The 143951-nt window shown below is 39.2% G+C and overlaps 1 protein-coding gene and 2 long non-coding RNA genes across 8 annotated transcripts in view; 2 read left to right on the top strand and 1 right to left on the bottom strand.

Moving 5' to 3' along the window:
• Positions 1-19217, top strand: part of Slco6b1 (solute carrier organic anion transporter family member 6B1) — an 80705-nt gene extending 61488 nt beyond the window's left edge. Inside the window, exons 10-15 of the long non-coding RNA NR_185094.1 lie at positions 515-702; positions 4429-4493; positions 6531-6668; positions 14393-14536; positions 15656-15705; positions 19059-19217. This is a non-coding gene — a long non-coding RNA (solute carrier organic anion transporter family member 6B1). The remainder of the gene's footprint in view (positions 1-514; positions 703-4428; positions 4494-6530; positions 6669-14392; positions 14537-15655; positions 15706-19058) is intronic.
• A 4367-nt stretch (positions 19218-23584) lies between these two features.
• LOC102553020 (uncharacterized) lies at positions 23585-56779 on the bottom strand. Of its 5 annotated transcripts, none has more exons than XR_010054882.1 (4): positions 56444-56779; positions 49795-50013; positions 29078-44192; positions 23585-25263 (listed from the first exon to the last, which is right to left on the bottom strand). It is a non-coding gene; the product is annotated as an uncharacterized LOC102553020 (long non-coding RNA). The 5 variants fall into 5 exon arrangements; XR_357245.5 differs by having other exon boundaries at positions 29078-47832; positions 56180-56769; XR_010054881.1 differs by having other exon boundaries at positions 29078-47832; positions 56444-56769.
• Positions 56700-108360, top strand: Slco4c1 (solute carrier organic anion transporter family, member 4C1). 2 transcript variants are annotated; one of them, NM_001002024.2, is made up of 13 exons: positions 56700-57068; positions 60529-60792; positions 80258-80437; positions 82401-82497; positions 83911-84032; positions 85897-86015; positions 87155-87299; positions 87674-87869; positions 92490-92643; positions 95581-95771; positions 100840-100904; positions 102293-102430; positions 105535-108360. In NM_001002024.2, exons 1-13 carry the CDS (start codon positions 56726-56728, stop codon positions 105693-105695), a joined length of 2175 nt encoding a protein of 724 aa, NP_001002024.2. In that variant the 5' UTR covers positions 56700-56725; the 3' UTR covers positions 105696-108360. The 2 variants fall into 2 exon arrangements, with proteins under 2 accessions (NP_001002024.2, XP_063123635.1); XM_063267565.1 differs by lacking the exons at positions 87674-87869; positions 95581-95771; positions 100840-100904; positions 102293-102430; positions 105535-108360 and having other exon boundaries at positions 56726-57068; positions 92490-92641.
• The last annotated feature ends 35591 nt before the right edge of the window (positions 108361-143951 follow it).

The raw sequence follows: 143951 nt of genomic DNA, 5'->3' as shown, positions 1-143951 counted from the left end.
TCAAAACAATGTATGACAGGTTTAGTATGAGAATATTATTAAAACAATGCATTGTTATCGGATGTGATGGAACATGCCTTTAATCCCAGTATTCTGGGAGCAGAGGCAACCAGAACTCAGTGAATCCCAGACTAGCCAAAGATACACAGTGAGACTGTGCCTAAGTTATGCTGAGAGGATGAAAAGTCACATTCTTTAGGGAGGAGCATACCAGCTAGTTATTAATGGTCAGGCCTGAATGCGTATATTTAAATAACATTATACAAATTGGGCTAGTGTGTATCAACAATTAAGGAAAAGGAGGCTATGAATTTGAAAGGGGGACAAATAGCTTTGGGAAGGGCAAGAGAATCAGAAACTGAGATGATCACATTTTAATCTAAATCATATTTTAAAAAATGAAAAAAACTAGGCCTTTTCCCTTTGTATAATAACTAAGCTTTAAATTTTATACTGAGGTTATTTTTCTCCTGGCTGCATCTGAAATACTTGTTTTTATTGTCACTGTCCATAGACACTCTACAATTGTTCTTGCATTAAACATGGACTGGCAAATGCAGATTCTGAAAATGACCCCATTGATGCCTTCCTCGGAAAGTGTAACACCAAGTGCTATGCACTGCCTTTGTTCTTTGCCTTTTTCTTTTCGTCAATTGTCTTTTCCAGTTCAGCTAGTATACCTATCACCTTGATTATCCTCCGGTAAGTGTGTAATATTCATAATTATTATATATTTAGTACGTAAAATGATGCATTTAGAAACAGTTCAAGTCTTATAGCAAATGAGTTTCAGTTTAAAGTAGTAAATAGAGAAAATGTTTATATCATTCAAAGTCATGTATATGTTTACTTATCGTTCCATAACCTAGAAGACCTAAGCAGGACGATCATGAGTTCCAGCTCAACCTTGGAGTCACAACTAAACCAGGGTTCAAAACAAACAAACAAACAAACAAACAAACAAATAAATAAATAAGCAAGCAAGGGACCCTCAGTATTCTGTCTGGCTACTAATAGCAAAGCATTAATACACAAAGTCATTACACAAAAGTCAGCCAGTTTGGATATATTTATGAAAGTAAATGACCTATCATCAAGAAAAGCGTCACACTCAGAGTAACTTCAAACTTAGTGAAATATCAAGGAAAAAACCTAACCAAGGAGGTGAACTGTGTTTTCGATGAGAACAATAGAAAAGGAAAGAAATCAAAGAATGCATTAGAAAAAGGCATTTTGTGTATACAGGTCAGTAGAATAGATAGTGGGGAAATGCCCACACTACCAAATATAACCTATGAATTTATGCAAGCCCCGTCAGTGTATTCTAATGCCATTCTTCATAAGACAAGGGGGACTCCTAAAATATACATGTACGTATAAAACTTTCTGAATATTCAAACCTGTAATGAACACAGAAGCAATGAGCACAAAGCAAACGGTGAAACTATGTCCACCTTCAAACTACGCAACCAAGCCATAGTGGAAAAAACAACATTCCACTAGCACATAAGCTCAAATGAACAGTAACCGACTAGAATACAGTACCCAGAAATAAACCCACACAGGAAAAGCCCTCTAATTTAAATAAACATTTCCAAAATATATGTTGACTAAGATGTTTCTGTTGAATGCAGTCTTTTCAACAAACGGCTCCGTAAAATCTGGAAGTACACATAGAAAAACAAATGAAACTGATACAAAAAAAAAAAAGAAAAACAAAAATTAAATGAAACAAAGATCTTTATGTAAGACGCTAAACCAATAATGGCTGTAGCGTGTAATATTTCAAAATAACCCATGCTAACGCTGGCTAGGCACGGAGGGTGGTCTCAGTCTGTTCCCGTAGTTTTTCTTTTGTTAAAGCCTGTCCCACCAAAGTTGGCTCTGCTTCTCCAGAGCCCCCAAACAGCTCTCTCCTCCCCACAGCTGGCTGCCACCAAATCCACTCAGTGCTCCCAAATTATCATGGCTAGCTGGGGTGTACTTTTTGTAAACCCATGCTCTGCCTTGGTTCCCTTTCCCTGGAGCTTCGTTGAGTCTCTGTGAAAACGAAAACACCTCAGAATCTTAGTTTAAAATTGACAGATAACACAATCGCTGGGCACAGAACCCTAGCATCCTAATTTCTCCAACTATTCTAACTTAGAAATCTTCCAGTGGTGGATCCACCATCCACCACCTGAACTAATATCCTCTGGCCTCCTACAATGTGCCTGCCTTGCTCCCTCTGTCCAAAAGTTCTAGTTCCCTTCTCCCGTCTTTCCTCTTCCTCTCCCCGACCCAGTTCTGCCTCGTCGACCAATGATTAGTTTCTTATCTTTATTGTCCAATCAATTAGGGGAAAATTCCACTACAAATGACATTGTAAAATAGAAACTAACTGAAACATTTTCTGAAAGCACCCCCAATATAAACATAGGCAATATCTTTCTCAAAAGGTATCCAACAGCTCAGGAATCAGGAGGAATAAAACCGACAAGTGAGATTTCACGATATTTTTAAAAATCCGTACAGTAAAGAAAATGATTAAGAAAGGCTAGCATTCGATGAGCTGGGAAAGGGATTATGTCCTGTTACACCTCTGGCAGGAAACTGCTACTCGGAATATATGAAGAAATCAGAAAAATGAAGCACAAATAATTCAGTCAACGAATGGGGAAATACAATGTCTACACACTTTACCAAAAGAAATACACATATGCAATAAAGAAATGGAGAGATGTCCAATACAAACACAAAAGTGGCAAGGCTCTTTAATAGTAAAGTAAATGCAAATCTGCAACCATTCAGTTCCTGGTTTCCCCCAGTAGAAAGGCTACATTTAAGAAAAACAAAATCTTGTGAGGGCAAGGGAGGGAAAGAAGTGCCCTTGAGCTGAAGTTAATAGCTTTGCATCTGAACCTAGAAATCAGTGTGGATGCCCCTTAAAAAGATTATAAAAAGAATTACTACACGGCTCATCTGTAGCACTGCAGGTTACCTATGTGAGGAATCACAGCACAGAGTACTGACAGAGCCACACAGCACGGTCACTGAGCAGTGGTAACAACACTGCTAAATGGATAAAAAAAATACATGGTGCATATATTGGAGGATTAGTGGACCATAAAGAAGACTGAAATTACATCATTTGCTGGAATATTAATGAAACTGCATATCAACAGATTAAGGGAATAAAGTAGACTTGGAATTTTAAGCACTGTATATAGCACTTATATATAAGTACCTGTATATAGTACCTCATGTTTTGAATCTATCTTTTTTAAGTCATGAACTTAAATGAAAATCCTTAGGACATGAAAGGAAAAAGAGAGTGGAAGTTGATATAAAAGTGTGTGTGTGTGTGTGTGTGTGTGTATGTATATATATATATATATATATCACAATCAGTTTTCTTCAATGAATAACTGATTTAATCAATAAAAAACAAAGATATTCTTGCTTGTTATTCAACTTTCATATATATATATTATCAACTTTCATATATATTTCATATATATAATATATATGAATTTTAGTTGTTTTAAATGAAACAGTGATATTTTTATTTAAATTTGGAGTTGTGACTATAATAAAGGTACCACCTGAAAGAGGGGACAATCAGAAATTAGGATAAATCAAGTAAAGTTGAATAAAGTTGCAACCAAATATGGGGTGCATGTAAGGAACGACATTGCACAGTGTGGTATGCAGCCATCGTGCACTCCAGCAAATGAGAGAGAGAGAGAGAGAGAGAGAGAGAGAGAGAGAAGAAAAGAGAAGAGAGAGAGAGAGAGAGAGAGAGAGAGAGAGAGAGAGATTCAGTCACCCCAAGTAACCATGGGAAGAAGCCTGAAGGTAAAGAATGGACTTAAACTGTCTCCTTCATTCACAGTGCGGTTTAGTTAGAACCCAATGAAAAGCCAAAATGTCAAGTGTAGACTTAATGGTACAATTCATGAGTGTAAATCCCACCATAAACAGCAAACCAGGGAAATGGGCAGGGTACCTGACAATGTTGAAATGGACTCTAAGCAATATGGTAGAGGCAGGAAAGTAAACGTGAGAGCTAGAAAGAGCTGAGCTGTTTCCGGAAAAGGTGGCTCAGGCAGATTTGATCCATAAAGTTCTTTCTCATGGAAAGCACTACAGGATTTGAGTTTTAGGCAGCAAGTGAAAAAAAGGTGCAGAAATGGAAGGATTTACAGTATGTTCATAGGCCAAATTGAACTTTTGTCAACTGGGCAAAGAATATGAAATTATGCATATGATTATATGTAATTCTACATTACATATAAATATATAATCATAAAAATATAAACTTGCATATAGTCATGAATCTAAAATACATACACATAAGCATGTATTAATATATTTGAATAAATATATATTTAAATCTATACCTACCACATATCACCCATAGGTAATATCATTGATATTTGTTTTCAGAACTTTACCTACAAGTTTACATTCACTGGGCCTAGCTGTGACCTATACAATATTGAGAATATTTGGTATGTATTTTCAGCTATTTTTAATGAGAATTGTTCCTTTTGCTATATTGATTTGCTTAAATATAATTAAAATTATAAGTAAGTAATAATGTGCAATAACACAAAATAAATGAATAGAAGATCATTCTGAAAGATTTAGGAGCCAATTACAGAGAAAACATGTGAAATGAAAGCTATGCAGTTAAACCAAATATGCATCAATTACATTACCTCAGCTGGAACCATGCATTTAAACCAAAGTATTTTCATCATCTTGCACATGTGACTCTGAGAGACTGTACAAAACATTAACATACTCAAAGTCATTTCATACTTAGCATATGTTTGGGAAGTAACCAAATAGAATAAGTCCTTTATAAAAGTTTCATTACCGATGATGATAATCCTTAATTTGATGTCTATGGATATAAATTACCCCAAGAATAGATTGGATATTCTGGGGCGGTTTTGTTAGAACCCAATCAAAATCCAAATCCACGATGAGATTTTTAACTGGCTGGATATTTCAAATGCCTGAGAAAATAGCGACCGTTATTATGAGTCCATATTTGCATCAGCTATGTCATGTCTAGGAGACAGTGTTTTGTGTTTGTCTCTCTGTCCTGTAGCTCTTAACATTCCCTAAACTGGTCCTCTATGATGTTTCCTGAGATGTAGACAAGAGAAGGGTGACACACATGTCACATCTATAGGTGAGCACCCACAGTGAAATATTCTTAGCACAAGTCTGCTTTAAGCACCACATATGGAGTAAGACGCCTCTTGGAGACAGATCAGGAGCAGCACAAATGTATGGAAATACGCAGTGTTTAGGATGAAATTTCACAACATGACCATTTATAAAGACAACATCAATATTTTCTTTACTAGGGTATATGATTTCTCTACTCATGGTTTTGTTTTTGTTTTATTTTGTTGCCATGTTTATAGTACTAGTCATTAATTCCTCCCGCAAAGCAGTCCTCAGATTCAATCAAGGTAGTGGCTGCTTGTCGCCATAAAGGACCTTACCACTGTTGAGCCCTAAGCACCACCTGCCTGGTAGGTTGGTAGTGTAGTTTCCAATCATTTGTACTTTGAACCTGAAGCATATGGTGAGACGAGAAATGGTTCATTGCTTGCTGGGATGCACCTGCGGAGGAGGGACTCCGGAATATAGGTGAGATGAAAATAGAACGGAGGAAAACAGGGAGCAGAAGGGTCCAGGCAGTTTGTGAAGTGATGAGGCTGGAGGAAGAAGGACCAGGGAAAGTCCTAGACAAAATGATGTCTTCATGAAGAAGTCACATGGGCAGTAACAATCTTGCCATCTTAGTAAAAGTATAATAAAGTGGAATAATAGAACTCACAGAACATGAGAAAATGCAGGAGGAATAGAGTGCGAGCATTTTAAGAGGATAGGGATGAGGAGAACAATGGGACGAGTCAACCAAAATTAAAAATTATGATGAAAGTTTGTGAAATCCTACTTATTTACAAACTAGATAAAAATGAAAGACATAGATTGAAAATGTATTTTAATTTAATTGACCGCAGCATGGTGTACACACACTTGGGTGAGTGTGCATATTTGAATGTCATATACAATTCCACACACCCACTGGAGAACCTTGAACTATATCACGCTGGGGTAAAAAAAGAATATTGTAGAGTCGCAAACCACAGAATGCAATCACAAAGCAGTATTAAGTCATTCTCAGTCAGTGAAGCTCTCACAGTTGTGTATCTTTAAAGATACTGGAAGTCACAAAATCATGTGGTTTGCTTCTTTTGTTCTACCTACATCTCAAAAATATTCCCTGCAAACTCAGCAACTTAGAATTCTAAAATCATTTCAAAGTACTAATATTGGTATACATGCAGGAATCAGGATATTGATGAGCCAATCAATAAAAAAATCTATAATAATTTTAAATAATGTGTGTAGGAGTGTGTGTGTGTGTGTGTGTGTGAGTGTGTGTATTTTAAGAAAATATTATTCTAATCCTGCTCAGTAGTGTTTTTATGAAGAACTCATAATCACTGACTGTTTTCTAGGTTCCATCCCTGGACCACTGCTTTTTCGAATAGCATCAAGTAGTTCTTGTTCTTACTGGGACATTAATAAATGTGGACTCAGAGGACATTGTTGGATATATAATAAGTTTAAAATGATGTCCATATTGATGGGATTATGTAAGTGATGTAACACATATAAATTTAAGTAAATAAAATTGATTTACAATTTTCAGTTGTTTTAAAGCGAGGTAATAACTAACCATGAGCATATACGCTTATAATTACAGGCTTATACAATCATGTAGGAACATTTTATAAACTTATACTAAATTTATATAATTATATATTAATTTATACAATTTTATTATAGTATTAATATAATATTAAATGCACTTCAGTTCCCTGTTATTCTTTAAAAAAGCATGATAAGTGGCATAATTTCAGTCTGTTAACTTATTTTGCCTGTGCATTTATATATCCAAATTGATTTCACTTGTGAGCTTTTCATTTTCATGGTACTAAATATTAGATAAATATATGTATAAAATACTATAGATGTAAATAGCATCTTCAAAATACTTTTATCTGTTGGAAGACTAAACCTGATGTTTTGGGGTCATACAAACAAATTTGGATCCACACAAGAAATATTTTGTAATTTTTTTAGTTACTGAAAGTTTAATATGTTTACTTGGTATCAATCTTCAAGATATACATTTCCACATGTTATGGAGTTGGGTACAGACTTGGTGTTTATTAAATCAACAGAAAGCAGAGAGGGTGACATGAAAGTGGGAAAAACCTTTCTCTTCTCTAGTGACACACTTTTTCCACTGAGGTTGCTCCATGTCCACAAGCAGTGCCAACAACCAGGAACCCCGTATTCAAATCCCTAAGCCTATGGGACCCTCTCATTCACACTACTGCATTCCACTCCCTGCCTTTCATAAGGTCAAGGCCATGTCATAATGCAAAATACATCTAGTCAACTTTTAAAAGTCTCTAGAAAATACAACAGTCTCTATGCTGTTTGAATGACCAATGTTCATAGGCTCTTTAGAGATTCAAGGCAATCGATTAGCTATAATCCCCACATAAAAATCAATGACAGTTACCTACTTTCAGTATCTAAAGCACATTAGTCACATTGCTTTTCCAAAGGGGAGGAATTGGGACACAGTGGGGAGACAACAGACCAAAACAAGATCAAACCTTAGGAGTGAGCATGTCTCAGCCTGCAGGGAAGTGCCCAGGGATTTAGATGTCTCTGCCACTTCAGCTTTGCTACTCTCTTGGGTATATATTCCACCGCTCTGGCATCTGTATCATCTTGTTGTCTTTCTACTGCTACCCAGGATGCACTTTCACACTTTCATTATAAGGACTCTCAAGGCTTCTTAAACATTCAGAGCCTTCCTCTTGACGGAACTCTCCTGCTGTGTTTGCTGGCCTCAGTATCATACTGAACTTTTGAAGGAGGAATTTAAACATACTCCCTTTACTTTTCCATCTACCACAATCCCATAGTGCCTTGTTAGAACTTAGCATTGTCTCTCACACCCTGGAATTGTAGTTGCAGTACTTTCTGAAAGCTTCCTCAGAGCAGAAAACATTCAGCCTCTCTTTCACAAATTGGAAAGTTGTCTGGGTGCGCTTATGGTATCTTTTACTTTAGCCCAGTGAAGAAGTCTATCTTTTCTAGGAAAATATCTCCTTTACAATAATACCGCTCTTCCAGCATTTGCCTTAACTATAACTAGTACTCGTTTTTCCATCCAAACTCTACATTTCTATTTCTTTCTGCCTTCTCCTTTTTTCTCTGAAGAATCACATAAGAGAAATAGAAAATAACAAAGCCCCGAGTTTAATGACATGCTGTCTTGAAATGACTTCCACCATTGAAATCATCCCATAATTATCCGTGAAGCTCGTAGAACACAGGGAGAAGATAGGCAAACTCTCTAGCAAAATATCACAAGGATGGCCTGTAAGTGGTCTTACTTTCCCCAGGAAACTTGTTGAACTGTGCCTCTACAGCCCACATTTCTCTCGGTGCTTCTTGAATAACCCATGATGCTCTGCGCACACAGATCGACTGCTCTTCCAGCCCACAGATTCTTCACAGTGATCTCACTCTCTGGTACCAAGTTCTGTATTAGATACTTTCCTGTTGCTGGGATAAAATGCAGAAACGAAAGCAGCTTATAGAAGAGTCTGCCTCGAGTGTGGTTTCTGAGTGATGACAGTCCGCAGGTGGGAGGCACAGGAGAAAATGGCACAGAGGGGGGGGGGAGGGAGTGTAAACTAGAATTGGGGTAACCTCATGAATTCCCCAGTCCTACCCCAATGGCATGTTTCCTTCAGGAGAGCCACCTCCTCCTAACAAGGCCATCAGCTGGGGACCAGTGTCCAAACGCCTGAGGCTCAGGGAAAACTTGTCACTCAAACCACTATGATAAGTTTCTTTTAAAAGCAGGGATTGGGGGAAAAGTGTAGAAGGTCACGGTAAAGTGGTAAAGTAGGGTGTGTCTGGGAAGACCTAGAGGGACGAGTGGAGGATGAGTATACCAAATAGAATGTGTGAAATTCTGAAAGGACTTTTTAATTAAATCTAAAGAACCTTCATGACTTCTTCTTAAAACAAAACGAAGCTTATACCTCTAACATAGGGATAAGGTGATACTAGGAAAACAAAGCACATTTGGATGAACCCAAACCTGCCTGACCCAATGGAAATTGGTCCTTTTAAAGAAGCCGAGGAAACTGCCAGTGGGGAATAGTAGGGCCTTAACCATGGTGGTGGTTCCCCATCACCAACTCTGGCTTGAAGGTGTTAAAAGGAGACTGCAGAAAAAGCACAAGCCATAAATTTAAATTTTCAGTCCATTTTAAAGAGCTGAAGAAGATACGCCATCATCTTTTATCCATCCCAAGATGCAGGTCTTCTCTTTATCCAATAACCTTATCTACCCGCTAACCAGTCAACGGCCATCCTGGCTCAAATGTCACGTGCTGTGCTATCCCAGGGCTTGTGTTCAGGTAGCCTTTGATTTACATAATAACAGCCTCAAAGTTATGAGAGAAGAAATACCCAGATATTGTGGAGAGGAATCACTGAGAGTTCTTTTTAATGAAATGAGAATGAACAAGAGTATTTTATCGGGAAAAAATTATTGGATCAAGTCGCTATGATTAACACTGAGAACATTATCTTCCTGAGAAATTACAAAATAGGAAAACAGAGTTATATTAATATTGATATTTTATATAAAAATTCAAGAATGGACCTAGCACAGATGAGTGCTTAAATTTGAACAAAATATTTGTGGGTTAAAAAATACATGAATACAATCTGAGTTTTAATTTAATGGATAGAAGAACTGGACATTAAGCCAGAAAGTGAGGTTGTCTGTGTTGATTGTTTGAATGTGAGCCACTTGGTGCTAAGCACAACTTCATACCCATTAGAGAATCTTGGAATATATTCCCATATTAGTACTGGATAAAAGAAAACTACTATAGATACAAAAAGAGAATGCAATCAGAAAGCAATATATAAATAGAAGCAAAATTCAGTAGAAAAAAGTATAAGAAACAATAAGAGCTTCAAAGTGAACAGAAAGAGCATTAGTAAGCTTAGAACTATTACAGAACGTGGGAAGCAATCTAAAAAAATGATGATGGATAATGACAAGCTGACATTCCATATCAGCGATACTATTCTGCCTTGAAAAATGAAGAAACATTTCTCTCATAATATGGATAAGCTAGATAGACACCGTGTGTATTATTTTTTTGTTTTGATTGCTTTAAATCAATCTTGATATTTTATAATGATACAAATAATAATGGTGGTTGCGTCCTGGCGTATTATAATGAAAAGAAGCTTATTTAGTCCACAGTTTTGGAGTTGAAAATTTCACATAGGATTCCAATTCTACAAGAGACTTTTTGCTGTATCAGATCACAGTCTTTGACATAATCTGAGACCTGCTTGTTAGAGGGCTATCACATTGTGACACGAGAAGCTAGAAAATCCAGAAATTAGGCTCTGTTAACATAGAAGTAATCCAGGTCAATTTTTTTTTCTTTTCTTTTTTTCGGAGCTGGGGACCGAACCCAGGGCCTTGCGCTTGCTAGGCAAGCGCTCTACCACTGAGCTAAATCCCCAACCCCCAGGTCAATTATTTGTACAATCTATATTTCTAGTATTCTCTGTGAGTCTCCTGCTGGGTCCTACCTATTACAAGACTTATCATCGTGGTATTCATACAATGAAGTCAAACTTTGCAAGCATGAATTTCCAATCTTCCACAACTCATCCTTGGTTTCCATGATCTACGCTCTTCTCCTAATGTAAAATATAAAAATCACATCCTTATAGTGTCAAGGACCTGCAGAATCCCTACAAAGTTCAAGTCCAAAACTTGACTAGTGTTGTCCAGCCTTCCAGCTGACTTTGGGCTGTTCTTCCTGACTCGCTTGGAGAATTTTTTAGAAGTTTTCAGGACCCCACAACACTTGCAATTTGCTTCTCTGGACAATTAGGACCACTTAGTAAGATCTGCTGCCCACGAGAGCAATAAAACTCAGGTCTGAGCCATGACCACTCAAGTCCAAGTGGATCAAGGACCTCAACACGAAACTGGACACACTAAATCTAACAGAAGAGAAAGTTGGTAACTGCCTTGAATACATTGTTGCAGGATACAATCTCCTGACCAGAAAACAAAGGGTTTTAGGCTCTAAGATCGACAACTGGCAAATGATGCCCAATTTAACTGAAAAGCTTCTATAAGGCAAAGGACACTGATCGCAGTGCAAAGCAGTAGCCTACCAACTGGGAAAAGAGCTTCACTAGCCCTACATCTGACAGAGAGCTAATGTCTAAAATACACAAAGAACTCAAGAAGCTAGACTCCACCAAGTCAAATAACCCAATTTAAAAACAGGGTATGGAGATAAACAGAGGATTCTCAACAGAGGAATCTAGAGTGGCTGAGAAGCACCCAAAGAAATGTTCAGCATCCTTAATCAGCAGGGAAATGCAAATCAAAATGGCTCTGAAATTTCACATTACAACAGCCAAAATGGGTAAGATCAAAAGTCAAGTGGCAGCCAATCCGGACAATTATGTGAAGAAAGGGAAAATTTGGAACTAGTTTTACCTGCGGACCCAGCTATACTGCTCCTGGGCATATATACAAAACATGCTACATCATACCACAAAGACACATGGTCCATTATGCTCATAGCAGCTTTATCATAACAGCCAGAAACTGGAAACCAACCAGATGTCCCTCAACAGAAAAATGAATGTAGAAAATGCAGTTCATTTGCACAGTGAAATCCTATTTGGCTATTTAAAAAAAAAAAAAAACAATTTTGAAGGCAAATGGATGGAACTAGAAAATATCATCCTGAGTGAGATAACACAGACCCAAACGGACATGGAACCACTGACAAAGTGGATTTTACCCATGGAGTTTAGAACACCCTTGATATACCCCATAGAAGTAAAACAGGAAAGAAGACCCAAGAAACGATGCTTGAATCACACTTAGAAGTGTAAACAGTATCATCATAGGAGACAGAGGGAAGGAGGGAACTGGATGGGTGGGGGGAACGGGGAGTCAGGATCAGGTGTGGTGAAAGATAGGAGAGAGGTCCAGAACACTAGGAGAAAGACTGCAAATCTTCAGCTGCCAGGATTGGCGGGAAATATCTAGGAAGTCCCAAAGACCTGTCATGGGGGATGCTCCTGGGACTCAGTGAGAGTGACCTTAGCTGAGATGCCTATCAGTGGGGACATTCGACCTGTAGAGGACACTTCCTGTAGCCATCCAGGTCCCCAGCGGAGGTATAGAACCCTCAACCCACCCTCAAAACTTTCAACCCCAAATTTTCCTGTCTAAAAGAAATGTAAAAACAAAGATAAAACAGAGACTGAAGGAAAGGCCAACCAATAACTGGCCCAACTTGAGACCCATCCCATGGGCAAACCCTAATCCCTGACATTACTAATGATTCTCTGTTAATTCTTACAGACAGGAGCCTAGCATGACTGTCCGCTGAGAGACTCTACCCAGCAGCAGATTGAAACGTGCAGATACCCACAGCCAAACATTGGATAGAGATTAGGGACTCATGGAAGAGTTGGCAGGAGGATGGAAAAAAGGGGATGGGAATGTCTCAGGAAGACAAATAGAGTCAAATTATCTACCCACCCCCGCCCTCCAGAACTCTCATGGACTGAGCCACCAACCGAAGAACATACATAGGCTAGACCGAGGGCCCCATAACAGATGTAGCAGATGTGCAGCTGAGTCTCCAAGGCTGCCTTTTCTGGACTCAGTGGGAGAGGATGTATCCAATCGAGCAGAGACTTGAAGCGCCGCCGGGGAATAGGAGTGGAGGGGGCACTTCAGTCTCTCAGAGAAGGGGAGAGGGATAAGGGGAGAGACTCTATGGGGGAGAAACTATGGTGGGGGGTAGCAGCGTTTGGGATGTAGATAGAGAGACATAGATAGTTAAAAGTTAAAAAAAAAAAACTAAAAGGAGGAAAAAAGAAAGGAAGGAATCAGGGAGGAAACAGTTTCCCTGAGCAGCAAGCCCATGCTGAGTGATGGCGCTCAGCCCCTGAGGGCCTTGGCTCATCGTTTAGATGCGCCATTGAACACTCCTGTTTAGTCACAGTAATCTCATCGGCAAGTCCTTACGGGTCACACTTAGGTTTTGTTCTTCCAAAGATGTGGTTGTGCTCTTTCTTGACCAGGCTATAAACTCCCCGTGTCTTTGCCTTCCCATTCCTTTGGTTCTACTGAAATTCTGAATAAAAACAGCCAGTGCTGCCCACAGCATATCATTGCTGATTGGTTGTTTTAAATTCTGCCCCCTCGATGTTAACCACGTCTCTTGGTATTTCTTTGCACTCTTCGTTCTGGGTAATCCTTCCGCCAGGTCAGTCTTTGTAAGACTGCAACAGAATGCTCTGTTCTGTCACAGATCCTTCTGAGTGAAAGCGTGGTTTCCCACCTCTTGGTCTCACCGGCTCTGGAAAATGTATTCAAAGAGGACTCCGTGCCACTGCCCTGTTGCTCTTACCTATCTTTGGATGCCAATTATTTATTTATTTATTTAGACATAGGCGATATTAATGTATGGTCTGAACTTTTTCTATTCTTGTCACATAAGTTTCTTATTACCAATACATTCTTCTTGGAAGCACCACTCGATGTATTTTCCATGATTTCTCATTTGTTTTTCAAGCTCTGTGTTTCCAAAAGAATATTAGTTATTCACTACCTATAATTTTCATTGTAATATTACAGGTAACTTTATCTTTGAGAGAGTATCCCTTGACTTATATGAAATAATGAATAAATGGAAAATAATCATTAACTTACTTGTGTTGTAGCTATATTGACTAACTGGTATTTTTTTTTTTTTGCTACATCATTTTGACTCTTAACAGGATTTATTACTTGTGAAGTTTAATTATTACATAACAATTTTAATTTTCAAAAACCTATGAAAGCAATTTTCTATAAATTAATGTTTATGTATGGGAAATGATCAATATTTCAAACACTAAACCTGCTTAAATCTTTAAGAATGTTTCAGTTTCTTTTGATGATAAATTTGGAAAATGCATTTATGTGTCTTTACATTAATACAGTAAATGAATGCATAAAACACTACTCTTTGGAGGCTATCTGATTAATATGAAAAGTTTAGTAAGCATTGAAAAATTAATTTTAAATCACTATAATATTAACTTTATTTTGTAATTTAGAAATTAATACTTTCAGAAGTAAACTATATACTTTCTTGAGGTGCTTGGCATTCTTTTCAAAACTTTTATTAAAAACATAGTTACATTATGATTTTCTTTAATACAGGTATTTCTTGCAAATTAATCTCAACCTTGCTCTCCCTCTTGGCACTTTTAAAGTATAATGTTTTAAGAGTTGGAAGTGAGGGCGTAAAGAAAACAAAAGAAAGCAAAACAAGAAAAACGTAATTCTTAACTGATTTCTTCTTTGGTAAGAACTTTGTTTTTCCCTTTGTCAATGGAGTAACTTTTAAGATAATAATAATGATGTAGTTTAAAAGTATGTTTCATGTAATGCTTCAATTAATCTGAGCATAAAACCATGACTTGTTTTAAGATTGCTTAAGATATTTGAATATCTAACTTTTTTCTTTAAAAAAATTTTTGGGTTATGGTGCATGTTTTTAACCTCAGCATTTGGGAGGCAGAGAAAATAAATCTGTGAATTCAAGGCCAGCCTGGTCTACAAAGTTTTAGGACAACCAGAGCTACCAACTCTGTTTCCAAAAAACAAAGAAAAAAAACAAAACAAAACAAAACAAACATGCTAAACTTAACTCAAAAATAGGCACGTGCATACACACACACACATACACACATACACACACACACACACATACACACATACACACACACATACACACACACACACACACACAAATCTATAGCAACAAATGGGGGGGGGTAATTAAGAGAACTGGCTGCTCTTGCAGAAGTCCTGAGTTCAATTTCCAGCAACAGCATGGTGCGTCACACAACTATCTGTAATGTAATCTGATGCTGTCTTCTGGCATGCAAGTTTTCATGCAAATAGAGCACTCATATACATAAAATACATAAATAAATCTTTAAAAATATTGCAGGTATTTTTCCTTTCATCAAAAATTAATTCATTTCTCATACATTATATTCTGATTACAGTCTGTATTCTTTCTATTCCTCGACTTCCTCCCCACCTCCCCTCCTCTCCTGGTGTACCCCCTTTCTGTCTCTCATTAGAAAGTAAGCTTCTGGAAGATAACCAAACACAACAAAATAAAATACAATGAGATAAAAAAGAAAAATTGTTACATTGGACCTGGACAAGACAACCCAACAGAGGGAAAAGAGCAGGCACAAGAATCAGAGATCCATTCCTTCAGATACTCAGGAGTTCTGTTAAAACCCAAAACTGAAAGCTGCAATTTATGAGAGAACTGCGTGCAGGCTTTCTGATTGCTGTTATGCTGTCTATGAGTTCATATGAGCCTGCCCCGATTGACTCAGAGAGCCTCGTTCTGGTATCTTCCATTCTCTCTGGCTCTTATACTCTTTCCTCCTTTTCTGCCAGGTTTCCTGAGCTCCGAGGAACAAGATTTGATTGAGACATCCCATCTAAAGGTACATGTTCCAAGAATTCCTCTCTGCATAATGTCTGGCTGTGGGTCCCTGCGTCTATTCCCATCTGTTGCAGGAGGAAGCTTCTCTGGTGATGACTGAACAAGGCACTGATGTTTGAGTAGAGCAGAATATCATTAGAAATCATTTTACTGCCTTTTTTTTTAAAAAAAGAAAAGTAGTGTTTGGTTTTATCCTAGGTCTCTAGGCTATCTAGTATCTGGTTCTTGGTCACCCAAGCAGCGTCAGGTATGAGTTCTGGCTCATGGAGTGAGCCTTAATCAAATCAAATCTGGGTCGGCTGTCTCCACAAGTTTGGTGCCATCATTGCCTTAGCATATCTGAGAGGCAAGACAGATTGTAGACCAGAATATCTTCCGACACCAACAAGACTAAAACGTAGGGGTTAAGGCTCCATGTAGGCACCAGCTGGACTTACCCATGTTCAAAAGGTGGTGCAGGTGTTGTCCTTGGCAATGTGGCTAACTTATTATCTTAACAACAGCCTGACTTGTTTGAGGATTTCCATTTACCTGTTTAGTCAACAACTAAAATGAATGCAACATAGTCCCACTACTGAAAGCTGCCCTTGAGACAAGAGATGGGTTTTTTGGACTCTCTCCCCCATTATTAGGAGACCTCACTTAGATCACCCTTATACGTTCTAGGGCGTTTCTACTGCACTAGATTTCATACCATCCATCAAATATCCATCAAGATCTCCTTTAGCCCCATCTCCACTCCTACCCCCCACATGACTATCTCATTCCCTTCTATGTCCAGCCCCAGTGCACTCTTACAATCTATTGTTTTCCCCTCCCAGGCAGATCCCTGCCCCCCACGCCCTTCCCTTCTGTGTCTGTGTGTATGGACTGTAGGCTGGGCATCATTTATTTAATGACTACTAACCACATATATGTGCCTATATACCATTTTTACCTTCCTGGGTCTGGATTACCTCACTCAAGATTATTTTAATCTCCTTCAGTCCATTTGCCTGCAAATTTAATGGTACAATTTTTCAACCATAAGCAATACTTTACTGTGTAAATGCACCACATTTTCTTTATCCATCCTTGAGTTTGGGGTCATTTAGAGTTATTTACAATTCCTAGCTACCTGTTATGAACAATGCAGCAATCAGTACTGTTGAGGAAATGTTCTTGTAGTAGGATGGATTGTCCTTCAACTATATATCCAAGAATGTTAGAGGTGAATGGATTCCCACCCTTCTGAGTGACCCCATGCAGGTTGCTATAGTGGCTGCATAAGTTAGCACTCCCACCATCAATGAAAGAGTGGTACCCTTCTTCCACACCATGTGCTGTCATTTGTTATTGGACTTAGACGTTCTGATGTGTATAAGACAGAATATCAAAACAACAAAATTGATTTGCATTTTCCTGGGAGCCAATGATGCTGAACATTTCCTTTATACGTTTCTCAGACATTTGAGTTTCCTCTATTGAGAAATCTTTGTTTAGATCTGTACCCCATTTTTGAATTAGATTATTTTGCTTTTTTCGATACCTAGATTCTTTAGTTCTTTATATATGTTTGATATTAGTTCCCCATCTGGCATGGAGTTGGTAAAAACCTTTCCCATTCTGTAGATAGCTGCTTCGTCCAAGTTAAGGTATACGTCGCCTTCCAGAAGCCTTCCAGTTGCATGAGTTCCCATTTATTAATTGTTGATTTTAGTGCCAGTGCTACTGGTGTTCTGTTTAGAAAGTCTTCTTCTGTGACAATGTGCTAAAGGCTTTTCTTTCACTTCCTCTTCTGTCAAGACTCAGTATGTTTGGTTGAATGTTGAGGTTTTTGGTTCACGTAGACCTGAGTTTTGTGCAGGGTGATAAATATGGCTTTATTTGCATTCTTCTACATGCACGCATCCAGTTAGATCAGTACCATTTGTTAAAGATACTGTGGATTTTTTTCCAGTGTTTATTTCTGGTTCCTTTATTTAAAAAAGTCAGGTGCCCATAGGTGTGGCAATTTAAATCTGGGTCTTTAGTTAGATTCCATTGATCAATGTATCTGTTTTCTGCCAGTGTCATGTGATTTTCATTACTATAGTTCTGAGGTACAACTTGAAACTGGGAATCGTGAGATCTCCAGCAAGCAGATCTTTTACTTATTGTTCAGGCTTGTTTTAGCTTTCCTTTTTTCTTTTCTAATTAGCTTGTTTTTTTTTTTTTGGTTGTTGTTGTTCATGTGAAGTTGAAATTTTTCCTTTCGAGGAAGAGCAGAGGAATTTTTTTTCCCCCTGGGGATGGACTGTGGGTTCGAAGGAATTGGGAGATGCAGTAAAGCAGAAAGTAGAGAGGGGATATTAGGAAGGGAAGGCTTGTGTGGTCCACAGAAGATGGAGGAAGGGACACAGAAGGCTGCAACAGGGGTTCTATCTCAGTGCTGGAGGTGAGACTTGGGGATTGGATCTGAAGGGACAGAGAGCACTGGTAATACTTTTAATAGGAAGGGAATAGAGGAGTGTGAAATGGAAATGTGAAAGTGTGCACAGTTTAACTCTACAGGGTTTCCCCATTAGTTACCGGGATATAGGCCATATAGGATTAACTCCCTTTCTTCAAGTATATTTAAAATGTTCTACTTTATAACTGAGAATTTCACACATGCAAAAATGAAATGCTAGCATACACCTCATCCTCCTAATTTCTATTTATGTTAATTTTATCTGGCAACTTGGTAATTGTTTCTCAATAATCTAACACATTAAATTAGATATTTCAACTTAAACTAAAATTACATTAAATTTCCAAGATAAATTATTTTAGCCTTTTAATAGTTAAATTTCTACTGAGATTTGTTTTAGAAAACATGAAATTTGATGTTGTCACACATCTCTACATTTTACATTCACTCAAATTTTATTAAAAGTGCCTGATAATCTGAATAAATTGCCTGGTTTTTTCTTTATCATTTAGTTTAAAATTAAGCCCAACTATTTCTTATGGAGGAAAAGTTGCACTTAAATATGGAAGCATATTAATTAATGTATGGGATTTGTCTCAAATTAAGTTGTGCTTCTAAAGAAATTTTAAGTTTTCATATTTGGTACATATTTTGTTACAGCTTCCACATACTAGATAAAAAATATTTTTTTCTACAACAAGAAAACAAATAGGCCAGGTTCCTCTACTGTTCCTTCTCTGGGAGAAGTGATAACCTTAACACAACTTTGCATAGAAGGATGACTCCATTCATACACATGGCAGGTAGAAGAAAGTATGGGGCAGAAAATACTCATTGGACTCACACTCTTTAAATTGAATATGCAATGTGAAAATCTCATTTTATGTGAAAATTGACTGACTGTTTTTGGTTTAAATCTGTAGGACTGGAGAACCTGTGAGGGTCCAGGTTCGAAGGACAGCAGCCTATCCTTTGGAGATTTCCTAAGATTGTGGCAGCACTGTAATTTCATAAGAGAAAATTATCAGAAAAATATCTATGCAAATTTTCATTTCATTAATAAAGAATACTTTTGTGAAATGTTTCTGACCATGTCTTGTGGGTTAGCACTTTTTCCTTAGTTTTATTTTGGAGACAGCGTGTGTTCCTGACATAGCACATACATGAGCAGCTACTAGGAGTCAGTTTTCTCAAACCACTGTATGCTAAGGGGATTGATATGTATATATTAAATAATTTAAAAATAACATTCGTTTCTGTAGTAAGAATTATTAAAATTATGTCCGAGGGCTCCTTGCCCATCTTAGAATATTTATGTTCCCAGGCTAAGGGCATACACAGCCTTTGTATTTTAATATGCCTTAGGCAGCACAGTAGGTGACCAGTTGCTTACCCCCATGTTGTTAGAATCTACTTTCCTATCTACAATCCCAAGTTATCACTTCTTATCTGGGCTTCTCTTAATGCAATTGGACATCCCTCTGGACCATGCTTTCATGCCCTTAGCCCATGTGGATGTCCTTCTCTTTTCTGCATGTTCTCTTTCTTCTGTGGCAGCTTATCTCTCCCCCTGTGGTCCTCTCTCTCCAAGCCCATGAAACCTCAACCACACCTATGTCTATTCTTCCCACCTACTGGCTCCTGGTATCTTTATTTCCCAATCAAAATAAACTTGGGGGCAGATTCCTAGGGGTTATGTGAAGACTCCAGGTCTTGGGGACACGTTCTTAGCACTACAGTAAAGAATAAAAGAAACTTCAATTGTAAGATGGTAACTAGTCTTCAACCCTGTCAGAGATTTAAGAAGGAATTAAGTATTACCTAAGTATGTAGGAAGCATAAAGATATAGCTTCAAAAACTTACAACAATGGGCAAAGACAGCTGAGTGCCTGGATGGTTCCCAATATTCATAGACCATTTGAGTATGTATCTCTAGACTTCTGGAACAGAACTTCTGACAGACCTTAAGAGAAGCATGAATTATAAGGACTAGCTTACATGGTCTTGGCAGAGCTTAGCAATCAATTGTCCTGCATTCATTTGTCCTTTTAGCTCAGTGGCTAGCTTGCCACAATTGAAGCAACTCTGCCTTGAGATATTGATGCTCAGTTTCTTCTTTAAAGTGGAATGGGGGTAGTGTCAGAAGCAGACATATCTCACAGTCAAAGGATCTTTTAATAGTGAAGGAACATCCAATATATTGTGTGGATCTCTGACATTTTTGAAGACCATCTATATACAGTATAACTGAATTGTCAAACACTGATTATCTTTAGCTATTTACTGTTTGAATATTGTTGAAAACACTTTATTGTAATTAACTAAATTAGAATCTAATATCATCAAGAGTTTTACTATATGACTATTAACTGGCATTACTTAATCATTCTAAATGGTTTGTAATAGCAGTTATTAAAAGGACTGGGTCTAAGCTTTGTATTCTTAAATGAGTTATGTGGGCACAATGCCTATCTAATGAAGCAAAATTAATTTTAAATTTTGTATCAATATACAAAGATTTATACCAATGAAAACCTTAAACCTGTAGCAATATATAAATTCTATACCAATGTAAGAAAATAAAACCAATTCTGTATCAAAATATAAAGATTTCTACCAATGTAGAATTACAGTTATAAAATGATTTGTTTAAGAGTAGATTTAACAATTCATCCCTATTTTCTTAATCTCAATATTAGCATATCCCCCTTTTTTTTAACCACCTTCCATTTTCTTAAAATTCAACGGATAGAAAATAGGAAGGGAAAGATATAAATTTTTGAGTTTAAGTTTTTAATTTAGTTTTCTCCTTGCCTAAAACTATACTTATTTATAAATTATCTTTTAAAATAACAATATATGTATAACTTATAAAGTAATTAAGTCAGATATCTTAATCTAAGGGTTTGGGGTGATAATTATTTATTATTTTTTGTTGAAGTGGGATGAAGACTTTTGGAGGAACAAGTAAATTAGAAAAAAGATGGTTATCCTTGGACTTCACATACACATGTGCCTTACGGTTTTACTGTGTGAACAGACACTGTGACCAAGGTAAGTCTTATAAAGGACAATATTTAATTGGGGCTAGCTTACAGGTTCACAAGTTCAGTCCATTATCATCAAAGAGGGAACATGGCAGCATCCAGACAGGCATTGCGCAGGAGGAGCTGAGAGGTCTACATCTTCATCTGAAGGCTATTAGCAGAATATTGGCTTCCAGGCAGCAAGTACTAGGGTGTTAAAGTCCATGCCACAGTGACACACCTACTCCAACAAGACCAAATGTCCATGTAATGCCACTCTCTGGGCCAAACATATACAAACCATCACAACATGCATGTTTGGTTTCTAACATTTATACATGGGAATGCAAACATGAACACATAAACTCATTGCAACGCTCATACACAAAAACATGAAAATTATAAAAAATCATTACACATTTGAGAGTACAAGTATAGGTGAAAATTAAGAATTTCTGTACTAAAACGGGAATATACAGAGAACTCATATTTCCAACAACCTATGGATTTCGTTAGTGTAATTGGTCATTTTTAATAGCAGATTGCCTAATACAATGTAAAATCATAAAACCTGGTTAAGTGCATCCTTTACCTCAGCTATATCTTCAAAGTGGAAACAAATAGAACTGACTGACTTTGGTGTTGGCTTACAATTGATCAAGTCTTATCTCCACAGACTTATTAAGACATTGGAAATTCATGGCAAGGTTCTGGTTACAGAGTCACAGAACTGCCTTGTTATGTGTTAGCTGTTTACCTCTGAGGCCTTTTCTTCATCTGTCCATTTATTTCTGTATAATTTTAGTAATATTTTAATTAGTATTATTTTAACTTTTCATAATTGTTTCTTCTTCTTCCCTTGGGTTCCCTGATCCCTGAGAGGAGTGATTTTGATGGAACTATCCCATGCACGGCTGAGTGATACAAGATGTCTCTCTCTCTGCCCGGTGTATTGCTATATGCCCCGTATTTGCTTCCGTTTAGTAGGAGAGGCAGCTTCTATAATGATGGCTTAGCAAGACACTGATCTATGAGTATTGCAGAATGATATTAGACATCATTTTATGGCTACACTTTTGTTTGTATGTTTTGTGAGCAGGTGCATGTATATCCACGAATGAATGCATGCATGCATGTGTGTGTGTGTGTGTGTATGTGTATGTGTATGTTTGTGTGTGTTTAGTATTTGGTTTTACCCTAGGTCCCTAAACTATTTAGTTCTCAGGTTTTGTCACCCAAGCAGGGTCAGGCATGGGGTTTGTCTCTTGGAAAATCAAAGTCAAATCAAATATTTGTTGAATACTCCCAAAAGTTTGGTGTCAGCATTTTGCCCTAGCATATCTTGCAGACAGGATACCGTTTTAGATCAAAGCATTGGTTGGGTGGACTGGTATTTACCTTTATTTTTTGCTGGCATGCAAAGTACTTTTCTATACCAAATACATTAATACATATGTATAGAAGGCACTAGGTTGGCACAGCTGGTTGTTTCCACAACAGTCATGTGGGGGTTGTCTTCAGCAACGCTACCCTGCTGCCAGTTTTCAGAGAGCAACCATGGTCTTAGCAATAGCCTGGGTTGTTTGGGGATTACCATTAAACACCTTGGCCAAAAACCCAATTAGGACCAACCCAAACTCGGTATTGGAAGCTTCATTGATCAGGAGCTCTCCAGCTGAAGATCAACCCCCCCCCCCGTTATTTGGTGATTTCATCAGTTATCTCAGAAAGCTGCTGCTGCATTAGGTTTTCATACTCCCTCTCAAAGAGAACATAATCTTTGCTGTCTCTCCGCATCGTCCTGATCTTCCCACTACACCCTTCCACTTGATCTTCCCATTCCAGTCCCTGTTGTTGGGAAAATAAAAAAAATAAAAAAAGGCTGTTTTTTATCCCCAGTGACCCAAGATATCTGCTGGATGTCTTAATTTTCAGTCAGCAAAGCCGCTCACCCGCGCTGCTCCATCCCATATCACACTGCCGAAGGCCTCTCTCATAGCCTGGCAGCAGGCTCTCTACGTATCTAGTTCCCAAAGCAAATTTCCATGCCAGAAACACAAATTCCAACTCTGTGGCGGCCCAGACCAGCCACCCCACACCCCATCACACTTAAATCTACACATGAAAGAACATGCAACACAATAACCTTTGGCCCAATTGATAAGATATAATTGCCCACCTAAACATACAAAGCCCAGTACACATCCATCCCTTAAGAACATTAATAACAACCTGTAAAGGTACAGCGTGGAATCTTTTTTTTTTTTTTTTGAATTTGCTATATATTTTTCATCTTTATTATCTTGAGTATTTCTTATTTACATTTCGATTGTTATTCCCTTTCCCTGTTTCTGGGCCAACATCCCCCTAGCCCCTCCCCCTCCCCTTCTTTATGGGTGTTCCCCTTCCCATCCTCCCCCCATTACCGCCCTCCCCACAACAATCACGCTCACTGGGGGCTCAGTCTTAGCAGGACCCAGGGCTTCCCCTTCCACTGGTGCTCTTACTAGGATATTCATTGCTACCTATGGGGTCAGAGTCCAGGGTCAGTCCATGTATAGTCTTTAGGTAGTGGCTTAGTCCCTGGAAGCTCTGGTTGCTTGGCATTGTTGTACATATGGGGTCTCGAGCCCCTTCAAGATCTTCCAGTTCTTTCTCTGATTCCTTCAACGGGGGTCCTGTTCTCAGTTCAGTGGTTTGCTGCTGGCATTCGCCTCTGTATTTGCTGTATTCTGGCTGTGTCTCTCAGGAGCGATCTACATCCGGCTCCTGTCGGTCTGCACTTCTTTGCTTCATCCATCTTATCTAGTTTGGAGGCTGTATATGTATGGGCCACATGTGGGGCAGGCTCTGAATGGGTGTTCCTTCTGCCTCTGGTCTAAACTTTGCCTCCCTATTCACTCCCAAGGGTATTCTTGTTCCCCTTTTAAAGAAGGAGTGAAGCATTTGCATTTTGGTCATCCTTCTTGACTTTCATTTGTTCTAGGCATCTAGGGTAATTCAAGCATTTGGGCTAATATCCACTTATCAATGAGTGCTTACCATGTGTGTTTTTCTGTGATTGGGTTAGCTCACTCAGGATGATATTTTCCAGTTCCCTCCATTTGCCTATGAATTTCATAAAGTCGTTGTCAGCGTGGAATCTTAACATCACCTGCCACATTGTCCTGCCATGGCTTCTTTCCCTGTCCCTCCTGTCTCTTCTTCCTTTCTGTTCCAGTCTCTTCCTCTTCCTTCAAACTTTTCTCCCGCCCATCCTTCCTTCTCATCCAATAACAGGCCTCCTTCTATCTTGTACCTGCCTCACCTATGACATCATCCTACAAGTCCCTTCTCCCATCTATCCAAACTCTATTTCTCTTCCCTAGCAAGATCTATTTGTCCTTCTAATGGCTTAATCTATCTGTAAATTCTGTGGTCCTATTGATTTAACAGCTAATATCTACATACAAGTGAATACATACCATATCTGTCTCTCTGGATCTGTGCTACTTCAGGATGCTTTCTTCTATGTCCTTCCATTTACCTTAAATTTTTAATGTGATTTTTTTTAATGACTGAGCACAATCACACAGTAGAGAATTGCTTAAATGTGCTCAGGCAAATATATATATATATATATATATATATATATATATATCACATTTATTCACTCTTCTATAGATGGACATCTAAGTTATTTCTAACTTCTGGTTATTATGAACAAATATGGTCGAGCAGATGAGTCTGTGGTAAAATGAAGCATTCTCTGGATAAATTGAAAGAGTGCTATAGCTGGATCTTGAGATACATCAATTCTCATCTTCTTGAGGAACTGCCACACTGATCCAGCAAGAAATGAGGGCTTCAGTTATTCTACATACATGGAAGCATGACCTGTCATTTATTTTATTGGTTTTAGCCATTCTGACAGGTACAGATGATATTGCAAAGTAGAGCAGATTTGCATTTCCTTGTGACAAAACCCACTTAACATTTATTTTAAGTGTTTCTCAGACATCTGCGTTTCCTGTTTAAGAAATATGTTAAAGGGTTGGGGATTTAGCTCAGTGGTAGAGCGCTTGCCTAGGAAGCACAAGGCCCTGGGTTCAGTCCCCAGCTCTGAAAAAAAAAAAAAAGGAAATATGTTAAAATCAATATCCATACTGAATTTGGTTATTGACTTTCTAAATGTCTAGTTTTTTGGAATCTATATACATATTGGATATTAGATCTAGATCAGATTTGTAGGCAGTAAAAATATTTTCCCAATCTGTAGACTGCCAACTTGTACAATCAATGGTGTCCTTTGCCTAACAGAAGTCTTTTTAGTTCAACAAGGTTCCATTCCCTAATTGTTGGTCTTCGTTCCTGGGCTGTGTTCAGTTTAGAAAGGCTTTGCATGTGCCAACAAATTCTTTTTCTATCAGGCTCAATGTACCCTGGCCTTTTGTTTGTTTGTTTGTTTTTTGAGGTATTTGATATATTTGGAGTTCAGGTGTGTGAATGGTAATAAATATGGATCTCTTTGGATTTTTTTTCTAAACACAGTGATTCAGTGATTCAGTTTGCACAGTTGCACAGTATCAGTTGTTGAAGATGCTATCTTTTTTCCCCAGTGTGCATTTCTGTCTCCTTAATAAAAAATAAAAATAAAAAAATCAGTTCTCCATAGGTGGGCATACTCCATGAAATGAAACCCATACCAATGTTGTTGACAAGGACCTGAGATTGTATCATCCAGGGAAATGGGATTTTTAAATACACGTGTGTGTGTGTGTGTGTGTGTGTGTGTGTGTGTGTGTGTGTACTCCCCTGATCTAACCCAGCAACACAGATCTCCGTACCAAAATCCTGCCCAGAGAGAATTGGTTTCCCAGGAGTGCTGTCAATTCTAAGTATATAGGTAAGACCAAACTTTTGCTCCAGTGACTGGCCAAAGGGAGATCCGCCAAGAGACCGCAGGGCACAGAACCACAGAGCATGCTACTTGGCATCATCAGAACAGAGTTCTCCCAGAACAGCAAGTTGTGGGTACCCTGACACACCGGAAAAGCAAGATTTGGATTTGGGATCACATCTCATGATGATAATAGAGGACTTTAAGGTGGACATAAATAACTCTCTTAGAGAAATACAGGAGAGCACAGGTAAACAGGCAGAAGCCCTTAAAGAGGAAACACAAAATTCCCTTAGAGATGTACAACCAAACAGGTGAGGAATTGAACAAAACCATCCAGGATCTAAAAACAGAAATAAAAACAATAAAGAAATCACAAAGGGAGATAGGCAATCGTGGAGATAGAAAACATAGGGAAGATACAAGCATCACCAGCAGACTATAAGAGATAAAAGAATCTCACGTAGAGAACACACCATAGAAAACATCGAAGTTCTTTTTATACAGATCTTTCACTTGCTTGGTTAAAGTCACACCAAGGTATTTTATATTATTTGTGACTATTGTGAAGGGTGTCATTTCCCTAATTTCATCTCAGCCTGTTTATCCTTAGAGTAGAGGCAGGCAAAGAAAATGCAAAAAGTTCCTAACCCACAACATCCAGGAAATCCAGGACACAATGAGAAAACTAAACCTAAGGGTAATAGGTATAGAAGACAGTGAAGACTCCCAACTTAAAGGGCCAGTAAATATTGTCAACAAAATTATAGGAGAAAACTTCCCTAACCTAAAGAAAGAGATCCATATGAACATATAAGAAGCATATAGAACTCTAAAAAGACTGGACCAGAAAAAAAAATCCCCCACCACATAATGAAAAGACCAAATGCACAGAAAAAAGAAAATGTATTGAAACAGGGAACAGAAAAAGGTCAAGTAACATATAAAGGGAGACCCATCAGAATTACACGAGAATTCCCAACAGAGTATAAAAGCCAGAAGATCCTGGGCAGATGTCATACAGACCTTAAAAGAACACAAATGCCAGCCTAGGCTACTACATGGAAACAGATACTAAACAGAGACACAGTAAAACTGACAGAAGTTATGATCCAAATAGATTTTACATATATGTCTAGAATATTTCATCCTAAAATAAAATAATGTAACTTCTTCTCAGCACCTCATGGTACTTTCTTCAAAACTGACGATATAAATGGTAACAGAACAGGCCTCAGCAGACATAAGAAGATAGAAATAATCCCATGCATCCTATCAGATCACCACAGACTAAGGCTGGTCTTCAATAACAACAAAAATGAGAGAAAGCCCATATACACATGGAGCTGAACAAAATTGTACTCAATGACAACTTGGTTTAGGAAGATATAAAAAAAAGAAATCAAAAACTTTTTTTAGAATTTAATGAAAATGAAGGCCACAACATAACCATCCATTAGGAAAAAAAACACAACATTTTCAACAAATGGTGCTGGTTCAACTGGAGGCCAGCATGTAGAAGAATGCAAAAATTGATCCATTCGTTTCTCCTTGTACAACGTTCAAGTTCAAGTGGATCAAGGACCTCCACATAAAACCAGACTCACTCAAATTGAAAGAAGTGTAAGTAGGGAGGAGCCACCAACACATGTGACACTTCAGAAAATTTCCTGAACAGAACACCAATGGCTTATGCTCTAAGATCAAGAATTGAGAATTGGTATCTCGTAAAATTGCAAAGCTTCTGTAAGGCAAAGGATACTGTCAATAGGAAAAAATGGCAACCAACAGATTGGAAAAAGATTTTTATAAACCTTACATCTGATAAAGGGCTAATACCCAATATATACAAAGAACTCAAGAAGTTAGACTCCAGAGAACCAAACTATCCTATTCAAAAAATGGGGTACAGAGCTAAACAAAAATTCTTGATTGAGGAATATCGAATGGTTGAGAAGTACCTAAAGAAATGTCCAACCTCCTTATTCACCAGGGAAATGCAAATCAAAGCAACCCTGACATTCTACCTCACACCAATCAGAATGGCTAAGATCAAAAACTCAGGGGACAACAGATGCTGGTGAGGATGTGGAAAATGGAACATTCCTCCATTTTTAATGAGACTGAAGACTGGTACAACCACTCTGGGAATCTGTCTGGAGGTTCCTCAGAAAATTGGACATAGTTCTACCTGGCCATTCAGCTATACCATTCCTGGGTATATCCCAACATATAACAAATACACATGCTCCACTACGTTCATAGCAGCCTTATTTATAATAGCCAGAAACTGTCAAAAACTCAGATGTCCTTCAAAAGAAGAATGCATACAGAAAATGTGGTACATTTATACAATGGAGTACTACTGTGCTATTAAAAACAATGTCTTCATGATATTCTTAGGCAGGTAGATAGAGAAAGGCCTGAAGGAACTTAAGGGGTTTGCAACCCCAAAGGAAGAACAAGAATATCAAACAGACACCCCACACACACACACACCAGAGTTCCCAGGGACTAAGCCACCAACCAAAGAGTACACATGGAGGGACCCATGGTTCTAGCCACAAATGTAGCAGAGGATGGCCTTGTAGGACATCAATGGGAAGAGAGGTCCTGGGTCCTGTGAAGACTTGATGTCCCAGTTTAGGGAATGCCAGGGTAGGGAAGCAGAAGTGGGTGGATGTGTGGGGAAGCACCCTCATAGTAGCAGGGGGATTAGGGGGTGGAATTGTGGGTTTCCAGATGGGAAACCAGGAAAGGGGTAACATTTGAATTGTAAATAAAATAACAAATAATGTGTGTGTGTGTGTGTGTGTGTGTGTGTGTGTGTGTGTGTGTGTGTGAGTGTGTGTGTGTGTATACTTTCAGTGTTGCAAGGTCTTTAGCATACATGCCTTGTGGTTGTGCTTGGTTTGAGATAATCCAAGATATTATTTGTGGCTATTGTAGGATGTTGATCCTCTGATGTCTTTCTTGGCCCATTTGTCACGTTGCGTATGAGATGGCTTCTGATTTCTAGGTACTGAAAGAACTCACCAGTTGCAGGAGTTTCCTGGTCAAAGTTTTAGGATCACTTATGTATTTGACCATATTGTCTGCAAATAAAGATACTTTAACTTCTTCCTTTCCAAATTGTTTTCCCATGATCTCCTTCAGTTGTAATAAATTCATCAAAAGGTTTAAAGCCCTAGGAAACAAATGAGCAACATGTCTATACTTTGATTAGAATGGTTCTTCAAATTTTATGAAACTTACAAGCAGACAGACTTCAATTCTATAAAGACTTTCACCTTTACCTAATCAGGAATGTACCTTCTCATAAAACACTGCCCTAACTTTAGAACAAAAGATCATTTGTTTCCTGTGTTTGACTTTTATTCTCAATTTCTTGTGGTATTTTTTTTTTCCTTTTCTCATCTTAATGTAGTTGTTTAACGAAGGGGAAAGATTCTCAATGACATTAATCTGATTAGGTATGAATAACGTGGTAAGACAATAAAACCTGCAGAGGTGTTAGGAAGGGATTGGCCCAAGTTCACAAGTTCACATGAGAAATTTCACAGAGTGAAAGTCTTCTGTACAAAGCCTTTCTGGAGGCTCAAAGGAAGCCTGGATGCTGGTAAATTTCCACTAAAAAATCAGCTTCAATATTTTCCAAAGTTGGCCATTCATGGGCATTTGTTTGCAAAATACAAAGCTCTTTTACTTTTTTTTTTTTTTTTGGTTCTTTTTTTTTGGAGCTGGGGACCGAACCCAGGGCCTTGTGCTTCCTAGGCAAGCGCTCTACCACTGAGCTAAATCCCCAACCCCGCTCTTTTACTTTTTGATGAGCACAGTGTTTATAAAGAGGAAAATACACTGCTTATAACACATTTCATTACTATATTAAAGTTGATAAAAATTCAGTATTTTCTGAGAAGTTAATATCTATAGTAAATAAAAACAAGCATATTGTACCTGGCACATTTTTGTCTCAATTTATGCAAAATAATTTTTGAACAATGTTTATAAATAGAAACTTCAGGTAATGAACTGGAATCAGTATTAATATTAATAATAAATTAATAAGTCATTAAATGGGAACTGAGGAACTTGAGGGTGATGCAATTGACAAAAGACAGAGTCCGTAAATTATTTTCCTTTTCAACTGAAGTAGAGTTATATGGTAGGAAGTTATTCAAAACATTTACTGTATTACTTTCTTAATTTGTCTTTGTCTAAATAAGCCATGGTTAGAGGATTTACAATATTTATTTACAGTATTGTTTCTCTTAGCCCAGAGATTTAGGAGATAAAATAATCCCAAAGGCAAATGTCTGTGTCAAAGAGTAGTTCCTCTTGAACTTTGTCCCTTACCTAAAGCTAAGACATTTTGTTTACTGAGAAGCCGTGGGGAGGGCAGAAGAGGACAGGAGTGGGTTATGACTTTAAATGCGTACAGTTGAAATTGTTGGTCATTAGGCACCAGGAAAGAGGGAAGTTGAGCTTGTTTTTCTTCACGAACAGGTGCCTATGTACAACACACGCTTTAGGTTCAGATACATATTTGCTTATTGAATAATATTCCTTTCTTACTATTGTAATTCTAGCTCACTGACATGCTTCTAAGTACACATTGAAAGCCATGCCAGATAAAACAAAGTTTATAAATTATAGATGCATGCACACTTGGAGACATTTTTTGTAAAATTTATATAAAATATTTGTGAGTCTTAGGAAAGATATGTAATGCACGTTTTCACATTGTAACGAAAATCTTAGCTGCTGCATTTCTATTGTGGTGAAGAGAAACCATGACCAAGGCAACTCTTTTTTTTTTTTTTTGGTTATTTTATATATTGACATTTCAAATGCTATCCCCCTTCCCAGTTTCCCCTTCACAAACCCTCTATCCTCTCCCCCTTCCCCTCTGCCTCTATGAGGGTGCTCCCCTGCCCACTCCTGCCTCAGCGACCTAGTATTCCCCTACCCTGGGTCATGGAGCCTCCATAGGACCAAGGGGCTCCCCTCCCAGTAATGCCCAATAAGGAAATCCTCTGCTACACATCCAGTTGGAGCCATGGGTTGCTCCATGTGCACTTTTTGGTTGATGGTTTAGACCCTGGGAGCTTTGGGGGTTCTGATTGGTGGACGTTGTTGTTCTTCCTATGGGATTGCAAACCAAATCAGCTCCTTCAGTCCTTCCCCTAACTCCTCCATTGAGGTCCCAGAACTCAGTCTGATGCTTGGCTGTTTGCATATGCATTTGTATTGGTCAGGCTCTGGCTGAGCCTCTCAGGTGACAGCTATAGCATGCTCCTGTCAGCAAGGGCTTCTTGGCATCAGCAATAGTGTCCGAGTTTGGTGTCTGCAGATGGGATGGATCTCTCAGTAGGGCAGTCTCTAGATGGCCTTCTCTTCAGTCTCTGCTCCACTCTTTGTCCTTGCATTTCCTTTTGACACAAGGAATTCTGGATTAATATTTTTGGTGGTTCCATCCCTCAACTAGGGGCCATGCCGATCCACTGGATATGGTTTCTACAAGTTCTATCTCCCCTTTGCTGGGTATTTCGGCTAATGTCCTCGCTGCTGGGTCCTGGAACAAGGCAACACTTATAAAGGAAAATATTTAATCAGGGCTGGCTCACACATTCAGAGGTTCTGTCTATTACCTTAACAGGGGGAAACACAGCAGCATCCAGACAGGCATGGCACTGGAGGAGCTGAGAATTCTACATCTTGTTCCAAAAGCAACCAGGAAAAGCCTAGCATCCTCAGGAAGCTAGGAGCAAGCTCTCATCCACAATGGGTGGAGCCTGAGTATCAGAGGAGACAAGACCTCCCAAGCCCATCCCCAACAGTGACACACTTCCTCCAACAAGACCACCCACCCTTAACAGAACCACTCCCTTTGGGACCAGCATCTTCAAATTACCACATAGCCTTATAAAGTATTTGCTGGAAGATTGTGATTATAATTTTATATGATAACAGGTTTTAATGCTCTCCCCCACAAGTACTAACATTGTGTACTATTCGATTATCAGTCTTCAAATCTTACTAGCAAGGCCATTTAAAAATTTTCCTTTCCTCTCCCTATTTTGGTAGATTTTTGTTTCTAATAGACTGTACTTATTAAAGAAAATATATTGCTGCTCTCTTAGGAATAAATATGGTATGCTATCACTCTACAGTGATAGCACAGTGAATTTTGATAGCACCACCAGGAGACCACACACTATAGAGCAATACTTCCCTCTCCACCATAGACACATACTGTCTCAAACACACAAAAAGGGCATCTCTCCTAGTTAAAACGAAATTGACACTGAGGTGGAATGGTAGGAAGAGTTTCTCTCTCATCACGACAATGAGTCAACTTGGAGAAGTCTTTCTGAAATATTAATCTAAAGCTATTACTCTTTACTCAGAAGCAATATTTACTTAGTAATTAGATGTGATTGGAATTACATTATACCATATTTGAAGATTGTATGGGTTTGGTTGTAGAGCACCAGGATAAGGAGACTATTATAATATATTGGATTTTTTTTGGGTTTGGGGATCATATAAAATTACATTTATGTAACATGTAGTCTGTAAAGTGTGAAATAATACCATATTGTCAAATAATCACTCTCCTCAGGAGACTTTGTATTTATTTGTCATTTTAAAGTGGACAGATTTTCCTAATCCTCAGATTAACCAGTACTTAACAACCCTTCAATGAAGTGCACTGTTCAATCATTCAGATTAGTGAACAACTTCCATAAATCACACACCTCCATATGTTTGTTTTCTAGTGTGTTATGATTCAAAGTGTGCCAGGTACAATTATTCTTATCTTTGCAAAATAATATCATGCCTTTGGCATATAATTAGAAACTAATGGCCATTGTTTTGGTGATATCAGTATGTCCTATCCACTGACATGTGATATTTGATATTTTCATAATCACATATTAATCTGTTTTCTTATTTAATACAAAGTCCAGCCAAATTCTTTTGGTTTCTGACCTGTATGCCATGACAAGCACACACCTACAAAGTTACATGTGCACACATCTAAAAATAGGGAAATGTCTATTTGAAAAGAAAAATGAAACATCACCTGATATATTATGATTTAAAATGTAAGTGTATTTTTAATTCATTTATAAATAGAAATTTTCTCATTTGGAATTACCTCGTCTGCAAAAATATGTAGAAGTCAAATGATTTCTCAGATATAGTTGGTTTTCTGTAGAAATACAATACAAATAGAAGCCAGATAGGCTAGATATGAAGCAGGAAATAGATTAAGAAAACTTCTCATAAAAATCAAAATCTAAGAAGGACTAGAAAGACTTTAATCTCTATAACATAGCATAAAACAAAAAAAAAAAAAAAACCCAAAAAGCACGCATACACACACACACACACACACACACACACACACACACACACACACACACACACACAAAAACCCACAGGATCTGTGATGGTTTGTTCATGGTTGACCAAGGGAGTGGTACTATTTGGAGGTATAGACTTGTTGGAGTAGGTATGGCCTTGTTGGAGAAAGTGTGTCACTGTAGGTATGGCCTTTAAGACCCTCTTCCTATGTGCCCATAAGCCAGTTTTCTAGTAGCCTTCAGATGACAATGTAGAACTCTCAGCTCCTCCTCCTGCACCACTCCTGACTAGATGCTATCATGTTCTCCCCTTGATAATAATGGACTGCTCATTATTATAATATTGGAGCCTCTGAACCTTTAAGCCAGTCCCAATTAAATGTAGTCCTTATAAGAATTGCCTTATAATTCAAGGTGTGTGTTCATAACAGTAAAACCCTAACTAAGACAGAAGTTGGTACCAGGGACTGGGGTATTGATGTAATAGGCCTGAGCATGCTTTTGTATAGAAGACTAGGGATTTAGGGACTCTGGGTTTGGAAAGCCATGGAATGCTTTAAGGAGCTTAACGGATCATCCTAGTAGAAATATGGAGGAGTTAGTTGCTGAGGGTGATTAGAACTGTGGAAGTCTGGCTCTAGAGGCTTCAGAAAAGAAGAACGTTAATATGTGGCCAAGATACTATTCTTGTGATATTTTGGTGAAGAATGTGGCTGCTCTTTGCCCTTGTCCAAAGAATCTGACTCTATGGTGAAAAGATTTATATTAATCGCATTGACAAAGGAAGTCTCAAAAAAGCCCAGCAGAGACTTTGTTCCCTGGTTAAGCCTCATGAAGAGCGTTTTGAATAAGCATAGCAAGATTAGAAAAGAAAAATATAAAATGTATGGTTCTAGTAAACAAGGGGCACCAGGAAGTGAACTGGAGCTGAATCCTGTATTCAAGGAAGTGAACAGATTAGGGGAGTCGTGACTTTGTCACAACATCCCTCCCAGCTAAGCTTATTGTTTATGCATGAATAATTGAACAACAGTTATATTATATTAGGTGTTATTATTGTGTGGTTATTGATTTTACTTGGACTTTTCATCTGAAACGAACTACAATCTAGAAATGATGCATGCAGGCTTTTGTTCTGGATCTTGAGGCATAGTGCCCATGAAATGATTAGGCCCCATCAATGTGGTACACTCCTTCAATTCCAGGCGACAAAAGCAAGCAGATCTCTGAGATCAAGGCCAGCCTGGTACAGAGAAAATTCTAAGAGAAAAGTTTACGTCCAGGCTTGGTGGACCACATGTTTAATCCCAGTGTTTGGAATTAAAGGTCAATGTAAAGAGCAAATTCCAGGACAGTCACACTTAGGCAGTGAAGAAGGTGGAAAAGAGAAAGCTGGTGATGATGTAATAGAACAAAGGGGCCATGTTTCAGCTCAAGCAAGCAGCAGAATTCAGCAGTTTCAGTCATGTGGCTCTGGCTTTAGAGTTAAAAATAGAATGGACTACTGGGACAGTTGATGTTGGCTAGATGGAGCTAAGAAATGAGCAGTGATTAAGAAGAGACCAACATCACTAAGGTAAAATCTTCTGGAAATTGTTCTTTGAGAGCACAAAGAAACTGTGTTGTAGAATAGCAAGGTTGAACCTTGTGCTGCAGCTGGACTTGGTAATGTTTAACAATCAGCCAGGAGGTCATGGATTTTGAAGTGGTCATGGAGAGCAGTTGAGACCTGGCACTGTGAGAGGCCAGGGAAGGACATTGGTGAAGGTGCAGCCTCACTTGCAGTTGATGTCTTAGGACTGACGGGGTCATGCAAAGAAGTTGAGGCTTGGTACCACGAAGAGAATCTATGAGAGGCTATTAGTGAAACCTAGTTGTAGCCAAAGACCCCAGTATATTTGAGAGAGCATTACCATAGGATGATCACCAAGAACAGTAGCAGTAGGGGAGTAGAGTCAACCAGAGCCTAGAGTTCTACAGAGGGCAGAGCTGAAGATGTGATACAAGCCCTTTGGATGAGTCCAGAAGATCATATGTGGATATGATTTTGTTTGAATTTGAAATGAAAAGAACAGGAGAAATCTTAATAAATCGAATCATTTGAGTGGAAGAAACAAACAGCTTACCTGACCCTTTATTTCCCTTTCATTCTCTTACCCAGATGGTCCTTTGCTCATCAGTGCCTAAGAAGCTTGTTTTGGTTTGTTGTTTCTGTGTTTGTTTTATGGAAGGCACTGTTCTAGGCATCAAGGAAAGAGTAGCAACTAAAACAGACAAATTTTCTAGCCCCAGGCTAGTTTATACATGTCTACATTGTCTTTTGCTTCTGTCTAATTCTGTCACACATGGCATGTGTCTGTAGGGACAAGTGATAAGTAAATGTTAACATGTCAATTAATGATGATTGGCACCTTGAATTAAAATGACAGCCATTTAAATGAATGAGGTGAAACCAGGGTCAGTGCTGTTACTGTAGGTGGAAGGTCCCTCAGTTTCTAAGGAAGTGCCGTGTAGTGCTCTCTAAGAGGGACAAGTTCAAATGACCTGTATCAAGAGAGCCCTGATGGACACAAGGGCTCTTGAACCTCAGCACTCCATCCACTCAGACTTTTGGGCTCCTGAGTTCTGTGGGATGAATCCTAGAGATGGTGAGTACTGGAGAGTTAAGCACTTCTCCAGACTTGAGTCTTTACCTTAATGAAAGGCCACAGATAGGATGGTCACGATTAGCCTTGTGTTGGGCAATTTATTCTGTTGTATTTTGGCTGTTTTAGATTTCAAGACAGGGTCTCACTGTGTAACCTTGGCTCACTTGAAACTTTCTCTGTTGATCAGGCTGTCTTCAAACTCACTTGGATCTGCCTGCCTCTACTTTCCAAGAGCTGAGATTAAAGGCATAGATGCTGACTGATAGGGTTTTTTTTTTTTCCCCTCCTCGGTTTTTAAAATTAATTAAGCCACTTGCTAATTTTGTGGTTGGGCCTGACTATGGAGTTTAGGCTGACCCAGAATTAACTATGTGACCAACGTAGGCCTGGGATTCACTATATAATCTGGGTTGGTTTCAATGCAACTAGTCGAAGAGCCATGAAAACTTGATGGCTGGCGTTCTCAGCCCCAACAGAGACAGCTTTAACAACCCCTCCAAGGCTCAAGGAACATCCTGGAAGAAGTGGTGTAGGAATGTAAGAGGTGAGGATGGATGAGAAGCACAGTAAGAGGTACACTCTGGACGTGACAGGAGGACTCCACTAGTAAACTCACTGTAGCCATGGCTGTCTGCACAAAACCTGCATGAAACTGGGCCTATCAATGTGCAATCACACCTGAAAGAAGAACCCAAGAGGCCCTTGTCTTCCCTCGGGGACTTTGGCAATTCATGCTGTTGAGGGAGGAGTATCACTTTCTTCAATGACATAGCCTCTCAAGTCACTTCCCTACCAAAGTCAGGCAATTTTTCCTAATTTAACTCAGAGGGCCACAATCAGGAATCTGTGAAAGGAAGAGAGATGCTGGAAAGAGGGAGGGGCTCCAGTAGGAGAGATATGGGGATGAGCATGGGGTGCTGAGCATAGGCAATGAAAATGGCTCCATGAATTATATACATGTGTAAAACTTTCAAACTGAAACACGGAAGGAAATCAGACCATCCTGCCCCAGCCTGCTTAGTGTTACTGTGTGTCCCACAGCCGCGTAGTCCTTTAGACCCTGTGCTGTAACAGAACAAAATAAAGCATGGACAGGGAGGTCAGGCGGGAGCTTTTAGAGATTTTAGACTGGTACCCAAAAAGATGACTGAACAACAGCCGTGCAGTGAGGTCAGTGTTCAGATCCCAGCCTCATTAACTCTAGTGGCAGAGGTGACAGAATTATAGACTGGTGGAAAGGAATAAGAGAAATAAACAATAAATTAATGTCAGCAATCTTAGCCTTGAGCTGGGCATGACTTTCATCACAGCACTTGGGGAAACATTGAAAGGGTTCCTCTGGGCTGGAGAGATGGCTCAGTGGTTAAGAGCACAACTGCTCTTCTAGAGGCCCAGAGTTCAAATCCCAGCAACCACAGGGTGGCTCACAACCATCTGTAGGGAGATCTGATGCCCTCTCCTGGTGTGTCTGAAGGCAGCTACAGTGTACTTAAAAGATAATTCTTTAAAAATAAATAGATAAATAAAAATAAAAATAAAGTGATGCTCCTCTGTAGTTTTGAGATATGTCTGTCACCCAAATCCCTGGGGTTGGCAGAGCCCAGACCATTGCTAGGAGTTCGAGGCTATTCTATTTTATAGAGAAAGTACCAGAATATTGTTTGGTCTGCAAAGTGGAACTGTCTCAAAAAAAAAAAAAAGTGTAGTTTGGTTATATTATCTTTGAAGAACTTACTAGACATCAAATGAATGGTTGTAAATTTTTGAGTTTTATTTGTTGGTTGGTTTGATTTTAGTCATGGAAACATTCCAAGAAATTAAGTCAAAAAAAGTAAAAATGAGAACAAAGAATCAGGACAAAGAGAAGGGACAGATTTTGACTCTAAATGATAGAATTTTGAGAATTTCAGACGTTTAGAAAAGGTAAGTCAGCAGAAAAGAAAATAGCTGGAAGGGTCATCTGTGGGTGTTGCTTTCCCCATCGCACAAGCGCACCAGAGTTGCACCTGGCCAATTCCACTGCTCAGGTTTACCTACTGTAGCTCAAGGTTGATGCACATGCTGCCACACTGCCTGTACCAGTGTGAAAGCACATGGTGGCAACAGGGAACCAATGTGTTGTACGGGGCTGGACCTAAGACATATCTCTCTCCCATTATAAGTAACTCCATTATAAATTACACTTGACATATTATAATATGTCCTCCCCTCCTCACTCTAGAACCTCTGGTTTGGCAGTTTCCTCTTAGACTGTCATTGCTGGGGAATGCTTCATTAGTTACTATTAGTCCATCACTGTTTCCGTACAGCTGCTTCTAGAATAATCTTCTTGTGAAATGAATTCGACTTTGTTGTAGTATTGCTTACAAACTTAATAAGCAGTTGAATAATATATGTCTCAATCCCTAATCTGGGATAATTTTATAGTTTACTTGTATAACACTGTTTATCGTATGTAGGTTGGGGAGAGGGGTATTGCATCTGTCTTTATGTGTAGATTCAGAGGCAGGATATCAATGTCAAGTGTCTCCATCCCTTGTTCTCTATCTTATTTACTGAGGTAGATTTTCTCAGTAAACTCGGATCCCAGTGATTTGGCAACGTAAGCTGGGCCCGCAGCTTTGGAGTCTCTCTAATCACCCACTGTTAGTGCTGATTTTGTAGGTGTATGTGGTTGTGTCCGGCTTCTTTTTTTTTTTTTTTTTTTTTTTTGGTTCTTTTTTTCGGAGCTGGGGACCGAACCCAGGGCCTTGCGCTTCCTAGGTAAGCGCTCTACCACTGAGCTAAATCCCCAGCCCCGTGTCCGGCTTCTTATTTGTGAGTTGAAGATTCATATCCACGCCCTCATACCTGTTCAGTATACACTTTACACACTGAGCCATCTCCCTAGCCCCTGATTTACTGGTTACTTGGTGAGATTTGATATAGCAAGGTCATAACCATTTCAGAAAGTTTACTTAATCAATATGAAGAATTCTGTTTGTCATAAACAAATGAATTGACGTCAAACCCACTCAGAGAACAACAGCAACAGACCCACTACTGTTATTTAAATGCGAAAGGCCCATTTTAGGCTCCTGAGTTTGAAAACTTGGGTCCCAGCCAGTCTGTCTTGGCAGGCTGAGAAATCTTGAGAAGATGCAGCATCTTTGCAGGAGAAAATCATCCAGGGATAAGGGTGCTGTGGGTTTTATAGTCTGTCCCTACTTCTTGTTTCTTCTGCCTCCTGGCTGTGGGTACGATGTGACCAACTCCTGCCACTGTGTCACTATGCTTTCCTTGCAACTATGAACATCACGTGAACTGCAAGTCCCAAGAAACTTCTCCTCCCTCAAGTTGCTTCTTGTTAGATATTGGTAGTATCAATGAGATAAGTAGCTAATCAAACATTGGTGTGATGAACGCTAGTTCTGTTCATCTCTTCCTAATTTTTTCAATTGTCATTCTGCCAATTCTTGAACATACTAATATCTTTGTTATATCATGTCTTAAAGATTGTTCTAATTCATTCAGGTGGTTCCTGCTGAAGTTAGGACCAGTTCTGTTTCCCAGCCCTATGTTCTCAGAAACAAGACTCGGACTCAAAATATATCTACAAATACCTTGGTTAGATACCATTGTGTCCTACATTCTGCCACGTGGCTGTTTCCTGTACCCAGATACCATGTGTCCCTCTCCACATCCTCCAGGGCAAGTCTCCTGCCTGGCTCTATCCAAGAATTTGTTCTCCTCCCTGATCTCCCCTCTCCTACTTCCTTCTATGTCACAGGCTGTAGGTTTTTTAATTGCTAGCTGATACACCCATACAACATACAAGATATTCTTTCCACAGGTTCCTTCAAAGCAATAATATAAAAATAAGTTCATCCCAAAGACTTATTATGACTACAGTATATTTTAAAACTTCGTTACTGCAAATTTTCACACACTGTGATGAATATTTTTTGACTTAAAACTAATAGCAACCAATATAATATCCAGATGTTTACACATATGTAAAAATCAGCATTATATCTTATACAAACAATCTTTTATAAAGTAAAATTGGTAACAAATAAGAATTAAAAATGGCTGTTCTTATAGTCTAAAGCAAATTTAGACTATTTTATACACTATAATAACAATTTCCAAATAAATGCATAATTTTCTTTGGTATAAATTGTATTCTATTTCTTTCTCAAAATAAATTATAATAGCCTATAACATAGAGGTCTGTTTCCCATGCATATATTTTAAAAGAGTATATTAATATGAATATACACTGAGAACTATGTCATAGAATTTCTACTAATTATAAGCTACTAACTTAGGATTATGATTTGCATAAAAATTAATTTGGGAGATTTATGAAATGGGGAGCTGAGATATAGCACAAAAGCCAGGTAAACCTGTTCACAAGGGCTGTTTATTCTAAGATGTGACAAAAAGTGAGAAGCTCAATGCATGAAAGAAAATCTGAATCTGACCAAGCATGGTAGAAGTTCATGGAAATCTATCATGGAAAACTATCCAAGGCTTGGGGACATGTTCCTTCCCAGATCACCATGGATCACCCTAGCTAAGAAAACTGAGAATCTCAGGAGAGCTTTGGCAGTATAGGTAAAAACTTATTGGAAAACAAAACAAAATAAAACAAAACAAAACATGGAACTCTCTATGCCCATATGCACTTCTCCCTAGCAGTGAGCATTATAGCCCAATAAACTGTGATAATGGTTGGGGCATCAACAAATGGCTTACTCCTCCAGAAAATGAAGAGAAATCTAGATGATTTTTGAGGGCTAGACTGTTCAAATGAGGTGCTCACTGAGGTCCAGTTATATGGAGAAAAACCTAGTTCATTCTCAAAAACATGCTTGACAGAACCTGAAATACCGTTAAGCCAGAGACTTGGGAATGAACTGATATATAGGAAAGGAACACAGCTCCTCTGAACACAGGAACATGCTTGGCATAAGACAGAACTTGTGTACGGCTTCCTGTTCTCATAAACTTTCCTACCTTCCGTTTTCTATAATCTGATATCTTCTCTGATCTCATGGTCTTCTCTCTCAGGACCCTGCTACTGAAGAGTGGCCTGCTGGTCTATTACAGATAATGATAGAGCCCATAAGACGAGAGAAAATCAAAATAAGCACTAAGGAGGTAAAGTTGGGACCTTCTTAATACTCTGCTTTTCCCTGGTTATCTGGAAGATTGTAGTAATATATAGAGGTCATTAGAGTTCTACTAAACAACCACTCTAGTCTTAACATGAGGCCTCATCAATAAAAAAGTGAAATATAGCATAGACATGAATTTACTGAACTTCAAATATAATGTGAAATCATTTACAAATCTATCCATGAAGTACTCCTTCTAAGGGAGTACTTTCAAAGATCTACTTATGTCAAGGTCAGGACATCTTTTAAAAACTCCATATCCCTTTCCTTCACCAACAGTGAGGACAGTAGCTCTCAACATCATTTTCCCCTGATGGAAAATCGCATATTAAATCTAAATCATAGTAGAAAAATACTGGAGATGTGGTCAACACACAAGCAGCTCCTTGAAACTTTATGAGGTAGTTTAATATGATATTTAGCAAATAAAATAGAAAAAGAATCATAAATAAGGAACTGAAGTAGGGCAAAATAACTATCAGTGAAAGACAGAAACTACATATTTGAGAGAGAGAGAGAGAGAGAGAGAGAGAGAGAGAGAGAGAGAGAGAGAGAGAACTAAGTACATTCCTGAAGTTGCAAAGCAGTATAACTATCAGGGGAAATTAAATGAACAGTACGTATATCTGGGTTAACAGAAGACGATGCCAATGAACATAAAAGAGGTTAACATATTGTTAAATCTTAAGAGCGCAAACATGAAATAACAAGCAGTAACCAAGACAAGCACTAACTGGGTGAAAATAGGAGACTCAGTAGTTCCATACCATCCCCACCAGTCTTCCGTCACACACCCATGATACCCTGAGAACTATGATACTATAAGAAGATTCCTCATGAGAGGTCACTGCAAAGTTTGAAATTCTTTAGTGCAGAAAAGCAATTATTCCAAGTAATTTAAACAAGAGCTGCAGTAAGACAAAAGCAAAATGAAAATTTGATGGCCAATTCAAGAATTTTTAAATTAGTCACTAACTTATTCCAATACCTCTGAAGAGGTAAACTCAGCTTAGTGTCAATCTCCACATAAACATTTGTAAATGGTGGCCATTTACGTTTGACTGATCAGTAAATCCAAATAGGTTATTGTGTGAGGTGCCTGAAAACATTTGATCCAAGAGAGATCATAACCAGATGCCCATTTTCTGCTAAAGAGGCTTAGGCTACACATCATTGTCAAATGAGAAGATCAGAGAACGAGTACTGCAACTGAAGCACTGAAAACCGAAAGGTGAGGGTTCTTTGTCCCTCACAAGCAGGAAGTATTGCATGGATGGGTTTGGCTTGATACAAGGGTATGGATTCATTCCATCCTTCTCGTCTACCATCTTCAATATTGTGACCAGTTTGTCCTAGCCACAAAGTAGACACCAGATGCCTGCCATCTTCATACTTGACAGGAAAATAGGATTGGACTGGGGGGAAGGGGAGGGGGAGAAGTGGCAAACATAAAAGGCCACATGTCAAATTCCCCACTAAGTGACAGTGTAGAGAGCTGTTCCTTGAACATTACTTCAGAACTTGTATGAAGGTTCTAGCAGGGGATACAGCTCCTTGTATGTCCTTGACTGACTGTCCTTACTGTCTGTATTAGTCAGTGTTCTCTAGAGTCACAGAACTCATGGACTGTCTCTATGTATCCAGGGAATTTGTTGTGATGACTTACAGTCTGCCATCCAATTAACCCAACAGTGGTCAGCTGTGCATGGGAAGTCCAAGAATCCAGTAGTTGCTCAGTCCCATGAGGGTAGTTACTTCAGCTGGTCTTCTGTAAGTAGGTTCTTACGAATGTGCTGGCAACTAAATGCAAGCTGTCAAAGAATTTTCCTTCTTCCAATGTCATTACGGTAGGTCTCCAGCAGAGGGTGTGGCCCAGATTAAAGGTGTGTGCCACCAGGGCTGGATCTGAGACTTGCTTTGCCCCGGGCTGACCTTGAACTCAGATCTCCTAGCCTCAGTCTCCTGGGATTAAATGCGAAAGGCCCATTTTAGGCCTACTTTGCCTGGGCCTAAGCTTTTCATGGCCATTATGCCTCAAGATCTTCACGCCAAGATTCAGGTCAGAAACATGTGTCTTCCAGCCTCAAGATCTGGATCTCAGTGAGCCCTCCAATTCTGGATTGTAGTTCATTCCAGATATAATCAAGTTGACAACCAGGAATAGACATTACATTGTCCTTCTCTATTTGGGGACTGCTATCATCTTCCCCAGCCTCCCAGCTTTGGGGGTGGATGCACTTGGAGCTGAGAGGGAGCAAAGGGACAACTCTCTAGCCAGCCAGACCTACAGCTGATAATCAATGGGATGACTGACGTCACAAGCAGATCACCCTCCCATCCTCTTAGGGCATTCGTAATCAAACAATACTGGACAGGTAATATTCTATTGTGCATACTGATATTGTGAGCTATTATGGAAAGCTAAAAGTTACTGATTCATAAACTCAAATGAGAAGGGGTAAGCAACCAGCAGTGTTTACCATAATTATATTTTTTTTTCTGAAACATGGTCACATAAAAGGGTCGTGAGGTTATGTGAATTTTATTGAAAAGAAAAAAAAACTTGTTTATTTTTGTGGTGAGGAGAAGGAAAGTTTTTTGCTAATAAATCACTGAACAATTAAAGGTCATATCAGGGCTTACCTTTTCTGTGTCGAAAGAGTATATTAGCCACATAAATTCAATCTCTTAAGAAAAAATTTTCAAAAGAATAAATCCTTTTGATAAAATCACCTTGTGTTTATTTTTATTAATGTATTCGACACTATTGCCTCACCACATCTTTCTTCCTCTTGTCCTGTTTCAACACACAGCTCTTACTTATGACATACTTCTTCAGTTCTACCAAGTGTAGCAAGTTCTGTCTTCATGTCTGAAAAATATTATGATCCTGAGGAGGTTGAGTATTTTATCCCTTTGTCTATTCTTTTTGCCAAGTACATATAAGTCATGTTTTCTACATGGTAACCTGTAAAAGTTAAAAAAAATCATACTGAATACTTTTCAGTATTTTTTCTGCCAAGTTTAATCAACAGTATCATTTTATTTGGTCCAACCATAACAAAATTATTCTATTTTCTGTAACCATTTTCCCTAATAGCTTTTTACTTCTAAATGCATTAGTAGTAGCAAGGAAAAAATTTCCCAACAAAAACAATTACAGGAAAACATAATAAAACCCAGCATATATTATTATAGAAACTAACACTAAAAATGCCTCTGGTAATATATTGCTGAGATAATTTTTCTCCTTCCTTATCTCTAAAACAAAAAGGGAAATGCACTGTATTACAAGTATCATCTCATGAACTAACAAGAAGCTTGTGATTCTTGCAATATTTAAAATATGGAATTTTATAGCAAAGTCATTGCACAACATAATAAATATTATTAGCAAGTATATAGACACATAAATGTTTTACTGAGGCAGGCAGGAAAATTAGGATTCCTGTCTGGATTTCTGGAACCTGTGAGTATGTTATATTATATGGCAAAGGAGAATTAAGATAAGAGATGAAATTAGGAATCTAATTACTTGATCCTTAAGCTAGCAAGAATAGTCGGGTTATCAATTTTGGATACAATCTCAAGAGTTCTGTGTAATAGAGGGAAGCAGAAGAGACAAAGGTTGAACGATGTAAGAGAATGACTCTATTAAACACTCTTGTGCTGAAGACAGAGGGAGCCACAATCATGGTTACCAGAATACCGACAGTAGCCTTTGGATTCCCATCTTGGATTTTAGACCTGCAATTATTCTGTGGTCATGCATTAAGTGGCCTATAAGAAACTAATATAAACATGTTAACCCCCAAGAACTTGAAGGTCATACTTTTGCATCTTTAATCCCAGCACTTAGCTGGCTGAAGCAGGCTCTCGGCCAGCTTTTATCTACAAAGTGAGAATCAGTTAACAAAGGCTGTAGGTTCAGTGCCAGCCTTATCTACACAGTGATAATTAGGTTAACAAAGACTCCTGAGGCCTGACTTTAAAAGAAATCAAAACAAACTAAATACCCACATCTCTAAAAGCAACTTGGGACAGAAAGGAGGCTGGGCAGGTAAAGGTTCTTGCTGTCAAGCCTCAGGACCTGAGTTCCACCCATGAGCTCACAGAGAAGGAGAAAACCAAGCCTCCCAAAATTGTCCTCTGTCTTCCACAGCTTGCACACACAGGCACACAGACACAGACACACAGACACACACACACACACACACACACACACACACACACACACACACACACACACACTAAAATAAAATTTTAACCCCCTCCCAATGTAGCTGTAGAATTACCACATAGTACTCCTCCACTATTGTGTATCCTATTCTTCCCCGCCCACATTTTGTAGTTCTTCTAAAGCTCTGAATTCTGATCACTGTAAGGATGTGTCACCATTCAGATTTTATTTCCTTGCTCCAGTGTCTATAATAGTTTGGATGGCACCATTTCAGGATGGTGGGCTTCTCTTTTAACCTGAGCTCCTAAATGACTATGCAGTGAAGTAAATATTCTTTATGCCATCCACCGGAATGTAGCACAGCGGGATTATGGTTTTAATCTAAATTTTAGTAACATGTCAAAGTTTAAAGAGAAAGTTGCTATCGTTCTGTGGCATCCACATATCCCAAAGTATAGCTTAGAATAGATATCACTAGCAAGTCCCAAATTCCTCTGGCCCCTTTATGAGACTTCCTTGTTGACATTCTCCCTTGAACACCTTTGGCATACAGATTCACAATTCTAACTGGTGTTCCCTCATTGATGCCTGAAGTGAAACCATGTATTTCTTTTAGGAATCATATTTTTCACCAGACCAGCCATTTTCAACCAGCAGCAGGTGAAGATTCAAACATGTAAATGCAAAGTCTGGGCCATTTTTAACAACAGATAACCCCACTTCCTCCTGGAAGTGCCCAGAACAGCAAACACTGTCCCATTCCCTGGCATCCAGCTAATCTCAAAGACTTCTGACATTCTCATCATCTTAAACAAACAATTCTTTGACTTTTAGAAGTTACCTGCCAAAGAACAGAGAGTTGAGGTTTTATCTGGGCCTAGAGAATCTAAGAGGTAAATAGTCGCTCTTTGACCAATGAATTTTTTATTTCTAATTTTCATTTATTATTAATATGCAGGGTCTGGAGAGGAATATGTGAAGTCAGAGGACACTTTGAGGGGTGAGTTCTCTCCTATTTTTGTGTGGGTTCCAGGGATTGAAGTCAGGTAGCCAGACTTGCCCAACAATGCCTTCCTTGTTGAGATAGCCCACTGGCCACTGGCCAGTGAATTGTATTACTGTCGTGTGAATTGTTACACAAATAAACCAAAGATGACTATCCCCATCCCAAGTTATTTCCTTTTCTCCTTTCTTTTATTTCCCCCTCTTACTCTTTCCTTTCTTCTCCCCTCCCAAAACAGGGTATCATATAACTGTGGCTGTCCTAGGCATAGAACAGCAGCTTACAACCTGTGGGTTGTACCCCCCTCAACCCTTTCACAGGGTTCACCCAAGACCATTGGAAAACATATACTTACATTATGACTCAAAACAGTAGCAAAATTACAGTTATGAAGTAGCAATGGAAACAATTTTGTCATTGGGGGTAATCACCACATGAGGACTTGTATTAAAGGGTGGCTTCATTAGGAATGTTGAAAACCACTGGCCTACAATGAGCTGTGTGGTGGTGGGAGTCAGATCTAGGACTCAGTGCAGATTAGACAAGTACATTTTACCATTTTTTCTGCATCTCCAGTCCTAAGTTCTTTCTTTCCACAAGCCTACAACTTGTGAGCTCAAGAGCCTACTCATGCTGATATGAAAAGTTTACATATCCAATTGTTTGTAACACTGCCTCAATAAAAATATTTTTGGCCATTTACAGGTTTTGCAATTTTTTCTTCCAGGAAAAAAATGTACCCAGTAGATGCTAGCTATTGATGAAATAAATGCTACAGCTATAAGGGCCCTTCAGTGTTGCTATCTTTTGCATCTATCTGGTTTAACTGCTGGCTGTGGTGCTGCAGGACATCATATGATATGTAGCATCCTTCTATGACCCTCTCCACTTTGTATGCTGTGCTTTCCTTCCTTCTTGGGTATCACCCCATCCTTACTCATTCCATCAAGAACTGTAGCCATCGATAATGCCATGTGTGAAGGAATTCTATTACAACAAACTGTTAAGATGCTGTCCACACAAAACCCGTTCCATATCTTTTCCATTGATCAGTTCTGAAATCTCTTGAGCCCACCTCAGAATCTAATAAACATTGTCTGTTTTTGCTAATTAAGCTATTCAGCTTAATGAGTTTATGAGCTTATGAGTTTATAAATTCACTGCCAAGTAACTGAGAAAAAAATTCTAGTTAAATGAAATAACTTCCTATTATCAGTTGGGACTCTAGTGTTCCCATCAGCAACATCATTTTAAGGCTTGGTATTAAAAGAGTCTGTTGCTCTTGCAGAGGACTGAAATCCAGTTCCAGTTCCACATGTGTGTTTATAGCCAGCCACCTTTAGAAGGTTCAGCTTCAGAAGATCCATTCTACTCTTCTGGTCTTTTGCAGGAATCCAAATATATGTGAAAATATGCAAACATATTCTAAAATAAAAATAAAATAGATCTTTAAAAAACACAGATTTGATTTGTTTGATTGGATTAAATTTAAGGAGTACATTTTCCTTCCCTTTATTTGTCAGTTACTTTCAAAGCTTTGTAAAAGATTATCTTAATTCAGAGCAATTCCATGAGCAGACATACAACCACCATTGAGAACACATTATCATGCAATGAATGGCCAAGACTCCAGGCTCTGCCTCTATTACCACGATTTATATTTCAGTTTTTTTTTTCATTTCATCATATAACCTCAGACAACATATTTAACATGACAAAGTGGTTTTTCTCATTTAAAAAAGAAAATAGAAATAATTGTTCACAACAATGTGTCATTATTTTGAAGACTTTGGAGTCATTTGAAAGAGGAACCTGTGTAGGGGAGGAAGGCCATCTTTAGAGGTCACAATCGTAGCAGGATACACATCTGTTATCACTGAGGAACTGTCCTACCCTATCTTTCTAGATCTGAAAAGCTAAGAGCCTGGGGCAGAGTCAATCTTACTTTTTTCAAGTTGTTTCTGTCATATAGTCTGGTTAAAATGGCAAGAAAAAAGGAACAGACAGAACACATCTTAGGTAAATTTAATAATTCCTTATGATGAGTTAGGTTATGCAGGTATGACAAGAACCCCGCCTACCTTACATCTAACCCTTCTCAACAAAGCAGATCATCAGCATCTCTAAAATTATTTCTACGATGTTCCTCCACTATTATTATTAATTTTTAACTTGTAATAAATATATATGTTTTTAATCAATAGTCTGAAAGCATGTGACATCTTTTTCCTCATCAACATTTTTTAAAGATTTATTTATTATATATGAGTACACTGCTGCTGTTTTCAGACACACCAGAAGAGAGCATCAGCTCCCATTACAGATGGTTGTGAGCCACCATGTGGTTGCTAGGATTTGAACTCAGGACCTCTGGGAGAACAGACAGTGCTCATAAGTGCTGAGCCATCTCTCCATCATCAACATTTTACCCAATGATTTCAGTACCTTAATTATTTTCAATATTACTGAATGCCACTTTCCCATAAGAACTTTGCTTATCTGTTGTTTGTTTATGCGGGTAAAAATCAAGGGCTATTATTTCATTAAACAAATTATTATTTTTAAAATCTATATTGATCCCTAAACTTTTTCATGTTTCAAAGGAATAATTTTGCTATACCGATACGGGGGTAACTTCAACCTAAGTGCAAATTTTTGTCCCGTTTTGTTTTGCTTTGCATTAATTTGTGCTTTCTTGTGATTTATTTGTTAGACAGAGTCTGAGTATAAAGTCCTAGGAGGCCCGAAACTCATTATGTAGACCAGATTGGTTTCACACTCACAGAGAGCTACCTACCTCTGCCATCCCAGTGCTGGGATTAAAGGCCTGCATCTCCATGCCTGCTGTGTGCAAGGTTTTATATGTTACTCTGTGACTTCAGGTGCCTCACAGATTTAAAATAAAGAAATCCTGAAGCACCCTGCAGTAGCATCACCAGGGTAACTCAATACAGAAAAATGCATAGGACAAAAAGCATAAACATTTACAGGAACACAGTACAGCATATGCCTACTGCAGTGCACCCTAAGGGGGATAAAGTGGAGAGAAAATTTATCTTTCTCCTCATTAAAAAACGTTGACAAACAATAAAATTTTCAGAACCCCTGTTACTCAAAGGTCAATCTACCCTATCCTCTGAACACTAAGACACTGCATCTCAAATAGAAATATACCTGTTGTAGTATAGTTCTAACAGAGAAAAGCTTCCTAGACAGACAGCAGCAGTGCACTCTTAGTCCCTATCACTGAGACAGGAACCCTTCTAAGTTGTCATCATTGATAAGTGTGTTTCTGATACAATTTAGGTTTTTTTCTCCTTAGTATTTAGTATTCTGCATTATTAGTGACTGCCTTGAATGCATGGATTTAAAACAATACTTTCTGACCTTTCTTTAACCAGATGAAAATGGAGCCCGGCTTTTGGGTGCCTGCAGATGTGATGTGCAACTTCCAGAAAGTGTCCTTCTCCATTTTAGTCTGAGACAGGCTGACTCCAGGACAGGCTTCAAATTGGCAGTTCAGGAGACTAGGCCAGAATCTCTGTTCCCAAGAACTGGGCAAGTTAGTTCCTGAAAAACCCCAGGTCTCAGAAGCTGCTCCACCACCTGGTCAGAGACAAAGACATTGAATGGGGTCAGCAGCAGTTTCCAGACTTCTCCAGCAACAGTTTCCAGACTTTTCCAGCAACAGTTTCCAGACTGCCCCAACAATGGTTCCAGAATGTCCCTAGAGATGGAGCCAACAGATTTAAGAGAAAGGTCTCCTACCTTCTTCCCAGAACTCCCCAAATGTGCTTTAGATTGGACCTGTGAACTCACATGGGTGCCTCCATCCTGTTAGATGGTAGACCCCAACATGCTCGACTTCTGCACAATAAAACACTCTTTGCTTTTACATATGATTTGAGTTCAGGGTATCCTTCTGTAAATCAGGTACCCTTACACTTCTTGTTTGAATAAAATTAGAGACAGCAAGAACTTCAGGTGTTATTTTTGAAGAATTAACCTGGCATACAGGAACTATAAAATAATAGGATACAGTGTATGTGCTGTTGATATCCTGGATCCCAAATCAACATAGGTTGGTAAGTCAAAGCAGCTTACTAATACTTGTTTGAGCTATTGTTCTCTTTTATTTTCATTTCTGTAACTAAACTTATTGCAGCTCCTTAACAGGCCATACCTTTGGTTTCCTAGACCCAGTGTTACAAAGCAGACATTATTTTGGCTTATGGAAATACTGAATTGAAGTTTATTCTCTATATAAGTCTCCAATTCAGCTTAGCTTATGAATTCCTTTACAGTTGTGCATATGTGGCTCTCAAGGTTTTCACAGTTAAATTTCTACTTAGATAGTATTCTACCAAGAGGCTGTTTTTTCATCATCACTACTTGAGCAATTGCCGGGCTTACCTAGGTTGATTATCCTTTAAATTATCTTCTGCACATACTGTTTGCACATTATTTCCACCTCTACATATTATTTTCAATTACTGTTTCTTTCTGTGTGGTACGAATGCATGAATAAGTGGAGCCCTTTCATGTGCCTCACACTCTGCTCATGCCATTAACTGATTTTACTGTAACACCGTTGTTTTATGGTATAGATGTTACTGGTTGCATTATACAAAAGAGAAAACCAGAAGAAACAGAATGACATGGCCCAAGTGTACAAAGTCAAAAAATGGCAAGTAAATAATTTTAGCTATAGTACCTATTACTTTACAACCTTTTGAAATGCACAGCTTTATGTCTGCCTGGTCACTGACAACCCTTAGACAAATTTAAAAGAAAGTTTGATTAAGGATTTTTTTGTACACATAAAGCTCACCTTTTGCTTGTTTGTTTTTAACCTCTTTTTTTCCCCAAGTGCAATTACACAGGAATGAAGGTTGTGCTTCCCTTGAACTATCAGGCTGTTGAAACAATGATCTTTGATGAAGAGGAATTTTTCTGTCCATCTCTTGCTGCAGGGAGCGGGAGGCAGCTTAAAGTCTAATGCCAGTCAGAGAAGGGGCTAGAACCTCCAGGGAAAGGAATGTGCATAGTCCTGCCTACTTGTCAAACTACGTTTATGAAAATAGGTACTTAAGACAAGTGATACTTTTATGAGAATGAAGCAATAGGAAAACACTAGCTTTATACGACCATGTGTGTTCAATATTTCCTCTCCCAAGGTATCCAAAAGGGTATTGTGATCTTGATTTTTCTGGGAAAAGATGACATTTCTAAGTCTACTGCAAAGAATACGAGAATTGTAACGAATAAGTCTATTTCTCTTTCAACATCCAGATAATAGATTCCAAAACACTGTAGTATTGGTGAAATTTTCCTTCGCACTGAACCCACAGTAATTTTCTATTCTTGATATACTTGTGCCAATTCCAAGAACCCTAGAAGAACCTCAGTGCATTCTTTTGCATGCGTATCTTTTTGTCTGAAGCAGAAGCCCTTATTATGTTCTGCCTATTCCTGTGGAGTCTTAGCTGTGGAAGATGAAGTCCAACCTAACTCATATCTGATGTCTTTCTCATGCCCTCACCCCTGAGGTGCTGGCTCAGAGAAGGAAAACAGAAAACTGGATGGGTATATTACACAGAGGTCACTTAACTCTTATCATCAAGCTGCTGAGTTTTGGACTGGGACTCTGAAAAACAAGTCCCGCAACCCCTGTCAGGTATTTCCACAGGATAGTTTTGTTAACACTTGAACTTTAAAACTCGATGTACTTTTGGAGTCCCACCCTTTTATGATGCATCTCTGACCATTTCTTCTTTGTATCTCTACAATTTAAACAGCAACCTTTTAAACCTGTTGCTAAAGAGTGTGGCATCTACATTCTCTTTCCTATTATCTATCTATCCATCTATCTATCTATCCATCCATCCATCCATCCATCCATCCATCCATCCATCTATCTATCTATCTATCTATCTATCTATCTATCTATCTATCTATCTATCTATTATAACAATGTATTTATCATCTAAGTACCTACATGTTTATGTCATCAGTTATCTATCATCTATCTCATCTCTGTGTCTTTTCTCTCTCTCTCTCTCTCTCTCTCTCTCTCTCTCTCTCTCTCTCTCTCTCTCTCTGTGTGTGTGTGTGTGTGTGTGTATCTGTCTCAATTCCTCTGACCCTAAGCAGACTCTGAAAAACTTTCCTTTCAAATCATTATTCAAAGAACAACCTCCTCTCCAAACTTAGTCTTTGAACATGTCCAACTGGCCTAGATTACTATTTGGTTTGATATAAATATATATAGTAGGAATTCACACATATATATATAATATATACATTTGATGTATAGAAATTCAGAAAAATAGGTTCTGAGATATCTACATTGAATAAAAATGTTTCACAGATTTATTAAAAACAAGCAGAAAAATCCTCAGATTGCTTTATGATACCACTTAATGTTACCGTTACCATTGTATTGCCTTTAGTATAGAATGCATTGTTTTGTTCAGTCAAATTCATGTAATGAGTTTATCTATATCATTCTTCTCCTCTCTCTCATCGATGGAGTCATCTTCAATATTCTTCATCGCTCTGAATGGTAGAGATTAAGGGTACACCTTCATCAAATTCAAGTCAAAAGCCCATTGCTGGAAGCTCAAAGACCCTGGGCTAGAGTCTGCTATTGTTAAAGTCTGCTGCACTGCTAAACAGACAAGCTGTCAAACTGCCTTTTAAATACGTTTACACCAACAGTTCTGATCTGTTCTCAAACTCCAGTCAGAGCTTTTTGCAGTGGGCAGCAGTCGTTGGATGCAATAGCCGATCAGACTGGAGAACAAGGGATCGGGATGTTTAGTCCTCATGGAACACCTGTAGCAATTCTTCCCCACAACTATGCATCATGGATCAGGAAATATCACAGACAGAAATGAGAGCTCCATGGGATCAAGTCAGGCAAGATCCCAGGGCCATGTCTGAGTAGCACTTGGGGTTTGTTAACTGCTGGTAGTGGTAAACCATGCCCTTTTGAGGATGCAGTCACAAGTAGGTGTACCATGATCCAGTGAGTAATATTAATAGACTTAGTGGGCTACAGAAAACAATAAAAGACAGACTTGGAGAAGGATACTATGCCTATGCTGGAAGGGAAAGGAGGAGTACATTTGGTCATATTTCATTCTCTATGTATTTGAAATTTTCAAAACTAAAAAATTATTTATGTATGAGAGTAAAATATAATCACATCATTTTCCCCTTACCTTTCCTTCCTCCCAACACTCCCATGTAACCCTCCTCACTGTCTTTCAAATTCAAGCCCTCTTTTTCTTTAACTGTTTACACACAGAGACACTTCAACAAGAAAACATTTTAAAAGTTATAGTTATATGGTTTTAATATAAATATATCTTTGTGAAATTACAGTATTAAATCTATACAACCTCTGCACCTCAGACTCAGGGAAGGCAAATGAAGAGTAGTTGGAGAGATTTTTAAGAACCAAAAGATCAGGGAGTTTGTTACAAGACTCTGTCTCCTAGTAATGTCTGAAGCTAGCCCTATAAAATCTCACAAACAATACTGTCTAAACAGGAGCTGAATACGGGCAACAACAGACATACCAAAGTAGATGGGGGAACACCCACAAGGCCTCAAATCTACACAAAGAACTACAGGCAACTAAGGAATGCTGAGAGCAGGAGAATGTCTTCTACAGAGAGAGCACACCAAATGCCTATTCAGCACCAAATGGTAAGCCCTGAAAACAAGAAAACATTTTAAAAATCACAGTTGCATTTTTTATAACACAAATATATCTGTGTATAATTATAATAGTAAAACAATACTGATAAGCACTGATCTTTTTCTCACTGTTCTCAATCATACATTGTGTAAAATACATATATGGAAGAGACGAATAAAGGACACTATTGAGCCCTTAGGGTGTTTCTTCACTTGTATTCAGTTAGGTTAAGATTCCATGGATCTGGGAGAGTAGCTTAGGTCTATAATCCCAGAAACTCTGAGGACTGAAGCAGAATGATGCCAAGTTTGAGGTCAACTTGGGAAATGTGGAGAGATCCTGTACAAAAATAAAAATTTAAGTCTGTGCATGTAGCTCATGGGTAGATGCTGGCCTAAAATTCACAGTCTTGGGTTTAATACCTAGTGTTATACACACAGACATGGACATACATACATACATACATACACACACACATACATACATACATACATACATACATACATACATACATACATACAGGCAAAACACTTATATAATGTCTTGGTTACTCTTCATTTACTGTGAGGAAGACATCATGACTGAAGAGAAAAAGCATTTTTCACCTCTGTTGAACATGCCAGTCTCCTTCCCTCTGTCTTTGCAACACAAAGAATACAAAGTCAAAGGAAAATGATGTTAGCAAGAGTTTTAGTAGCATCCACACGAAACAACCCTTTTGCTAATCTTCGACCTAAAGTCCAGCACTAACATTGTGCAAATGAAGACTCCTTAGATATACATTACATGTGTAGATTACCTGTGTCCCATTGCTGCTACTCTACTTGTTTATTCAAATTAACAACGTAAGTAGCCACCTCTCAACAAATTCAGCCTTCATACTTCACAGAAGTCATGATGATACTTATTTATACTGATATCTTCTTTAAACCCAATTCTTTTGGAAGAGGGCTAGGAGAACTACATACCGTAGCTAATTCCCCCACAATCTGATTTATTCGGAACTTCCTGTGTTCGAAACCTCATAGCAGAGAAGCACGAAGTTTTTGTTCTTAAGGCAGCTCTCAATGTAGTTCTAGGTGTCCTTGAACTCACTCTGTAGACCTACGTATGCCCTTGAACCCAAAAGAGATCCGCCTGCCTCGGTATCTCAAGCACTAGGATTAAGGGCATGTGTCAACACACTGGCTAAGTATTTGTTTTGATCTTTGAGAATGATTATGTAATCTAACATTACATGTAGGCTGAGGTAATTAAAAGACAGATAATGAGAGAGTGAGAAAACTGAGTTCCAGTTCCTTACAAATATTAGGCCTACCAGTTCCCTACAAGTATTGCCAGTGTGCTGTCTTGGGAGGGTTTTTGGTTCTCCTTGGGGCACGGATTCTTCAACGCGTGAAACGGCCATTACACTCATTTAAAGACCAATAACTGTGAGCACAGCAGCCCTTGTCTCTGCTCTGCCAGGCCCAGTGGCAATCCAGGAGGCTAGTTTTTGACTCTTCAAAGTCATGGAGCTTACATCTCAATCACTCAACCCACTAAGTACAGAATGTATAATCAAAAAAAAAAAATTTCACGAGAGAATTTATCGTAGTCTCATGTGGGACTGTGTGTGTGCTTTCTTAGGGATTGCTTCCTATTGGGGTGTGAGCAGCACAGTGTTTGGGATATTTGAGAGCTTCTCTGGGACTCCCAACAATCTTTAGCATAAATACTAAATAAGGAAATAAGTACTTTCTGATGATCAGTAACATAGTAAATACATAGATTGGAATTAGTATCAACCCTGCACTTGTATCAATGTCTTCCAAGCAGTTTTCTTTTGTTTCATAAATACACATTATTTACACAATGATCATCATTTTTCACCCTAGGCTTGCAATAATGCTGCCAGAGAATGCCGTGGATGTGTTTTTAAAGTTTTGTCACTCCTTCAGTTTGGAGAAACTCAAACCAAAAGGCCACTATGTTGCCTTGTGAATGTAGGTAGTGAGGAAAGATGTATTTCTAGGAAGGTTGGCAGTGAAAGTACTATTGTTCATGGAATTCAAAGTAATATACCTGATTCTTGGAGCACAGGATTCTTGCTTCAAATTAGCAGCAAAGGAGAAAACAGCAGCAGGTTTTCCTGAAAGGTCTCCTGATGCAACTGTGTTTGCAGCTTTCATACACCTACCCAGGGGGAAAGCTGGCCCACAGACTCCCACAGTCTCTGTCACTTCCCGGTCCCTGGGCTCAGGAAAAACAAAAAAACAAAAACGCTACGCAGAGATCCCCCGAAAGTGCCGCCCTCGCATCCGAGATAGTGTCTCTCTGTTCTCTCACCTGACCGAGGTCGGGTCTCACGCCCACGCAGAGCACTCCGGTCCTCCTTTGTGGCAACTGGTGTGGCGCAGAGCAGCGCTCACACCTCCAGGTGCCTAGGACCCAGAGCTCCAGGAGCGTCCCGGTAGCTGCGGTGGCCGCGAAGTGCCAGATGGGGAGGGCGGGGAGGCGGAGACTAGTCCAGCCCTAGGGCGCTGTCACCTGCCCAGGGGCGGAGCCAGGAAAGAAACCAGCCTTTCGCCGATCACCCACACACAGGAGTCTAGAGAACCTTTCTTGACCATGCAGGGTTCCAAGGGAGTCGAGAACCCGGCATTCGTCCCTTCCAGCCCAGACACCCCACGCCGTGCGTCTGCGTCGCCTTCCCAGGTGGAGGTCTCTGCTGTGGCCTCCAGGAATCAGAATGGGGGTTCGCAACCTCGGGAATCTGAAGATCCCCAGAAGTCAACTGAGCCATCTCCTCCTTCTTCGACTCTCCCAGCTTCTGATGAGCCGCCGGGGTCACAGCTAAGCGAGCTTGAGGAGGGACCTTGCGGGTGGAGGAACTTCCACCCCCAGTGTCTTCAGCGCTGCAACAACCCCAAAGGTTTTCTGCTTCACTACTGTCTCTTAGCCCTAACGCAAGGTAAAGTCCAGCGCCAGCTTCTGGGGGCGTTGGCTGAGCTGGTGGTTGGGTGGGGTCGAGCTTGGGGAGAGGAAGAAGCAGGTGCAGGGGAACCCCACCGACTAGGTAACCCCCACCCCCACTTCCCTAAACCTGGGTTTGGAACTTGAAGGCGTTCTTGCCTGCGGGTGTCCACCACATTCCCTGCGGTCCATATTTTAGCCCACCCCCAACCCCCATAGCATTTTTACAGATTTTGTGTTCTGCCTCAGTTTAGCAGAGTGGATTCCTCTAGGGAAGATTATGAGAATTCCTCCTTTGGGAAAACGATAAGTCATCGGGTAGTCTGGTCTGCGTTTTAAAACCGTACTATCTACTGGGATCTAGGAAAGGGATTTGTTTGTTTATTTGTTTGTTTTTACAGAGGAAGGATTGAAAGTTTTGCAAATAGGAGTGGACTGATCTTCCAAGAGGAGCGAGGATAGAAGTATTTAAATTATGGAGCATAGATTAGATGTGGGTAATCTTATTTTCTGGATATTTGAGAATGTGGGGACAACTGCAGTCTGGTGAGTAAATGAGAAAAGGCTTAAAAGACTTCCAGCCACGCAGGGTGGACCTTAATCAGCTCTTCAGTCTCAGGAGTTATCGTGTGTCTGTTTGTTCTAGGAGCTCTTTTAAATTCCCTTGGGACTAACAGATTAAGCCTAGATTTATCCCCCCTGGAGTTTGCAATCTGAACGGAGTTTCCTTGAGTGTAGCGGGGAGGGGGGCGGGGGGAGGCTCTTTTTTTTTTTTTTTTTTTTTTTCTTTTAAGAAAAGGAAGCAGAAAGAAAGAAGTTGGAAGTTGCGGGTTTGCTTTCAATGCCAGGGGTAGAATAAATGGGAAGTTATTCAAAGGAGATAATCTGAGGAAGGATGGGCCGAAGGTAGGACAGCCTGAAGGACATGCTGAAAGTTATGCTGCCTTTGGTATGTAGACATGTTTGGTATTAGTTGAGCCATAATCCCAAACTATTTTGTAATAGTCAAGGATGGGTTGAAAGGAATGAAACCCAAGAGATAGTGGTGGGTTTCTGGAAACTTTCTCTGCTAAGTTCTCTTGTCTTCTGTTCTTTTTTTTTTTTTTTTTTTTTTTTTCGGAGCTGGGGACCGAACCCAGGGCCTTGTGCTTGCTAGGCAAGCGCTCTACCACTGAGCCAAATCCCCAACCCTTGTCTTCTGTTCTTATTTTATTTCTGCCCCCCCTATTTCAGGATACTCAGTGCCTCTTTTTTTTTTTTTGTTGCTTCACCCTCGGGTGCTAAGTAAATATTTGTTGATCCTAAGTACTTCCGTTCTGCTCCTTTTCTGAAGATTTTAGCTATAGTAGGTTTCCTTTCCTTGTCCCTACATAGTAAAGGATATTTGCTAGAGCAGTATAGAATTAAAAAGTAAAATATATCTTGGATTTTACCTTAAATTTTATTCTGCAATGCCTGTTATTCCAAGAGACTTTATAGTCAACAAAAACTATTATTTTAAGTTATTATCAAATAGAATTGGTACTCTGGCGGGGGGGGGGGGTGTCTGCGTTAGTTTAAAGCATCACTTACTCTAATTTAAGAGAAATAATCTGAGAAGAAAATACCCCAGAAACTTAGTTTATGCCCAAGTTGAGGTTTCAGTGGCTGAATGAGTATTGTTTTGGGTCTCACTAACCTTGGGAGATCTGTTTCCACTGTATATTAATAGATGCTTGATTAAGAAGAAAAATCACTTAAGGAATGAGTTTAACATATTTCTCAGAGGCAATGGGTGTTTCCCCACTTCCCTGGGTGCCTTCTATCCTCTTACATGACAAAGGAGAGACACAGTCTGCATTCTTTCTCAGCTAATTCAAATGCTCTTGGAATGTGTGTGATATAGAATTGGAGATTCATAGGGTTAAACGCTATCTTCTTACAGATTTTTGTAAAATGAAGGTTTACTGTAAAACCAGTGACATCTGATGACTAGGACTAGACCTTATTTATTGTTTAAATTTTTACTGTATTGATTGATTGATTGGTTGGTTGATAAAAGTTTTTTTTTTCTGTGTAGTTGGGCTGTCCTAGGACTCATTTTGTAGGCCAGACTGGCCTCTAACTCGCAGAGATCTGCCTGCCTCTGTCTCTCTGGTCCTGGGATTAAAGGCATGCATCATCTGGCCTAGTGTGACTAATTTTTCATTAGGGTTGTAGGTATTTTGGAAGATTGGGTGGGAAATGTTTCATGTCATCAGGTAACTATTTCTTTGCGAAAGTCATTTTTAGGTGCTTTGCACATTTGATTTTACATACTCCAAATTACTAACTGGTTTATAGTCTGTAAAGGGAGCAACAAGCAAACACAATTTTAGGACCTGGAAAGGTATGATATTGATTTTGTTGAAGTATATTTTCAGTCTCAGTCTTGATGAAGCAACAGTACAGACTGTAGATATTAGGAAATGTTTATATTACTTCTAAAATGTCCCTGGAATGCCCACCTACAATCCCAGCACCTAAGTAGCCAAGGCTCCAGGGTCATTGATTCTAGGTAAATCAGGGGACAAAGTACCATATCTCCTAGTGGGTGAAGGAAGCTTTTGTATTTGTGAAACTGTTAGAAGAAATACACCTGAGATCTCGGCTTCCGCTCCTTGAACTTAGATCAGGGTGAGTGGAAGTTCCTGAGAAATCTGGCTGGGACTAAGGCGGTAATTAAACAGGAAGTAATGTCCACATGTGTGCTTGTACTATTTGCCTTACTCTTCCCAGGAGTTTTGTGGAGAGGAGTGTCCTGAATGAACTTAAGAACTCTCTAGTAGGGCTGGAGAGATGGCTCAGCAGTTGAGAGCACTGAGTGCTCTTCCCGAGGTCCTGAGTTCAATTCCCAGCAACCACATGGGGGCTCACAAGCATCTGTAATGGAATCCGATGCCCTCTTCTGGTGTGTCTGAAGACAGCTACTTTGTTTTCACATACATAAAATAAATAAATCTTTAAAAAAAGAACTCTCTAGCAAACTAGTTCCATGGGATTTTACCAGTCTGACTTTTGTTGGTAATTAGAGAAAAGTGAATGGAGACAAATAGCTTTAAGTTAGTACACAGTAAGTATTGCTTTTGTTGCACACGGGAAGACACAATGTGTACAATGTGAAAGGCGAAATGACTTTGGAGGAAGTGTGTTTGGAGTGCCTAACTTTGATACTTGAGAGACCTCTGAAGCTGGTACATTTGTTTCATTTTGTTTTGTTTGTCCATCCATGTCCACTCCCCCACCCCCACTCAGAGCTGAGGACCCAACCCAGGGCCTTGCGCTTGCTTGGCAAGGGCTCTACCACTGAGCTCAATCCCCAACTCCTACTGGTACATTTCAAAATAGCAGAAGAAACAGTGAAGCAAAGTGCAGTGTTAGTCTTTGCTTGCTAGCCCGGTGTCTGGTAACGTTATAACAGGGCATTTGCTCTTTTTCAGGTATTGTAGTAAATGGCCTAGTAAATATTAGCATTTCCACCATCGAGAAGCGCTATGAAATGAAGAGTTCCCTGACCGGCCTGATATCATCGAGCTACGACATCTCCTTTTGCGTGTTGTCTCTGTTTGTGTCTTTCTTTGGTGAGAGAGGACACAAACCTCGCTGGCTTGCCTTTGCATCCTTTATGATCGGACTGGGAGCGCTGGTGTTTTCTTTACCACACTTCTTCAGTGGGAGATATGAACTGGGAACCATTTTCGAAGGTAAAGTCTCTGTGACGTTTTTTGTTTGCATTAATTCCCAGGATTACATAGAAACAGGTTTGTTGACCATGTACAGTAAGGTCAGGTCTAAAGTCTCTCCTGCTGTTTTGTGTGAATTGTGTAAGGCTGGAGAGCAGAGAGATGGACTGTATGCTATTTGTGGCTCTCCAGGTCTCCGATTCTCTGCTTCTCTTTCCCCGTCCTGTGCACCGTCCCCTTTCAGATAGAAAGGAACTCATCTTGTTCGCAGGCGTTGAGCTGCCTGAGATGCTAAGACTTGCAGGTTTCCTTTTGTCCTGTGGTTCTTTGCAGAGATTACAGCCCTGTGTGCTGGGCTTGCACATTCCTGGTTTAAGACAAGATAGGTGAGTTGCCTATTGGGACATTTTCTCTCAGGACTGAAGTCCAGTTTTCTTTCCGCTCTGGTTTGTCCTTACAGCTTCAGGGTGGCCTTCAGACTGTGTTACCTTGAGTAAACAAAGCCCATTATTGAAAGACTTGGGAGGAAACTTAATGAACCTTTTGACTAAACAATCATTTTAAATAGTAAAACGATTGCATTAGAGTTAGAAGAACCTGCTTATGAGTTGTGGAAGTTCACTTTAACGGTTTTATGTCCTTTCTGGGATTGGCAATACCAAATATTGAGAAGCTTTTAGGGATTAGGCAACTGAGAAAAGGCCTGAAGAGGGAGAGGAGGAATTGAGATATTGCTTTGGAAAAATTTGTTCGATGTACATTGGTGTTTGGCCGCATGTTTGTACATTGGATTCACCGGAACTGGAGAGACAGATGTTTATGAGGTGACCTGTTTGTGCTAAGAGTTAAAACCTGTCCTCTGGAAGAACAGTCATTCATCCTCACCACCTAGCCATGCCCCCACCCTGGCATTTATTTTAAAGCTAATATCTTATATTTTTTGTGTGTTAACATAAAAGTAATATTAAAGCAGGCTCGGTGACTCACAGCACTTGCTGCACTTACAGAAGCCCTGGGTTTGCTGCCCAGAATCCACATGGCAGGTTATAATCATCTCTAACTCGAATTTTGGTGGATCTGATGACCTCTTCCAGTTTCCATGGGCACTGGGCATGCATCTCATGTACATACACACACATAGACAAGATATACATACATATATATGCATCGATAAACATTTAAAAAATAATATCAACATGTCAATGTCTTCCCAAGATTGACTGACTTCCCAATCCCATGATAATAAGGAATGAGAAGTCATTCCCAATAAAAAGTTTTGTTTTATGCACTTGGTTTTAAGAGGGTGCTTATTGTATAAGAATATTTCATATAGACATAAAAATGGGAAACACAAGTATAAGGATGAAGAGAGGATGCACTTAAAACATGAAAGTGGTCAAATAAATAGGATAGGAAAAGATACTGCCAATGGACTGAGTCCTTAAGTGGATTCTTGATCTGACATTGGGCAATGTTGCATAAGACCGACTGCATAATTTCACTGGGGTAGTGTTAGGAACAAGACACACATTGCAGCATAGGCTGTGCTGTTACACCTTAAAATCTAAACAGTGCAGAACATTGAAACCAATGTGCTTCAGCAGAACACATCCTACTGACTCTGAGAAATGTATTTATTTGTGTTTTCATAGTTTGGACCCTTACTGCTGCAGTTAACCAGGCTCCTTTCTTCTTTGTTAGGCCGTTAGCTTGTGTGTGCGTGTGTGTGTGTGTGTGTGTGTGTGTGTGTGTGTGTGTGTGTGTGTTTTAATTTTTTATAATAGAATTATAACATTTTCCCCTTCTGTTACCCCCTTCCAAAACTTCCCATATGCACCTCCTTGTTCTCTTCTAAATTCATGGCATGATTTTTTTTTATTATTTGTTGTTACATCCAGATGTATACATGAAATATATATATATATATATATATATATATATATATTCCTAAATATAACCTCAGTCTGTATAATGTTACCTGTGTGCATGTTTTCAGAACTGGACATTAGGTATAAGACAACCAATTGGTGTGCTCATCTCTGGAAAAGATTATTCTCACTTTGTTTTGTATTATTTGTGGTTTTGTTGTTGTTGTTGTTGTTGTTTGTTGTTTGAAATGGGGTTTCTCTGAGCAGCCCTGGTTGTGGTAAAAACACCTCCGAATGCTGCACGAAAGGAGAATGCAGCCATGCTTAAATAACTTTCTTGTGCTTAAAGAAACTTGGTTGGCAAGCCTTGGATTCATCAGGTAAAACACAAGTGCCTCTCCTACAGAACCTTGGCCTCTATCCCTGTGGTTTGCCAGTATATCTCCTGCTGTACCCATCCCAAGTTACAGTCAATGTGAACTCTTGATATCCCAAAGGAGAACAGCTACTAATTAAGGTGTTTCTGGGGCATGGAAAGATTTTAATAACAGCTGGACCTGAGATATTACTGAATCGAGAGCAGAAACTTTTAGTAAATATCATGTACTATTCAAGCATGCCTAAAATTCTTGCCAATACTTTTCAGTATTTTAGTAGACTGGACTCCACTGAGGATAGGAAACTTCAGCTTGCCTCTATGTTGCTGTGCCATGTCCATAATAAATGTTGTTGGCGTGGAGTACACAGAGCTGGACATAGTCTCTAACACCAGGATCTGAGAGAACAATAGCAAAACATTTTATTTCACTTGTTATTTGAGGAAGAATACATTATTAGCAAATAAACAAGATAATTGGAGGTTAAAAGTGGGTTACAGGGAAGGTTACAATATTTTTGTTGTTGTTTTTGTTAAACATCTAATCTATTTCATGTACATGAGTACACTGTTGTTGTCTTCAGTCACACCAGAAGGGCTTGTGAGCCACCATTCCTGGGAATTGAACTTAGGTCCTTGGCGAGAGTAGTCAGTGCTCTTACCCGCTGAGCTATGTTTCCAGCCCAGGTTACAGTTTTGATAGAGAGATAAGGAGGGGACAATCTTCAGAGATATGTTTCAGGTTAGAGACAAATATGAGGGCCTCGAAGGCTTCAAGAATTGTCAGTTGTGGCCAACACAGTCACACCAAGAAGAATGTGCTGTGACCGGTACATGGGGAGCTGGAGGGATTTCGTTGGCCACCTGGGACCATGTGCTAGAATATGTAAGACTTGGTAGAATGAAGCAGGAGCGGGAATCAGAGTGTTTATTATACTCAGTGTGCAGTACATGCATAAGTACACACACACACACACACACACACACATTTATGTTAACCTAAATGTATAAGCCAATGCTTGAAGTGTAAATACTGTACCGGAAAGGCTTCCTAAATTTTAGTAGTACCCCATTGATTTTTTTTTTTGGTAGCATTTTGTTAGTTTCTCTTCAAACTGTGTGTGTGTGTGTGTGTGTGTGTACAACTATATATATCTATCTATCTATATATCTATATATATATCTATATATATATAATTAGCTGTTATTTTGAGTTTTATGGGTGTTTTCCCTCAAAGGAAAATGAATAAGACGGCATGCACGGAGCAGAGGTGGAGTGATAGGGAGCTCACACTCAATACACACAGAATACAGGACTGAAATCGCACTATACGTCTGAAACACAGAATGCTGGACTTAAAACCCTTTCTTTGTTGCTATCTAGAACTTTACAGCAAGTAATGCAGTGACTTTATGGGGATTTCATCATCAATAATTCCTAAAACGAATCCTACCTTAAATGCTTTACTTTATTTGTTTAAGACTTTGTGTTTACTATTCATGGTTTATTAGATATTGGATGCTTTAAGGTTTTTTTTTTTTCCTAAATAAAACAATTTCTTCTTTCCAGACAGAGCATCATGTGGCTCAGGCTGGCCTTGAACTGTGCATAGCCAAGGATGACCTTGGAATTCTGAGTCACTTGTTTCACCTGCAGGAGTTATGGGTTGCCACCATTTGGGACTCTGTGTTGGTTTGGAGACTAAGAGCCTCTTGCATGCTTAGCTAACACTCTACCTACTGGCCTGAATCCTCATTCCCTTTTCCTCAAAAAGACAAGTATCATTAAAAAATAACAAAAAACAAATCGTAACTTCTTTGTTCAAATAAGTTAACTCACTTTCACAAATATGAAAGCCTGGAACAAAAATCTGAATGATTTGTCTAACTCTGAGAAATATAGAAAAAGAGAAAAAAAGCCTGGTGATTTAAGTGACAAAGGAAAACCAGTGTGTGGCAAGCACCAGTAAGTAAATTAGAAGGCTGGGGAAACCGTGTGTTCATAAGTAAAGGGAAAGCTAAGTCAGGGTGCTGGGATGGAACTCAGCTTCTCTAATGCTATAGCAGCTGGAGCTCAGGTCCCAGCAGAGCATAGGCTGGGCATGGTGCCACACCTTTGTAATCAGCTCTGGGAGGTAGAGCCAGCAGATCAGAAGTTCAAGGACATCTTCATGCTCCTGAACAATTCATAGAGCATCCTGGAATACTGTGAGATAATGACCACGCCACCCACCAGAAACCCTTAACGTAGAACAACTTGAGGAGCACGGAACTCATTTTGCTCAGTGAAATCAGCACCCTGTCTCATTTGAAATGAACATTGAGGGACTTGGCCTGCATGCATGCTTTGTTTGCTGCGTTTTTTTTTTCTCTTACACTTGAGGAAAATAACTTTGGATGAGTTAATCTCTATGAGGAGATTAAAGTAACATAATATAGTTAGTAAGGAGATGAAAACCAAATATGAAATATAAGTAGCATGTAAAATGTCTACAGGTGTGAGAAATGACACCAAAGGAGGGTGAGAGTCAGCAGAGGTAGAAAGGGGGATCTGGATCAGCATGGTTTCCTATTGTCTTATAGAAAACCAAGGTAGACTTGGGACAAAGGATCATTTTTTTTTTCAGCTGGAGATTTTATAGAGACATAAAGATTGGAGGTGATTAGCTTTGCGTGGAGACGATGGAATTTATCACAGGGAAGTGATAGCTAAAGGCTGTTGTTAATGGATACAAAAGGAAAAAGAGTAGGAGAAATAAATACTTCTAGGGGTTAAGTTATGAACTCATTGAGCTGGAAATGGAAAAATGTCATGAAACACTTTCAAATAAGTAATATTTGACTGTGCTTAAAATTCATCTTTTCACTTTTGGTTTCCACGGCCAGTTTCTATGTTGGTTCTGTGACCAAGTCAAGCCCAGGCTGGCTTTGAACTTTTGCTGAGGATGCCCTGAACTCTAGTTTTTGCCCCTTCTCTGTAGTTACAGCCCTGCACCACCACTCACAGTAGAACGCTCCTTTTTGATGTAGCCCCGATTGTTTGGTACTCTTTTGTATTCCAGGTTGGCACGACACTCACAGAGACCCTTCTGCCTCTGACTCTCTGGGAATGAGGGTGTGCACAATCATGCCTGGCCTCTTGGTGTGTCTTAAGTAAACTGTAATCTTAACTAGTCATTAATAAAACTATGATTTGAAAGGGAACAGACCTTTCCTACATAATATTTTAGTTCTATCTGAGGTCATCTTTATTCCTTTTGGATGCGTACTATTTTAATGTTGTTGATCAAAATAATTTCTGCCCTGAAGGTAACCGTCCATGGGAAAAAAATTCTATTTGTAGACCATTCGGTTCTTAAAGGTGTAAGATCAGTAGGTTATATAGAATCAACTAACCTGGGCCCATAGGGGCTTATAGCAACTGAACCGTCAAGCAGAGAGCATACATGGGACTGACCTCGGTCCTCTGTATATATGTAACAGTCATGTGGCTGGGGCTTCATGAGGGACTCCTCACAGCAGAAGCAAGGCCTGTCTCTGACTGTATTGCTTGCCTTTGGATCCCTTCCTCCTACCTGGGCTGCCTCTTCTAGCCTCAGTAGAAGAAGGTGAGCTTAGTCCAATTTGAAATGCCAAAGCTGGCTGATATTCAGGGGAGGCCTACCATTTTCTAAGGAGAAGGAAAGAAGAGGTGGGTGAGGGGCTGAAAGCAGAAGCGAGAGGGAGGGACTGGAAAGAAAGGAGGGATGCAAAGCAGTGTTTAGGATGTAAACTAATTTAATAAAAAAAAATAGATATGTAGGTTAGAGAGAAGTTCGTACAAAGGACGTTGGTTGTCCTGAGTAACTCACTTTAAACAACCGTTCTAAGAAAATGAGTAGAGCGAGTTAATTTCTAGTTTCTATCTTATCTTTTATCTCACACTTGGGCAGAGGGTTTTTTTTTTTTTGTTCACTTGAAATATGGAATATTTACTCATCTGTATTAAAGAGGACATGACAAAAAAAATCCTAAGGTATTTTAACTGTCTGTTCTGTACAGATGCTGTGATTTTGTTTGACTAGGAGGATCCTTTCTTTGATTTTTTTTTTAATGGGACTCATTTTTATTGAGGCTTCTTCCTAATAGAATTTCAGCTTAAATGTAATATACACAAGAAAAGGACCGGTGCTCACTTCATGGCTAGTAAATGCTTCAGATCAAATTATGGTTTGGGGTACCAGAGGTTGTCTTGGTGGTTACCCTTCTACTGCTGTGGCAAAATGTCATGTCAATGTAACTGATAGGAGAAGAGGTTTCTTTGGGTTTCAGTTTCAGAGGGTTTGCTCATATCAGGAACAAGGTGGGGGACAGGCAGGCATGGCACTGGAGCAGTAGTAGATAGCTTATATCTGCTCCACCAGCATGAGGCAGAGAGGAAGACATTGGGTTGGCCTAGGTCTTTGAAATTCATCCCAGATAGTTCCATCCAACTATGAACCTTTGGGGACCATTCTCTTCTAAACCACCACAGGTGATTCAGTCTTCCCATAATATCTTAAACAGTAATCATTACCTTGGGTGATTGCTTTAATTTAATGTGTTCCGTATTATTGCCTAGTTCTGGTCTACCATGGAAGGTCATTGCCTCTTGTAGTCTCTCTAAGAAGTATCCATTATCTGAGTATTTGACATGTCACTGGCTGTTTGTGCGGTGAGAATTCTCCTACCTCATAACAGTCCTGTTGCCATAATCATATACTTAGACCTATGACAGCATCAAGCCATATTTTCAGCATGTGCTTGCAGGGGATACAAAAAAATGAGATCAACAAAGAAAAGACAAGCATGGCCATGGTGTTCTTTGGTCAATGAGTTCAGAATGACTCATTGAGAGTCTCAGATCATACTCGCCAAGGATCAAGTGTGCACGTGTGAGTGTGTGTGCGTGTGTGTGTTGAGTTAGAATTTTCTTTAGTAACCCGAGCCAAACTTTTTGTCCATGAATGATTTTTATTAGTCATGCTTCATATCTGATATTTTATAGTGTGACAGAGGAAGCTAAATGAGAAGTAATTTTAGAGTACTATGGAAATACTTTGAAAGTACTGTTGACTTGCTATACATACGTGATAGAATACGAATTTCACTGGCATGCTTGGAAGGGGAGTAGCAGTGCAGGATTCTTTTTATAGAATGTCTAATGTGATCTTCAAGTGAGGTATAGCATAGTTGTGTCTGAGTAGATAAAATGCTTGGGAGATAAAGATTAAGTAATTTTCTTTCTTTTTTTTAAGCTTCCTCAAAGATTGGTAAAAATGTGGTTTGTGGTGAGGAAAAAAAAGAGGAAATTCTATTTTCGAAGTCCTGTTCCTTAAAAGTGCACACTTTGGTCAGTGTTAGTCTTAATGAGCTCTTTTGTTTTACTTCTAACAGTATTGCCCATTAGATGCAATTGCATGCAGCAGAGTCAAGCAGGGATTTTGTTTGTGCACTGCGAGACAACTCTGTGATCCCACTTAGATTCCTTCAACTAGAAATTTCCATAATAACTCATAGTTAAGGCTGTGTGTGGTGCGAGGTTCAGTGTTCCTTGAACAGTAGCATAGACTAACGATACAGTCTGTAGTATTTAAAACGGCTGTCTGTTTTCTGTTTGTTACTGGAAATGGTAATTACAACATGAGTAAAAACTTTCCCATAGACTGTATTTGCATTTCGTTAGAAGCACCTTGGTCGTCATGTCTTGCCAAAATGTGGCTAAATATTTTGAAACTTCCACATTTGAGACCTAAGAGAAGAATTACTAGTGTAGTTCAGGTAATTGAATCTTCCTATCACACAATTCAATATGGTCTTTTTAGTAGACACCTTTCCTGGTTTTTGAATATCTTCATTCTCTGGTTTTAAACATAGTAAGGAAATGTTCTAAAACTTTCAGGAGAAGATAGACTAGAAATGAGAGAATGGAAATGAAGTACACCTTAGGAGGGCCTCACCTAGGCCACCCACTATTAATTTAACATCATCCGATCTTTTCAAATGTACATGTGTGTGCAAATAATCCTAGTGTGGTATTGACCTTGCTCCTACTCATGTACTTGTATCCAGTCTTCACTAACACTCATCCATCAGTCTACCACATTTCTATACATATCTACACATACATCATTTAAAATCCAGCTTAATAAAACAACCAGCTGAACCTATGCATATAAATATGTCTAACTGTAATACCTGTTGGGTATGTCTGCTATTAGTAGACATGGAGCCATGGAATCGATTTCTCGTCTTACTTAATTTTATAGGTGATGTGTTTAATCAACCCTCCTTTGCTATGTTCTTATTAATGTATTTTATGGTTCTGGTTTAAAAGGTTCCAGTTATTGCTTGTTTATGGCTGAATAAAACTCCACCCTGGACTGGTGAGATGGTCCTTGCCCTCACGAGGGATGAGCTGAATTCTACCCCTCAAACTCACGTGGTCCATAGAGAGAACTGACTACCTACACAGGTTGTTCTCTGACTTCTTTTTATGCATTGCTTCATGTCTGTACCACGCCCCCCACATGCAAGTGTAAGTAAGTGTAATCACAATTATAATAAAAACCTCTGCTGTGACTGTAAACCATAGTATCTTTATCCCTCCGTCTGTTGACAAATATTTGTGACGATTTAATGACTTGGCACTTACAAGATTGCAATGCCAATGGATGGATCCTTACCACTGTGGTGCTTTGGTCCAGAATTGGACCCTATGATAGAGATGCTTTTAGTTTTGTAAGGAACTCCACACTGACTAAAGGACAGCATTCACCACGGCAGTATGCAAGGGTTCCCTTTCTCTTCACTGTTATCAGCGTTTGCTATTTCTTATCTCGATAGCTAGATATTGTGTATAAGGAAAGACAGACTTTCAATGCAGTTTTAGTTTGCATTTTCTTGGTGGAAAATGTTGCTTCGCAATGTTTAATGTGTGCTTGGTCTTTTGAGCAGCCATTGTTCCATTAGCTCATTTATTCACTGGGTTGTCAGAGTTTTGTATTTTTTTTTTTTTGAGTGCATTAAATAGTCTAGAAGTTCATCGTCTGTTAGATATGAAGCTGACAGGGACTTCCTCCCATTCTGTAGACAGTTTTCTGACAGTGTTAATGATGCTCTCTGCTGTACAGAAGGTATTTAATTTTATGCATCTTCATGTGTCAATTCTTAGAGTCTTTTTCAAACAGCTCATATCTATTCCTGTATTTTAAAAGTCTTTTTCCTGTTTCCTTCTGGCAATTTCAAAGTTGAAGCCTTCCTTCCTCCATTTTGAATACATTCCCTTGTGCAGACCAAGAGATAAAGATCCAGTTCCATTCCTTTGCATGTGCTTGTCCAATTTCCCCAGCACATTTTGTTAAAATGTATTATTATATATTGTATGTTATTGGCAGTTTGGCTAAGAACCAAGTGGCTATTATCTGTATGGCTTTATTTCTGGGTCCTGGCTCCCATTGCTGTGTTATTCTTTGTGCCAGCACTTTGCCGTTTCCATTTGCATGGCTGTCTCTTAACTTAAAGTCAGTAACTGTGATGCCTCTGACCTTGTTAGTTTGCTCAGTTGACTTTGAGAATCCAGAATCTTTTGTGCTTTTAGATGAATTTTAGAATTTTGTTCTGTTTAGTAATATTTTGTCAGGAAATTTATTTCTATTCGAAGGGTATTTTTCCCTATTTTTCATCTGTTTGGTTTTGCCTTAAGAGGATGATTTGGTTCATAAAATAAATCTGAAAGTGCTGTTACGTTTGGTGTAGGTGGAGTTGAGGGTTTTGGAGGGCCCCAAATTCAATGCTGTCCACCTGCTTCTGCTTCCTGATTTCTAAAATTGATTTGAACACTTTAGTGGCCGCTTTGGAATGCACCAAGCCAGATCATCCAATTATTCAGATTCTCAGCTTCAGAATTTTTCAATTTTTATTTTTGTGTGTGTGTGGGGGGGGGGGTTCACTCTTCCCAAATAATTTCTCTAGTAGTTACAGGGCTGTTCAAATGCCTTTTTGTAGAACTGATTGATTTCACTTATAATTTATGTTTAATGACAAACTCTTTAATTCTTTAGTCTGTAGTCTTTAGGATCTATTGTGAAATCCTTTTATTTTGGGTACTGAAAATTGCTGTCTTTGTGTCTCTCTGCTTCTCTATCTCTGTCTGTCTTTCTCTCTCCTTCTTTCTTTCTCTCTTTTTTTGTGTGTCTGTGTGTGTGTGTGTGTGTGTGTGTGTGTGTTTGTCTGTGTCTGTGTCTCTGTGTGTGAAAGTCTGTATTTAGCCTTGTCTAGCTTGGAACTCTCTATGTATATCACGGTGACCCCTTGGACTTGTAAAGATTATCTTGCAAGCTCAGCTCTCAACTCTTGCTTATTTAAACTTGTTCTTGATTTAGCTTCTGGCCTTCGCAAGGCTCAGATGGGTCGGACAAGTGTGTAAGTTGTGCTCTATTATTATCAGATGAAGAAGTCTAGGATCCCTGTTGGCCTTTATTCTTTAGCAAGAAAAGAGGGTCCTTGTTGAATGGATGCTGCAGGTTTCTCTAGAACATTACTGATACCATGCTCTCTGAGAGATAGGAATGGCTATACAGACACAAGAGTGGGGTGTTCTGTCCTTGTTCTGGTTAGACTATGCAGGAAGTCCTGACATTGCTAGGTAGGATTCCTCTTCTCATCCCTCTGAAGACACAAAGGAGGACATGGGTGCTGCATTATTGGATAAACACAGGAATCTCAACCACCAGTGTGGCACCAATTAACCCAGGGTGGGACTCTGACCTCTTGCTGGAGGCCAATGAACTAGTTCCCTTTGTCCTCTGGGTTTTAACTCCAAAGTTTGGAAAATGGAAGCAAAAATGAAACTCAAGAGATCATTATCATGTAATTTCTTGGATACTCAATATCACTAGCTTACTGGTCGTTAGCCTCAGAGTCTTCTTATAGTCGCTTTTATTAATTAAGCAGAATGACTGTTATGGTATTGGGGGAAGTAGGTGAAAGCCTCTGCATGCTGTCTTCACGGAGAAATCCTCCACGTCTGCTTTATCATTGCATCCTAGCAGATTGTATCACACTGGTAAAATGTGACTCTGCTAGATTGTATCACACTGGTAAAATGTGACTCTGCTAATGGATCGGTGTCGATGAATGAGAGACCCGTAAAATGAGAAACCTGGATAAACTTGCTTATGTATTAGCATCAACCCTCAGATCGCTGTGGTTTCCCGAGTCAATCGTATTTCATATTTACTCTGCATGGTTTTCATTAGTGAACTGCAGCTAATCCATAACCATCTTGACTCTGTGTGAAACAAACTAACATGCTAAATGCTGAATATGCTCAACCTAACGCCAACGGGGACATGGAATGGAGTCATTCCCCAGTGGAACAGCAAATCATTTTTGGATTATAAACAATACAGCCAACCTCATAAGGACATACGCAGGCTGAACAGTGCAATACTTCATCCTTTTTTTCAAAATCAACACAGGGCAAGACCGAACTTGGACTGGTATTTGCTGAAGTTGTTTTTGTGCTCCAACGAGATTAAGCTTACATCTTGTCCATTCTGTTTCTTTGAATCTTTTTATACTAAACAGCAGAATAAAGTTACTTCTCCTACATGCAGGAGCACATACAAGCGCTGCAGAGACAGAGAGACACAGCACTTTAAGTGCTTACAACTCTTGTGGTGTAAGAGGTGTCACCCAACGCTGTCTATAAACTTCAAGATCGTAAATAGTTTCAGCCTTAGGTCTGTTCCGTCTGCTACAGTCGCTTAACTCCATTGTTGCCCCAAGAAAGCGGACTCAGCAACGTATTATAGAAACGGGCCTCTTGGGTTTCAGTCCTACTTCTAAAAGCAGTTCAGGGGATAGGATAGGGTAATCTGTTCGCATTCTCAGGCCTCTGTGGCTGCTGGTGTTTGGACTTTGGCAGTACTGAATTCTACTGCATTTGCATTGGAGGAAAGCTCTGGACCATTCCATTTGTTAAAGACTAGCCTTGCCTTTGCTAGAAGGTGAGATCGCTGGACCCAGGAACAGACTCGCCTTGTTTATTGCTATATTTGCCATGCATTGGGATAGTTTATAATTACATTTTTTTTTGTCTATCTGCTAATCTTGACATTCTCACTTTTTTGTATTTCTATCAACTCTTAACTCATTATTATAATATGTAGGTCATGCAAATGCATGAATTATTAGGCTGTTATTTTGCATCATTTCCATTATTTCCAGATCAGTCTTTCAGCCATGCAGAAGTCATAAGGGTTGCTTCTCAGGGTTAAAGGATATGTGGCCTTATAAAGTCTAATTAATAGAACTAACACAGAAAGCCATTGCTATTAAATCTAACTTCAAAACATATTTTTAGAGTAAATTTTGCTTTTGCAAAAATAAAACTCGTAGAAGATCTAATGAATTCTCATTGCTCTGAATGCTCCCCGTCTACCTGCTCCCATCTTAGAATCAAAATAAGGTCAACCTTCAGAAGCTAAGTTGGCCCACTTTCCCAAAGTGTTTTCAAGAGGTGCGCTGAGTATCTAAGTAGAAAAAAAATTGTAACTCTCATGAAAAAGACAAATCTGAATCTTTTATCTAACACAAATTCTTAACATTTTATCCCATCAGAAGCCTAAATAGGTTCATCGGCCCAGGGTCCCTGTCAATGGGGAAGGCAGACTAGAATTGGAGGAGATGTGTAGTCTCCCAAATCTGTGACGGACAGTTCCGATACCATTTCTTTTTGAAACTGCTAACAAGGGAATAGAAATATTCAGGCTTTTTACATTCACGCTCTATATCCTATGGAGAATGAATAACTCAACAACATCATCAGTGGTTTGAAGGACTTAGGAATGATGGCTAAAATATTATCACTCTTCGATACATAGTTGTCCAGTACAAACTCACTCAGGCCAAAGTAATGAGAAGCAACTGTCGGTCATTGGAAGCACTAGCAGGTGATGGGACTTGTTGCAGCTCCAACCCCATACTTGGTATCTTTTCTGGAAGCTTTTGGTGCTCTCTTACACATGAGATACAATTCTTTGTCATTTACAAAGTCAGGGAAGGTTTGCTGTTCCGTAGGGGGGAATACAGTCACACCATTATCACCCATTTATTACAAAGTCTTTTGTTCCTGAAAGTGTTTACTGTATCTTATTTATTTATTTTCAGTGTGTGGGAATGGGCATGGGTGTGTGTAGAGCGTGCAAGCGTATGGAGGCCAGAGAAACAGCTTGCTGGAGTCAGTTCTCTCCTACTACATCGCGACTTTATGAACCAGTCCATGAGCATCAACATCGGATTATCTCAGTATTATGTAAATTCTCACGATCTTTGCCATAACATTCTGTTGTAGACAATTAGCCACACATGTAAATGTCTTTGAATACAGCTATTAGAGAGTAGAAAGATGCTTCTTCTACTCCAGAGTAGGGTCACTGACACATCTTACCATAATGCAGTGCATCGGAGATCCCTCCACACCAAACGATCATTCATTATCTAATAACAATAGTTCAAAAGCCATGATCACTTCATGGCATAGAATGTCACATTGGCCTTCAATATTGACGGTGTTAAGCTCATTAGATATGACACACTGAAAGCAACTAGTAGCATGCATGCATGCCAGAAGATAAAGGACAAACTATGAGTCTACTGTAGCAGTTGAATTTCTAGGACTCAGCTTCTGGGATCTTGACACAGTGTTTTTGTGTGCCTTACGGACTATGCTCTAACGCTAACACTTAGCAGAGCTTGGAGTTCAGAAACGCCCTCTAACTGGTCAGGCATCTATTAGACTTTGTATATGGCTACCAGGTTTCAGTGGGAAGAAAAATAAGTTAAAGTTCTTCCTGTACCAGATGCTGGCTGCTGCGTTTGTTGAAGAGTGGGTGGAAATAGGCAACTTCTGGCAGGGTTTCCTAGGGAAATGAGGGAAAGTAATTTTGTTTGTCCTTGTGAAAGAGCAACCATTTGTCTTTATTTTGTATTACTAGTTCCTCCGGCCTATACGACTGTGTCTTATAATTAAAATAGAAAGGAAGCATGTCTGTAGGTAACTTCTATATTTTGGGATGGAAATTCGAGGCATTTTCATAAAGATTCTATTAAGAAAAATACCATACTTTTTTATGCTAAAAATTGAACCATTGGGTTGGGAATTTAGCTCAGTGGTAGAGCGCTTGCCTAGCAAGTGCAAGGCCCTGGGTTCGGTCCCCAGCTCTGAAAAAAAGAAAAAAGAAAAAAAATTGAACCATTGGCTTTGAGAGTGCATTCAACCATATTCCTAGTCTTGCTGGTGATTTTTGAGTAGTAACAATCCTGGTCTAGCCACTGACAAAATGATTAGAGAAGATTAATCAAGTAATCTTGGCAGTTGGCTCAAAAAGTAAGAATACTTCCTACTTAAACATGCGGACCAGAGTTCAAATCCCATCACTCACATCAAAAACAAGATGTGGTCATCATTGGGTTTTAACCCTAGTTCCCTGAGAGTTAGAGACAGAACAATTACTGGGACTTGCTGACTGCCAATCCAGTTCTAGGTTCAGTGAGAGATCCTGAGATCTGTTTCAAGGAAATAAAGTGGAGAGTGATGGGGCAGGTCACCTGATGTCTTCCTCTAGTCTTTACCTGTATCCCTGCTCTCCATGCTCCCCAAGTGTGTACACACTACACACACATGATCACATACAAAATAATTATAAAGGGAAAAACAGTTGGCATCATGAATGTAATGGGTTCAAATCAATTCATGCAAAAAGTAATTTAAAGTGTTAGATAATTCTGTGTACAATCTTAGGCCAAGAACTAAACATGTCTATAGTCAAGCTCAGTTGAAGTAATTAAAATATTTCAGACTATTTCCTTTACTTATATCTGGGTCTCGCTTTTAACTAGTATTTTTTCCGAAGAGTATCTTATGCCACATTGAATATTAGTGGAGACAAAAAGAATAATTTGGGTACATGAAGACTGTATAGTGTGAAACTTTGTCCTATTAATATTATTTTTCCCATTAATATTATTAACTCATTGGTTACATCGTTCTAAGAATGGAGGAACAAAACACCCAACAACCTGTATCCACCTTTGTGTTCCGAAATTGTTGGATTCTTGAGACATGCAGTGTACAGGTATGCTTTGCAAGATTGCAGTCATCCAAACATGTGTGCATATAGCAGTCAACCAGAGCTAGGGTTAGTGATACGACTATCCCAACCACCTTCTTACGAAGACATGAAATCCACATATATACATTCCTATTGATTATTGAGTGTCGGTTTCTTTTTTTTATTTTCTAAATTGGATATTTATTTTTATTTACATTTCACATGTCATCCCCTTTCCTGGTTTCTCCTACGGAAACCCCCATCCCCCCACCCCAACCCCTCCCCCGCTTCTATGACTTAAATTGTCTTTGGGTGTTCCCCATCGGGTCACCATCTCGGGTCGTGTAGGTTCCCTGTGCCTGTTTTCTTATGTGATCAGTTTCTTTAGATGTAGTGGCATCTCCCCTTTTTAAAAATTCCACTCGTGGACCAGATTAAGGTCAGGTTCTCTGAGGAAACAGCAGCCAGGTTGACATCCTAGACAGGCGGGCTGTTCAGGCCAAGGCTCTCAGATTTTAGTTTTTTACAAAGGTAGATAGGCATTTGGGATTCCTCACGTAAGCTGTTCCGACTCGACCCCTGCAGTGTAGAAATGTTGCAGTATGGGGAGGTTCTGCGGGCGCCCTGCACCTGGGTCTTCTGTTACAGGCGGAGCCCTTAACTTGGATGCTGGAGGGTGACTCCTGAGGTCAGGCAAAGAAGCATTGTTCCTGCATCTTTTTCTAGGGCCCCATCACCAGCTGCCCTTAGTGAAAAGGGCCTCTGGTTCCTGCCAGGTGCTGGGAGGGACCCGCATGCGTAAGATCAGAGATTCTTTTTAGTTTTGTCTATCACGTGTTTAAAGGCATGTTTGAAATACTGGTAATAGGATAAAGCAAAATGGGATTACGGGATGGGGGTGTGGGAGTGACCTGAAGATACTATATGACTTGGGAAGGTCAGATCTAAAGAAATTCAACAGTGTTTCTCCTTTCTTTCCCAGCTCTAGTTAGAGGGTGGAAAGTTGAGAGGCAGGAAGAAAACACATTCACACACTACTAAGTTCAAACAAAGAGGGCGGAAATGGGGCAGCTTTTGTTTAAACTTACTTACCTTGAAGTACCTGCTATGGTAATTAAGGTGTCTTGCTTTCTTTTGACAACTACCCTTTGCAGTCTGCCCTTCAGTCCAGAGCTTTGCTCTCCAGAATTCTCACTGGAAGCTTGGTCTGGAAGAGTAGTATCCTAGTCACACACTGGTGGCCATCTTTTCTATTCCCGCTGTAGGGTGAGCAAAGGGGAAAGCCACAGCTTAGCCTCTAGGGTATTAGGGCAACTCCCTGGACCTGAGCAACAGTAGGGGCCTGGGGAGTTTATTGGGGGTTTGTGGTAATGGTTGGACTGAGCATGAGTGCCAATTCGCTTGTGTAAATATTAATACTGAGTAATTATATGTCTAATATTAACAGGTAGGACTGACCACCCACTGATTGGTTTATTACAGAAAAGTCGTTATTTTACCTGCTCTGCTTTTCAGAATTCATAAACGATATGGGAGCTCCCTCTTGTGGTTATTGTTAAATTGCACGTCGTTTTCTGTTTATTTAATGCAAGGGCATACAAATTAATGGAATGTAGTGTGATAATTAAAGATGTGTGTATAATATATAATGATCGTAATTAGCATTTAGCATCTACCTTTCATCCCTGAGTTAGTTGCTTGTGGAACATGGGTCCCTTTTGCTAGTTCTTAGTCTTGTTGATAAAAGGCATTTGAAAATGGAGGCAAGTGGAAACTTGAAGACCATTTATGGGACTATAAAAGAAAAGCAACTAGGAAGCAACCCATAAATCCCAACAGCTTCCTGGAGGAAGAAGAGAGAAAAGGCAAAGAGACAGCCTTGGCTCTGGTAGAGGCCAGGAAAGCAGGGCAATAGAAGTTTGTGTGTGGCTCCATGGTAGAAGTTGTTGAAGTGAGTGAGAACTCCCAAGTGTCGAGTCCGGTAGGCTTCAGATTTCGGTTTGTATGCGAACAACGGTATGTGAAACACATTGCTTCCTCAGTGAGAACTCAGGAAAAGGAGTGGGCAGGCAGAACAGTGAGGTCTGTAAATAACTTCACAGACTCACAGGCTTGGGGGTCTATACACGCTGAATAATGTTGATCCTTTCATCTATTTAATTTAGCTACACAGTGAGTGATGGACTCAGATAGATTACCTCTTGCAGGAGGAGATGACTGTAGTTTTTATAACCTTGTAATATTTGGGTCAGCTTGGAATGTCATGGCTCAACCTAGAGTGATACAACTTAGGTCTCCTCTCCCTCTCGTGTTTCTCTCTCTCTCTCTCTCTCTCTCTCTCTCTCTCTCTCTCTCTTTCTCTCTCTCCCAAATTATGTAACAGAATAAATTAAAGATAATTTAAAAAAAATTAAAAATAAAACTGCATGTCAAGTGTGGTGGCACATGTCTTTAATCCCAGCACTCACAAGGGCAGCTTGGTCTACGGTAGCTCTAGGACAGCTGGGACTCAGCTACAGAGAAACTTGTCTCATAAAACTAAAATGAAAACAAACACAAAACTTAACTGTGGGTTACAGAAGGAAAATGGTTTCCATTAATGAACCTCACTAGAGCCTTCCTACCCCGCTTCTCTTAAGATGTTTCAAATCTTTCTTTTTTCCCCATAGAAGGCTCGTTCTATTTTAAATATATTAAAATAGGTTTATACCCGAAGAAAAATTTGAGAAAAAAATGTACAAATCAGATTCAGATTATCTTTGATTGGTTAATGTGCTATTTCTTTACTGCCTCTCTGGAATTGGCTACACACCTACTCATTTTTCCCTCTCTCTGCAGAAGTGACGGTTTATGCCTGTTCACTTAAAAACCCATTTAGCTTTTACCTGGGTTTTTCATGTTGGAAATTCTGCATCGGATTTGTCTATGATGGTTGTCTCTGTCCTCACGATGATAAGCTAATATTCTTTTACTTTGGAATGTCCATATTTTCTTATCTCCATTGATCACGCATTTGTTTGATTGCTTTTGTATGATTTTCCTATCTGTAACTTGCTGTCTTGCCTTTTGCGTCTTTTGAAAGTTTGGAAAATTATTTCATATTTTCTCTGCGTGGGTGTTCTGCCTGCTTGTATGACTGGGAACTGCAAACATGCCTGGTGCCGGTGGAGGTCAGAAGAGGCCCTTGTGTGTGCTGTGAAATGGACCTGGGTCCTCTGCATAACAAACAAGTGCTGGCCTACCACTGTGTGACTCCAGTTCTCACTGTCTTAGGGTTCGACATCTTTCTTACTTATCCATATTTGTCAAGTGTATTTTTTGTCCTCGTAAATCCTCCAGTCTTTTCTTGCCTTTGCCTGTTTTGTTTCTAGTAGTTTGCTCTTTTATTTCTAGTTTGTTTTTTCTTTCACAACATTTCTGTGAGCTCAAAAACCTACTTATTGACCTCTTAACTCAGAAGATAAAAGCATTTTGCAGCCCTTCATCTTCTTGAATTTGGTCACCTACAAAATTTTTAGATCCAAACCTTAAGTAATATTACTTTATACTCTAAATTTTGGCTTGATAGTAACTCCTAAATTTTCTCAAGTAACTTAGGTGTTTATTTTTTATTATTAATCACTTCATTTGTTTGCATCTAAAATGATATCCCACTTCCTGGTTACTCCTTCAGAAACCCCCGCATCCCAGATCCACACTCTTCCCCTCCCCTTTGCCTCCACGAGGGTGCTCCCTCACCCACCCACTCACCCTCTCCCACCCTACTGTTCCAGCAACCCCCTACAGTTCCACAAACTTCTACAGGACCAAGGGCCTCCTCTCCCATTGCTGTCAGGCAAGGCCATCCTCTGCTACCTATCTATCTGGAGTCATGGATCCATCCCTATACACTCCTCCGTTGGCGGTCTAGTCTCTGGGAGCACTGGGTTGTCAGGCCAGGGGATGTTGTTCTTCCTGTGGGGTTACAATCTCCCTCCGCTCCTTTGAGTGTTTTAAATGCAATAAAAATGAAGCATTTGGAAAAGGCATCATAGGTGAATGTAATTTGTAAATAAACATTTACACTGTTAGCTAAGCTTTAAATTCGTGTTTTTCCCCCACTAAAGATACCTGCTTAACAAGGAACAGCACCAGATGTGCTTCTTCAACCTCTCTGCTTTCTAACTACTTCTATGTCTTTGTCCTGGGACAACTGTTGCTGGGGACTGGAGGAACTCCGCTCTACACCCTGGGAACGGCCTTCATTGATGACTCTGTACCCACACACAAATCTTCTCTATATATCGGTGAGTAAACTCTTGGTATCATTTTGTAAGCAGAGTGGGTAAACAGCTTACCTCGTATGGTTTCAGTTCCTTTTGCTAAAAGAAAAAAGACAAGCAAACAAAACCAAGTTAGTGGTAATGCCACAGGCATTTCATTTAGGATTGTACTGTGTTTACCTGTTTTCTGTGCTGTCAAATCAGTTACTGGGATGCGTAATAGTTTTATGGTGCTCCATTCTGAAATACCATACATTCCTGAGTAGAAGGAACCAGGTCAGCAGCTTCTGCCTTGATTACATAAACTCCAGGGGATTTTTCTCAGAGTATAAAGGTTTCTTATATCTTATAAGGGTGGGATAAGAGATTATCAAAAAACAAAAACAAACAAACAAACCCAAAACACCATGGAATTTTTCATTTCAAAGTCATTCTTTTCTCTAATTCTTTCTTTGAAATCTAGCACGAGACTAGAGAAGGCCTGTGTCTAAATGTCTTGGAAATTACTGCACCCAGGTTTGTCTGTGTATTACTATATAACAGGATTCTTTGGTATGTTGGCTGCAAGTCAGCATACGTGGCTAAGCCCTGAGTGTTGAGAATATCCCAACAGAGAAGCTTCTGTAATAGTCTATCGCCCCCAAAATTTACAAATCACTAATTTCTAGCATTTTCAGGGGAGGGGTGAGACAGCATCTAACCAGGTAGCCCTTGGATAGCTTGGGACAGTTGGCCTCAAACTCAGAGATTCTCCTGTTTCTGCCTTGTGGGATTAAAGACACATACTGCAATATCTAGCCCATTTTCAGCATTTTTAATTCATGTTTTTTCTGACCACAAAAACCGATATTTTATATGCATCTACTGATACATTATATACTTAAGGTTGTTTTAGACTATTTTCTAAGTATAGAAACATGGGTATTGTGTATTTTAACATACCTGACGGATTAATACGACTTTTGATATTACCTCGAGTCACCTTTGTAGTGGAGACTTGATCTAATAGGTACCTAAGTCCTTTTGCCATTGATGTATGTTTAGTTTGGGGCAAAAAATTGTTTCATGTGTGTGTGTGTGTGTGTGTGTGTGTGTGTGTGTGGTTTTGTGTATGTGTGTGTGTTTGTGTGTGTGTGTGTGTTTGCATGTGTATACATAAGAAATTTAGCAGCAAATAAAAAATGTAGATGATGTCAATACGGCAAATTTCATTTTGCAAATACTCTGTTCCCTGTGACAATATTTTAAATCTCTCATAGCCAGAAATAAGTTGCTTCCCCTACTGTTAGTAAAAGTGAGAGAAATCACGAGGAATAGTGTCTAATAGTAAATGGGTTGCTTTCCAAATTGACTTATCACTGGGCAATGGTGGTGCATGCCTTTAATCCCAGCACTTGGGAGGTAGAGACAGGTGGATCTCTGAGTTCCAGGCCAGCCTGGTCTACAGGGTGAGTTCCAGGACACCCAGGGTTACACAGAGAAACCATTTCTGAAAAATAAAACAAAGCAAAATCAGTCAACCAAACACCAACTCAACCCATCAGCAGATCTAGGTGTTAGAATCTGCGGTGGAGTGAAATGAGGAGAGCTTCTTACGAGGCTGAGGAGTGCAAAGGCTTCTTTCCCTTGTACTCTTCCATGAGATTGTAAGCAATGATTATTGCTAAAAGGAAAACAGAACACACACCATCTTGCCATTAGTTAGTTATGCAATGTACATGGATTTGTAATTATGCGCTTATTTTAACTATTATTATTATAATCAAGTAGTTCTATAGTGAGATATTAATTTTAGGCACCTTGACATAACTGTTAACCATATAGTTCTGTGTGTGTGTGTGTGTGTGTGTGTGTGTGTGTACTATAAATTTGATATAAGTGTAATCATTAACAATGTCCTTTAGTAGAATGTATTTCTTTCCTGCTGTTACAATGTTGAGCAAAGCTGTTTATATGGTTATTCCTAATGCCTTTGATCTTTCCGTAGGTATTGGCTATTCTATGTCAATCCTAGGCCCAGCCATTGGCTATGTGTTGGGAGGACAGCTGTTGACAATGTACATTGATGTTGCTATGGGACAAAGGCAAGGCACTATTTGTTTTTCTTCTCATTTTTTATTCTATTGCAGTAAAGTGAGCCTCATTTCTCATTCAGAATGCAGTGAAGGATTTCAGGAAATCAAACAGTATGCACTATTTGACACCCACTGTGTCTGCCTTGCTTCCAGGGTCTTTTAACATAATAATGTATTTATTCATGAATAGGGATGTCCAATAGAATCACTGGTGATTTATAAAAAAGACTTTATATACCCTTTGTGTCATTGAACAATAAGAATGTAGTAAATTAGCTTCTCAGTAGATTTAGTTGCAGATAGAAAACATGAATCATTTTATAAATATCTGAATGAGAATAAGTCTTCTGATACCTCTGATGATATTATGAAAAAATAAAGACCATGTTGCATTTGTTACTGAGGAAGTCAAATAATGATAATAAATATTATTGATCCAATATTTATATTTTATACCTCACATTTGGTGTTAGGTATAATATTATGTATTATCCTACTCAGTTCTGCAGATAATTATGTTCAACAGGACAGTCTATGGGAAAGGATGGTCACCTTTTAAGATCATGCATTTTAACAAAAGGGAAAGTCTGTCAGAGTGTTATGTCAGAGGGTAAGATTTATTGACATTAAAATATGAAAATATCATAAAGTTTTAAAAATAATGATTTAGAGAAAGATCTCCAAGTACTTGAGACTTTTAGCATAGACCAGTGATTTGCTGTGATGTGTATTTAGTCTGCTGCAGTAAATGAAAAAGAGAAAGCTAAATAACACATTGAGGGGGGTTGGGGATTTAGCTCAGTGGTAGAGCACTTGCCTAGCAAGCACAAAGCCCTGGGTTCGGTCCTCAGCTCCAAAAACAACAACAGAAACAAAACCAAAAAAATAACACACTGACATTCTATATGTTTTTAAGGATTTGTCATATTTATGTTCACTAAAAATTTTAAACCATGATTCTGTATTTGCTGCATTTTAAAAGACTTACTTACTTTTATTCTCTGTGTATGAATATTTTGCTTGCCTATGTGGCTGTGCACCATCTGCAAGTCTAGTGCCAGCAGAGGCCAGAAGAGGGCAGCAGATCCTGGGAACTAGAGTTACAGGTGTTTGTGAGTCACCATCTTGGTGCTGAGAATCAAACCCAGGTCCTCTGCCAGAGTAGCCAATGCACTTAACCACTGAGTCATCTCTCTGTTCTCCCATGGTTGCCATTTTATGATGCTTTCTGGACCATTATTCTTAAATCTTGTTATACTTGTATGGCTTCACGTTATTTGACTCATTGTGATGGCTTCCTTACAATTTTAGATACAGTAAGAGCCTAGACTTTGCACCTGAATTACAAGACATGTGATTGTTATGACTGATCTCTAATTAATACTGAATGAGTTATAACTCTTTTTCCCCCCATCTTTATAGTTCAGATCTGACTGAGGATGATCCCCGGTGGTTGGGGGCTTGGTGGATTGGATTCCTTTTAGCTTGGCTCTTTGCTTGGTCTTTGATAATGCCTTTCTCCTGTTTTCCAAAGCATTTACCAGGTAAATCCATCTCCTTGAATTTCAGAGAGCTTTACTGTATGTCTAGGTCAGTTGTTTTTAAGATGATCAATAAGAACGCTAGAATCACTCTGTTCATGTCATAGATATCTGTTCATGCTTGCCAGTGCAAAGTTTTGAAATCTAACTTCCGAGAAAAAAAAATTCAGTAATATTAATATTCATGAATTTGCATTTATATTTAGTGATTACAATGTACTGTGCTTTACTAAAACTGTCCTTGTGTTTTATTGTAATTCTTGCCTTATATACATACAAGACACAAAACTATTACTATTACTAGTAACCTATTACATAAACTACTACTTCAGATTACTTCATATGGAGTTAGTAATTTCAAGGACCAATGTGTGTGAAATCATTCAAGCTAATCATTATAAACTGTCCTGCTACTTACTCTTTCAATTATGCTCGAAGTAATTCTGCCACATATTAATTTGTAAACCATATTTCAATACTAGACAGTCTGAAAAAAATCTCAGTAGAAATGAATATTCATTCCTTATGAGATCCTGCTTCTAAAGCATTTTTCTCAAATTTGAAGGTATTTACCTATTTTCATTGCCATTTGCAACAAAGATTTTGGAAGTGAATGAAAGTATATGGAGGTGTGTTGAGGTGTGTGAGGTGGGTAGAAGTGTGTAGAAGAGGCGGAACTCGACCAAAGACACCTGACGTACTGGAACCAGGTGAACTCATTGGTGTCTTCATCCTAGGCTATCCCATTGTAAAGCCCTATAAGCATGCTTTCCTCAGACCTCTTCACAGAGCTATGGTTTGAAATAAAGGGCCATGGTTACAGACAGCAGATATTACCTCCTCTTCCAAGCACTTGCTTTTTTATTGTTTTAGCGAACAAAGAAGAATGGCCATATATAGATTTTAACCTATAAAGACTGTCAAAACACATTGCTAAATAAACAAAGATTGTGAGCATACTTCGAATGAAAAGAGAAAGTATGTTTGTAGCAAAACTGTGTCATTAAATTACAATTCTTTGACTGTACATTAATATTAGACAGATGGGAACTTCATTTGTGAGCGGGTATTTTTTTTTCCTCTTTAATCTTGGACAAGGGTCTCAGCCCAGGCTGATTCTGGCCACAGATTCATGTCAGTCTTCCTGGCAGATCCTGCTGAGATTATAGACCAGAGCCACCATGCCTGTGCATCATTCATGAGTGTTAATGAACCTTAACACAGCTTGATTACAAGCATAAGTATTTATAGAATTTTATTATGTTGTACCAAGAAGTGTTTGTGAACCCCAAAAGACCACCAACGAGCCCTTTCCAATATAATCACATTAGGGTCTTTGACTTATGATCTTGAGTTACCGCTGACCCTCAGGACTGTTTGGCAAAACATCCCTGAACTCTCATCAGGACAAGGTTTTATAGAAAATGGAAGCAAGTGAGAGGGTGGGCCATCCTTGCAAGCATCTAATTAAATGACTGCTGTAAGCAAGATTTATACAATCACGAACAGTCTGGAAGTGCATCTGAAACAATCAGATTAATCTTTGATTAACTGTTACTAGGAAGGAGCTAGTGAGTGACTCTGGCCAAGGACAAGCCGTGGGGTTGGTCAGTCCTGGTACTTGGGTGCAGCTCAGGTTCAGCTCAGGCCAAATGTTCAGGCCTTTTTTTTTTTGTTTTGTTTTGTTTTTGATGGAGGCTGATCTCAAGATGGAGTACGTTTGGGCCTCTCAGTTACCAGAAGGAAAAAAAAACTGAATTCTACTGGAATTTACATACCCATAGAACTTATATCAATTAAAGGGTAAGCATATTTTAAAAAACTGATTAAATAGTAAAACAAACACATTTACTATCCCTCTCCCTAGGGACAGCAAAAATTCAAGCTGGCAAAACTTCCCAGACTCATCAAAATAATAGTACTTCCTTCCAACATATGGATGAAAATTTTGGGAAAAGTATTAAAGATTTTCCAACTGCTGTGAAGGTAAAATAGAACCTCTCTCTCTCTCTCTCTCTCTCTCTCTCTCTCTCTCTCTCTCTCTCGTGTGTGTGTGTGCGTGCGTGTGTGTGTGTGTGTGTGTGTGTTTAACCAGTCTCATAGGAACACACTTCTTACACATATAAGTAAATGGTGTACACTGGAATCATTTTATAACTTATTTTCTTATCTATTCCTGCTGATGCTTTTCCATGTAACTTTTCTGATTAAATTTCATTGCCCTCTGAGCTCCAGAATAGAATAACTGAAAGAGCATGATTTATTGCACTGGCAGTGTATTCGGTGACTCCTCTTTAGCATGTAGCTTTCTATCCCGTGCTAATTCCCTTATGTCATCCATTGATCAATTGTCACTAAATTTGGCTGTCTTTAAGCCACCTTCCGTTTGGATCACCCTCCTTAGTCTCAGTAGTTTCAGGTTAGTATTTCCTCTTTCTGTGGAAAGTTGAGAAGTGCTGTGTTTGTACTCCTCCCTTGTGTGGATTCAGGTTTCATCTATCCTTAGCAGGCAGCTGTGCTCACCACTACACAACCATTGTGGTCCTCTATCCGTGAGGTCTGGAAATTTGATAGGCATATACCTTAATATTATGAAAGAATTGGCAGTGTAGATACCTATGTAAGGTTACTTAATGTTGTATTTAAGGTTCTTAATTACTTTAATTATGAAACAATACTTATCCATGATAAGTTTCAAGTTCCCCATTTAGTGGATACAGGAATTTACATATATTTTATATCATCTGGTAAGAGGTGCGTTTATAATATAGAAATCTACAATAATCTGAGAACATGGAGCCTTTCCAAATGGGCTTTTACCTCCTCTGCTGGGCTCTTGAGGGCAATAAGGGCATTTATCAAATCTCTAGGTACTCCACAAACAAATGTCCTCCCCCCCCTCTGTCTCTCTGTCTCTGTCTCTGTCTCTGTCTCTGTCTCTCTCTCTCTCTCTCTCTCTCTCTGTGTGTGTGTGTTTGTGTGTGTGTGTGTGTCCATTAACCATAATTATATTTTCCTGCCTGAAGGAATACTGTAGTTTAAATGTTTGTATTTCAACTTGTATTTCAATGTTACACTTTGTGCTGTAATCCCAGACATTCATTTGAATTGTATTTTTCCCTTAGAATTTGATGAGGAATACAGTCTTTATATGTTTAGTTCTATCAACTACTTCTGAAGCACTAGTTACCACGGGATTTGCCACGTTTTTACCTAAATTTATAGAAAATCAATTTGGATTGACATCGAGCTTTGCGGCAACACTTGGAGGTAAAAGACTTCTGAAAAACTACATAGTGCACTGATTCTATGTAGCACATTGTTTTAATTAGGATAGTGCATCCTTTTGGATAGCCCACACGTTAAAAGTTTTTTGGTAGAAGTTTTTGATTCTCTGAAATCAGTGTTCTGTAACAACTTACGACAGACCAAACTGAACTAAGACTATATTAACTAACACTTAAGTTGATTAACCTTCCCCTGCCTGTATTGATGGCATTTTTTTTTTGTGCATGTGTGTGTATGTATGTCAGGGAAATGTTTTTATCTGGAAGCTGTGGTGATGCTGGTTTTGATGTTTTCCAGCTGTCTGTATGAGTTACAGAGCATAATTGTGTGTTTTTCATTATTTTACTTTTCATTAGGGGCTGTTTTAATTCCTGGAGCTGCTCTTGGTCAAATCTTAGGTGGTGTTCTTGTTTCAAAATTCAAAATGAAGTGTAAAAATACAATGAAGTTTGCGTTATGTACATCTGGAGTAGCACTTATGCTGAGTTTTGTATTTATTTATGCAAAATGTGAAAATGGGCCATTTGCTGGTGTGTCTGAATCATATAATGGGTAAATATACTTCATTGCTTTTTATATTCATGTCAGAGATTATGTGTGTATTTGCAAGTATTTCCTCTCAATGTACGTGATTAGGAATTGCCTTTTTAGAACATTTAGACACCCTTCATACCAGGGTAACACCGGGGGACTTTGTCTTGTGTTTTGTTTGCTTTAATTTGAATATTTTGTGCCTTCTCGAATGCTGTGGGTGTTCAGCAAGGAAGCAGATGAAGGGTGATGTGTTTGGCTCAGGGATTGAAAGAGGAACAGAACATTACAGAGAGTTTCTCTTGTAAGGATTCATATTTGGTAGAGTTTGAATGTATTCCCCAAAAGCTCTTCCCCAGATCTATGTACAAATGGTTATTGGAGGAAAGGAAATGACTAGGAACCCCCAGATTCGGGATTAATGTTTTCTACAAAGCACCCCAGCTAGCTTGTCGTCTCAATTCATCCTTTGATGACTTCCTCTACCATCAGAGGCCAAGCAGGTCCTGCTTCCCTTTGCTTGGACCTCCAGTACTCTTGCCTATCCTCAAGCAAACCTTTCATTATTTTTAATTGTTCACCTTGGATATTTTGTTATAGCTACAAAGAGCAGACTATGGCAACATCCTAGGGAGAATTTAACATTCTGCTTTCCTATTAACTTAAATATTTAAAAATGGGAGTTAATATTTATGATGAATTCATCTTGTTTGGGTTGAAAGTATACAGAAAATACATTCAAGTAAACCTGAAACCAGTACCGTCCTGATTGTTCTATTCCTGCTGAAGTTTATGCTTACTTCAGAGAAGCAAATACCTTCTTATTCTGTCCTACAGACAAGTTTCCCCCTCTAACCCGTTTTTTTGGTCAGGTTTGTTTTGTATGAAGTTCTATACCAGCAGCAGTAGATCAGACAGGCGACTTCCACTGTATTTTCTTTCACTGTTTATGTGTGTGACTTCTGAGGCAGGCGCCACTCCAAGAATGATATTCCATAGTTTTGTGTCATACCACATTCACATGACACTAAATTTCTTTAGGAAAGTTTGCCAATAACAACAACACTGATTTGTAGGTGTGCACATGTCTGTCTTTCCTTTGTGTTAATATGATGCCAGGTGTTCCAAATCAGTGTTTGGTTAAGCTCCATTACATTTAGTCCAAACACCTTCATGCTTCCTCTTACAGAGACAGTAAACTCTGACTATAAAACAGACACTGGGAAAACAGAACACCAAGTGAACAATGGGTTATGAAACTGGAGCTCTAGAAAGTTCTATAGCAATCACTAAAGGAGGTCTGTCAAATTTTATTTGGCTACAAGTAGGAAAGACTTGTGACCTAACTACTTAAAGCTTTTAAGTTTAAAAATGTTAAGAAGGTACGAAGGAGGAAAAGGAGAGAGGATGCATCACTGTGGGAGAAGAGAGAATGAGGCACTATGGGGGTGGGGGAGACACACACCACTGAAGCGTATAGATGATATCAGAAATAAAGGCCACTTTCAGCCACCAGTTTGAGGGGAATTTGAATTACACTCCTGGAAATAGGGAATGAAAATATCTGGAAATGTTGAAAAGACACCTGCTAAGCCAGGTGTGGTGGCATATGTTTCATCCAGCACTTTGGAGGCAGAGGAGCAGAGGTAAGTGAATCTGTGAGAGTTAGAGGCCAGCCTGGCCTACTTAGCAAGTCCTAGGACAGTCAGGATTACTTAAAGAGACCCTATTGTGGAAGAAAAAATAATAAAAAGGAAGGAAGGAAGAAAGAAAATATTTCACAAGCATTTACAAGTTCTCTACTAATAATTTCTTTTCCACCACATGGCAAATTTGTATAAAATTCAGAGAAGTTGACTGATGACAGGTAATATGATTTTTTTATTGTTCTTGCTGCGTTTTACATAATGCCATCTTACATTTTGAATATTTTCAAAATGTGCCTGGATATAATATGACAATTAAGTGTTGGAAAATCAATTGAAACGATGATGTAATTTTTAGTACTAGTTTGAATTGCAAGGACTATATTTCTCTAGTTTCCTTTCTATTGATCGCAAGGACACATGGCAGCATTTTGTAGGGCATGGCTAGCTACATAAGAAGACACTCCACTCAGAAGAACAGATTGCTAACAATTTTTTCCACTTATTAATTTACTTGTGTGTATATGTGCATGGAAATCAAAACAGCTTGTGGGAGTTGGCTCTCTCCTAATATATGGGCTCAGGCCATCCTGCTTGGGGCCCATATCCCTCTGCATTCTTTCTAGTATCCTAAAGTCTACTCTTTGATTTCCATTTCCTTTTACCGCATGCTGACTGGTTTTCTATCTTCTACCTCCCTCACAAACTTCTTTGCCTACTTCTTAAGTCCCATTATTTTCCAGTTTGAAATATTGTATTTGAATACTTTGATATTTCCACTGGTTTACATATTTTACCTCCCAAGGAAGTATTGACTTATGATTGCAAGAATAATGCTTTCTTTCTTTTCCCTGGCTCTGGTTTGCTCTTTCAGTTATGTTGCTACCACTCTTGTTTATGATCACATATCTGAAATTCACTATGTAATCATGAAGTCAGCTACCTCCCAAGACCTCCACTTGTCTCTATCAGGTGTATCCAGCCCCAGTGCATAGCCACAAAAACAGTCCAACACAAAATTGTAAACTTACTTAAAACAGTGTGAGATTGTGTGCATGTTATAGTTAGATTTTGCAATGTGTGCAATATATCAGACAGTAGGATATGTTTATACTTTGTGTGGCAAATCTTGTTGTTATCATGATTTCTGTTAAATATGGATGAAAATGGTTATTAAGATTTCTAGTCATTGACTACTTGTCCAATAACTTGAGACTCTTAATATGTATAAAGCCATAATGCTTACCTCTTCCTCAGAATTGGGTTCTCCTCTGCTAAATAGTAGGAGTGCCTTTGAATTCCGTGAAGTGGTGCTTCACCATCTATCAATAAAAAAAATTACTATTCTGTGTTCAAAAGTTTGCTCCAATCTTTCTTATAATCATGTTGTATTTCAATTTCTCTTTATATTCTGATCGCTTGTGTTGGGTGTTATGACTGGCTCTTTCTACAAGCTCATACTCCATGTAACTTTAGAGGAGAAATGCTTGCTGAGCTAGTGTGAGAACCCATGGTTATGCTGGATGGGCATGGTGGTCCACATCTAATTCCATCACTTGGACGATGGAGACTGTAGCTCCCCAGAGCTGGCTAGCTCGACCAGCCTGTATCAGAGATCTCTGGGGTTAGTGAGAGATCCTGTTTCAATTAAAAAAGTAACCAAGAAAGATACTCAACATTAACCGTTTCACATGCCCCCAAGTGCACCTACACAGATGCATGTATACACACATTCATAAATATCATGTGCATAAGAAAACGTTTTTGATGAGCTTTTGACAACATCATTGTTGAATGTAACATGTATTTGTACAATAAACAGTCATTGATTTTAACAAGGCCCCTGAGGCAACTGGATCTTGACTTCTTATAAGAACATACCTTTGCATTTTCTGTTTCAAATACCATTTCCATTTTTCTTGTTCCATAGTTCCTTTTCTAATTACCCACTGTCTGGCTAAATTTTGCTCACCTTTAAGACTCACTTAGGAGCTAACTTCTCAGGTTTCCCCTTTTCAAACTTTCCCTCATATGAGTTGTCCTGCCTTGGAGTTTCTAAAATGCACCTGTACATATCAGTAGGTCAGTAGATTAGGATACAATGAACCTACCTCTCTCCCAGGACGCAAGTCGTTGAAGATTGATGTTATGTTACTCAGTTTCATGCTCACTTTAGTCAACTCAAGGCTTACTTATCACCTGCTTCAGACACATTGTTGAATGGATGAATAGGCAAGGCACTGGGATTCCTCTTTGATTGATGTAAGCCTTTATATTGGAACCTCGATGGCCATTTATATTAGGACTTCTTTGCATGGTATTAGGACTTCTCACAGACAGGAAGAGAAGAGATAATCAAAATTTCACCAAGTCTGAAAGTAGGAAATTTACTTTTGGCAAAGAAAGAGGTTTTATTACGACATTCACAGATTAAACATCATGATTTTATTCACTTATTTGGTTTTTTTAAAAGTTGTCTACCTTTCTAAGATGTTTGCAAATGTCTAACAACCTTTTCCTTGCCACAAGTAAAGAAAAAGCTACTTGCAACTGTTGGTAAGAGCAGGGGAAACTGCTGCTCACCTGATGAACAATCTGTAGAGACAAGAGCTCTTCGCTGCCACAAAACCCCGATATTTACTGAGACATTCAATCCGGTTTTCTTTTGTCTTATTTGACACCATTCCTCTAAAAGGCTTACCCTAATCAAGTGTGCTTCCCCAGTGCCTCACCCATGCATGCAGTCAACAATGTGTGTGACACAGTGATAATTAGGCTTTGTGTTGAGTAAGGAGAACACTTCAGTCTATGGCTGGATGTAGGTTAGTGTATGCTAAGTCTCATGGAAAAGCAGACATTATGTTTTATGCATTTAGTACTAACATGTTGAGCAGCTAACTAAATGATACAAAGGCGAAATGCAACTGCTTTTGAGTTGTTCCCAAGGCATTCTGTTGAAGAAAATCTCACCTTATCTATCTTTTCTTATTTACAGAACAGGAGAGATGGGGAATCTGACTGCACCTTGCAATGCCAATTGCAATTGTTTGAGATCCTATTATTACCCACTCTGTGGAAGTGATGGAGTCCAGTATTTTTCTCCCTGCTTTGCAGGTTGTTTAAACTCAGTTTCAAACAGGAAACCAAAGGTAGCCATGTTTCCTTTTACCCCAATGAATATGATTATTGTCTTGAGTCTCCTTGTGGGCAATTCTGTCTTTTCCCTCAGTTTCCTTTCCTTTCCCAGTTTCACAACCCTGGCCTCTTCAGACTCAATCCTTCATGTCTCAGGCAATTCTTGCCGAACTCAGCATGGCAATTATATTACCATTTTATATTTTTGTTTTTTCTCCATTATGAGAGCATGATTATGAGAACATGGTTACTATCCAGTAATATGATGAAACTGACTAATTTTTAAATTTCACACACCATGGATACATTGTAAAACATCCAAATCATTAATTCCGTTTCAAATATAAATTTACTTTTAATTTCTATCAATTTGCCTAGAAATTTCTTTTTAATATAATTAAATAATTTCAGACAAACCACGTAACTATCTTAGCAGGCAGTGTGCTTTCCTTTCATGTTTGAGCCAGTGGATTCCATCCCACAGTGTCCTATGTTGTATCCTGCATATGTTGTGTGGCAGGATATTGGATCGCACTGTAAACTCTGAAATTTGGCTATTGACTGAAGAAAGCTCTTTCTAGCTGTGGTGTGGCTCAACCCTTAGCACACACCTTTAATCCCAAACAATGGAGCTAAAGCTAGTTTGTACAAGGAAGCAACCATGTTTGAAAGTGGTGTCTTGTTGAGTGGCAGACAAAGTGACTAATTCAGAGAAAGACTGGACAGAATAGGATATGCACAATTCTCAGGAGTACAGAGAAAAAAGGAGAGAACAGCACTAAGAGGGAGAAGGAAAGGAGGCAGTTTTACTGGAACGGTTGTACAGAGACAGGGTGAAGAAAGAACAAACTAGACACAGATGGAGATAGAACAAACCAGAGAATGAGAAAGAGCCATTCAGTCAAAAGCCAGATTGAATTAGTCAGCTTGGAGGAGAGTTTAAGTCAGTATAGCAGAGTTTACTAGGAAGGGAGGAGCTTATTCAGCAGTAAGTCTCGGAGGCAGAAAACATTCTAGGCCCAGATTAAGATTATATAGAGTCTAGAAGTTTCAAGGACAAGGCCTAGGTTAGCAGACAGAGGCAGTAGGCTTTGGAGACAACAATTACTACAGGAGAATAAATTACTACAGTGTTGACATAAATTTGCCTATTTTCCAGCATTCAGGAGGCAGGTCTCTGAGTCTGAAGCCACCCTAGTTAACACAGTGAGGCCTTGTCTGAAAATGAAAAGAGAAAAACCAATGTCAGAGAGCTTAAGATTTCAGCCATTAAATGGACGGTTGTTTACTCTAGTTAAGTTGGAAGGCTTTGCTTTCAAGAACCTTGACAAAATGTAGTAGTATATCAATTGTCAGAAATAAAAGTCCTACAAGTGAGCTTGGCACCAATATAAAGTAAGAACTACCTACAAGGTAGGGGTGGGTGACTAGTATTTCCCTGTAGTTGGAAAGTCTACCATGTGTGTACCTATTGCCTGAGGAAGCGAAGAAGATACTAGATTCCCTGGAACTGAAGTTGCAGAAAGTTGTGAGCCACCATGTGGGTACAGGAATTGATCCCGACTCCTGCAAGAGCAACAAGGACTCTTAACCGTCTCTCCAGCCCGAGACACACTTTTCTTAGGAGCTATTTCATGATAAAATATACATGATAAAATGCTTGTGCTTTTTCCCTCAGAATAAATAATATTTTCTGTCAGTTACCCAAATACAAAACTGACATTGGCTGAGAGCTCTGTCACATCTCTTACTTGAGTTTTTTAATGAAAGTGTAACAGAATACCGTAGTCAGTTTCTTATCTTAAGGTGTCTAACATGCCTCAAAGGGCAGGTGCATGCAGTTAAACATGAATAACCGAATCCCAGAGCTCACATGGTGGAGGGATAAGACTCTCAATAGCTGTCTCCTTGCCTCTGAATGTGTTTTGTGACACAGCAGATTCCCTTGCCCACAGTAAATGAGTGTCAAAAAATTTTAAAGTGTTCAGGATGAATGACTTAATTTTTAAATGTATATTTGAGTGTTCTTATATAAGAACACATGTTAGAGCATCATTTACATATTAGCTCTTCCCAAACCAGCACCACTGGTATTACAATTGCTTTAATACAGAGAAAGAATCTATCCTAGAAACCCTGAAAACACTGCTTTCTTTGACTTCCCATCTCGCTATGATTTTGTTGATGTCTTAAACACATAAAAAGTTTATATTAAAGATAAAAATTGAGATATACAATGCCTTTAGGACTTAATAAAGTTTCTAAATAAGCGATCGTCTTTCTATTTGGATAAAACATGATCTTTCTTGGTCATTACCTTTCACAATATTATGATCGTATAGTCATACATCTATGCCTATATATAAGTATATGAGAAATAACCGATATGCTTTTTAGAGCAACTACTCCTTTGCTATCATTAACATGTTATAAAAAGGATAACTTGTCTTCTGTAAGGTAGATCAAAAGTTCAGAAAATGTTGCTGTTAGAAGCAGCATTTTGTTAAAGTTGTGCATACAAGGTAATTTTACCTTGGCACTTATCAAAATTATAGTGTTTGTTCTTTCGAACTAGTGCACATAATGAGATTGCCAGCGTGGATGCCTCTGTGCCCCCTGTCATGGAAAAGAGGAGATAGAAGGAAGACATTATCTGAGCAATTATGATCTACTGAAAGTAATGTATGCAGAACACGAGAAAGGGTGTAACTGTTAGATCCCTGTCAAGTTGTTTTATGTCATGAGCCGATAATAGGCTACAAGTTGGAGTAACAGCCACAAAGTCAAGCACAGGTACTGCGTATATGTGGCTTGTTACAATTTGCTTCACTTCTTACAAGGGTTAATGGCTCTCAGCACTACTGGCTGTCACACTAGACAGTGACAAGATGATACAAAAGGCATTTTCAAAGCGTACAACGACTTTGACATTTTTTGTGTTTAAATTTCAGGCATATTATAATTGTTCCTGTATTGAAAGGAAAGTCGACATCACTTCTACTGCAGAAAGCCCTGATTTTGAAGCAAGGGCTGGAAAATGTAAAACTCAGTGTTCAAACCTGCCCATATTTCTCGGCATCTTCTTCATCACTGTGATTTTTACCTTTATGGCAGGTACCCCCATAACTGTGTCCATATTAAGGTAAGCATTGCCCCCCACAACTTGCATTTCCTAGAAATGTATGTTGTGAACTTGGAGATTCAAGGAGGCTTTGATTGATTTAAGCAACACCTTCCTGGTGCACCTCGAGTTCTCAGATTCCATAGAAGCCCAGGTACCTGCGGTTTAAAGACACTAACACAGGAAAAGCCTTACTGTTTGCCCAGGTGGCAAGCGTTTGGCATTAGTCTCTCTGCGGGTTTCCCACATGACTGGTGTGATCTGGAAACTGGAAGTTGTGTGGAAGTCTTCTGCCATAATCACAGTCTTCTTTTCTAAGTTGAGAAGTGGGTGCTGGCAAATCAGCTCCCTACAAAACACTAAGAAGCGAGCTGTCCTCTCGGCATCAGCTGAGGTTTCTGCTTACTGGTGTTTTCCCCCCTTTAATGCCACTCTACAGGAGTTTACCTTCCATCTGGCAGTTTTCTGCCTCTTTCCAAACAAGTGCCGGGCCTTTCTCTTTCTTAGCACATTAATTTTCAGTATTCACCCACTATCATTCATACCTTTAATAAGTGGAAGGTATATCACTGTTAATGATATTAAGTGTTAGCATTGCTCTCCCTGAGACCTAGAGGTATTTAGTAAAGTAATTTAGATTCTATAACTGCCTCTTTAAGTGCTTGGTTCTTTGTTCTTGTGGTTTTTTGGTGCTTTGGAGTTTTAGATAACATTTCAGTATCGAGCACAGGCTGGCCTTGAACCTGAAGTTACTCTTCTTCTGTTTTAGGCTCCTAGGTGCTGGGATTACAGGCTGTGCCTGGCTTATACACTTGTTTAGAAAGAAGAGTCATCTTGTCTGTATCTCACGTGCCTTTCCTTTGTGGTGGTGTCAGACGTTATTGTCATTGAGCAGTCATTAAAGAAAGAACTCTTACTATTATTGAATCCAGAAACTGTTTTCTCTCTCCTCACTTTATATCCCTATCTTGTCTATATGATTTCAGTCTCAATGGTAGAAGAAGTGATAGTACTTGAAGATTATTTAACAGTGATACTAATACACACACACACACACACACACACACACACACACACACACAAAGTTTTTTAGCAGGAGTATAGTGTTACATGCCTGTAATCCCTGCCCAAAAGGGAGGGGGGTTGGTACAAATGCTAGCTTATTTTAATTGACATCAAGATACATTGCAATAACTACTCCATTAAAGCTATATGCGTTACTATTAAATATACTGAAATACGCATATGATATAAAATTATTACCACAAGCTAATTCACCATCTCTCAGGTCATTTTTAATGTGTATGGACACACGTGGTAAGAATGAGTAACATCCACTCATAGCAAATTTCAAATATATAACACAAATTTGGGGGTGGGGAGGATCAGTGGTTAATGCAGGGTCTTACATAGGCTGGGCTGGCCTTGAACTTGCTATGCAGTTGAGACTCTTCTGCCTTATGGCTGACACACTATGCATTCCATCTCCAGAATTTAACCTGCACAGTCAAAACTTTGCAACCTTTGCAAGAATTGAACCATTCGTTTGACTTTGGCCTCCTGTAATTATGACTTTTCTCTATACACCTCAAAACAATCTTAAATTTTTATAATTTGTGTACATTTGTACGTGTGCACATATACCATGGTGTTGCTGTAAAATTAAAATAATGGCTGTCTTTTTACCCTGCACTAAGTCCGGCACTGTGATACCCCAAGACATCTGGTAGACATCTTCATCTCAGTCAGCAAAGCCTCTCACCTGCTTTGCTCCATCCCATATCTCACTGCCGATGGCTTCTCTCTGAGCCTGGCAACAATCTCTCTACCCATCCAGTTCCCAAGGCAAGTGGCCACCATGCCAGAAATGTACATCCCAATTCCATGGTGGCTTAGTGTCTCCAGCCACCACATACTCTCTAGAACTTCAATCGCCACATGAAAGAACACACATCACAATAACCTCTGATTCAATTGATAAGATATAATTTGCTCATCTAGACACACAAAGCCCTGTACACATCCATCCCTTAAGAATATTCATATGCTTCACTCCTTCTTTAAATGAGGAAAAAGAATACCCTTGGCAGGGAAGGGAGAGGCAAAGATTAAAACAGAGACTGAAGGAACACCCATTCAGAGCCTGCCCCACATGTGGCCCATACATATACAGCCACCCAATTAGACAAGATGGATGAAGCAAAGAAGTGCAGACCGACAGGAGCCGGATGTAGATCTCTCCTGAGAGACACAGCCAGAATACAGCAAATACAGAGGCGAATGCCAGCAGCAAACCACTGAACTGAGAATAGGTCCCCCGTTGAAGGAATCAGAGAAAGAACTGGAAGAGCTTGAAGGGGCTCGAGACCCCAAAAGTACAACAATGTCAAGCAACCAGAGCTTCCAGGGACTAAGCCACTACCTAAATACTATACATGGACTGACCCTGGACTCTGACCCCATAGGTAGCAATGAATATCCTAGTAAGAGCACCAGTGGAAGGGGAAGCCCTGGGTCCTGCTAAGACTGAACCCCCAGTGAACTAGACTATGGGGGGAGGGCGGCAATGGGGGGAGGGTTGGGAGGGGAACACCCATAAGGAGGGGAGGGGGGAGGGGGATGTTTGCCCGGAAACCGGGAAAGGGAATAACACTTGAAATGTATATAAGAAATACTCAAGTTAATAAAAAAAAAGAATATTCATAACAACCTGTAAATGTGCAGAGAGGAATCTTAACATCTGCCTCCATGTTCTCCTGGGGGCTACTCTCTCGATCCAGTCTCCTCCCCTCTCTAAAACTTTTCTCCCGCCCATACTTCCTTCTCATCCAATGACAGGCCTCATTCTATCTTGTACCTGCCGTCACCTGTATGACATCGTCCTACACCATGGTATGTGTGTAGATGTCTTGAAAGTGACGTCTTTCAAGAGTCAAGTTTCCCCCTTCACTCCTGTTGTTCTGGGAATTGAACTTGGGCGACTACTCTTGGCAGCGAGAGCTCTCTTACCAGCCTGCCCTCTCTCTCTCCTTTACTTCCTAATAAAGTTGGTGCTTCAGGATGCAAGTATGAGTGAGAGCACGCTAGTATACAGTACTTTGATTTTTGTCTGTTTTATCTCAGCACGACATACTGTAAGCTCATTCGTGCTCTACACATGGCGAGACTTCCCTTTCCTAGTGTGGTATAATATCACATGCCACATTTTCTCTGTCCGTTCATCTGATGATTGACTTGTTCGATAGCTTAACTATTGTTAATGACTTCAGTCAACGAGAAGGGCAGCAATCTTTGACATTGTGCTGGCTCGCATTTTACTTATGATTTTAACTTCTCTGAGAGACTGCTGTCTGTCTGTGTGTTATCAGCTCTGTTTCCTTCTAGTAGTTTATACTGGTTTGCTTTTCCCCATTTCCGCAAGAGCACTTGGTTTCATGTTATCATAAGAAATGAACTAAATGGAGCAAGATGGCTTCTCCTGTGGTCTTGATGAACATTTTTGAAGAACATCTGTTCATGACTACTGATTTTGATATTGTTTTCCACACTGTTTCATGCCGTGTCTTCTTTGGAGAACTACCTATTCAGATAGATCTTTTGTCTATTTTCTCATTATTATGCTACTTGAATTTATGATTTGAAAGAAGTGCTATGAGATGCCTCATTTACCTGTGCTTTCCTGTACCCTGTCTCTTAACTGTGCTTCCTTTGCTGTGCAGACTCATTGTGGGATGCTCCTATTCGCCTCTATTTTCTTTGTTAGCTTTTGTTTCTGATATGATAGCCAGAAATGTCACTGCTGAAATGAATATCAAGAACATCAAGAACTTTATGTTTTATTTTTTTTTCTGCAAGGATAAGACACAGGATTTCTGTTTAGTCTTTAGTCATTTTGAATGTGATTTGTACACAGTTTGAGATAAGGGTCCAATTTCATTCTTTTGCATGTAACTTTAGAGTGTACAATTTTCTGAACATAATTTATGCAATGCAACCTTCTTCTCCCTACTGTGTGTTCCTGACGGCCGTGTCAAACATCAGTTGCATGTACATAAATGTGTGTTCTGTCCTATTGATCTCTGTGTACATTTTTATGGTGTCAGACTCAGTCTGTTTTTATTATTATAGCTTTGTTATTGTAGTTTGAAATCTGGTATTATTATACCTCTAACTTTGTTCATATTGAACAAAATTGGTATAGCTATTCTGGATTTTTTCCATATGAATGTTATGTTTCCTATTTTTATGAAGTTTCATTAGCATTTTGATGGAGATTTTATTCTAATTGCCTTGGATAGTAGGGGCTTACTGACAACATTATTTTGATTCATGAACATTGAAATGTCTCTCTGTATGTGTGTGTCATCTTCCAACTTCAGTTTTACATTATTTTCATATCCACAAGTTTTATCCCTTTTGTTTAATCCATGATACTTAATTACTGTTGTAAGCAGGATTTTTTCTTAGTTTCCTAATGAGTAGAAGTGTAACGAATAGTGTTGACTTGATAAGTTCCAATTTATTAACTTCATTTTTTCGTGAGAATAGTTCTGCTTGTAGAGGCAATGTTTTTGTTTTTGTTTTCTTTTTTTGTAGGTGGAATAACAATCTAAAAACAGAGAGTGTTTCTTCTTTTCCAATTTGTATGTCTTTTCTTGGTTTTTGATACTTAAGTCTTTTTGACAGAATTTTGAACATGGACAGAGCGCCTCGTCTCCTACTCCCAAACTCAGAGCATCGATTTTGTTGCATATAATTTTGTAATTTGTGACTTCTATTGTGCTGAGGTTCAGTCCCCCTGTGCATATTTATGAAAGATAAATATTGTAACTGAATGCTTCCCCCCCGCTTTTACTTGTTGAAATTCACAGAAGCTAGTGACTTTTTTTGCTGTTATATATGATGCTTTACCACTGATAATATTTTTCTTTTGTAATCCCAGGATAACTTACTGGTAAGATTTTGCAAATATTTTAATTTGCACATTTACTTGAGAAGAAATGCTAAACTTGTGTCTATAAGAAAGTGTAGCTATAGTTAAAAGATACCCTGATGTTTTTTTTATCATCTGTTTTAAATATGTTTGCAGGTGTGTCAATCACAGACAGCGATCTCTAGCACTGGGAGTGCAGTTCATGCTTCTTCGGTTGTTAGGTGTGTTATTTAAAAACATTAGTATGTGCTGCTTTGGTTCATTAGTGTTATATACATGTTACATATATGCTAAATTAGTGTTACATATATGTTATATATATATATATGTGTGTATATATATATATATATGTGTGTGTGTGTGTGTGTGTGTGTGTGTGTATATGTTGCACACCAAGTAAATGATGAAGGATAAAGAAGGCATAGTTGTCATTGGTAAAAGTTTTCTAACATTCATGATATAGCAATGCCTACATGTATGAGAATACAGTGACTTAGATCTCACCTGTCTGGCTTGTTATCTATTGTTTCCAGTCTCACTGCATTAAAGGGAATGTCTGATTTATTTGAAAAAATAAGTAATTCTTACTCAGTATTAACTTTAATACTTTCAGTCTTTATTTGTTTGAGTTCACTAATATTGAATATATAAAAGTGGGGAGGGCCCCTTACATGTGGAAGCACATGGAAGCCTCCTGGTATGTGTATGCTGTGTGTAGGAAATGATCATATATGTCTATATGTGGACATGTTCACCCACACATACTTTAATACATGCCCACGTGTGTGTGTGTGTGTGTGTGTGTGTGTGTGTGTGTGTGTGTAGATACAAAATGTATAGACATGCACATAGTAGTTTATCATTATTTGTGTACCAAAACCAGTCTTTTTATTTTCTAACTCTATCATAACCAATTTCAAAGAGGTAGCCATTTATTACCTTATGAAAGCAATGAACTAAATTACTTATTAAATTAACATTTTTAAAAGTCAGGGAAATGGATTTTGAAAGGTATTTTTACTACAAACAATGGATTTGTGGCTATAACTGCATTTACCTTAATTTAATGATTTTGCAGATCATCAAACATTACATGGTACCTTATTACTGTTTATAGATTTTTGTATCAATTAAAAGAACATTTTTTCTAAATTTTTAACACAATGTAAGAGTAAGATTATCTTTAAATTAAAAGAAAAACCCTTTATTTCGTGTATGTATACATGTATATATATGTGTGAGTATACATGTGCGACATATGGGGAAGAGAAGACTTTGAAGAGTCTGGTCTTTCTATTACATGGGTTCTGGGGATCCCATTCAGATTGCCAGACCTGGAAGCAAGTGCCCTTACCTTCTGAGCCATCTTACTGGCCCCAGCACAAAAGTACTTTTAAAAACTAATTAGAAATATGTAATTACTTATAATTATTTAAAATATTTTGACCAAGTTTGTTTTAATATATCTTTGACTTAGATATGAATCAGCTAATGTATATGTGGATAAAGTCTATTTGTATTATATAAATATATGTTTATCTTTATGTATTGAAACCTGTATTATAATCTGTATTCTTCACTATTCTCATTTTGCCTCTAATTCCTCTAGGCACGATACCTGGGCCAATTATATTTGGCGTCACAATAGACAGCACGTGTGTTCTGTGGGACATCAATGAATGTGGAACAAAGGGGGCGTGTTGGATCTATGATAACATCAGGATGGCGCATATGCTGGTGGCTATAAGTAAGTGGGCATCTCGATAGGGACTCACAGTCTAGTTTTGTTGCAGTGTGCAGGTCACCCTGCAGGTCTGAAGCTAAATGAAGCTACCCATTGGACGTCAGAGTCTCCAGTGGCCTCTGCAATTTCAGTCTTCTTCAGTAGAGGAAGAATAAGATTTACATTTTCTGTGTATCATGCCATGGTTTTTAGGAAGAATTTCTCTTAAGTTTGCAGAAAGTATATAAAAAAAGATTAAAGAGAATTTGAAAATCTGGAATAACTGTCATCTAAGTGTCTGGGCTCTGAAAACAATGTAAATTGTGTGTGTGTGGGCGGGGGCATGTCCTGCAGCTACAAGAAGTATTTCACAGTTCAGAGGTTTTTGCCATGATATGATTAATTGTGTTGATGGTAGTCTATACATTCTTGGTTAGGTGACAAATTAAAGATAAGATTAAGGCAGAATAATATATATATACATGTATATATGTGTGTGTGTGTGTGTGTGTGTGTGTAACAATTTGACAGTTAAACATTTCATATCAATGTAAGACATTAAAATGTTTGAATATAAAGCACCCTTAGCAGGACATGCTAGTACACAGCTGTTATCCTAGAACATGGGAAGTTGAGCCCAGATAGGTATGAGCTTGAGTACAACCTAGGCTGTATAGTGAATTTCAGTCTAGCTTGGGCTAAGACTAAGTCTCTGTCTGTCTGTGTGTCTGTCTGTGTATCTGTCTGTTTCTCACTCTCCCTCTGTTCCTCTTTCTGTCTCTCTCTTTCACCCACACACACATATATGTGTGTGTGTGTGTGTGTGTGTAATATTTATATATTATACATTATACAATTATATATATGCAATACACATATAATTATATATATCACATATATGTATAAAGAATGTAAAATGCATAAATGTCATTTGATTTTCACTGCTATCATGTTAACACGGCAAGATAGATTTTTTTACCCTATATATTAACCAATATTCTGTCTGAATTAATAATTACAGAAACACAATATCTACTGAATAAATAAACAGTAAATATGTAAAGTCACAATTGTTATGGTAAATCTCCAGCCCCAAAAGTTTGTGCAAAAGCACACAGCTCAGATACAGTATTTATGAGCTGCTCACCTAGACTGGGCGGACCACGGCTACATTAATCTATTCCCCAGCCATGAGATCCTCTGCTACTTGTAACTTCTCCAGACCATGTGGTCCATCTTCCATCTGCCTCCTCTTTCTGCCCTTCCTCCATTGTCCTCTACCCTTACCCGACTCTAAAGCCTCTGGTCCCACCTTTCCTTTCCACTGCCCAATCATGGGCCCTAGCCTTTATTTGACCACTTAAAATGGGGAGAAGATTCACATGAAATCACCTGAGAACATAACCCACTCCTTGTCAGGGCAGTCTCTCTTGAGGAAGCAGAATTACCTCAGATACAAACAGCACCAGAGCACCCCAAAACACACAATGAGAGCAAATATTAAGTCTAGATAAAATTCATCTTATTATGTTTACTTAGTACTCAAAATTAGTTTTATTCAACTTGTTCATGGTTTTTCCTAGAAGAGGGGTGAAGACTATACTTAATTGTGGATGGATATATGGACAAATGTTTAGATTGTTGTTAGGCCTCAAGCCTACACAAAGAAGTACAGGCAACTAAGGCATGTTAAGAGCAGGATAATTTCCCCAGGTAACAGTGATAAGTTATCCAATATCAAATGGTCAGCTTTGAAAAACATGCGTACAAAACCATTATACAGACCAGGAAGGTTGTATTTGTGAATATATATTCATATATGTATATACATGTAATAACAATTAAAAGAAGCCATGAATTTGAAACAGAACAAGAACATGAGTATGTGGGAAGATTTGGAGGGAATAAACGGAAGAAAGAAATATTGTAATTGCATTTATAACCTGAAAAATTAAAGAGAGATGTATAACTTTAAAATACAAACCTTTCAAATACAAATGAACAGCCATTGAGACAGTTGTCTAGGTCAGTGATCTTCAGAAGAACTAAGTAAGGCTTAGATAGACCCAGGAGAATTCCTGCTATTCAGATGCCTTATAATAAATTTGCACGATGAGCAAACAGGAAGTTAGCCATTGAGAAATGACACTGTGAAAGCAGTTTCAATGCTGGCACTTAGTGAAGGAGAATACTACAGTGGACATCAAGTTATCTTTATGAAGTTGGGTTAAAAAGAAGTATTTGAGATAACTTATGTGGTAGATCTGAATAGATTGTTTTTGGCTGATATGGAAAGATAAATTAGGGTAGGTATGAAATATGACTTTATTCATATCCAGTCCTTTACCTAAGAACTCTGTAGCATATTTTTAACGTTTTTTAAATTTTTGACATGAAATTTCTTGATTTTATGCAATTTTAAAGATAGTGAGCTATTTTATTTCATTTTTCACTTTCGATTGCTTTTTCTTCCCATAAACATAGTATGTATTTACAAATTTAGAAATGTGTGACAGACCTTGAATGTAGTGTTGAACATTATAATTGCAGCTCCCTTGAAGCTAAGATCACTTCATCTGGGCCACATAGCAAAATGAAAACAGAAATGGGCAAAGGAATGTCAGTTAAAGTTCCTGACTCCTACACAACACACAGCACTAATTTTGTAGTTATTCTCAAGGATAAAATAATTGTTACTGTACGTTTTTATTTTTTATTGTTTGGAAACAAAATAATTGCATACATATAAAATCATACAAAACATTTCATTTACTACTACTACTACTACTACTACTACTACTACTACTACTACTACTACTAAATAATTTGAGGTAGGGTCTTGTTCTGTTTTAAGCTGCCCAGAAATTCCTTCTGATTAGGAAGGAATTAGTCTAATGCGGTTCGTGCCTCTGCCACGTGAACCCTGTAACTTACAGGTGTGGGCTACCGTACTCAGCCTCTCTTGTGGTTTACAATCTGAAACTATACAATTACTATTCTTTATAGTTATTACTTTGAAATAGGAAGCTTTTTTTATTTGTGAAGAAATTACTTAGTAGAAAGTTTGTTTTATTAATTGGTAAAGGTCTAAAGCATGGCATTTTTTGTTTCATTTTGTTTGTATTTAGGTGTTACTTGTAAAGTCATCACCATATTCTTCAATGGACTTGCGATAGTTCTCTATAAACCACCGCCCCCAGGAACGGAGGTATCATTTCAAAGTCAGAATGTAGTTGTGTCGACGATTACAGTGGAGGAGGACCTCAACAAAATAGAGAACGAAGGATGAGAAAGAAGAGGATACTGCTTTAGAAAAGTGGCTCCTTCCTGTCAGAACAAACTGTGCCAAGGCACCATTGTCTTGTCCGGGTACACCATGGCTTAAAACCCATATTTCAGTGGTCACTGTCTATGTACAGATTCCTATTTTTGTTAAAGTGAAAAACAAAAGACAAACTCAGAACACAACAGGCCCACGCCTTTAAAGTTCACCAAAAGCCTCAAACCATACAGATTCTTATTTATTTCCATTTTCTACCTATAAAATCACCACGGGGTAAACAGAACAATGGCCAACAAAACATAGTTAAAAGTTTATGCTTTAAACACAGCTATGCACACAAAGTAAAACATTAGTTTTTATTTCTTTTGCTTTTTTTTTCACATACCCCATACAGCCCAGGAAGTCCGGTAGCTAAAGATGACCTAGATGCCTGATCCTCCTGGACTTACATCTCATGTACTGAGGTTACAAGCCTGTGTCACCCCCATTGGCTCCCACTGTCATATTTTCATTCTTTCTTTAACTAGTTCCACATTAATTTTCATTGTTGATTGTTTGAGCTTATTTGAGAAGTTTACAGCACAAAAATGTAGGCTGGTGAAATTTATGTGATGGTTTTGGGGACTAGTTATTTAAAACTCATGGAATTAAAAGACATCTTTACAGTGTAATTAGGTTTTATATAATATATCCTCTCTGGCATATATTTTCATAGAAAATTCCAAGCTGATAGAAGGTAGGGTAATTATCTTTTTTGTGTCTCGATACCCTACAGCCTCAGAACTATCAGCAAGAAGTACGCATTTTCAACTCAGAATAAGAATTCTAGGAGGGAATTTGTTAATGTTGTTGACTTTTAACACTAAAACGTACGACTGTGATAGTATTCCTCAATTACATATTTTCAGAGAAAAGAACCAGCTTCCATAATGAAAAGTGCCAAGTAGACAAGCCAGGAGGACATAATGCACTATTGATAAGCGTCTATATATCAACTACTTTATATTTTATTTTACAAACTAATCACCTCGCCCATTCATGATAGTAACCCAAGTAGAGTTTCATTGACTAGCCATCATGCATTGCGATTCAATGGAAGTTTTAAATTCAATGATGCAGTTACTGAAAGCTTGAGTGTTTCCAACCACCTTATATCTCAGTAACTAAATTCCATCTCTGAAGGTTCCTGACGAAGTTACTTAAAATACTGAAGGAGTCTGTCATTGAGCATCAACAAAAATAATTTACTATTGTGAATACCATTTCTAATTAATAAAAGTATTACAGGGCTAAGGATGTAGCTGAGTGCAAATTCTAAATTTGATGCCCGGTCCTGAAAAGAACTATTCTGTTGTTTGTTTTTTTGTTTGTTTTTTTGTTTGTTTTTTACAAATCAAATCTTTTCCTTTAATTAGCTTCCCCAGCCAGCCCTCCCACATCTCTATCACCTATATTAACTCTTTATAAGCTTCGTGAATCAGTTTCTCCCTCAGGGCAACACAGGCCCAGAAAAAAGACCTGGAAGAAAATTAGAATTAGAGACACTAGAATTCACAGAATTTACATAGCTGTGCCTGGTGGTCATCCATGTATGGTCCATGACTTCAGAAACTTTTGTAAGCCAAATTCAAGAAAGAGGGATGAGCTAGGAGTTAGACTCATAAGCACCTTCAATATTCAATGAGAGAGGACAGTCTCAGGAAACAGACCTACTTATCTCAGGAACTTACATACTAAAAATCAATTTGAAAGAATTCAGCCAAAATTCAGGTATTTGGGAGGCTGACACTTCTATCATGCAAAGGGATAGTACAAGAAAGATAGGGAAATCCACACGATACCTCGGGGGAGAAAATTTCTCCTGACTTTCTGGGCACATTTTAAATACTGCGTCCATTGCGGCCAAGGGGACGAGAAGACAGCCTTTCTACAATCCCACGTGTGGAAGCATGGCAGTCTGTGAGGAGGATAAGCTAATGCAATCCTGAGAAGCTTAGTGATAGAAACACGAAGTGAGAACGAGAAAGAAAACAAGCTATCTGCACAGACAAAAGGGTATGTGGCCCCTCAGGGAGAGAAGTGAAAAGTCCCAGACATGTCTGTTAAACAGGTCAGTAGAGAATTGTTATTCTAATAGTTAGTGGTCATCAAATGGACGTCGTCTTCACTATACTCAGTTTTTCCTATCTCACTTTTTTTTTTAACAAACGTGCAAATGAAAATGGCTAAAGGAACCGATAATTTCGGCACTTGAATATACATATTTAGAAAGGATACCAACATTTGGAATGAAGTGAACACACTACTGTAATCATCATTCCCATTTGTAAATTCATGCAGATTACATGTGTTGGTATGCTGCTTTTAGAATATATTTTCATGATATGTATTTGCCAGAGCTTATAATTATTTTAAAATAACTTGCAGGTGTACCTGCTGTAATTTTGTACATAATTGAATATATCTTAAAATTTGTAATATTTTGATTTTCTTAACTGCGAAAAATAAAATTATAGTACTCTTTCTTAACCATGGAAGAACTGTATACATTTGACTTTGCTATGTAAATTGGAAGAAATATAAATACAATGTAGGCCTATTTTCTTTGTTGCAAACAACTCTGTAAATAATTGATACATATAATTTTTATTAAATCGGAATATTTATATTACACTGTTTTATTACTTTTTATTTCATGTCTATGGGTGTTCTGTCTGTTTGTACGTCTGTACACCGCATGGGTGCAGTACCTATAGAGGCCATAAGAAGCTGCTGAATCCCCCTGAAACTGGAGTTGAAGATTTTTGTGACGGCTTCTAAAGAGTTCGACCAGAGACAAGTTGAAAAGAGAACAAACTAGACATAGGTAAAGACAGAACAAGCCAGAAAATGGGGAGATTAAAACAGATTGCCACAATTAGTTTGAGGTCAGGCAGAGCAATTCAGGAGAGGGAGAGAGAGGAGTCAGGGGGCAGATGGATCAGTCAGTTTGGGGAGAGGAGTTTGGTCCAGAAGAGCTGAGCTCAATCAGCCAGCCAGAGCTCAGAAAGAACTAAGAGGGCAACTTACTCAGCATAAGTCTCAAGAGGCTGAAAACATTCTAGGCCTAGACACAATTTCACAGAGGCTAGAAGCTTCCTGGACTAGGTTTAGGTTAGCAGAGGGAACAGATAAATTGTCATCAGAGATGACAATTATATAAAGAGTAAAAAAGATGTGTTTATAATTCCCTGTAGAAGATTTAGGGAGGCATTTTAATCAATTTTGAGGCTCTCTCCTGTCAGATAACTTTAGCTTGTAATACATTGACATATAACTATTCAGCACACAGTCCACTGTTGCAAGGAACTACTTAGGGTCACTCTTTTCTCTTGTAGCCAGGTAGGGAAAGTCAAAGCTCCCACTTATCCCCACCCCTGCCAACTTCCAATCCACACCACGGAGATCACTGTGCTCTAACCTCCAGTGCAGGGGCTGCCCAGGAATGGCCTACCGGTGGCATGGACTGATTTCTAAGAGAAAAAAGGCTGTTAAAGGGTCTTTACTCTAAGGACTATTATTTGAAGCTAATATTCTTGTGTCCTGGAGACTATCACATTTTTTTTGACTAATGCACCTCCCTCTAGTTCATTTTCAAAACCAATAGAATACCTGCTTAATCCTGCCTCGGCTTCCCGAATGCTGACATTACAAGTCTAGGGATCCATGTTCCATGATCCCTGTCAGTACTTAATACTTGATTATCCCCTTGCAACTGCTCTGGAAGTAATACAAATATTCTAAGGAGACACTAATGATGCTCTTCTCCTTGGTAATTAGACTAACTGAAAATAGACTCTAAAAGATTGGAATTTCTTCAAGATATCCCTTTCTGGGAAAAGGAAGAAGGAAAAAGCCAAGGCTTCCAGGGGAGCCAATGACCTCCTTATCTTCAGGAAAGATTTAGAACTTGCAGAGTGGAGCTCAGGCAATGGCGACAGGCCTGGTAGGACCACACCTTCGTTGGTACTGTTTAATTATTCTTAACTCCAAGTTCTCTATTTAAACAGAAAGCCACCTCGAGTCCTCATGTGGGGGATGGGTCTGCCTGCTGACTTGCAGAGTGTTAGTGCTCAGGCTGTGACCCTATTAGTGCCAGCATTAGCTACTGTCTTCTCCAGTTGCATCGTTACGAGGTTGCAGGTTGAAGTTGTCCTGTTTTCAAGCACTTCTGCAATCTGACAAACCTGCACTCTGGAATGAACTCCGTGTTGCAACGTCCAGGACTTAGTTGACTTCACCAACTCCCACTACCACTGTTGTGGATGGGAGTTTCACAGAACAGTCCAGAGGATGAGAACTGAATGGAACTCTGTCTACTATACCTAGTAAATGTGTACATTCACATCAGTATTACAGTCACACACTAGGCAGGAGTATTTACCCAGCAGAATATTTGAGATAGTGGTATTGGAAGCTCATTGATCCCTCTCTTAAAATGTGGTTATGCCGGAAAACTAGGCAAAATGGAAAATGTATGTATCCAACGACTACATTCCAAACGAATGTATCCAAGCTGGAAATAAAACAAAACTATACAATAGGTTAGCTGAATATTCTCTCTCTCTCTCTCTCTCTCTCTCTCTCTCTCTCTCTCTCATTTTTGGTAGGGAAAAATGATGTACTCTGTGTGTTCAGACTTGATATGCTACCATTCTTTTTACCATCAAACTCCTAGGAAAGTGGGCAGAGAGTAAACCTCAGAGGTTTTAATGGGGTAAACTCTGACTTGATTTGGAGTAAATAAGTTACAACCAGAGGCCCTCGGCATTTTCCCAGTTACTCAGTGACTCCGTGACTTGCTGTTACCCTGAATTTGTGATAGCGGTGGAAACAAGATACCAGCAGCCTAGCTAGAAATTTAACAGGGAAATGCCGACTCCGTTGAGGGAGAAAATCAATTCAAGCTCTTCTGCAATATATTTGTGTTAACAAAGTATCTCCATCAACAGGAATTGCACAAAATCATTACCCACTTAAACTCTGGAAAGGAATCAATAGACATTGTTACAGAGGAAGCCTTAATAGGCAAAGACTTCAACAACACAGCTCACAAAAATGTGCTCCAGTAGCTAAAAAAAAATAGGAGTTTTCAGAATTAGATGAAGGCATGTGTGCACGATGTTTTGTAAAATTGCCCTGGTGAAGAAACACCAGTGAGTTACAGAATTTAACATTGGAAAAAGGAGTTTTGGTATTAAGAAACGTAAGGTGAGTGAGGAAGAAAATTAAATAAGAAACAAGCCACTCATTGACGGGAAGGGTACATTCTGGAAATACCAAATGTCCAGGGTTAGGAATCAGAGCCTGCAGCTTTTAAGCTGGGGTAGTTATAGGATAAAAAGAAGGAAGAGGACTGAACTTTCCTCGTTTTACCTCCTGGTTGGCAATTGCTAGCAGTCGTTAAGGAACTTGAATGATAGATTAGAGGTTATCAGGTGATGAATGAATCAGCACCACTCATGGCTGTCCATTACCACAGGCGACAGGGTGGAGGAGAGGAAGAATGTAGAAAAGCAAGTTAGATTCCGGAATTGTCATTGTTTAATCAAAGTAAGTGGGCACTATAAACGGCCTGGTGGGGGTGGGCGGCAGAAGTACCACTACAAGGAACAAAGTACAAAAGAGCGATGGGGAGGTGGGAGGACAGAAGAGCAGCTGTGTGCTGTGAAGGCAGGCAGAACTGGAGACCTCAACGGTGGAACTTGCCCTTGCCCAGTGGGGCCCTGCCTGCGCTGCAGCCTGGAGCTTGTGCCGAGACAGACTAAGCTCCGGGCACGTCTACCTGACCATGAGATCCCTCTGGGCAATGACTGAGGTGAAATGGGTCTGCATTTTACCTCTTCTAAGGACCAGGGTGGCCATTATGACACTGGAGACCAAGTTGGTCTCTGTGGTCCATGCTGTGGCTCCAGGCTACGACACAGCCCAAGATCCAAGTGAATATACTCTGGTCTGTGCCGAATCCCCAATCCATGTTGATGTTGCTACCATGGGCCATACTAATGTGAGTTGTCTGTGCTACTAGTTGATTCTATGGTGATGACCGTAGTCTAGGCTGCCCTTGAGGGTCTTGTCTGGGTCCACTGTCCTACTGAAACTAGGGGCCTTCCTTGTTCATGGTCTATGTTGTAGCCAGACAGACACCATGTAGAAGCCCCTGATCTGTGCTCCTGCTGACTGCAGACACACAGCTGAGAAAGAAGAACACGGTCAGCTCTGATGGCAACATCCCCACCCCAATAGTAACAGCCTAAACAGGAAGCCTGTCTTAGGGTTTCTACTCCTACACAAACATCATGACCGAGAAGCAAGTTGGGGAGGAAAGGGTTTATTCAGCTTACACTTCCACATTGCTGTTCATCGCCAAAGGAAGTCAGGACTGGAACTCACACAGCAGGAAGCAGGAGCTGATGCAGAGGCCATGGAGGGATGTTTCTTATTGGCTTGCTCCCCCTGGCTTGTTCAGCTTCCTCTCTCATAGAACCCAGGACCACCAGCCCAGGTAGGGTACCACCCACAATGGGCTGGGTCCTCCCCACTTGATCACTAGTTAAGAAAATGGCTTACAGCTGGGTCTCGTGGAGGCGTTTCCTCAACTGAGGCTCCTTTCTCTGTGAGAACTTCAGCTTGTGTCAATTTGACACACAAAACCAGCCAGTACAAAGCCACTAAAGAAAACTCTTACAGACAGTGTGATAAGGATGGTGAAGTATAGCTATCCCCAACTGATGGTCTCAGGTGGGCATAAGGGAGGGGAAGGACACAGCTCTATTTAAAGGGCAGGCTATTTATTGTTTGACTATTCTCCAGTGAGTCTACAGGTAACACAACTTGAACTCTTTTTGCAGGGGGTAGTAGGTATGATGGGAAATTTCCAAAGAATCAATAAAAACATGTTGAATAAAAAAATGGAATCGTCTTGGCTAACAAACCCTAATGTTGTTGTTATTATAACTTGGGTGGGAAATTCACTTTAAAGACTCAGCATCAGACTTAAAATGGTAGAAGTAATCAATGATGTATATTGAATGAAAATATCTTATCTGAGAATTGCAAAATTAAAAAGTATAATAAAAATAAAAGCCTCAGGAAATGTGTGGTGCTTTTGAGCACACCAACATATAAAGCAATAGCTGTCACTGAGGATAAAGGGCACTAAAATACCTAAAGAGACGTTAGGGGCTCTGGTAGTTGAGAGAGGGCTTGCCTTGCATGGATGAGGGACTGGGTTCAATTCCCAGTACCACATAAACTGGACGTTGTGGTACTTAAATAAAATTTTAGTACTATGGAGGAGGAGACAAAGGATTGAGAAGAAGTTCAAAGATAGACTAACAATATCCTTGTTTTAGGCTAGTCTGGGATACATGGACCCATTTCTCAAATTAAAAAAAATGAAACAAAAAAACTCTGAAGTGGAAATTTCTGGTTATGTCACATGATACAGACTTACGTGGTGTTTTGCTGGGCCAAGACCTGTGGAAGGACTCGTGATGTCTGCCCTTACATAGCTAGCTTTGCAATGCTTTCTTGATCAAGTCTTCGAAAATCTTTACTGATCTTCACTTCATTGACAGAGGCGCAGTGGAGAACTTCCCCTGCCATCCTGGTCACTCCGGCTGACTCGTGATGGTTCGCCGGTAGCCTAGTGGTTTCTGCTAGATCGTGCCACTGCTGCTGATTCCTGGTAACCTGACAGCTGGCTTCCTGACAAACAGATTTGAATTGCCCCAAGGAACTGCTTCTTAAGAGGTCCATATCCCCTTCTCCTAGTTATTAGCTTTTTTACTTACCTTTGGATGGTAGGCTAGAAAGAGGGGTTGAAGTGTATGAGAGCCCTTATTAAAAATGGGTTGAATTATGGAAAAGCTGGAAGAAGCTGAGGAGGAGGTGACCCCATAGGAGGACCAGCAGTCTCAATTAACCTGGACCCCTGAGCTCTCTCAGACACTGAGCTGCCAATCATGCAGCTTATACTAACCGATATGAGTCCCCCAGCCCCACCCCCTGACACATATACAGCAGACGACTGCCAGGTCTGAGCTCAGTGAGAGAAGAAACACCTAACCCTAGAGAGACTTGAGGCCCCGGGAAATGGGAAGGTCTGGTGCGGTGGGGGTGGAGGTGGTGACATCCTCCTGACACAGAGGAGGAGGAAAGGGATGAGGAACAGTCAGGAGGGGTATAATGACTGGGCTGTAAAAGAATGAATTAATAATAATAATAATAATAATAATAACAATAAAGGTTTTAAAAATCCAGACCTACAAAAATCAAATAACAACAGCAAAACAAGAAAACTGGATGAGAGACTTTGACAATGTGTAAGGAAAGTTTAGGTTATACAAGCAAGAAGGCTATGAAACTCCTGGTGAACAAAAGGATTCTTAACCTGACATCCCACATTCAAGTTACTGAAAGGCCAAGACAAGAATTAAAAATCAGTAGATGCAAATTCACTCACCACACACACAGAGAAGTAAAACAATATAGTTAATAACTGAAATTTCATATTTCAAAAATATCTGGGGGCAAAAGCTAGTGAAGAAAGAGTGCACTAAGGGGGGAAATGCTTATGGAGTCTCTGTTCAGCAAATCCATGAACTGCATGTTTTGGTGGAGTAAAGACATGCAGACAAAGACTGAAAGAATTTGTCTTCTCTTTTATAAGAAGAAAAGAAAGAGAGTGAAAACAGACACAATCTTAACTAGCTCATGAAAAAAAACCCAAAGAGCTAGGAAAAGTTATCATATAGTACCAATGGCTGGCTACCTTTATATATGCTTTATTTTCTTATAAAATATCTGAAAAAAGCAACTTGAAAAAGAAACAATGAAAATAAGAGAAATGTAGGCCAGACTGCGAATGAATGAATGAATGAATGAATGAATGAATGAATGAATGAAGAAAATAAATAAATCCTCTGAGCAGGTCTGCCAAGAGGTAATGATTCTGACCGTGGTTACTGTTCAGCTGTGGACTGAGTTCAGGAATGCTAGAAATGTTCTCCTAGAGCCTCCAGTATGTACTAGAATCCCAGGTAAAGGATGGACAGATTTATGGACAACTTATTGGTGAGCCAACTGGACCGACCAGTTCTCCCTGTACTGCAATCCAGTTTCTTCCAGAAATTCTATAAAACGTCCTGCACTAGCAGCTTAATTGTGCCCACCTCTGACCTCCTCTCCTGCTCCACAGGCACTGTTTTTAATCTCCAACTCCCACCTATGAACCTGTAAGACTCCTTTCTAAAAGCTCACAGTTTCCATGTATGGCTGCATACGTAATTCATTCTTTGAACTCATGAGACAAGAACTCATAGCCACACAATGTTAAGTGGTATGTGACCATGAACTTCTTGGCATCCCGACTCAGGCAATCGGATGAGAGAATCCTCCATTGCATGTGAGAACCCTCTTTTCTCCCCTTGCTTTAGATGGGTTTATCTTGAGGTTGGAGGAGATGGTGAAGACATTTCAGTGATGAATACGTAAAGTGGTTGGTCCCATTGGCAACCTCGAAGCAGAAGATGAATGCTAGAACTAAGTTCACGATCATTTTTATTTTTTGTTTTGTTTTTTTTTGTAGTTTTGTTTTTGTATTTTTGTTTTGTATTTTGTGTTTTGTTTTCTAATTCAGCCTAACCCCAGCTGAATAGAATGCTGTTATTCACACACCCAGGGTGGGTCTTCAGTGAAACCTCTCAATGAACAACCTCAGGGATATACTCAAAGGTGTGTCCAGGGCCATAACCTGTCTGTCACAGTAAAAATTAAAAGGGGGCACGACCATTTCCAGTGCATCACTGCTCCATGCTGGTCCCCGGTACTCTTGGACTTGGGTGGTCACTATCTGGTGGTAGTTCTGGCACTGCAGGGCCATAGAGAACTAATATTAATTTATCTCAGCAGTGGCTGGCTCCATTGTGGCACCACACCATGTTAGCCTAGCTATCTTCTAGCCCCAGTGGTCTCTCCATCTCCCTGGCCAGCCCTGACTAGCCAGGAACCTCCCAGCTATCCAGTAACCTCAAGACTCAACAAACTGTAACCCAACGATCAGATTTATGTGTCAAATTCTCAATCTGCAACACATCCACACAATAAACTTACAACCAATCGATAAGGATATAAACTGCCCACCTAGATAAGATAAATTTGCCTACAGAAATCCATCCCAGCTACTTTAGCAATTCAAGACCACCCGGATCTTGGTCATCCTTCTCAGTCTCCATCTTGAGTCTCCCTCCTCCTTCTTCTCTCCCTCCCTACAAACACACTGTCCCCGCCTTATTCTTTTTTTTTTTTTTTTTGGTTCTTTTTTTTCGGAGCTGGGGACCGAACCCAGGGCCTTGCGCTTCCTAGGCAAGCGCTCTACCACTGAGCTAAATCCCCAACCCTTATTCTTTTACTGTTCAATCGTGGCTCTGATCTAACTTGTGTCAGTCCTCACCTGCATAATGACATCATCCCACACCAGTCTAGTTCAACAATGTTCATTTGACAGCACACAAAGAAGTACCTAAAATGGCAGTTTCTCATTTATTTTCACATGTATACATGATAATTTTTCATACACGAAATAAGAAGTTTGGCCGATGCCTCCTACCACATGGAAAATTTAAATTGTATTCTAAGTACATAGCAAGTCAGAGCAAAGATGTGCTTAAAGCACTAAGACAGAAATTAAAGCAGAAACCTTCATATTTTGTGATTACACCATGGCCTTTTAAATGCAAGACAGATATCCCGGTGACTTTGTGAATTTGTGTGTGTGTGTGTGTGCACATATACACATCTCTTAGAGATCTCTTAAGATTCAGAAGTGAAAAGATGAATATCCAGATGAAAATGAGCACAGGTTGACTACCCCTTTCTCCAGAGAAGACAGCTGGAAGTGGCCGTAATGGCTAACATCTGTATAACATCATTGTGGCTCAAGAGAAGGAAGGAAGAGAAGAAGCTCGCGGTTATATTTGGTTACATAACAAGTTTTTGGCTAAGTAAGACCCTTTCTCAAAACAAACAAAAGCAAAGGGCAAGATACTCTGTTTACTGGAAAGAGACAAAATTAATTTAGGAAGTGTAAAAGAAACCAAGCTTTTCTCCCAGCCCCTGCTCCAGCAATGGCGACGCTGAGACTAACCATTTATTAGTAAATGCCTAGGCAGAATCGTGGGCTCACCACGGGGTTAGTTACCTCTCCTCAGTTTCACGTGCTCAGGTCCGGGGTAAATCTCTTTATTCTATCCTAACTTGCTGGTTCTCACCCGTCTCCTTGACCGTCCCTGCCAGATCTCCTCTCTACTGTATCTTGAGCTTCTCTTTGCGGCTGGTTATCTCTGCTCAGCTCCCACACTTCTGACCTCCTCTATGTTCCCCAGGCGAATCCTCACAGCTCTCGACATTTCCCAGAATCCTCTGTCTTCCTGCTAATGTCCCACCTCCTATTTCCAGCCTCAGCTCATTGGCCACAGGCTTTTCTATGCGCGGGTGGTGTTTGTAAGAGATTCTGTCTACAAGGAAGCGTGTCTTCCTTTCTAAGCCCCGGCTCTCTAGCAAAGTGGCCAATGCCGTATTATAATGTACCCAACCTGGCTCCTTAGGCTAAGTTAATGATTGTGGACCAACACAAGTTGTATTTGTTTTAAATGTGTTTACTTTTTTAAATAATTAAACATTTTAAAACGTTATTTTTTTATTTCTAAGTTTTACATTTAAGAGAATGCAAACACAATTGGGAAAGGAAAAGAGGAAAAAAAATATCGGAGCAACTTTCTGAGGTCCGTGGCTTTATTGAGGCTTCATTTTAAAATACAGACATCTTTGGAAGTGAGAAATGGGATGGCAGAAGAGGTCTCAGGAAGCTGGGAAGTAAAAGTTTGTTAAATGTTGCCAGTCCTTTTACCGAAGCAGCAAAATCATTACAAGATGGCACTTGGTAAATTCCTTTTGTGTTCTGCATTTAATGAGCCACTTCAGAAACGGTACGAATGTAACACTACAGGGTACTTCATGGAGAGCTAGGAGAATGGCGGGGCTGAGCATCTGGAATGATACGTTGATGACAAAGTGAGAAATTCTAATATGGAGGCGGGATAGACTCGGCATGAGCAAGCTGTGGATGGTGAAGCCAGTGGCCACTGTGAAGCATTCTAACACATGCTCAACCTATGTGTGTCTGTCTGTGTGATCCATGCCATACAGAACAAATGACTGTTCTAACTGTCAGCATAGAGTTCCTGGCTATTCTCTTTGCTGGCTGTCAGCACAGCCAGTGTCTGCGTACGGAAAGGGAAAATAAAACAGCCTCGAATTGTCTGAATATGTCTCCCCTCTTCCCCTCTTTTCCTCATCTTATGCTTGGCTTCGTTTTGTCTGGTTATATGAATTACAACTATTCTTGGCTTTCCTCTTCTATAAGGAAGTGATGTCGGAATAGCTAATCTGACTTTTGTTGTTGTTATTGTTGTTGTTGTTTTTGTTTTGTTGGTTTGAACCAGGGATTTCTGGTGTAGCCCTGGCTGTTCTGGAACTTGTTCTGTAGACCAGGCTGGACTTAAACTCACGGAGATACCCTTGCCTCTGCTTCCTGGGTTGATTTGTAGAGCTGAAAATTATAAGCCTTTTGGATAATAGTGCCCACAAAAACATTCTCGAGAAAATTGAGTTAAGAACAGATTAAAACTGGTGAAGTGAAACAGTTACTGTCTGTCGCTCTAGGGACCGGAGGCCCAACTCCACCAAAGATAACTCCACCCACCGCCATCTATTGCAGCATGTCCCCACACAGGATAACCCTAGATTCCTGGCTTTAAATCAGAAAAAATATTTCAGGATGAGCTGGTATGAAACAAACTTGAAGTTTATTACTAGAGATTTCAATATTGATTCTAAGCAAGGGTTAAGTAAAAGCAAGTCACCACAGAAAAAACTCAAATATACCCCCCCCCCCTAAAAAGGGTGTGGACTTCTCAGAGAGGGATTCAACTTGACTGTATGGCCTAGATTCAAGCTCTTTACTAGAGTTAAACATGCCTTTAATCTCAGCACTCGGGAGGCAGAGGCAGGTAGATCTCTGAGTTCAACCTAAAGCCAGCCTGGTCTACCACGGAGTTCCAGGACAGTGAGAGCCACACAGAGGAACCCTGTCTCGAAAAACAAAACAAAACAAAACAAAACAAAACACAACAGTAACATTAAGAACTTTAAGAGTCATATATAAGATTTTGATGGTTTTCAGAATATTCTTCAGTAAGATAATATAATTGTATTTGAATATTTAATTCAAACAATATTTCATAAGATCACAGGGTGGTTTCTGAATAAACCTGACAGGATTACAATTGCTAAGGGAATGTTCTAGATCACAGGAATAGGGAAGTCTCTGCAATCTAACCAAGAAGATATCTGGGAAAGGAGTCCAAGAGAAGTCATTGCCATTTTAATATAAAAGACCTGTATTTGAAAGGACCTTGCCTCCGTGTTGGCAACCTTCACAGCACACTTTTTAGTTGTGCTTAATAATTGCTTCTCTGTTGATGTGAGACATTAGCCAGACTCAAGGTAAGAGTTTAGACCATGTTCCCATAATATTTTCAGTCTTTCTATTCTACTTTAGCTATTGCATATCAACAAAATATTAGGGAATATGACACATGTATTTTATTTTATAAGACAATGATGGGAAATTATATTATCAGGGACCCAAGTTAAAACTTGAGTCTAGGCCACAAGTCTGGCCTTTTTCATTAGTATAAGCTACTGTTTAGATTAAAATTAAAACACACACACACACACACACACACACACACACACACACACACACACACACACACATATATTCAGCAGGCAAACTTGAGGCATTAGTCATGAAAAAAAACAATGTAAGAGCAAAAAAATTTTTCTATTTTTTATAAAATTGCAATTTTTTATTTGACCACCAGGTGTCAGAATTGTTCCTATTATTGCGGTAACAGGTCCCTTCTAAACCTGTTTTCTGTTCTCTGCTTGGTTGTTTGGCTGTTTTTGACAGGATCTTCACATGAGAATGAGACCTCATTCTCAATGCTAAGACTACAGCTGTGAACGAACAAATCTAGCCTCTCTGATGGTTCATGATTGAACAGTTCTGTCCCTTTTATAAAAATTTTATATTGATTTTTCTCACCACCATTACTGTCATTCTCTGTCTAATTTTAGGAGAATTATTTTCTCCTGGCAAATAACTGGAAACACTGCCAGTTCAAAGAGAGGACTGTAATTTGAAAAATTATTTTGTAAACTTGGCTTTTATTATTTTGTCTTCTTTTCTATTTAAAAACAGAATGGCAATTTTCTGTTGTTGTTGTTTTAACTTTGCAGGTTTTTGTCTGGAGATATTCCCAACAATAGATGTTAGATCCTTAGATTCTAGTCATTTATTTATTTATTTATTTATTTATTTATTTATTTATTTATTTATTTATTTGAAATCTTTATTGATTAAATTATATGTTCACTTTACATCCCAATCACAGCTTTCTTCCCAGTTCCTCCCTTTTACCTCCTCTCCCCTTCAACCTACCCTTTACCTTTTTCTCCTTAGGAAAGGGGAGGCCTCCTGTGGACATCAACCAGGCCTGACATATCAAGCCTTAGCAAGACTAGGAACCTCCATTTCCATTGAGGCCAAACAAGGCAGCCCAGTTAGGGGAAAAAGATCCAAAGGTAGTCACTGTATCAGAGAAATAGGACAGTCCCTGCTCCTGCTTTAGGAGTCTCCCATGAAGACCCAACTATACAACCACAACATATGTGGCAAGGGCCTGGGTTCATACCACTCACGTTTTATCATGATAGTTCAGTCTCACTGAGCCCCCATTGGCCCAGGTTAGTTGACTCTATATTTTCTGGTGGCATCCTTGACCCCTCTGGTTCACTCGATGTTCCCTCCCCCCTCTTCTACAGGAGTCCCCAAGCTTCGCTTAATATTTGGGTCTCTGCATTCATCAGTTGCTAGGGGAAGCCCCTCAGATGACATTTATGCTAGGGCCCCATCTGCAACTATAGCAGAATACCATCAATAGTGTTAAGGGTGGGTTCCCTCTTGGTGGATGGGACTCAGGCCGGGCTAGTCATTGGTTGGCCCTACCTTTAAATTCTGCTTCATCTTCAACCGCTCTACATCCTATAGGCAGGCAAATTCTGGGAATAAAGTTTTGTGGCCAGGCTTGTGTCCCAGTCCCTCCATTGGAAGTCTTGTCTGGTAACAGGAGATGGATGGTTCAGATGAGAGAAGGTGGAAGGTTAAGTTACCATATCACCTATTTTGAGAAGTCTTAGCTAGGGTGGCCCTCATAGATTCCTGAAAGTTTCCATTGTCTTAGGTATATAGCTTGTCCCAGAGATGCCTCTGCTCCTAATCCTGTTGTCTATCCCAGTACTCTGGCCCTCAGTCTTCCCCTGACCTCATCCCTCCAGTACTGACCCCCACTTCCTCCCCTAACCCAGTTGCCTCCCTCCATCCGCCCTCTGTGTCTAACCTATTTCCCCTTCTCAGTGAGATTCAAGCCTCCTCCCTTGGGCCCTCTTTGTTTCTTAGCTTCTTTGACTATGTGGTTTGTAGCATGGTTATCCTGTGGAGTACAACATGATACCTGCATTTTATGGTTAATATCAACTTATAAGTTAGTACAAACCATGCTTTTCTTTCTGGGTCTGGGTTACTTCACTCAGGATGATTTACTTCTAGTTCCAACTCTTTGTCTTGTCCCCAATTTTAGTGGAATTGCTCAAAGTTTCTCTGAATTTAACAAGGTGTTGACTGTCAACCTGCTGTATGTTTGCCTTTTTATGTTTAGGTATGTGCGTTCTATCCCTGATCTCTCCAAGACTTTTATTATGAAAGGGTGTTGGATTTTGTCAAAGGCCTTTCCAGTATCTATTGAGATGATCATATCAGTTTTTTTTTTCCCTTTCAGTTTGTTTGTATGGTGGATTACATTGGTCGATTTTCATATGTGGAATCATCCCTGAATATCTGGGATAAAAATTACTTGATCGTGATGGAGGATGTTCTTGATATGTTCTTGGATTCAGTTTCTATTTTCTTGATTTTTTTTTACACTAATGCTCTTAAGTGAGATAAGTCTGCAATTTTCTTTCTCAGTTAGGTCTTTGTGTGGTTTAGGTGTCAGAGTGACTGTGACCTCATTAAACGAATTTGGCAGTGCTCCTTCTGTTCTTATTTTGTGGAACAATGTGAGGAGTATTGGTATTAGCTGGTCTTTGAAGGTCTGGTAGAATTTTGCATTAAAACCCTCTGGCATTCTGCTTTGTGTGTGTATGTGTGGGGATGTCTATTGACTTTTCTATTTCACTAGGGGTCATATCTCTATTTATATTGTTTGCCTGATCTTGATTGTAGTTTGATGTGTGGTATCTATCAAGAAAATCATCCATTTCGTTTAAATTGTCTGATTTTTCTGGAGTAAAGACGTTTGAAGTAAGACTGAAGATTTCTTGGATTTTTTTGGTGGCTATTATTCTGTCCCTTTGCATCAGTCTTTCTCTCAGTTTGTCTGCCTCAGCTCCAGGTGCCAGCATTTTATTATGGAAAAAGTCACACTCCTTACTCATCCAGTTGGCACCAAGGGCTGCACAATCTTCCCCGGGAAAGCTTGGCTTTTTCTTTTGAGCAGGTGAGGAAGCAACAAAAATTTGCATGAACAAAAATTCAACACTAGCCTAGCAAATAACAATTGAGAATCCAGGGACAGACCTTACAACATATGTGGGGGTGAGTTATTCCAACAAATTAATGCTGAGAGATATTAAAAACCAAGTTTTTTCATTTCTGTTATTTTAGTGTGGTAGTGTGTGTGTGTGTGTGTGTGTGTGTGTGTGTGTGTGTGTGTCCCTTCTTTTGTTTTTGTCTTGTGTGAAATTGTTTATTTTCTGTATTTATTTTCCTGGGTACAGTTAATCACCTTAGGTTGGATTTTTTTTTCCTTGTAGTATCTTCTGTAATGCTGGATTTGTGGATAGGTATTGTTTAAATTTGCTTTGTCATGGAATATCTTGTTTCCTCCATCTATGGTGATTGAGAATTTCATTGGATATTTTACTGGCTAGTTTTGTGTGTCAACTTGACACAAGCTGGAGTCATCACAGAAACAGGAACCTCAGTTGTGGAAATGCCTGCATGAGACCCAGCTGCAAGGCATTTTCTCAACTAGTGGTCAAGGTCGGAGGACCCAGCCCATTGTGGGCGGTGCTGTCCCTGGACTGGTGGTTTTGGATTCTATAAGAATTAAGCTGAGCAAGCCAGGGGAAACAGGCCAGTGAGTAACATCCCTCCATGACCTCTGCATCACTTCCTGCTTCCTGAGCTGCTTGAGTTCCAGTCCTGACTTCCTTTAGTGATGAACAGCAATGTGGAAGTGTAAGCTGAATAAAGCCTTTCCTCCCCATATTGTAGTGTGGACTGGGATCTTTGTGTTTCTGAGAGACTGCAGGACATCTGCCCCAGGCCCTTCTGGCCTTTGAAGTCTGCTGACAAGTCAAATGTAATTCTAATAGGTCTGCACTTATATGTCACTTGGCCTTTTTCTCTTGTGGCCTTTAATGTTCTCTCCGTATATTTAGTATTCTGATTATTATGCAGCATGAGCATTTTCCTTTATTTTCAATCCAATCTATTCGGTGTTCTATAAGCTTTTTGTATGTTTTTAGGCACCTCTTCCTTTAAGTTAGAGAAATTTTCTTCTACGATTTTATTGAAAATATTGTCTGGGCCTTTGACCTGAGAAGCTGCTCTTTCTTTTATTCCTATTATTCTTATGTTTGGTCTTTTCATAGTACCCCAAATTTCCTGAATGTTTCTTGTCAGAAACTTTTGATATTTAACATTTCTTTGACTGATGTATCAATTTTTTTCACCTTATCTTCTATGTCGAGATTCTTTCTTACATCTCTTGTATTCTGTTGGTGATGCTTATGTCTGTATTTTCTGTTCTCTTACATAGGTTTTCCATCTCTAGGATTGCCTTAATTTATGGATTGTATTTTAATTTCTTCTATTTCCATTTTTAAATCATGAACCGTTTTATTTATTTCCTTCACCTGTTTGATTGTATTTTCCTGAACTTCTTTTTCTTTTAAAGATTTATTATATGTAAGTGCACTGTAGCTGACTTTAGACACCCCAGAAGAGGGCATCAGGTCTCATTTCAGATGGTTGTGAGCCACCATGTGGTTGCTGGGAATTGAACTCAGGACCCCTGGAAGAGCAGTCAGTGCTCTTAACCTCTGAGCCAACTCCCCAGCCCTTTCCTGAACTTCTTTAAGGGATTCATTCATTTCCTCTCAGCATGTCTCTATCACCTTTATAATATTGGATTTATAATCGTTTTCTTACGGTTTAGCTGTGTTAGGATCTTGAGGGTTTGTTTTAGTAGGATATCTGGGCTCCTTTGGTGCCATATTACTCTGTCTATTGCATCCGTTCTTATGCTGTCCTTGACCATAGAGGTTTAGATGCTCATTTCTGAGTTTATCTGAGTCCTTTGTTTCTTTGTTTTTGGATGCTATTTCTCTTGGTTTCTCTTTCCTCTCTGTCTTCTGTCCTGAGTGCTCTGGGGTTCTGAATATTAGTGATCATTCAGGTCTAGTAGGGTGTCTCTTCTAGGGTATTTGTGGTCTTCATGGCCTTTGGGGTGGGGGAAGGATGTGCTTCAGGTTGCCTTTATGGTCACCATTCTTTAGAATATAGAATACTTTCATTATACTACCAGGCCTCCAGCCTGATTCTCTCATCCTAATATCATAGCTACAACCCTTTAAGAGATCTGGCAGAAACTAAGATGGTCCAAAAAAGAGAAAGGCATATACACATTTGCCCCCCTGCTGGTATCAAGACTATTGAGAAAATAGACCCCAAGGATTCAGAATTTCTCAAGGAGTCTTTTGCTTGGAGGAAAAGGAAGACTGAAAGACTGAAGCATGGTTCTAGTCAGAGAAGAAACATGTTACCCAGAAAGGGATCACACACAATTCAGACAACTGATTAGAATACTTTGCAGGACAGTCCAGATCCAAGATAGTGGTGTGTGGTTTGTGGGACCACACCTTGACCATAATTACATAGTTAAATATTCCTTTTGCCTTTTATTTAAATCTGACCTCATGACAGTATCTAAAAGACAAACTTGAGGGTTATTCCATTGCTTTATTTGTTTCTTTGTGTAAAAATTGTATATATATATATATATATATATATATATATTAATATGGTGGCAGTTATTCTTTAACCAATTAGTTCCCCAAACAGGGTCCTTTTAATAGTAGCTTAGGCCCTAGCTGGGCAGACTCTCAACTTGCTTATGTAAGTTAACCTGACCTCTTATCCCCATCCAGCCATGTGGCTAGCTATACCTTCCTGACCTGTAGGAGTGTCCATCTCTTCTTATGTCTTTTGGCAAAATGGCCTTCCTCTTTCTTCATCCCAGGGTACCTATCCCCCTCTGAGGTGGTCCCACCTTCTTCTCTTTACTGCCCAATCATAGACGTTAGCCTTTTATTGACTAACTTGGAGATCAAGGTTTACACAACCAAAACTGGTGTACATAAGAATTTGCTCATCTTGGGGCATCCAAATTTTGGGGTATAGGATTTAGTAGTCGAATATAGTAGCACCAGATCAACCCTAACCCCTTGGCTCAGTGTGGCATTGCAGAAAAAAAATCGACTTTCATCGTTCTTTATTATTATTTTTCTCTTCGGTTAGTCATGGGTGGTAGGGCCTGGCTTCTTAGTGATACCAGGACCCAGGCTTATATGTGAGAAACCAGGAACAGTACTGGAGACATATTGAGGAACAGAATACATATACATTGCCTTATCCCAGCCAGTGCTCATGAAGAGATGCAATACAGTGTTCGAATTGTTATCAGAACACACATGGGAGAAGACTGATAGCTGCACAGATGATGTGATGAATAAGGGGTTAACATGATGTTACAAAGCAATGCTTAATCACAAATGACTCACACAGCCTTGTCCTCCAGCTACCTTAGTTGAAGTTATGTCCACTAACAGGAAACATTAATCCCTCTTCTCCCTACTTCTTGACTATAAAGAGTTCAAGCTTCCAGTTTTACTAGAAAACTCTTCCACTTGCCCTCATGCTTTCCACGAGGTTGCATGCAGAACTTGTGTGCTTATCTCTTCCAATCAACATCTCCATTGGCTAAAATTATAGTCATTATTAACTCAGTAGGCCAGCACTGAGCTCATCATCAATTCCTGTGGTTGTCATGCTATTCTGTGGTTTTTTACTTTCTCTATTTGGATCAGTGGCAGGACCTAGCTGACCCAGCTTCCTCACTTTGGATTCTAACTTACTAATGAGCCATTATGTAATGTATTTGTTTAACATTTATTGTGTGTGGGAGGGGGTGTAAGAGGACAACATGTAGGAGTTGATTCTTTTCCTCCACTCTGGTTTCTGGGAACCAAACACAGGTCTTCAGGCTTGGTGGAAAGTGTCTTTACCTACTGGATCTGTCTTAACAATATTTTCTGAATCCACTCAGAATCACTAAATAACCAACAGGCTTTATAAATCACCATCAACTATAACATCTAATGACTGTAATTTAAAAAAAAAAGAATAATAGGTGAACTTGTTTTTTTAAGTTTTGTTGACTATGTCATAGTAGAACAAACTGAGTTGTATGCCTAGCTTATAGTAAATTTTCTCTATCAGTTTACATTTGTTATTAAGAAACAATTTAAGAAAAACGAATGATATCTTTTCATTTTAATCTCTTTCACAAAACAAATATAACACATTCCAATGACTTAACAGTTGAAGTTTTTATAGTTACACAACTAATGAAAGTCATAAATCAAAGCATTTTAAAAATATATTGGGGGTTGGGGATTTGCCTAGCAAGTGCAAGGCCCTGGGTTCGGTCCCCGGCTCTGAAAAAAATATATATATTGGTGGGTACATCAAGTAGGCAGGTTACAGAAAAATAAGGAAACCTATGCTATAGGTTGCAAATGGAGCCTGACAATGTTAGCATTTGGGTTGGTCAAAGCTAATGTCTATTAAGTTGATGAATTTCAAAGAGTCTTACCTGCTAGTCCCCCGGATGTTAGATCAGAACAGAGATAGACAACGAAGAATTTTTAAGAGGGATAAAGATAGCACTAGATATGTTGCCCCTAGATTTCCGTATCTTAACCCTCCCCAATCATCCTAATAGAACTGTTTTCCCTAGGTGGTGGTTGCACAGGCTTTTAATTCCAATACTGAGACAGATTTCTGTGATCCCAGAGATCGTCTGGTCTATAGATCAAGTTCCAGGCTACGTAGGGATACACAGTGAAATCATGTTTCAAAACACCAAAAACCCAAACGGGAAAACAAAACACGATTTGTTTTCGTCTTATTTCCTGTTGCCATGATAAAGCATAGTAACAAAGGCAATTTAGAGAAGGAAGGGCTTCTTTGGGCTTAAGGGTCGACATGGAGAGGTGAACCATGAAGGAAGCCTGGTAAGGTCGAGCTAAAGCTAGAAGCCCCGGGGACCCAGAAGGGACAGTAGGAGCTTTGCAGTCTCCCAACACCAGGCCCCTGTCACTTAGCCATACCACCCCCCACCCTGAGAGATTTGTGGCCATTACTTATGTAGGGCGCCCCCAAGCCCCTCCACATGTAAACGACTCCTCCCTCACATCTCAGACCAATCAAGTCAATAGTAAGCACCTACTCTCAGACCCTATCCCATTCTTGGCTGGTTCAGCCTGGCAGCTTGGATCAGTGTGCCTAGTGCAGCATCTCTGAAACAGCAGCTACTGGGGCAGTGGCAGTGGTGCCAGACGAGCAGCAGTGGCGATGGTGCAGGCCAATTCCCCCTCCCTGCTCTTGTCCTTTCCCCTTTGCTTGAACTCTCCAGCCGGGCGAGGTCAGAGGTCTCTGCAGATGGTCTAGGGACATATAGTCTATTACCATCACTTGGCGGAAGCACGGCAGCAGGTAGGCATGGACACAGGAGCAGCAACGCGAGAGCTCATATCATGAGTTGCAATCAGGAAGCAGGAAGTGAAGTGGGGTTGGGCACAAAGCTTTTGACACCTTCAAGCTCACTGCCCGTTGATATCCTTCTTCCATCAAGGCCATCCTCCTAAGTTTACCAGAACAGACCTCCTAGCTGGGAGCTAAGAATCCAGACTTTTGAACTGATGTGGAGCATTCCCATTCAAAGCACAATAGAATCTTTGACAATGTATGGCTTATTTTTTTTCCAGGAACTTCAGTTCTTACTTGGCATACCATTTATTTTCAAACAGTATTTACTTCATGAATATATGGTAATTCAACGCTATAAAACTAATCACTTGGCGATCTAAACTGCAAGTGGAAGTGTTTATTTTCTTCAATTCTGATTCTCCAGCTGTACCACACCCCGCTGATACCCAGAGCCAGTCTTGAGAAGAGCTATGAAGCAAAACTGATGATTTTCAATATGCTTTATAATTTTATCAGGAGTACCAGAGCAGAAACTATCAAAATTAAATGGGAAATGAAAACTGTACGCCAAGCCATTGCAATCGGGAAGGGAGGACAGAACATAACCTGAACTCAGTCAGCTCTGATGAAACAAAGGTGTGGCCATTTTCAGAAAGTAGCTTTACGTTGTAGAGCATCTGTACTGGCCTGATTTAACACACTGAAAAGTAATTTCTCATGTTTCCAGGGCAGAAGGTAACTTTGCAAGTTGCAGGGAGAGTTACTGAAGGTTTGCAATGGATGTCTCGTGGGGACTATCAACAGGGATGGACAACTTCTTCATGGTTTCTCAATTGGATAACACTGGAGGCTTGAAGAAGGGTATCCCTTCTCAGTCTAGATTGAATCTACAGCTTAAAAGAACAAAATGTCAATGTGTAACGGCAAACTCTCTTGGAAGCCAAAAAACGCATGAGAGGGACAAGTGACAAGGATCAGAAAGAAGCTATTCTACCCTACTGCCTCAGTGAAGGAAACATCAAAGCTCTTATGGTTCAAGACACACAAATTCTTTGACTTGGCTTAATTGGCTTGCAGGTTTCCCTAAGCAGGTTTTATTCAGTATGACCTGCGATCACTTAGTATTTGAGTTTGGATTCAGGACCTCAGTGATACAAGAGACCTTCTTAAATTTTAGTCAGACTTATTGTATTATATTTTTTAATTAAACAGCCCATCTGTCAGTGGATTTGTGTTTGGCTTTAACCAGGCAGACCAAATAGAGCAATTAGTTACTAGTGGCTGAAAAAAAAAATAAGCCACAATGTTCTCAACAGACATTGATCCTGTTTTTACGCTTTTAAATTCTGATATGCAGAATGGCAGTCATAAAAGACCCACTGTGAAAGGAGCAGACAGTGATAACAAGGCTCAGACACACTGAAGCTAATTACCTGCAGTAAATGGTTTGAATGTGGGCCAATATGAGATCAGGGAGTAAGCATTTAAAACCACTATAATAGAAGACATGAAATGAGACAAAAGAAATGAGGGATGGAAATGTAATGTGTGGAAGAAAATCATATGGGAGATTAAGAAAATTGCATTGCTATTGTGTTTTACTCCAGTACAGTGAATGACCTTCACTGACTATGGTTCATGAATTAAGCCAGAATGGCACACAGGTTAACTCCTGTTTTGTTTCCCCCTGTTTCTTTTCTTATCTTTTTCCTTTTATGACTTGGATAATTAGCTACATTGCAGATACGCAATCCATGTACATGAAAACCTCAATGAATGGAGATGAAGCAGACTGTGATTATCTAGCTGAAGACAGGAATTTCCCAGCGACTGTCCTCTTTGTCAGCCACCTCACAGCTAGATGTGAGTATTAATAACTATTTAGTTGATGAACACGTGTTGTTACTTGTCAGAGTGTTCTCTCAGGTTTCAGTGAATCGCTTCGCAGGCATGCTATGCTCCTTTGTTGGGTGGATGCTTCTATGTGGGTAGGTCTTTCTTTTGTAATTAATCCAATCTCGCATACATAAAAATATAAATAATAAGCTTCTTCATTTTACAGCACTCGACACAGGCATTCATATGGGAAAATGAAAAGTAATTTGACACTGCTCTGAGTCTGTGTTTCTTTTTCCTGGAAAAAGACGGTTGTATTAGATTCATTCACATCTCAGTGAGTAGCCAGTTAACTTGGAGAAGCTGAGAGGGAGCAAATGCCTTTCTATTCCTGAAGTTGTGGACAAGTGAGGCCCAGACTCAGTGACTTAACCATAATCCTGAACAGTAGAACGTCGTTACAGAGATTGGGCTCTAATCACGAGTCAGTGCTCAGCTCACCTAGACACACAAAAAGGGTTGATATTTCTGTTTAATAACTAAGTTAGGGATAAATAAAGATTTAATTACTCACCACAGTTGAATAGTTATTTTAAATGGCACCACACACAGATTCCATTGATGTTAGATGCTCCCACACAGTTTTATTAGATGTGTATTGATGAGCCATTTCTATATTTACTTAAATTCAAAATTAAGTACATCTCTTTTATTCTTAAATAACAACTCCTAATATTCATTCATGGTGGATCATCTGCAGCTTCCCAAACTTTGGAATCATACTTGACGAACCCATACATTTTTCTTGTCCCAAGTTGATTTTCAAAACTACTTGCTATTACTTCTTAATTATTTTAATTTATTTATGAGACAGACTTGCCAGAGTGTTTATAGCCACAACTACTTAAGCTCAGCCACCCACTTTTGTCAAGCTAATTAGACAAAGTAATAATAGTGAAAACCAGAAAAGAAGATTAGTCAATGTGGCCATGCTGGGAAGAGGAACAAAGAGGCCCTCCAGCCCCACCCCAAGTCTCTTTACTGTCTTGACACGAAGTTTAGGTTTAAGTAGAAGGTCAGAGCTATCTATACCTCTTTCTCATGTTTTAAAATAACCCCATCTTTGCTCTGCTCACTTTTTGTTCACATTTCCATATTCATGGCATTAGACAACCAGCTTAGAATCCACTGGCTTGAGGTAGCTTTGGTACCCATTGATGGTCTGTTGCCATAACTCCCTGTGTTAAGGTCACCAAGATCCCAGGGAGATTCTGTTGATCTAAAAACAAATCACTGTCGATGGAATGAGATTTATGGAGGTGAGGACAATGTAGGCTCTTGGGGTTCATTACCTCAAACAGTCTAATAACCAAAAGGAGGGACACAGACTTTTCTTTGGAATATCTTCATTCCTTCTGGGATGGGTATGACAGTGCCTTGCTATGCAACCCCCTTTGCTTCCAGTTTGTGATGTAGCTCTGATGGGTTGTAATCTTCTCTCCTCAGCCTCTTGCCTGTTGAAATTACAGGTGTGTTTCACCAAACACAGTTCAAATTTTTTTCTTCTTTTTTGTTGAGAGATTGCTAAGTACCAAACTCTGTGAGCAATGATAATCACCTAAAGGACGAGAGCGGTTCAATGGAAGGAAAGCATTTCTTAAGCTGGCAGTTTATACAATACAATAGATCTTGGTGTTCTCTTTTCCTAAAAGACTTCTAAGCCCTGGAGGCCCCTGGGAATTTGTAGCTGTCTACTAGAATAGAATAGGACAAACAAAAATTCAAACAACGTTCCCGTTGAAACAATGGAAAAATGCTGTCTGCTCTCTTCGTTTTGAAGATTTCTTTTAGAAAAATTGAGATTATCTCCTCCAAAGATAGGTATCTTTGAAAAGCTAGATAAGTGAATCCAGGGATCTCCTCCCTCCTCAAACACATGGGAATCATCTCTTTAGGGTAAAATTATTAGGACAGAAAGATCCATTGTCTTGGTCATTGTTCTGCTGCTATGAAAAGACACCGTGACCACAGTAACTCTTAAAAAAGAAAATAGTGATTTGGGGCTAGCTTACAGCTTCGGAAGTTCAGTCCATTACAGTCATGGAGCAGTAGACTAATAATGGTGGGCATGGTAATACCCAGGCAGAAATGGTGCCAGAGACTAGTTAAAAGTTCTACATCTGATGCACAGGGAACAGGAAGAGAGAGACAGGGGACCTGGCTTGAGCATTTGAAAACCGTAAGCCCAACCCAAGTGACACACTTTCTCCAACAAGTCATACCTAATCATTGTCAAGTAGCACCACTTTCTAAAGACTAAACATTCAAATATATGAGCCTATGGGGGCCACTCCTATTCAAGCCTCTGCAGCCATTGTACTAGTTCTCAAGAGAAGCCTAAATTGGCCAGGAGCCTGATGCTCACAGTACCTCCAGGTATAAAGGTAAGAGTGTACCTTTTCCTGTGGATCCCCAGAGGTCACTCTGGCTTAGGAATAAAACTTCTCATGGTCTATGTGGTGCTACTTTCTTGAGAAGTAGGTATTGTTACACTGAGTTCACAAGAGCAGGGGGTCCTATCTGCTTGGCTACACAGAAGACTGGGGATTCTTCCTGCTGCCTATTGTCTTTAGAAAGCTGGGCTATGATCCATATCACAGTCTGGTTTCAGTGCTTATTTAGTTGTAAAATGATTTGCGCTCTCTTCTCCCTTCCTAAAGAGCTTTTGTTAGTTTGTTTGGGTTTTTTGTTTATGATTGGGAGAAGACTGGTTTCAAGAATATTTTTAACAACCCACGCTTTTTTGTTTACACTGAGAATAAGAAGTTCTAAGTTAAAACAAACAAACACACAGGACAACATGTCAATAAAAGCAAGCCATAAATACATCACCACAGAGGTTGGCAAATAAAGAAACATAATTGCATTTCTTAGCTTTTTAGCCCTTGATGATATAAATCATAAGTGAATCAAGATTGAGCAAAGAAAGAAATATGATGTGTGGGTGAGTATAGAGCAAATATTGTGAGAGAATTATTTCTACTCCCACAAATGAGGATATGTTGGATAGATAATAGCTAGAACTGATAAACAAAGATGTTCTAAAGAGGCATTGATCAGTCTAGAAACTCTAATAGGAAATGCATAGTAGACACGAGTGTGGGACTTCCGGTGCACAGATGGTTGCTGAGGGTTAACATAAGATGGAGACGTAAGCGTTGGCCGGAAACTTGTCTTTATCAATAAAGATGCTTACTTCGAAAACAAAGATGCTTACTTCAAAATCCTTGGATATTTTATTTAGAGAAATGATAAAAGTTTAAAATCTCTAGATGAATCAGGAAAACTGAATATTTTAAGATCAAATCTTTGACTCACAAAGGAAGTGTTTTTGGATTTTCAGTGGAATGTCTTAAACACAGTTTTAAGTTTCATGAACTCGAACCCCCCTCTTTTGCTCTTTTGTCATTCTTCTTCTCCCAGGAACTCTGGGGAAAAAATGCCCAGAAATTGATGGATCTCAAATTGAAGCATGCATTTTAAAGATGTAGGCCAAAGTGTCAATTTGTGAGATTTGTGACGTTCTGGATGTGGACTAGATGCTGACACCTTGTCTGCACTCTGCGTGGTGCTAAAATAATCAGCTCTGGAGGGACAGGGTCAGTCATTTAGCTTTTGCCAACTTGTCCTTTCCTTTATTTCCGTCTTGTGCATACATATTCAATGCCTTCTAGCATTGCTGCAAACATTTTGAAATTGGATTGACTGTGGCTCAATTCAGCTTGGGTGCACACATGTACACCACTCCCATAAGCATCTATTTTCTCACAGACTACTGAGATTGAGGGCCTTTCCGTAATCACAGTAATAGAAATATATAGGATCACTATGATTCATTTTTCATTTTTTAAATTTATTCTTCTTCTCTCACATATTCCATCCTGAACACAGCTCTTCCCCTCCTCTTATCTCACCCTTTCCATTCCTCCTCTGTTTCCCTTCAGAAGAAGGTAGCCCTCCTAGAGATATCAACCAAATATGGCATTTCAGGTTGCAATAAGACTCAACACCTCTCCTCCTGTTAAGGCTGGATGCTGGATGAGGCCACCAAGTAGAAGAAAAACGGGTCCCAAAAGCAGACCAAAGAGTCAGAGACAACCCCCATTTCTTCTAGCAAACAACAAGCTAAAAAGATCATAGCATATTTGAAGAGGACTAGACAAGACCCATTCGGGCTCTCTGATTATTGATTCTGTTTCTGTGAGCCCCTACAAGCCCCTACTATATTTTGTGGGTTTTCTTGTGGTGTTCTTGACCTCTCAGTCTCCTACAACTCTTCATCCTCCTCTTCCTGAGGATTCTCCAAGTTCCTTATTCTCAGATGAACAATTCAAACAGAAGTTTGAATGAGAGTTAAATAGTGGCATTTTATGTCATGAAAAGACTCAGGAGTTGTCAACAACAACAACAACAACACAAAATGGGCTCTACAGTTTAATTGTATGAGATAAATTTTAGCTCAGTGTATGACTGAAGAATTATTTGCTTCATCTGACTTTACTAATCAAAAGTCAGTAGATAAATTGCTATAAAGCATCCTGAAGGAAGCAATCTAATCATTATTTCTCCACTGCTAAGTAACCTTAAGCTAAAAATGAGAATTAATATACTGAAGTCACCACCGAATCATCAGTTGATTTGCTATTCTGATATCAGAAGCTGTGACATTAAACCATTAGAAGGAGGTGAATTCATTAACTTCCTTTGGTTCTATGATCAGAGGTAACAAACCTCAAGATCCAAGACTCAAAGTCCTTTGCCAATTTGTCCTATGACTATACGGGGGTGTGCGTTTACTGACTCTTATACTTTTGGGTCTTATAGCTTTTGAGCATAGAGATCTGAGGACAACACTGATGAGGGAGAACATGGCCAATCCCAGCAGTAGTTCCTTCTGCAGAGAATATATATATATATATATATATATATATATATATATATATATATATATATATATATATATGCTTAAAAGTCATTTGGATGCAAGGGTGATGTGGTTGTGCTGTCTATAACAATGAATATAATAAGAAAAACAACCTTCAAAAACACCTTGTCTTTTAATGTTTAAATTTACTATCCTTATATTCTTTTTATATGTGTGCCACAACAATATAAATTTATTGTCTCAGAAAGTCCCATGTATGCACACACAATATTGTCAATTATTATTCTGTGGCTGAACATGAAGTCTTCAGAATTAATTCACCTTTCAGAAATGAAGCTTTGTTCCCTCTCAGCATCTTCCCAGTTCTTCCTTTTACCAGCGCCTTGTAAATACCAATGTTTCTTTTGGTTCTGAGTTTGTTTAAAATTTCACACATGACAGAAGTCATGATTTGCCTCTCTCTGGCTTGTTGCTTATACGTTATACTTTGGACTCTTCCTTATTGTCGAAAATACCAGAATTTATATCCTTTTAAAGAGCACATAAGATCCCAGTGCATTTTATGTGATCATGTAAATATCCTTGTAGATGTGAATGCACACACACACACGTGTGTGTGTGTGTGTGTGCTCATGAATGTGTTTCTATGTTTCTATCACAGTTGCTTTATTCATATATCTGTTGATGGACATTTAAGTTCACATCATGTCTTGGCTATCATTATTAGTGTTATTAGGGGTGAGGGTGGGATCATTCCTTTTTGTTACTTTCTGTAGAAGCTAGAGGAATTCCTCATTCGAGGCTTTAGTACAGATAAACCTGGATTCTTGGTTTTGCTAGGAAAAACATTTCAGGATAAGCTAGAATAAATAGAGCTTGAGTTTCTGTACTAAAAATTTCTTGTATACTGTGTATGTATGCGTGGATGATATAAAAATATTGATAATATCTAAATGTGTAGGCCAGACAACAGTTCATAGGAGTCAGCTTTTTCCTTCCACCTTATAAATCTTGGGCACCCAAATCATGTTATGAGGTAGGAGGGCAAGTGCATTTAACCATTGAGCAATCCAGCTAGCGTGTGGAGCCTCTTAAAGGATTACCTCTGACACAGATCTTAAGTACAGGGGCTAATACAAGAGTAATTCCCAAGGAAAGAATAAAACATACTTACTTGTGAGTATGGGGTTCTCAAGGAAAGATTGTACATATCGTCCTTGCAATTGTTCTATATGATCCTTGGATTCTTATCACAAATTGTTTGAAGAGTGTATTTTGTGATATTTTAAAGATTAAACATACAGAGATAAATTAAAAACCAAAATACCTGACAATATAGTGGAGAAAACAAAAACAAATCTGATGAAAAAAAGGGGAAAAAAAGAAAGATTAAGCAAAGCTTAAAATTAAGTAAATTCTAAAATTAAGTAAAATGTGTAGGCTGGTATGCTCATTTCTGTTATCTTAAATAAGTTCCCCTTGTAAATGAAATCACATGGTGGTACCATGTGGCATGTTGCTTAGATTTAGAGATGAGATTGACTGTTAATATAATAAAGTTCAAGGTTATAGTCAGGCCCTAGATAAGTGTACTTGATATGCTGTATTCACATCATCACATGAGATTATTGGTAACTATTTTGACTTTATCAGTGGTGCTGAGGTTTCCCACCTCCCTCATCAGTTAGGTTCTAAGGAGATGGACTTCTTTCCCACGCTATATCTCCTTAACTTTCTATCCTTCCTCAAATAACATTTCAGTGAACTGAGAGATACACATCTATATCTCTGGTATTCTTAGACTATTAGATCACATAGAAACATCATTTTTTTTAACTTTTAAAAAATCCCCATACTATTTTCCACCATGATTGTAACAATTCCCATTTCTACCAGTTTTGTGCATTTGGTGTGATCAAAGACCTTCCCCTCTTCGGTAGTGTGGCCAGGATTTATTATCTTTCTTTCAGGTAGTGATCATTCTAAGGGATGTGAGATCAGACATTACTGCGGTGTGGACAGATGGACATTTCCAGGAGACTAGTTACTAGCCATCGTTTCACAAACATCTCGGACACTTGTTTATATTCTTTAGGAAATTCTGCATTTTCATAAGTTTCATATTCTTTTTAAATCATGTTATTCTTGCTAATGAGTTATATGTATTCTTGAAATGGTATGATAACTGTTTCCTTTTCAATCAGAGTGAGGTTACCAGAAAAATATGGACTTATGTGATAAAAGATGAGTTCAATCATTTAAATGTACCTATTAGCTTGCTTTAGATATTTGACTGTTTCCATATACCATAGTTACATGTAACCGTGAGATCTACTTTTCCATTTGCCACAAAACTCTGCTTTAAAGAGTGAGCCAAAATGTGTGTTCTCTGAATGAGGCCTCTCTTTCTTTTTTAAAATTAATTAATTAATTACAACCTCCCATGTTTTCCCCTCACAAAGTTCTTCCCTTTATTCCGCCTCTCCTTTGCCTCTGAGTGGGCAGTCCCACTCTGGTATTCTTGGTATCCCCTTCCCCATGCAGCAAGTCTCTGCAGGATTAGGTGCATCCTTTCCCACTGAGGCCAGATATGGCCGCCCTCTGCTACACATGTGGGGCTCCGACCAGCCTGCATATCCTCATTGGTTGGTGGCTTAGTCTCTGGGAACTCAAAGGGGTCCAGGTTTTGGTCTTCCTGTAGGGTTGCCATCTATTTGAGGGCCTTCAATCCTTCCCCTAGTTCTTCCACAGGGTTCCCGACCTCTGTCCAATATTGTCTGTGGTTATCTGTATCTGTCACAGTCAGCTGCTGGATAGAGCTTCTTAGAGGGCTACTCTGCTAGACTCCCGTCTATAAGCACAACATTCTGTCATTAATAGTACGAAGGATTGGGGTCTGCCATGGGCTGGGTCTCAAAATGGGCCAGGCACTGGTCAATGAATCTTTTTTAGACAGGATCAATTTTCATAGCAATATTATGAACTATATCAGGCACTTTGCAAAAGTTTGACTGTGGTCAGAGTAATTAGGCTTCTGGAAGAGTTATGGCATCATTGACTAAGACTTTTCAGAAGTAAGAATCAAAGACATTTCTTGCTCAAAAGTTCTGGAATATTTACAGATTTTTTTAGATGGTTCCCTATCTACAGTACATTGCAGGAGTCAGCTGGGAAAATAGAGCTTCACTGTTTTTCATTATTTGTAGCATTTTAGAAACCGACACATGACTTCGATGAGCAGTTGAGAAAAGCTGCTTTTAGAATTACATGGATTGACTTACTCGTTTCTTCCATATACTTCTGTGGTACAAAGGCAGCATGAGCGATCATCGGGACATCTTAATTTAAATCCAGAGCAAGGCTACTTCTCTTAGGGTTTCTATTGCTGTGATAAAACACCATGCCCAAGGGAAACTTGGGAAGGAAAGGATTTATTTCAACTTAAAGTTCCATATCACTGTCAATCACCGAGAAAAGTCAGGGCAGGAACCTGGAGGCAGGGGCTGAAGCAGAATCCATGCAGACAAAAATCTTCTGGTTTTCTCTTTCCAATGATTTGCCCAGTGGACTTTGTAATACAACTGAGGACCTCCTGTGTGCAGTGCCACTGGCCACAGTGGGATCAGCACTCCCAATCAATTATTAAGGAATAAAATGGCTCACAAGCTTGTCCACAGGATAATCTAATGGGGACATCTTTTCAATCGATGTTCCTTCTTCCCCAAGGACTCTAGCTTTTGTTAAGCTGGCAAGAATCTAACCAGAACATTATCCACAGTGTAAAAGTTTCTTCACACAAATCACATTTCTTGGCTGTCGATTCTCATGCTTTCATTTTATCATTTAAATTTTACATGTAGAAAAAGTCACATTAGAAGAAAAGGAGTGGATTCCTATGTTTATAAATAAAGGCTATTGTATAAATAGTTTTCTCTTTTGAGGACAATTATATTATTTGTTCAGTTTTCACATTTCTTATGAGAAAGATAGGAAGGTTATCAACCCTAAATGTGGAATTAATTAATCTTAGGTCTAATTGAAGACAATCTCCTTGGGCAGGCTTTTCATCTTAGGTCTAAGAATGGTGTAGAATTCTTAGGTTAGGTGTTGGTTGGACTAATACCTTTACATCATGACATACATTTTTTTTCAGAGTGAAAAGTAGCTATGTAAAATCATATAAAATTTATTTTTTGGTATGTATTTGGTAAGGCCAAGTTTTCCTGTCTTCCTATAATTTATCTCAACTCTTTTCATACCTTGAGTATGTGGGATAAAACAGAGTCTCCGTTCTACGTCTACCTTAGTACATTAATTAACAATTCAATGATCTCACTTGAATCCAAAAATCTAAGACATTTGTGTGGGGTCTCAATAATTATTCCTTGGGCAAAAGTGTGTTTCAGGAAGGGTTTTCTTTTTTTCTTTTTCTCCTCCATCTTTATTAAATTGGGTATTTCTTATTTACATTTCAAATGTTATTCCCTTCCCCAGTTTCCAGGCAAACATCCCCCTAACCTCTCCCCCTCCCCTTCTATATGGGTGTTCCCCTCCCCACCCTCCCCCCATTACCACCCTCCCCCCAAGAATCCCATTCATTGGGGGTCCAGCCTTGGCAGACCAAGGGCTTCCCAAGAAGGGTTTTCTTTGGCATCAGCTCTTTGTCAAAATGGCTGCTGGAGATGTGAAGTGAGGCCTTTGCAAACTTGTGGTGTTATCAGGACACAGCTTGTGGAATCGAGTGACTGTGCTGTGGAGTGACTGGTTCTGTCTCTTTCACTCGTGTCAACCTCTATGGAGGATCAGCAGATGTTATAGACTGTGACGATGCTGACTTTTCCATACCTGGTTTTGCTTCTTGTCATCTATTGTACAGTTCCTATACACAGCAGTCTTTTATATCCAAGACACATTTGCTTCTTATATGTGACAGAATTTTACTTCCAAGAGTATAAGAAGGGTGACCCCCTTTCACAGTCTCTACTGTAGGAGAAGATAAATAAAATGTATGTCACCAGAAAGACAAAACATGGAAGGAATTCTAGACTAAGCTCAGAATAGAAGACAGTGGAAGACAGTTGACAAGATAATAGAACTTTGAAAAATTTAAACTTATTTTCTGATGAAGGAGTATACTTGGAATTGGAACAATGGTAGTGTAAAACCTTGGAGGACACAGCACTGCTTACTCACTTGTAAGCTTCTGATGTTGCAATATAACAATCTGAGATCGAAAGTACATGATTTGAACAACATGATATTTCGATCTTTAGATGACAGTGAGTACAGTATCAACAGACAGCTAGGATTTAAGATAAAACCTCCACGCACTGAGGAGTTTCACATTTTAAGTGATTCCATTTACCACATAGCATTCTAAGGAGGATAGAATACTATGTCTTGTATAACATTCAGGAAGGCAGGCTCCTGAGCTTAACTGTGCCAAGGAAGATGCCACAGTACAAATAACACTGCAACATTCATGTAATTTACACACAATCCACATGTTTGGCACGTACCTTTTGCTACAGTAGTATTTATGGTGCTGAAAGACTTAAAAATTCATATAATTTACACACAATCCACATTTTACTAGTGTTTTTATTCTGTATATTTAAGTAGTAAGTGAACAATGCATTTCATTTACTGACTTAATAAAATTATCATCTATACCTTTTTGGGATACCTTTCATGAAAAACATTATACTCAATGCACTATCTCACATTATGAGAACATTCAACATATCACTTTCTTTCCGTTGACAACAGCAGTCCTATTCTCTTTACACGCTCACACCTTCACACCTACCAATTTCACACCTTCCAATTTACCCCTGTCCACTGCCCGCCTCAGAAACCAGTCCAGGTGGTAAGAGGCACAACACTCCGTTCCTCAGACCTTGATGAGATTTTCCTACTGCTGAAGTGAATCCTTCTGAAGCCTGGCCTCCCGCCATGCTGGAGAAATCAATGCTGCGGGAAAGAGTTTGAAATGCAAGGTCTGCTCTCTGTTTCTTCCAGGCAAATGTGTCGCAAAAGAGTGCTGTACTAGGAATCTGGCTCTCCTTCCAAACTTTATTACCTCCTATAATCCTAAATGATGTCTCTCCCTTTAAACTACTTTGCTTCTTATAGGCTTTGCCATAACCTTCTAAAACCAGAGACCGAGGTGCCAGCAGCTGTGAAAGAAGCAAAGGTGTAACACAAGCTGGCATTGCAGGAGTTCTGGGAGATGGCTTACTGGGTAAAGAGCTTGCCACAGAAGGGCTGTGACTGGACCTCAGAGCTCCAGAACTCACAGAAAAAGGTGCTGAGTTGTATATAATCTCAGGGCATGGAAGGAGTCTCCAAATCCCAGGATCAACTGTCTTGTCAGAGTGGCCCAAAGCATGAGCTTCTGGTTCAGGGACAAACCTTCTGTAGTCTACAGGATGGAGGGTGGACCAGTGAAGGCCTCAGTGCCTTCCTGGGCCTCCACACGTAACCACATCTGCACACACACACCTGCCTGACAATGCACTCTGTGTCCACATACACATAAAACAAACCAACAAGCAAAGTTTCTAATTCATAGAACTTAATGGTATCTCTAACACTGGGTAAAACAGCAACATTGCTTGCCTTAAAAGCTGCCTTAATATTATTTCACGTTATAAAATTGTGTATATTCATTCTGCATATACACAGTATGCACAGCTTACAGTAAATAAGTTACTTTGTCTTGCACCATTCAGCACACACAAATATCTTTTTAGGAAAATAATCAGACAATTCCTTTTTCAATATGAAGATGCCTTAAAAAAATGCTAGGAGATGTTTGGTAAATCCAGATTTTACTCTTTAGAGTTTAACAGACCAGTAAAGCCATGGAAGGGTACTCATTTGCAGACAATGAATGAGCAGAATTTGGCCTTTTTTCTTGCTTATATAACTGGTTATTGACACAGTCTTTAGGATAGTTAACAGTACGTACCACAGCTTTGTGCCTAGTGAAATAATCAAATAGGATTCTATCAATAACATTGAAGGCACTTTTAAGTTCTGAGTAGGATTTTCCTCAGTAGAGTATGAATGATGCCGTCCATCTCTACCATGGGATTCCTTCAACTTTCCCAAGGCTTTGAGAACAATGACTGAAGTTCTCAAAGATGTAAAAATTTGTCCTTATCTTGGCTACCCAGGAACTGTTAGATTCTCTATCTTCTGCCCTTAAAGGGTTCTGAGTCCCAGGCCATCACGCACCTAGGCTCCAGTCCCCTCACATGAATCTTTCTCAGCTTAGTACGACTCATCTGTCTATTTTTCTGAAGTGCCCCATAAAAGCACTGCTTGCTTTCTACCTATTTATTTCTTTATTTATTCACTTTACATCCCAATATCAGCCCCACATCTCCCAGTTTTCCCCTCCCACAGCTCTCCCCCTGAAAATCCCTTAAACTACCAGAATAAATTTGTGAAGGTAGTTTTGAAACTGGCATTTAAAAATGACATTTGAAAAAGCAATGTGTGCTCAAACCAGAAGGCACGGAACATGAGTGGGAGACAGGCAAGTCACGTGGCATGAGAATTAGGAAGCACGGAGTAGGAGCAGGAAGTGGGGGGTGGGCTGTAAAACCTCAAGTTTTATCCCAATGATACCCCAACAAAGGTTCCTCATGTCAAAGGTTCCATAAAGTTCCCAAACAGCAGAAATCTAGTGTTCAAAGACAGGAAACTGTTCAAACCACAACTCATACTCTCTTAGAAATCCTTCTCCAAACGTTGATGACCAGGAAGGCCTGATGCCTATCTGAGACGAGGGTTGGAATCACACCTAAAAAGAAATAAAGAAATGTCACAAAAATTCTCTCTCTCTCTCTCTCTCTCTCTCTCTCTCTCTCTCTCTCTCTCTCTCTTTCTCTCTCTGCCTCTCATTGATTGTCTCTGCTTCTTTCTCTGTCTGTCTGTCTCTGTCAGTCTCCCTTTCTCGATATCTCTCTGTCTCTCTCTCTTCCTCTCTGTGTGTCTGTCTCTCTCTGTCTCTGTCTCTTTCTCTGTCTCTCTGTCTCTCTCTCCACCTCTCTGTGAGTCTGTCTGTCTCTGTCAGTCTCTCTCTCTCTCTCTCTCTCTCTCTCTCTCTCTCTCTCTCTCTCTCCCTCCCCTCTATCCAGCCTCTTCCCAGACTCTTTTATGAGTTGTTAGTTTTCCATATGTACTTTCCTTCTCTTGTTCCCAAACTGAGATGCCTTTTAAGCTGGAATTCCTGTGATCATCTGCAGTCACGTTATCCCTAAGTCATCTAAACAAATGACCGAGTCTGCCTTGTGTGCTACGAATCTATCCTTTCTCTGTTTAAGTTGTGCCCCTCTGTGAAAGACAAATACCGAGCAGGCAGAGAAGTTATTTCTCACTCACAAGAGTGGCACGATTCTCTTCCCATGTGTATCCGTTAAGCCAGAATGAAATACTCACAGGGGGTTACTAAACCAAACATATTTTCTATGACCTTTTTAAAATAAAGATTTATTTTATTTAAAAACATTGATGATGCATGAAGTATATAGCACCCTCCTTACAAAACAACAACAACAACAACAACAACAACAACAACAACAACACAGTCCAAAAAGCTCTCACTCCTGCTCTGCCTCTAAACCATCTAGTTTCTTCCATGGAGAAAACATCACTATGTCCTGTAACTTCAGAAACATTTATTATATCGATGTTGCATTGCACAGACAGTGGATTCAAGCTAGGTGAGTGTGTTAAAGTCTGATCTTAGGACTTAGAAGGACTGCCCCAATCTCCAGGTTAGCCTGGACTACATAAGGAGGGTTGGGGCAGCAAGAGCTCCACATCACAACACTGCCTGGAACAGGGACAGTATTTGCAAAAGAGGGGAGTGAGAAATGGGAAACATTTGTATCGTTCACCTTCGGCTTTGCCTCCTTTTGTATTTGCTTGACATTCTCAAGATCTTATTAAAAAAATACCTTAATATTTAAAATATTTTCTCACTAGGAGATTTTGATACTAGCCAATAGTCTAAGGTGAAGGTGGAAATCGTGTGATAATATGTTTAAAAGATCATTTTTTGTGGAGTGGAAAGATTTTCACTTCGTGAAAAGGTAGGCATTTGAACTGTAAGGCTAAATATTCATAAGCTGCTTGCAAAAGGTTCAGAGCACTCTTGATTTCCTTTGTGTATGATGAATAGAAGAATTAAGATAATTTAGCAACAGCTGCCTAATCGAGATAGAAGTGGAGCAGTAAAGGGAACAAGATGCTCATTGTTATGAGGAAGAAATAGAATATAAATGGGGATCAAGATGGAGTAACAGCTCCATATCCAGACTAAAGAGATGAACTCGCAGGTCAGAGCCACAGCACACACAAGGGAGGGTGGGGGGAGCACTTCACATCACAGTGCTCCTGCTTG

This window comes from Rattus norvegicus, chromosome 9 (assembly GCF_036323735.1).
Source record: "Rattus norvegicus strain BN/NHsdMcwi chromosome 9, GRCr8, whole genome shotgun sequence".
NCBI classification, from domain to species: domain Eukaryota; kingdom Metazoa; phylum Chordata; class Mammalia; order Rodentia; family Muridae; genus Rattus; species Rattus norvegicus.
The sequence above is the reverse complement of the archived record's forward strand: the minus strand, read 5'-3'. Positions and strand labels throughout refer to the sequence as shown.

What these genes read in the sequence shown, in the direction of transcription:
- Slco4c1 (NM_001002024.2), top strand. Translation starts at nt 56,726, where the DNA reads ATGCAGGGTTCCAAGGGAGTCGAGAACCCGGCATTCGTCCCTTCCAGC. An exon ending in TCTCTTAGCCCTAACGCAAG is followed by an intron (nt 57,069 to 60,528) that starts GTAAAGTCCAGC and finishes GCTCTTTTTCAG; the next exon opens with GTATTGTAGTAAATGGCCTA. An exon ending in CAAATCTTCTCTATATATCG is followed by an intron (nt 80,438 to 82,400) that starts GTGAGTAAACTC and finishes ATCTTTCCGTAG; the next exon opens with GTATTGGCTATTCTATGTCA.